Source organism: Rutilus rutilus (genome assembly GCF_951802725.1).
Source record: "Rutilus rutilus genome assembly, chromosome: 5".
In the NCBI taxonomy this organism is placed as follows: Eukaryota; Metazoa; Chordata; class Actinopteri; order Cypriniformes; family Leuciscidae; genus Rutilus; species Rutilus rutilus.
In genome coordinates this window covers 32,010,509-32,154,687 of record NC_140213.1, presented here as the reverse complement: position 1 = coordinate 32,154,687, position 144,179 = coordinate 32,010,509, and the positions used below count along the sequence as shown (strand labels likewise).

The window sequence follows — 144,179 nt, the reverse complement described above, 5'->3', positions numbered from 1 at the left end:
AACCCGTGCAGTATAATTAATTATTAAACAAACCAAATTCAACAAATGCTCTCCTTAGAGATATTTCAAAGTTTAATACACACGTACTGTTTTGTCTATAGACCAGATTACAGACTATACAACACTTATAAAACACATCAATTTCAAAGTTACAACCATACTAAAACGTTTGCCTGCAGTGACCATATAATTATTAGGACACTTAAGCCACACTTAAAATGCGTGTGAATTCCATTACAAAAGATAACAAAATATTAAACCAACTAACGTGCATGCAAATATAAATGAATGAGTGAATTAATTAATGAATGAATATGAAAACACGGGCACACTTTAGGCCCGTTCACACAAGGACGATATAGATATAGTTCTAAAAATCGTTCTCAGTATTAAAGTATACCAGAGTTCAACTTCACAACACAGCTATAACGTTGGAATCACTTTCAGAACGATTTTTCTTCTCATTGGCAGCCAATCAGAATCCATCCTGCTAACAAGCTCGAGCATTTAAAGTGACACACGCTTAGAATAAACAAAACGATATCATCCGATGATGTGGATGCTAGTATTATCTTTATAGTTATCGTTCTTGGTGTGAACGGGCCCTAAGGCTAAACAGTTCACAAAAATATATATATTTCAATATATATATATACTCTTTAAAAAAATTCAAAAGAAATTCTAATTCTGCAGATGCAACTAGGCTTGATACTGTACACAATGAAACAATATTTCTTTATGGATATCTTTTTTTAGTTTAACACTGATGGATGGTGGTTGTGCAGGCACAGCTCTCTCATTGAAGCTCTGAGGACGCGCAACAAGATGCTGTTCCTCTCTATTTCCTCAGGAGGGCGCTGTTATGACACAAAAACATGCAAAAGTTTGTATAATCCGTCTCCAATTACTTCTCTTATTTGTTTGCTATCTTTATTTGTGAAAATTAGCACATGTACACACAAACTTACTCTTGTTAAAGCTCGAATGAGTCTCTGTAGTATAGCATGTTCAAATTGAGGACATTGAACCACCACATGACCCACACAGTCCAGCAAACAGCAGATGGTGTGCCGCTGAGACTAAAACAGCACAGAATTATAAACACACAAAGCTGTATAAGATGAGATACATGTCTTATATGTATGATGCATACTTGTAACTATACAACTGATTACTTTCTATGCTTTTTATGCTTACAAAATGTATATTTACTACATGTATTAAGTCCCACACAATACAGTTCAACATCAAACTGTGTGTTTGTTGTAGTGTGTTCTTTCAATCGAGGGAGGCCAGACTTAGTTCAGATGTTCACCTTGTGAAGGGTGATAAGGGAGTTTTGTGCAGGCCAGGTTGAGGTCAGCCTCTCTATGTCATCTTTATTGAGAACGGGCTCCTGTTAAAAGAAAGCACACCAGCTAAACTATTGCATTTGAAACAATGAGAAAAACCTTTCTAAAAATATATATATAGTTTTTAACAGACATGAATATGTTATCCGTCATTTTTATCACTGACATAATTTTGTGCCAGAACTACCATACTGTGACCTCTGACCTTTAGTCTGTCCAGCCAAGTCCATAACAGTGTGCTCAGAACGTCTGGATCTGTTTCCATGACTAATGTAACCCAGCCACATTCACTCAAATTGAGCTCATCCTGCAGAGAATTTAAACAGGTTCAAATCTCTTACATTACCACAATATTTACTCACTGTAATTTCTTTTATTATTTACAACTGTAGCCACACTGTTGCTGCCTTACATTTTTTAATACAATCAACTTGGATGTTTATGTCATTTCAACTTAAATTACGTTATACATTGAAACATTGAACTTATAAAAAAAGTTGAAAATTGCTTTACTTATTTTTAGAGTTAATGTAAACATGTCATAACTTATTTGTCAATTGTCATATAATTGTTTACAGTGCAATATGCATTTTAAAATCTTTTGTTATACAGACACCCATACAGATTAAGGATACAGCAAGATACATATTTAAAAAAAAATGAAAGTCAGTATGGTTATCTGAGTGATTTTAAAGCAAGAAAGTTTATAGATTATATACAATTATTTAAAAAAATATATAGTTTTAATCATCGCTCTGTATATTTATCTGTACGTGAAATGGATCCAGTCGTATGGGCAATAAAGGGAACCTTGGAAACATGATCATGCTTTGCAGTGTTCCTGCATGGATCAAAATGTTTTGTCAGTCCTGTAACTAACAAGGCTATGAATTCAGGAACATATTTTGCTTGTCAAAATCAAGCCATACATAGGCTACTATACCTGCAAGCCCGCTGCTCTTTTCAATACAGTGTCTACTGGAGGACGCTGTTGTGCCATTGCCTTAGCGACAGCTCTCGATAATGACGACTGATCTAATGTATAATCCTCTCGTCGTAACTTTAAAAAAAAACATCCACAAAATTTGCACAAAGGTAATACAAAATAAAAGTTATCAAAACCATTCAGCCAGTGATCTTATATGCAGTGGGGAAAAAAAACTGCAGACATTTTAATTGGTTTCACACTGACCTCGAGGTTTGAGCTGAACTTTAGGAAAGCTTGAGATTTCTTGGTTGTACATTTTGTCTTCTTGTTAACAGTCTCATTATATGAGTGAGGAGCTGATGTTCCATTGCTTTGGTCTGTCATCAGGATATGAGGAATCTTTTGGGATTCTGTTAGGATTCTCTGATCTTTTGATGGACCGATTTCTCCATTGCTCATTTTATGGAGTCCACCAGATTGAGGAGAGTAATGTGAGAACATGAAATCCTTGCAGAGACAAGATTTCAAATGTCATGTATCGTATTTTAATATATTTTAAAATGTAATTTATTCCTGTGATGCAAAGCTGAATTTTCAGCATCTTTACTCCAGTCTTCAGTCACATGATCCTTCTGAAATGGCAGCTAATAAACATTATCATCAATTTTGAAAACAATTGTGCTGCTTAATATTTTTGTGAAACTGATACACTTACAAATAAATGCTGTTTTTTTTTATTTTGTTTTTTTACTTTCTATTAATCAAAGAATTTTATGATTTTATGATTTATGTTTCCATAAATACAGAAAAAAATATTCAAAATTGATAAGAACTATTATTGGTAAGTGAGCACCAATAATTGATAATTCAGCATAAAATCAGCATATTAGAATGATTTAACAATGATCATGTGGCACTGAAGACTGGAATAATCACACAATAAAATATATTTTAAACAATATTAAAACTGTTATTCGAAATAGAAACATTTAAATAATAATTCAAAGACAAATTTTCAACATTGGTGATAATGTGGGTGCATTCAATCCTGAATTGACTCATCAGATTAAATCCACTTTATGAAAAATGTATTTTTATTATTTTCTGAAATTCCAAAATACAGCAAATCTTGCAAAAAAAAAAAAATGATTAGCTCTCACCTCAATGATGGTAATCTTGCTGAGATCTGATTCGCTGTAGCTTCGCTTGTTTAGTAGGACGTCTCTCTTCCTCTCCAAGAACCCGAATGGCTCGTCCCAGGACTCGCAGGAGAACATTCTGCTCGAGCCTCGCCTTTCCTTCAAAGCAGGAAGGTTCCTCTTCAAAAGTGTCTCCTTCACTGCCTTCTTTAGAGCCAAAATGTTCACCCTCTTCTCCAGTTCTCTCTGGACCTCGGAAGGACTGGAAGCTCCCTGGGTTATAGTGATCAGCATGCTGCAGAGGACGTGCAGGATCTTGGGTGTGTGTTTGAGTGTTCGGGCCTCTTCCCCGTGCAGCACAAGGGCCTGACGCAGGAGGTACTGCCGAAGACTGAAGGGGGAACCGTGGCGCACGTTCAGACACGGGAATTGGGCCAGCTGAGAGCTCACCAGCCGGGCGAAATCAAACACCAGATTGATCTGTGATCGAGTCTGGATTGAACGAGGCCTTTTGATCCGGACGTAGTGGACAGCTTCACTAGCGCTGATTCGACAGGTGTAGACTAGATAACATGCGATAAGAACACCTGTAAAGCAGGATGGATATTAAAGAGAATAGAATGTCACTAAATTTTAGGGGTGTAACAATATATCGTGTCACAATATATCGCAATACAAAAATGCAACAATATGTATCGTGGATAGTGACAATATGTATTGTGCATAGTTCACCCAAAATAAAAACAATTCAAGTTTTCAGAGTTTTAGTGTCAGTACTACATTAAACTACTATATATAATGTATAATAATGTAATGAGGGAGTATTTGTGGGTCCTGGTAATGCCAAATGTCTTATGTTACCAGTAAAAAGTGGCCTACATTATTTTAAATATATCTAGTCAGTGACAGAGTGCAAGCATATTCGTCTAAAATAATTCTGTATTTTCAGCTTCAGAATCATGAGTATTTTTATTCTGGTGTGTCTATTTTCCTGTGCATTGGGTTACCAGCACCAAGTCCAAGCCTATTCATTTACATCCACAATGTAATCCCAAATTTATCATTTTAATCAATAGTACATTGTTTGTTTACCTTTTATCATATGTCTTGGAGTATCGCAATAATATCGTATCGTGAGTTCAGTATCGTGATATGTATTGAATCGTGTCATGAGGGTATCGTTACACCCCAACTAAATTTACATTGAAAGTAATGATATAATTGCAACTCGCCTGTCCTGCCTAATCCAGCATGGCAGTGAACAGCCACCTTCCCTTCCTGCACAGAGAAAGCCAAAACCTTCACGGCATCCACCATCCCCTCCAGAGAAGACACTCCAAAATCAGACATCCCAAAATTATAGAAAAAAACTGTCAGACAAAAAAAGGAATATAATTCAGTAATTCATCAGCTAATTTATTGGGTGAATCTCAAAAGGAACACGTAGGTCATCTTTCATTGAATGGCATGAACCATTCATATATTATTAGGACCAATACATATTGTATATGTTTGCATTGTGACATAATTTTCATGATAACATATTCTATATTATAATATATAAAGCACCATTCAAAAGTTTGGGTAAGATGCAGTAAGTTTTTTAAAAATAGAAATTAACACTTTTATTCAGCAAGGATGCATTAAATTGCATGAAAGTGGCAGTAAAGACATTTATAATGTAATGTAATATATATATATTTAAAATAAATCCTATAACTTTCTATTAATCAAAGAATCTTGTGAATCTTTTTCACAAAAACATTAATCAGCACAACTGTTTTCAACATTGTTAATAATAAAAAATGTTTCTTGAGCATAGCAAAATTTTATTTTTTTAATTTAAAGAAGGGGAGAGGTATATATATATATATATTTATATATTATGAGAATTATAAGTGGCACAATGCAAAACATATATATTTTGTATCCTATTTTAAAATATTTCTTTCTTTCTTTGTTCTTGACAGATTTTTGCATGTGTTTTGCTCACTTTGGCTGTCCATAAAGACCTGAGGTGAATATGTGAACCCACTGTCAGGCTCCAGAGGAGGGCCGCAGTGAGCATGTTCCCCTGGGAGCTGCATATTAATGATGGATTTAATGTTCAACCTGTAAGCACACACATACACTGCCAATTATTAACCAGAAACATCCCCCTGCAGAGTGTAAGTAAATATTAAACATCCTGATTAGGACTGTACTAAACAACACTCACTGTTTGAACTGTTCTATGATGCTGTATCTCTTGATGAGATATGTAGAAGGTCGTGCCATTGCAATAATGTCATCCGTCACCCTAAATACAAAGTGATAAATAAACACATGCAGTGAATATGTGCATGGCTAAGTAAGGATATTTTATAAAGTAAAGAAAGCAGGACATTTTTAATTAGGACGCAGTGTGACCATCTAAAGTGACATTATATATTTATGCATACATGCATACAAATTCTTTCACATATACAGTTGCAATCAAAATTTGTCAAGACAATCAAGATATTTTGCAGCCGAGAACAAAATTTTATGAAAACATTTCAACCTTTCAGTAAACTATTATAGAAAGTTAAGTTGTAGAAAATAGAATAGAAAGTAAAGAAAAAAAGAAAAAAAAATTAAACTCCCAAAAGTCACATTTTGTGCAGAATCATTATTCTTTATAATCTCCAATAAACACTGCCTGTAAGTGCTTAGAAGCTTCTGTCACCTCTCTACTGCAATCTTGGCCCATTCCACGCTTAAAACGCTTCCAGATCACTGATAATCTTTGGTTTTTACGTTACCACTTTCTTCAAATTCCACCAAAATATTTTCAATGAGATTTAAATCTCCAGACTGCACAAGCCACTCAAGAACATTCTATGACTGATCCCTGAACCAAGCTTCAGTAGATTTGGATGTATACTTTGAGATGACTGTCCTGCAGGAAATTACATTTATCATCAAGCTTCAGTTTCTGCACCGAAGGCATCCCCATCTTTGCAAAAATGGCTTGATGCTTCAAAGAATTCATGATGTCCTTCATACAGTCAAGATTTCCACTTCCTGCAACAGCAAACCACCCCCATAACATGACTGGACCACCTCCATGTTTGACCATGGAGATGGAGTTCTTCTGCTCATAAGCTTTGCCTTTTTTGCACCAGATATATCAAAGATCCATGGGTACAAAAAGTTCCAGTTTGGTCACATCACTCCATAAAACATTCTTCCAGAACTCCACAGGTCTATCCAAATGAATGTAAGCATATTCAAGTGGGCCTTTTATGTTCACATGCATGGGCTAAATGCATGCATGTGTAACAGCACAAGCTAATTCTATTTTGAGTTTCCAAAAGCTTAATTGTGTTTTAATACAGTTGTGTTCAATACAAATAAGTGACTTAAAAACAGCAGCGTTGAATAATTATGACATAGCTATATTACCAAAAAAAATCCTATAACTCAAAAGCATTACATTATATACTGACATTATTACTTATTTTGCCACTAAACTGTTATAGATGCATTTTTTTTTTTAAACACTATCTTTAGAAAAGCTTACATTTGTAAATTGTTACATTCTCCAGGGGGTTGAATAACTTTGATTGCAACTGCGCATTCATGCTCTCAGATATAACCATTCCTGTATGTTTGGTGTGTCACTTCTAACACTAAATCACTGTTGGCCTCACCAGCTGCTAAAGACTCCTTCAACGGCCTGCTGGCTCGTGCTCCAGCACGCCGGACCCTCATAGCGGCAGTCTCTCCCCCCACAGGCCAGAAGACAGATGATCTTAGGAGGAACAGCCTTCACCAGACTCTCTCTGGCCTGAGAATATGATGGTCTGGGCACTGGAACTTGTGAAATCATGGAGGACAGGAGAGGAAAGGAGGGAAACTAACAGCAAATGACTGCTTCTGTATGCACTAATGGCTTAAAATGTAGCAGGCCATTATGTGGATATGCTGTGCTTTGGAAATTCAGCTGAGGAATACTATAGACGGGAATACAGACAGAAAACATGCACACTTGCAGTCAATGACAGAACTGTCAGTTTCCTCCTACTACATACTAACAAGACAAGAAATTAATTAAAATAAGAGAAGAGCAGAGCAGTCAAGCTAATACACTATAATCACTGCACCGCCGCCATGTTAGCTGACCCACATTTTAAGCCCGATGAATTATCTCCAGCTCTGAGCTTTTCTTTATTAATCATTTTGACAGTCAAAAAAAAAAAAACTGACTTACCCATGTGGCTCCATCCAAAGAAAGAGTTAAATGTGAGAGGTGTACATCTGCATGACAAACATGTAGAGAGAATTTTACATGTCTATACTGCATACGGGTACATGTTCATACCTCAAAGCTGACCCAGCGATTGGCTTCTAATCCTTATTAAGTGTCATAAACACATTAGTGGATAGACATTCACGATTCGTATTAAGTCTAATTATATAAGGGTCCAACAGTCTGTATCTACAATATACCTACCAAACCACAAGAAATATTTTTCTCATGTGCATTTTGCTTAATCAAAGGAACTTTTAAAAACAATTGCAAAGTTTACTTTGGTCTGAATTAAGTTACCCTTACAAAAAAGAAGTTTATTCAAGTGTGCTATTAATAGACTTCTTATATACTAAAAATAAGAAAGAATACTTATATATATATATATATATATATATATATATATATATTATTAGGAACACCATACTAATACTGTGTTTGACCCCCTTACGCCTTCAGAACTGCCTTAATTCTACGTGGCATTGATTCAACAAGGTGCTGAAAGCATTCTTTAGAAATTTTGGCCCATATTGATAGGATAGCATCTTGCAGTTGATGGAGATTTGTGGGATGCACATCCAGGGCACGAAGCTCCCGTTCCACCACATCCCAAAGATGCTCTATTGGGTTGAGATCTGGTGACTATGGGTGCCATTTTAGTACAGTGAACTCATTGTCATGTTCAAGATACCAATTTGAAATGATTCGAGCTTTGTGACATGGTGCATTATCCTGCTGGAAGTAACCATCAGAGGATGGGTACATGGTGGTCATAAAGGGGTGGAAATGGTCAGAAACAATGCTCAGGTAGGCCGTGGCATTTAAACGATGCCCAATTGGCACTAAGGGGCCTAAAGTGTGCCAAGAAAACATCCCCCACACCATTACACCACCACCACCAGCCTGCACAGTGGTAACAAGGTATGATGGATCCATGTTCTCATTCTGTTTACGCCAAATTCTGACTCTACCATCTGAATGTCTCAACAGAAATCGAGACTCATCAGACCAGGCAACATTGTAGCCTCTTTTTCCTATTTGTAGTGGAGATGAGTGGTACCCGGTGGGGTCTTCTGCTGTTGTAGCCCATCCGCCTCAAGGTTGTGCGTGTTGTGTCTTCACAAATGCTTTGCTGCATACCTCGGTTGTAACGAGTGGTTATTTCAGTCAAAGTTGCTCTTCTATCAGCTTGAATCAGTCGGACCATTCTCCTCTGACCTCTAGCATCAACAAGGCATTTTCGCCCACAGGACTGCCGCATACTGGATGTTTTTCCCTTTTCACACCATTCTTTGTAAACCCTAGAAATGGTTGTGCGTGAAAATCCCAGTAACTGAGCAGATTGTGAAATACTCAGACCGGCCCGTCTGGCACCAACAACCATGCCACGCTCAAAATTGCTTAAATCACCTTTCTTTCCCATTCTGACATTCAGTTTGGAGTTCAGGAGACTGTCTTGACCAGGACCACACCCCTAAATGCATTGAAGCAACTGCCATGTGATTGGTTGATTAGATAATTGCATTAATGAGAAATTGAACAGGTGTTCCTAATAATCATTTAGGTGAGTGTATATATATATATATATATATATATATATATATATATATATATATATATATATATACATATACTTCTCACAAATATACTTGTACTTAAAGTATTCTTAATGAAATTAACTTTTTTGTAAGGATACCCTTGCGAAAAATAAGTATATTTCAAATTCATTTTATAAAGTATACTTAGGCCTAAGTAAAGTTCAGGTACATTTTTAAGTATAATTTATGTAGTAAGTATGCTAATAATATCAATTTACTAGTAGTAAACTTGTAAGTACTATTCCAATACTGCTTAGTATAAAAGTATACATTTAAGTGTACTATAAGTGTAAGTGCACTAGTTCACAACTATGGGAGCTTCACATTTCTTATTTGTGCATCCTCATTTCCTTTCCTCACGTCTCAGCTCCACCCCCTGTAGGATACGAGGGAAGGCTGCAAGGAAAGAAAAGGAGGACGGAGGAATCGAATGACAGCTTTTTTATACATTGGAATACTTGATCACTCGAGCGTCACTTCGACGCTCAAAGGGTCTGCCCTTATGTTGTTGAAGTTTGTTTATTTAAGAAATCCATAATAAATATGAATAAAGCAAGATACCCTGTTGAAATATGTGAGATGTCGGGTTTATATAAACTGCAAAGGTAAAGTATAAATTAAAATTATTGTGACTGATGTAGGAGGAGAATTTATACGTGCGTCACGTTTATCGATAAAACTCTTCTGCAAAGGATACACCAGTGTATCCTCGCTCATAACTCCTCGGGAAGCCTCCTCACTCCTCGATCCTCGCCTCCTCGTAGTGCAATTAGAGAATTGAGATGTCCTTCAAGATGGCTGAGCTCGATTAGTTTCCGGGTTTTCTTATAAGGGATACTGCACCTGTAGCCTACTACAAGTGAACTTAAAATTATACAGTTTACTATTTTACACTTTGAAGTATACTCTCAGTAAACTACAAGTTTAGTGCTTTCATACAAGTATACTTGTAAGTTTTCTTTAGGTGAATATTACATCATACTTATAGTTTACTATTGTTTTAATATATTATTTTTGCACTTTAATATACTAATGTTCCTATTTAGGTATTATTATTTTATAAATATATCCATAATATTTTGTAATATATTTCCATTTAAAAACATTTTATTCTAGCTTCATGCTTCCTTTTTTATCAACACTTGAAAGTGGGTAAGTTTCATTTAAAAAGTAACATTTTAAACAAAAAGCTGACACGTTTCAGCTTTTCAATCTTTTCAGCAGAATCACGTTTTTGTCAAAGACTGCATCCGGATCAAATGTCGATGATCAAAAACATCGATGGAGTAACGTTAGATCGAGTCCATCAACACCCCCAAAGCTTCACAGTCGTTGACCCTTCCTGTTAACATTTAATCCGGTAACGTTGGACAGTTTTGAGTTTACAGGCTGTTTAATGTTGGTTTGATGATCCCATTATTTTATTTTTTATATAATCTATCACCTGTCTCTGCATTTTCTTCACCTGTGTTTTTTTGATCCGGAGATTCTGTACTAGAAGATGTGTAATAGTGCCCCCTACCTTATAACACCGAAAACATGGATAGGCGGAAAATTCAGCGGGGAAAGAGTTAAGTAACAGTTGGCTAGCCTACATAAAAATTCAGATACTCATAATTAGGAGCATATCAGTTTTCTTTATACATGTAAAGACATTTTTTTTTATTAGTTTCACACAATGTAAGTTTATAAGACTGTATGTAAAACTATGTGGAAAATTTTTTTTGAATAGGCTACTCAAACAAAAGAGTAAACACCTCTACAAGGTAAGCATACTAATTATACTTTACATTGGTAATATAAAAAATATATTTAAGTATATCTCGATCAAAAGATTGACTACATGTATAGAGAGAAGTACATAAAAATCATTCTTATTTTCAGTTTAAAAGTATACTATTAATAAACTGAAATAAGCATAAATGAATGCTCAATGTAGCCAAACAAATGAGACCATAGCAATGAGACAAGCAACAACAAAACACACAAACTAGACCTTTTTTTTTTACAACATATTTATTTAGGGGAAGTTACCGTGTAGCTCATTAGAACGTTATGCATTCAGGCAGACAAATGCACAGAAATCCATCTGCAATCATGACATTCTGAAGAACATCACTGTAAAAACTAAATACATCACTTTCTAATGATTCCCTGCCACATAACCAAGAATCTAATTGGTGCTCAATAGGATATGAAGGCCTCTGATGTTGTGTCACATCTAGTAGGCTTCATTTCAGGGCTAGACCTGTTCTGTATGAGATCATATCTCATTACAGGTATGTTACATATGTTGTAACTTTTGTTCAACAGCACTGCAAAAACACCTGTGTGTGAGATTTAGCAGTGTGTCATATTGTGTAGTGTAAGTAAGGTATCTGAACCAGTGGATTCAACGAAGTCAGCACAACTTGCAGAACCGTTGTGCCTGTGAACCCTATCCTGGTGAACATGTAATCTCGCTATTAGCATGCTCTCTATAGCCGAGTGAAGTGAGATAATAAAATACTAATAAAACAGTGGGCTTTTACCACTGACCCTGATTCGCTGCTCCAGAAACCTTCTGTTAGTTATACTGGAGAGCTTTGAATCAAGCAGCCATAGTCTGAATATATCCTTACAACAAATACACCTGGGCTTCAAAGGGGCATTGACCTCCCAAATGTGAGCAACATAGTACATCCATTGGTACATTTTCAAAATGCCCATCCAGCCCATCTCTGTTTGTATTTTAATGGATTTTTGACTACTGTAGACCTGTTGCAGAAACAGTCAGTCCTGCTGAAATAACTTGGAGTCATGTGCGTTGCTCAATGGCACAATGGTGATTGAGGACGATTGTGATGACAGAAATAACTGGCTCACATCTTCCAACCTCTGGAACAGCAGCTCTTGCATGAGGTCATCACCTCTCCATGTACATTTCATTCTTCTCTCCATGGTTTCTTCAGGGTTGCACAAACAGACGCAAAAGCAGAGCCAGTCTGAAGAAAAGCGATGGTGCTGCCACTGCACAGCGGGTAAGTTGCGAGGTCCATCGTTCCTATGGAGGATCATGGTCTACGTGTCAGGTTTGCCATGGACACACATGGCGCGGGAGGTGCTTGGGTTGTGACATTTGTCACAAAAGAATCTGTGTGTTTCTTTGGCTGCTGCTTGCTTGTATCAGCAAGTACACACAGTTCATGGATCCAGCGTACTATTGGGTCTTTCTCAACACTGGCTTAAGGTCTGAAGCGGTTGCCTACCCTTGGCAGCAGACAATTACTCCAGCACCTCCATCATCTTCATCATCATCATCTTCATCATCATCTCCTTCGTCACTCCCCTCGGAAACGATCTGTTGACGCAGGATAAACACGGTGGCTTAGATAAATACCATGTAAAAAAAATTAATTGTTCACTCAACTTAACGGTACACTATATAACTTTTGCCGCATTAGTGGTTAATAAACTGCATGTGTCTTGCGGAAGAACATTGTAGCCGGAGCTATTTGTCTCTAGTCTGCAGGTGGTGGGCTACTCCGCAGCAGTTGTCGTCCCGCCCGGTTTAAAATAGTCAGAATATAAACACTTATTATAGGCGTACTAAAAAAAAAAAAAGTGACATTGTGTACCTTTAACTTATAGTTATTATTTTGCTTTGCCTTAGTTAAGTTATATGTACTTCAAATATTAAGTATTTTCAACTTGATAAGTTATTGCCATATCTGGCAGCCCCCATTCCATATATGCATAAAGCACTTGATATAGGCCTATATAGAGAAAGCAAGTACAGTCAGTTTCATATATCACATGAATGATAGATAGATAGGAAGACATTTAAGGAAGATTCTATAGTCACCCCATCTAAAACATGAGAAAACCTCTGGCACACCCTCTTCAACAACTACAGGGGTGGGGTGAACACAAAACAAACATGAACTATGAGTTTAAGATGCCACACACAAACAAAGGATTAATATATATAATGTAGTATCTGTTATAATAGGCTATTACAGCAGAAACTATTGTGTCAATTATTCCAACAAGACAGATTAATGCATATGTCCTTAAAAGTATGTTATCTGCAGTAAAGTTTGTAAAGACAATGTGTAAAAGACAACCTAATGTCAAACCTAAAACCACACGTTGTGAAAAGTTAGGCGACTTTATAATATAATTGAGAAAAATGCAAAATCCTACTAGGCTACACCTCTAACATAAACAGTATTGCACATCACTTCAAAAATCATGTATTCGATTGTTGTCACGACCATTGAAAACTTGCATACTTAACTATGAAATCACAGGTTAGAAAAAATATTAACAACAAACCATAAAGCTTACCATTCTGTTGATTTGTTTAAGCTTCAGAGCAGCAGCAGAGTTTATGCAGAAATAGATATTCCTCCGTTATGTATACTCTTTCTCCAGAAAACGGATCAAACCTCATCAGAGAACGCCCATGTCAGCAGCCAATCCGGTGCAGACACAGTACATTCGATGTTTTCACAGAAACGAAACTTTGCTTGTGAGGGAGTTTCCGAACCATGTGATTTATCACATAACAATTCATTATGTAAGAGAAGCAAAGTATTGTTGACATGATAGGAAGAAACTATGAGAGCAATGAAGATTACATTCTGTCACCCCACCTTAAACCTATAACACACCCTTTTAGATAAACACGTTCCCTACAGAGCTGAGTGAACAACACAAAACAACATTTCCATTTTACATTTATTAATTTAGCAAACAGTTTTATCCAGAGCGACTTACAAATGAGGAACACAACTAATTTATCATAAAGAGGCAATACAGTTTCAGAAATTGTTTAGAAGCTAACAGGGAGAGATCAAGAAAAAGTGAAAGCATATGGGAAGATTTTATTTATTTATTTATTCATTTAGCAGGATGCAGTTAAGTGCTGACGGAAGAGATTAATTATCTGTTCTGCTGTTTCTTGAATATGATTAAATGATTTTGTGTCTCTTAGTCAAGATACTACAAGACTATGGAAGCAATATTCAATTTGAAATGTAATATGCAAAATGACAATGCAATATGTAAAATGGCAATCCATTTCTGTATTTACATTTACATTTTCCATTACATTTGTGCAACGTTTGGTGCAAAATGAGAATGAATTCAATTATAAATTACATTTGCCATTTCATACACTAGTTTTAATATGTAGCCTAAATTGAATACATATTTTAATGCTTTATGTTGCAAAATGAAAATGAAAAATGTATTACGGAAATTATTAGATATGTTTAATATGTTCAAGCAAAAACTGTAGCAAAATGATCATTTATATGTTTTTTTTTCTTAATAGTAAAATTTCAAATTGAAAAATGAAAATGCATTCCGTGCCGATCACGTCCCTGTCCCCTCCCTCCCTGACAATCACTGCGTGTAGTTGGCCCCGCCCCCATCCAATGCAAAACGTCGGCAAAATAGGATCAATCGTTTTTACTTCGTTTGTGATGGTTTGTGCTGTACAATTTTTTTTTTTTTTTTTTTTTTTTTTGTTGTTGTTGTTGTTGTGCTGCTTCGTTTTTTTAGATATTAAAAGAATAGTTATAGGTAATTCTGAGGTCACCCAGCCCCCAACATGCTCCAAATAAAATAGTCTCGTTCGTTTTGTTGGCGCTGAACTGTATGCCTTTTACAAATAAAAATGTTATTCCAAATACAACAAATTCCATTAATTTTAAATTGTTAAAATTGTAATTGTTGATTTACGTATGAAGACTTTTTTAATTAAATAGCAAAAAAAAAAAATATATATATATATATATATATAGGCTATTTACAAGGTAGATGTAAACAAAATCTTAATAGCTCAATATATCCCTTCTTATTAAATTATTTATTGTGTTTTGGTGGTGACGAATTTGGGGAGAGGAAAATATTCTAAAACTTGCTGAAAATACAATATGAGAATTAACTGAACAATTACTAGAAATTTGTACTTTGAATATTATACAAATTGAATGCATACTATATATATATATATATATATATATATATATATATATATATATATATGTGTGTGTGTGTGTGTGTGTGTGTGTGTATATATATATATATATGTATGTGTGTATATATATATATATATATACATAATATTATATATTATTATATATATTAGTGCTAAATCGATTAATCGTGATTTATCACATTTAACATCAGTGGTTGTGTTTACATATGTGTAAACATATGTGTGTATATTATTATATTTATATAATCCCTACAAATATTCCCATATTGGCCTATACTGTAAGATGTGCTATCATTTGTTAACCCATCATAAAAAAAATTGCAAATGAACAAAAAATAAACACAGCACAATATGGACTTTTGTTGTGGATTTTGCTATTTTTATTAATTTTTTTTTAACATTTTTTTACATTTTGTTACAGGGCTTTTGTTTTACCAGCTGGGCCCCGGACCAACCGAACCAAGCAAAGAATCTAATTGGTGCTCAATAGGATATGAAGGCCTCTGATGTTGTGTCACATCTAGTAGGCTTCATTTCTGGGCTAGACCTGTTCTGTATGAGATCATATCTCATTACAGGTATGTTACATATGTTGTAACTTTTGTTCAACAGCACTGCAAAAACACCTGTGTGTGAGATTTAGCAGTGTGTCATATTGTGTAGTGTAAGTAAGGTATCTGAACCAGTGGATTCAACGAAGTCAGCACAACTTGCAGAACCGTTGTGCCTGTGAACACTATCCTGGTGAACATGTAATCTCGCTATTAGCATGCTCTCTATAGCCGAGTGAAGTGAGATAATAAAATACTAATAAAACAGTGGGCTTTTACCACTGACCCTGATTCGCTGCTCCAGAAACCTTCTGTTAGTTATACTGGAGAGCTTTGAATCAAGCAGCCATAGTCTGAATATATCCTTACAACAAATACACCTGGGCTTCAAAGGGGCATTGACCTCCCAAATGTGAGCAACATAGTACATCCATTGGTACATTTTCAAAATGCCCATCCAGCCCATCTCTGTTTGTATTTTAATGGATTTTTGACTACTGTAGACCTGTTGCAGAAACAGTCAGTCCTGCTGAAATAACTTGGAGTCATGTGCGTTGCTCAATGGCACAATGGTGATTGAGGACGATTGTGATGACAGAAATAACTGGCTCACATCTTCCAACCTCTGGAACAGCAGCTCTTGCATGAGGTCATCACCTCTCCATGTACATTTCATTCTTCTCTCCATGGTTTCTTCAGGGTTGCACAAACAGACGCAAAAGCAGAGCCAGTCTGAAGAAAAGCGATGGTGCTGCCACTGCACAGCGGGTAAGTTGCGAGGTCCATCGTTCCTATGGAGGATCATGGTCTACGTGTCAGGTTTGCCATGGACACACATGGCGCGGGAGGTGCTTGAGTCGTGACATTTGTCACAAAAGAAGCTGTGTGTTTCTTTGGCTGCTGCTTGCTTGTATCAGCAAGTACACACAGTTCATGGATCCAGCGTACTATTGGGTCTTTCTCAACACTGGCTTAAGGTCTGAAGCGGTTGCCCACCCCTGGCAGCAGACAATTACTCCAGCACCTCCATCATCTTCATCATCATCTTCATCATCATCCCCTTCATCACTCCCCTCGGAAACGATCTGTTGACGCAGGACAAACACGGTTGCTTAGATAATGTAAAAAAATCGTTCACTCAACTATACGGTACACTATATAACTTTTGCCACATTAGTGGTTAATAAACTGCATGTGTCTTGCGGAAGAACATTGTAGCCGGAGCTATTTGTCTCTAGTCTGCAGGTGCTGGGCTACTCCGCAGCAGTTGTCATCCCGCCCGGTTTAAAATAGTCAGAATATAAACACTTATTATAGGCGTACTAAAAAAAAGTTACATTGTGTACCTTTAACTTACAGTTATTTTTTTGCTTTGCCTTAGTTAAGTTATATGTACTTCAAATATTAAGTATTTTCAACTTGACAAGTTATTGCCTAAACTGGCAGCCCCCACTCCATATACATACAGCACTTGATATAGGCCTATATAGAGAAAGCAAGTACAGTCAGTTTCATATATCACATGATTGATAGATAGGAAGACATTTAAGGAAGATTCTAGAGTCACCCCATCTAAAACATAAGAAAACCTCTGGCACACCCTCTTCAACAACTACAGGGGTGGGGTGAACACAAAACAAACATGAACTATGAGTTAAAGATGCCACACACAAACAAAGGATTAATAATGTAATTAAAATGTATATGTATCTGTTATAATACAGCAGAAACTATTGTGTCAATTATTCCAACAAGACAGATTAATGCATATGTTCTAAAAGTATGTTATCTGCAGTAAAGTTTGTAAAGACAATGTGTAAAAGACAACCTATGTCAAACCTAAAACCACACGTTGTGTGATTCAAAATGGTTGCTGAAGTGGAAAAGTTAGGCTACTTTATAATATAATTAAGAAAAATGCAAAATCCTACTAGGCTACAGCTACACCTCTAACATAAACAGTATTGCACATCACTTCAAAAATCATGTATTCGATTGTTGTCACGACCATATCATTGAAAACTTGCATACTTAATGAATTCACAGGTTAGGAAAAAATATTAACATCAAACCATAAAGCTTACCATTCTGGTGATTTGTTTAAGCTTCAGAGCAGCAGCAGAGTTTATGCAGAAATAGATATTCCTCCGTTATTTATACTCTTCCTTCCAGAAAGAAAACGGATCACACCTCATCAGAGAATTTTGGTGAGAATTTTCAGCCAATCCGGTGCAGACACAGTGCATTCGATGTTTTCACAGAAACGAAACTTTGCTTGTGAGGGAGTTTCCGAATCATGTGATTTATCATAACAATTCAGAACACGGCTGTATGCTATTATTATGTAAGATAAGCAAAGACAGTCTTGTTGACATGATAGGAAGAAACTATGAGAGCTATTAAGATTCTATTCTGTCACCCCACCTTAAACCTGTAACACACCCTTTTAGATAAACACGTTCCCTACAGAGCTGAGTGAACAACACAAAACAACATTTACATTTTACATTTATTAATTTAGCAAGTAATTTTATCCTGAGCGACTTATTTATCATAAAGAGGCAATACAGTTTCAGAAATCGTAACAGGGAGAGATTAAGCAAAAGTTTATTAAGTGCTGACGGAAGAGATGAATTATCTGTTCTGCTGTTTCTTGAATATGATTAAAATTTGATGTTGTGTCTCTTAGTCAAGATACTACAAGACTATGGAAGCAATATTCAATTTGAAATGTAATGTGCAAATGACAATGCAATATGTAAAATGGCAATCCATTTCTGTATTTACATTTACCTTTTCCATTACATTTGTGCAACGTTTGGTGCACAATGAGAATGATAATTCAATTATAATTTACATTTGCCATTTCAAACACTAGTTTTAATATGTAAATTGAATACATATTTTAATGCTTTATAAGCTGCAAAATGAAAATGTATTAAAGAAATTATTAGATATGTTTAATATGTTCAAGCAAAAACTGTAGCAAAATGATAATTTATATGTTATTTTTCTTAATTGCATTTACACTCACAGTTAAGACACTTGCGATTGAATATTCTAAAACTTGCTGAAAATACAATATGAGAATTAACTGCACAATTACTAGAAATTTGTACTTTGAATATTATACAAATTGCATGCATACAATATATATATATATATATATATATATATATATATATATATATAATTATTATAATATTATATATTATTATATATATTTGTGCTGTCAAATCGATTAATCGTGATTTAGCACATCTAACATAAAAGTGTTTGTGTTTACATAAAATGTGTGTGCATATATTATTATATTTATATAATCCCTAAAAATATTCCCATATTGGCCTATACTGTAAGATGTGCTCTCGTTAGTAAACACATCATAAAAAAATGGACAAATGAACAAAAAATAAACACAGCACAATATGGACTTTTGTTGCGGATTTTGCTATTTTTATTTAGTTTTTTTTTTTTTTTTTTACAATTTGTTCCGGGGCTTTTGTTTTATCAGCTGGGCCCCGGACCAACCGAACCAAGCAATGCAGAAGGGTTCACCAAAAAAGACACTTCTTCATTTTAGTTCACTTTTCATTTGTAGCATTATTCATGAGACGGTAATGTCAAAGAGGTTTCTCGGTTCACTTTTAGCATTATGCATTGGTAGGATTTTTTTCTGGTTGGTTTTTCACTTTGTAAAGACTTTGTTGTAGACTTGAGGCTTCGCGTAAGATGTCAGGCTTCGCAGCAGTACGGCGCTGGCCTCTGCGCATCTAGACACCAACGCAAAACAGAGAGTTTCCCCTCTGAATGTTGCTGGGCCAGATGACCCCGCCCGTGGCAGCGAGGATTTACATGAGATCCGCCTCCTTCATGATGCTACAACAAACAATAAGACCATTCAGATACAGGAACTGCAGATGGTGTCAAATACCAACATTTGGTACAATTATATAACAATATTGCATTTGAAAGAAGTCATTTAGATGTAACATTGCGAGGTTTGTTTGTTTAGTTCACTAATGTCTTTTACAGTATAGCTAAAAAAAAAAGGAGTTTGAAATATCTGGTATAGGCCTACTCACACATTAGTGTGACGAGATCACTCAAGGTTTCATGGCGTCTCCCACAGAGGAACCACCATAGACCTGTTAAGAGGATTCAGATTCCAGGTTACACAGCGACAAACCACCAAAATAAAATTTGCATTATAAAATCCTTTCATTGTGAAACACTTTAAGAAAACTTTTTATTCATTAAAGTTATTCATTATTCATAACATTATTCTATTAAATAATAATCTTAAGTAATAGTAATTGTGAGAAATTATCTCTTACCCTGTTGATCCATCAGCAAGAGGCTCTCATAAAAGGACAGATCAATGTGTGTCGCTGTAATTTATACTATTACACTGATCCCGCCCTCAACTGATCTGAGAACTGCTGTTGCCCTGGTTTTCATAGGTTTCGATTTCTTGGTAAGTTTCTGTTCTTCTGTCCGCCCATCCCTCTACAGGACGGGTTTGTTATTCTTGGTGAATGACACAGCATTTTTGTTAATACTTCATTAGTTAATATAACATCCACTAAAATGAACTCCTCTTTGCTAAGATAACACATTTTTCTGACTGTTATGTCCCAGGTCATATATTTATTTTGGTTTTATTTTTATTGGGAACGTGTGTGTTGATATTTCTCCTGCTGGCTAACAGCCTGCTGGGAAATGTTGTTTTCCTGCCTGTTTTCCTGTGCTTCTCCCTATCCTCTAGAGGAGCCTGTATTTAAGCAGAAGGAAATGGTTGTGCAAAGAAAGACACTGAGCTATATTGTTTTAAGAAAACCTGTTGCTCCTGCTGTGGTGGCAGCCAAAGTTGACGTGTTGTAGTTTTATTGTTATTGATTGAGAAGCAGTAGGGAGGTGGGTGCTATTTTTCTCGGGTTTATAAGGAAGTCAGGAATTAGTTTTGTTGTTTACTTGATAGATTATTTCGACTTTCTTACTCCCAGTTTACTTTATCTTTGTTATTTTGGCCTTAGCCCCTCCTTAAGCTTCTTTACTTGTTTCTTTTTAAATTATTGTTACTATTATTATCAACATTTTTATCATCTGCAAAGACCCTTGAGAAGTATTTAATTTGTGTGATGAGTGGTGGTGAAGTCATCTCTCTTATTTTCTTGCTCTTTTGTTCACATTGGTACGTTTTTTGATATATACTGCCCAATCATGCCAATGGGATGTATCACTGACCAATTGCTTTGCATCCCTTTCTAGGATCAGAACACTTTTGTTTTATTATAAATATTGTTTGAGAATATAAAAAATTGGGGCTGGTAGAAATCTGGCTTGGGAAATTATTTCAACAGCTCTCAAAAATGTAAACGGTACTTGCCAGTATTAGTCATTTCAGTAATAGCCTTTTACAATAAGGTTCCATTTTCATTAGCATGAATAAAGAACGAAGAATACTTACACCATTCATTAGTCTTAACTGGTCATGACACTTTAAAAAGGGCCGTGCACAGAAGATGCGGAATGTTTTTGCAAAGATGAATGGAAAAATACTCCCAAGTTAAGATGTTCCAAGCTGATAGACTCATATCCAAAAAGGACTGGGTGCTGTAATAAAATCAAAGTTCACACTTATGCAGTAGTTCTTATTTTAAATTTTTCCCTGAAATGTGTCACTTTGTTTTTCAGTGGCATTGCATAGGTTGTCATTTTTACAATAAAAGCACAAAAGTTCTGATATGATTTTTACATCACAAAAACATTTATTAACCATTGTTGTTACAGTAAACTAAAACTGAAAAATTAAAGGTATTATAAAAATAAAAGCTAATTCAAAATATGAATAAATACTATAATGGTATAAAAAAATAAAATAAAAAATAAATAACTTAGTACTAAGTAACTTACATTTTATGGACCTTAAAGGTATAGTGGAGGATTTTCTTTTTCCGGGTGGATCATCAAGACTATTGGTCCTCCTAGTTGTCAATCATTCTGGTGATATGTTTACGTAAGGCCGTCGTACGTGCTCGTCCCTAGATAGTTTTCGCTTTCTGCGCATGCGCACTTTCGGGTGTATGTGTGTGGTGAGCTAAGGTTTCAGCCATTCATTGAAGCTCGCCGTTCTCACCGGGTTTTTTTAAAATGTCTGAGGGTCATAAGAGAAAGAGTGTCTACGAATTGTATGACAAGAAGAGAAAGGCCTCTGAAGAAAGAAACAAGACCAGAGTGTTTTTGGGAGAATTTTTCACACGCTGGCGTGCGCTAAAAGCACAGGTTGGGCTTCCCACTGATGCCTCAGTCGCGAACTTTTCTAAAATTCGGCAAAATCCTCCACTATACCTTTAATTAGAATGCTTTCATTTACCCCAAAGTCTTCAAAATGGAGCCAAACAACATGACAAAGACTAAAATATTAAACTATTGGCTAGATCAGGGGGGAAAAAACACACACAGACAAAATATGTTTTACATTTTATTAAGAGGGAGTTGCCTGTAGCACATTAGCACATTCACAAAGACAAAACAAATTGTATTTGAACGAAGAACTAATGTCCCTATTGCTACAAACCAAGCGGGCTATACTCAATGAAAGCCGCTGATGCCAAAACGGCATTAGCGGATTCACTTCTGGCTAGATCTAAAGGTCCTTTGATTCGGACAGTTTTGTATGAGATAATTTCTCAATACAGCCACTATAAGTTACCCAATGTTGTGTAACTTTTGTTTAACAGCACTGCAACAGTGCCACAGTTAGTAAGATATTTGATCCACCGGATTACTGCAGGCCAGTCTGTATATCAGAGGGCATGTGAACCCTACACTCATAAAAATAAAGGTTATAAAAGGGGGTTTCGCAGTCATGCCACAGAGGAACCATTTTTGGCACCCTAAAGAACCTTGAACAGTTGTTAAAAGAACCATTTATTCTAGACAATTTTAATAATCTAAAGAACCCTTTTCCACTAGGAGTGTATCCTAGTGGACATGTAACAATAAAAAATACATCTGGCCTTCAAATGGGCATTGACCTTCCATTTATAGCAATGTAAAAAAGCAATGTAAAACATTTTCATAAATACTGTACATATGCCCGTCCAGTTTGTATTTCAAACAAATGCTTGACTGCTGTAACTACAGATAATATACATGCAGAAACAATCAGTCCAGCTTAAAAGTTTTTGGAGTCATGTGTGTTGCTAGATGGCACAATGGCGATGGAAGAAGTTTGTAATCACAGAAATAACTGGCTCACATTTTTCTGCCTCTGTACCAGCAGCTCTTTAACCATCAGGTCATCACCTCTCCATGAACAATTCATTCTTTTCTCCATCGTTTCTTCAGTGTTGCACAAACAGACACAAACGCTAAGGTTTTCTGAAGAAAAGCGATGGCCTTGCACATAACAGCAGGATTGTTGTGAGGAAATCATACGTGTCAGGTTTGCCACGAAGATGTCACAACAGAATATGTGTGTTTGCTTCAGCAATACATATCAGCAAATACAGCAAATATATGCAGGCTTATATCAGCAAATACACTTTTTTGTGGATCCAGCCTACTATGAGTCAAAGACTGAGCAATCTATCCTTGGCAACAGACGCTTACTCCAGAATGTACATCAACTTCTCCATCATCATCACCGTCCTCCTCTTCATCACTCCCCTCGGATAAGATCTGTTACAGTAATGGAGGACAGGCATTGTCACTAAATATATACAGTATATATATATATATATCCTATATATATATTTTTTTTTATTTTATTTTAATGAGTAATTAAAATATAATGAGAAAGCATCTGCTATAATATTATTGTAGATACATACATTCTATGTATATATTCTTAGTTAAATATAAATTTTCTGTTTGTGCGTGCCACCTTTAACTCACAGTTCAGGCTATTGTTTTGTGTGCACCTGTGTTTGTTTAAGAGGAAGTGCCTTATCTCAGGTTTCAGGTGGAGTGCTCTAGAACATTAATTTATGTACAGTTTCTTCCACATAGTCTGTGCGTTTGTTATAGTCATCAGTTTGCATTATTTCAACTTATTTTTTAAAGAATACTTATATTTTTATTATACTTACATTTATTCTACTAAAATTGTACTTATAGCAATATTTATTTCACTGTGCATACAGTAGTCAACATTTGATGTGGATTAAAACCTTTCATCAAAGTTATACATGGATTTTGAACAAAACCCATTCTTGTCTATGATTAACTTCTTTGATCCACTTCAAATGTTGACTGCTGTGTGTGTGTGTGTGTGTGTGTGTGTGTGTGTGCGTGTGCGTGTGCACGTGCGTGCATGTGTGTGTGTGTGTGTGTGTGTGTGTTTTCTGCTCCACCTTAAACCTAAGATAGGGGGCAATTCTTCTGATGAACACATTCTCTACAGATGTGCACACAAAACAATAGCCTGAACTGTGAATGCACAAACATATACTTATATATGTATATCTACCATAATATTTTAGCATAATGCTATCTCATTATATTTTAATTACTCTAAGTTTAATTAAATTCTAAGTCCCGATATATAGTGCCATTTGCCAGTCATACCTACAAGACCTGTTTTTAAAGCCTACTTTATCTGCAGTGACACTTCGCTGCATTCCATTGCTGAAAATTACGGAAGTTGAGTTCACAAATAAATGATTTAGATATCGTGATGTTATTTACTGCAAAAACTAAAAAACAAAACTAAAACTAAAAAACACAAAAACCTTGTAAAAGTAAACTAAGTCTGATTAGATTTTGGAAAAGTTACTGTAACAATGTTAACATTGATTAAAAATTCTAATTTCTACCACTTACAATGTTAAACAGCACATCATTTCATAAAGCATGTATTTGGTTGTTTTCACATAATTAAAAATGGACCCGACCCACACATACTTAATGATGAATGTTGATTTGCAATAATAACAACATTGTTTACCATATGCTTCTAAATTTATTGAAATAAATCATTAAAAAATGGTTTTTTTGAAGTTTTGGAGATTTGCAGCCTTATTTAAGGAGAAGTGGATCTTCATCCATTATTTATACTCTTCCTACAGAAACTGTTCACACCTCATCAAATAATGCAAATATGGTGACCAGCAGCAGCCAATTAGATGTTAGATTAGATGTTTTCACAGAAAAGAAAGTAAATATTTGGTTTAGAGGGAGTTTCTGAATCCAGTGAACAATTCAGATACAACAGTGTGTGTTTGTGTGTGTGTGTGTGTGTGTGTGTGTGTGTGTGTGTGTGTGTGTGCGTGTGTTTGTGTTTTTTGTATCGATTGCTACCTGTTGGATTATTATAAGTAAAGTTGCCCGTTTGAATCTTCATCTTCTGTGTCTACGTCTTCATCTTCCTATCTGCATGCACCTGCTACAGTTGTATTTGAAAACACTTTGGCAGCTATTGAGTTGGGATATGGGTAAGGTTAGGGACAGGTTTGGTTGTATAGTTATGTTTAAGGGGTAAGGGAAGGGTCAACAGTGTAATTTTTAGATGTAATTACAGAAATTAATTAAATCTGTAATTACATGCAGGTATTTTTCAAATAGACGTACAATGTAAAATCATGTATGTACACAATAATTGCATTGTATCAAGTGATTCATTTAAATGTTAGTACAGTTAAAGACACTTAATATAAAATGGGACCAGCTGAATTATAATAAGCAAAGATAGTTTGATAAAACAGTGATTGACAGTGGCATATGATCGTGTTTAAATCCTGTTTTGCTCGTCCCTTTTCCTGTAACACTATCAAAGCGTCTAAGCTTCACTCACTAACTTGCTGCGCATTATTAACAGACTCCAGACAATGCCTTCGAATATGCTTTAATCACGGCCGGAGGATCTCAGACCAATTTCAGAGAGAATCCCACCAGCAAAAAGAATACAACAGTTTTTATAGAATAGGAGCATGGCAAAGGTGACATGATTCATTACATAATTTTTCTACAATGTGATTCGTTCTTATTCAGCAAACCCTTCTGTTACTAGATAGAAGCTTTGTCTAAGTCATGAGTTTATACAGTATATTTAAACATCTGTCTAGTCACTTCCCCTTTTGTTATATTCGGACATGATTCACTAACACACCCTGACTGAGTTTTTTTCCCCCAAAGGGTTTGGAAACATATAGGATTCAAAAGCATATGTATGTTATTAAAAAAAAAAAAAAAAAAAAAAAATCCATCACAACATCAATACTTTATATAATATACACTGTTTATATTGATGTACTGTTTTACCATTGATTTCATTTTTGAATGTTCTTCAATTGCTATAATTAAAAAATAAAAATGCTATGGTTAGTTACTACAAATTCATCAAACATTGGCAAAAAAAACAACAGTACAATATGAAGTTGTTGCAAATTTTACTATTTTTATTTATTGTTAAATTTTGTTCCGGGGCTATTTGTTTTATGAGCTGGGCCCCGGACCAGCTGAACCAAGCAATGCAGAAAGGTTCACTTAAGGTTCATTTTTAGCATTACATGCAATGGTACGTGGTTTCTTTTCCATATGTAGACTTGAGGCTTCATCCAAGATGTCAGGCTTCGTAAAATTACGGCGCTGGCCTCTGCGCATCTGTACACCAACGCAAAACAGAGGTAGAGAGTTTCCCCTCTGATTGGTGGTGGGCCAGATGATCCTGCCCCTGGCAGCAGGAGATGAGATCCTCCTTCATGATGCTACAACAAACAATAAAACCATTCAGATACAGGAACTGCAGATGTTGTCAAATACAAATTGTATGACAATTATATAACAATAATGCATTTAAATAAATCATTAGATGTAACATTGCAAGGTGTTGTTTATGTTTAGTTCACTGATGTCTTTTAAAGAAGCTCAAAAAAAGTTTGAAATATCCGGTATACCGGTACTCACATATTAGTGCGACGAGATCACTCAAGGTTTCATGGCGTCTCCCACAGAGGAACCACCATAGACCTGTTAAGAGGATTCAGATTCCAGGTTACACAGCGACAAACCACCAAAATAAAATTTGCATTACAAAATCCTTTCATTGTGATGATAGAAAACACTTTATTCTAAATAATAATCATAATAAGTAATAATAATAATTGTTAGAATGATCTCTTACCCTGCTAATCCGTCAGCAGGAGGCTCTCATGAAGTGTCATCAATGTGTCTCTGTAATTTATACTAGTACACTGTTCCCACCCTCAACTGATCTGAGAACTGCTGTTGCCCTGGTTTTCATAGGTTTTGATTTCTCAGTAAGTTTCTGTTCTTCTGTCTGCCCATCCTCAGGAAATGATTTCAACAGGTTTCTCCCTAACACGATTTCTAAAAAAATGAAAACAGTACTTACCAGAAATTTCGATACTAAGGTTCAATTTGTTAACATTACTAGCATTAGCATGAACTAATAAGGAATGAATTTATTAATGTTAACTGATGGCCATTGCAAATCAAACATTGTCTCTGAATGTACTGTGAAATAACATGAATGCACAACAGAGATTACTAAATGCTGTAAATATATTAGGCTACTCTGTTAGTTCTTGTTAGGTAATGCATTAAATAATGCCAGCTAGCAAATGAGACTATATTGTAAAGTGTTTCTGTAGTTGCTTTATGCTATTTTAGGATTTCTTTCTCTGTTTGAGATCAGCAGGGTTTTTGTGGTGTCAGGTTTTGTTTACACCTTTGGCCACAGAATAAGGTAAAGGGTTATAAAGATAATGTTCATAAATGTGGATGATAAAATATCATTGACATCTGCATGTTTAAAACTCAGATTAAATGAAGGTAGAACAAAAAAATGGAACAATGGAAGTTAATGGGGTCCAAATGTTGTATGAATCCCCCCGAATTTTAATTTTTTTATGTTCGAAACACTAAGATTAATGGTTTCTCGTGCACACACGAAAGTCTGTATATACAGACCCTTTCCGAAAAATTTGAATATCATGGAAAAGTTTATTTATTTATTTATTTGGTCCACTGTGCTTTATTAAATCCAGAGTCAACGCAGCCGTCTACCAGGACATTTTCAGAGCACTTCATGCTTCCTTCATTTTCCAGCAGGATTTGCACCTGCCCACACTGCCAAAATAACCAAAACCTGGTTCAATGACCATGGTATCACTGTGTAATTACTGTGTGATTTCATGTAATATTCTAATTTTTTGAAATCCTGTTTTCGTGGGTTTTATGAGCTGGAAGCCCAAATTATGTACAAGTAAACAACTAAATACTTGAAATCGTTTAAAGTTGTGGGCCCTGAATCTATAATCTATGGAAGTTTAACGTTTTGAATGGAATTATGGAAATAAATATACTTTTCCATGATATTCTAATTTTTTGGAATGGGTCTGTATATATATTTTTTTCAAAGGTCCTTTTAGAGGCTCTGTAATGCCATGCTAAGAATATTGCGAGAAGAAACCAAAAACGCTTATAACCTGCATTTTTGTATAACGAAAAAGTGCACCTTGAATTCATTTAGTCATGTTTGACAATCACTAAGCTGATATGAAAACACACTTCTTGTATGATACATGTATTTTCATTCAATTCTTAATTTTCTTTTATAGAAAACTAAATAGGCTTCAAATGCAAATATTTTTCCATACTCAGCTTTCTTTTTTCCATACTTTTCCAGACTGCGTATAAGCTACTCAAATAAAATAAAACACAGATATTCATTTTAGTTCAACAGGTTTTTCCATTTTTATTTTTTTTATTTTTTTTGGGAAAAAGTTGCAGTCAGCCTTTATACAAAACATGGTTGGTTTTACAGCAGGTCATCCCCATAACCTGTAACCAAGCAACAGACAACCAGAAGCCGACCAAAGAAAAAATAGTTTAGGGGATAGTTTTTGGCTTCGTCTTCGGTTGCTTCTAGTTGTACTGGTGCTTCGCCAGCAGGTCATGGGTCTGGTGCTGCCCACTCCAGGTCCACTGGACCCCAGCCAGGCATCCAATGTTGCCAGAGAATGCACTAGAACAGGGCAGTGGACCCGAGTGCCGAATCCCTTGGCAGATTGGTTCTCCTCCTCTCCTCCTTAAAATCAAAACATGAAATGACAACATTATTATATCTAAAACTTCCATCTGATCTCAGTAAAAAAAAAGAGAAGAATTTACAGTGAAATCTACTTACAAAAATGAAACGCAAGCAAAAGAGATCCTTCGGCAGCGTGACGTCTCGACTTGTATGCAGTCATCTGGTGGCAGCTAAAATTGAAAGGAGACGGAGAAATAACATTAATACCATTGATTATTAACTAAATCCAAAAATATATATATATATATAATCAGCTTGATAAGTCTGTGCATGTAATCACAAATAATCAAGAATTTGTCAATCAACCAGGAAGTGTTTTCCTTTTATTTCTCCCCCATTCAGTTTCGGTTTTCTTCAGACTACAATAAAAATGTAGGTCTCTAGATCTCTTAGACAGAACTTTTTCAACGGATTATGATTTAATTTGACAAACGGGTGGAGATTTTATTCATTATATTCTTCAAGGACAACGCCCTTACTTTTTAGTCAGTAAAGATGTCACAGAAAAAAGATAAATGATTAAAACATTATGCAATTATTACTGCTGCAAGTTTTAAAAAGCAAAAAATAGACATGATCACTCACCAGACTGCAACTAGATCACAGCATACAAGTAAAGTCATTCCGCTCCATCTCAGACAACAGTCTGCAGGATAGAAAAGACTGATCTCTGCTTCCTCTTGCTTAAATAACCTACAGCATTTCCTGTATAAACTCCTCCTTCTCCTTACCAGGCTCAGTTTCTTAGTAAATAGAAAGCAACACCAGTGACTTGTCTTAAGACATTTTTTTTTTTCTTGTTATATTGTTTATAACTTAATGAGGAGGAGGGTGGTGAATGACGACCCGGGTCACTAAAGACCTGAGGTATGCGGTTAAGGGTTAAAAAAAGGTTACACTTTATTTTAAGGTGTCTGTGTTACAATGAAATTATACATTTAAGTACTGAGTAATAATTATTATTAACTACTTAATGTTAGGAATATTGTGTGGTTTATGGTTAGTTGAATGTAATTATGCACAATTTATAGTAATTACTATGGAACTACATGTAATAGTAACAAGGACACAGTAAAATAAAGTGTTACCAAAAGATTTATAGGAAGCTTTGTCTGTTGGTTCCCTAACCAACCGAAACCAAGCCCACAGAAACCAAACAGGGGATCCTTTATCACAACTTGATTCATTTAAAAAAAAAAAAAAAAAAAACTGTTTTTTGCACACAAAAAGTATTCTCGTCGCTTCATAACATTAAGGTTGAACCACTAGTCACATGGACTAGGCTATTTTAACGATGCATTTACTACCTTTCGGGGCCTTGCAAGTGGTTATTACATTGTCTATAAAACAATCAAACAACGAAACAAGGTCAGCAAAATGGGACTGGAGATGGAGTTTTTTTATATATGGAGTTTGAAATGTATACATTATGTAATCGACAATGTAACTGAAGCTTTTATTACATTTATCTATGTACAGTTCACTGATGTATCTTAAAGGGTTAGCCTAGTTCACCCAAAAATGAAAATTAGTAAAGACGGAAAGTTAGTAAAGACAATGTTTAAAATAGTGACTATAGTGGCTCAACCATAAGTTTATCAAGCGACGAGAACCATTTTTGTGCGCAAAAACAAACAAAAATAACGACTTTATTCAACTATTTATTTTCTTCTGTGTGGGCTTCTGAGTGAGTTCACGTTGTTTAACAGCGCAGCGCTTCTGGGTTGCATGTCAGAACGTAGGCTCACCATTGGCCATGTGTGTGATGCTGGCCAATAGTGAGCCTACGTTTTGGCGTACAACCCAGAAGCGCTGCGCTGTTACACTACGTGAACTCACTCAGAGGTGAACTCACTTCACCCATTAGTGCTAGCAGCAGGTTCTAAGCATAGTTTCTAAGGCGTCCTCCAGAGGAATCACCACAGACCTGTAAAACTGATTCACGGACATCTGAGTTTATTCCCAAACCTAACAAAATTGACCAAGCTCAAAAAATAAACAATTCAACAGCCGTATACCTGTGACGTGGGCAGATGTTGCCCTGGAAAGTCCTAGAATAATCTCCACACCCAAATCTAATCATGACTGATAAGAGACAAACGCACGCTAGGGGGCAGTTACTGTGGCTGTGGTAGTTTACAACGATGGCAGTAAGTTTCTATTCCGTTCTTAGTTTTGGTTTTAGTATGTTTCTCATTGCATGCACTAAAGATACTCGAGTTATTTTTATGACTTTTATTTACCCTTTATGGAGAAGCTTGTGGAGAGTACATCATATTTATGTCCTATACCAAATTCGTTAAGATTAAACATTAAGATACATCATTTAAAATGCGTTGCATTTTACTGTACTGCTTCTCAAAAATAAACAAGAACATGAAAATCCTTTCAAAAGAGTTCCAGTTCAAGGAAAAAATATTTCAATACACAGACGACATGACTCATGTAACTGTACTGTATAGTAATTAGAAAGATTTATTTCTCTCTCTCTCTCTCTACTGCAAATACATACTGATAGATGTGATCTATAACATAAACCAAAATATCAAATATTGTAAATGCACACAAAGTGCTATTTATATTAACTTTTTAGTGTTCTTTATCAATATCATTTTCAAATATTTTAGTTACAGTTTAGTAAGTTGGTTGAAGATGTTAATTCCAGGTGCCATCTGCTGGATTGATGCATTAATGCAACTTAGATGAAATACAACTGAGAAATTTACAGATTTGTGTTGTTGAGAAAATTACTATAAACATAAAAAGACTTTTGGATGTTTATACATAAATGATTTTGCTCCCAAAAAGTGGGACACCTGAATTTAAAGAGCAAAATAGATTTATAACATTCAACACAGTATGTTCACGATTATGTTTTATTCTAAAACAATATCATACATATAATACACAAACAAATTTGTCATGATAATAGGGTAAAATAGATTTAATCTGTTACACCTCAGTTCAGGAAAGCATACCATTTCAACCAGACATGGAATTCATCAATACATTAAATTTGCATTTCGGAGTCAGATTCAGACACAAATAATGATAAGCTCAAGAAACACGCCTGAGCAAAACATTTCACATGGCATGACAAACATAAAACACATCAATCAATTTCAACTTTAAATTATAATGGAAAGAACTTCAGAGATGTTATCATTGCATCATTGTGGCTGAAGAACATAATGTTCCCTTTGACTCTGAGAGTAAAACCAGTCGCTCAAACATTTACCACAAACAACAATGGATTGTGGGGAGTAAACTAACCTAATAAAAGAAAGTTAACCTTTTCATGCCATGCATGCCATGTGCTGTTGATATGGGGAATTTCAACCAAGATTCAGAATGAAGTAAACTCATGCAGACAAGGAAAATGTTCAGAAGGACCACAGGACTCCACGCCACTACAGCGGATAATGTGATTTAACAAATTTTACAACGTTGCATACCTATAAGGATTAATGGAACAGGCATGGCTTTGATTTGCCCAACGACTCCACATGTAAAGACCAGTTCTGAAATATTACTGACCCCACAGATTCTTCAGTGAGCTCCTTAACAGAAATTCTCAGCTAGATGCTAAAACATGATGGTCAGATGTTAAGGACACTAAAGCAAAACCAATAACCCTGCTCACTGATCAGGGACTCCAGCGTTTTTGGTTTTGCATGAGGCCTTTCTGAAAAACTGAAAAGTCAGAGTGAAGGAAGGTCCTTCAAAACATTTTTTCCTCTTGCAAAATAATAAACTAAAAGTTGTTTTTGTTGGAATTAAAACAAAAAAAGAAGAAGAAAAGAAATAGATAAACTTGCGCTACAAAATATTGTAAAAAAGAAAGGCTAAGACAGGCGCAGAGTGTTTGATGGTTTCTCCCCAGCTTCCAGTTCTGTCACACACTTAAAAATTCTAAGAGGAGTCTCTAGCCTTTCCATTGGTTCATACACCTCATCTCGCCTCTAGCAGACCCACTAGCGCTTGGAGAGCTCATTGGATAACCAGTCCAGTCCTTCGTAGAGTCCAGTGCCCTGTGTAGCGCAGGTCGCTTGAACGTACCACTGCAAGAAGCCCAGACAGAGGAAATCAGCCAAAATGTAAAAAATAAAACTGCCTATAAGTAGGTTGATGCAGCTTACTCTACTTAATCTTTTTAAATGTCATGTAAACACCTTATTCCGCGCCAGCCAAGTCAAACTAACAGACCTAGATAATGTGATAGTAGCACCAGTTTTGTCCAGCATGTTCACTACTATTCACAAGTTAGTGGTCTGAAAAAATGCTTGGCAAGGATGAATTAAATTAATGGTTAAGATAGTTATGCTACAAAAGATTACCATTTCAAATATATTTTGTTCTTTTGAACTTTCTATTCATCATAGAATCCTGAAAAAATCCAGTGGTTTGCACAAAAACATTAAGCATCACCACTGTTAAATGTTTCTTGAGCAGCAAACCAGTATATTAGAATGATTTCTGAAGGATCATGTGACACTGAAGACTGGAGTAATGATGCTGAAAATTTGCCATCACAGGCATAAATGATATGTTAAGTAAAATAAATAAATAAATAAATAAATAAATATAAGGGCTGGGTAAAAAAAAATATCGATTTCTCGATTTTAATCGATTCTCATTTTTACGAAACGATATCGATTCTTAAATCCCAAGAATCGATTAGTCATCCTGTTTTCAGTTGATGAATAAATGGAACATTGTTGCGTGCATCCCATCCAACAAATCGCAATAATCTTTGTGCTTTGTTATTACTGATATGAAACAAAGTCTCAGATTTCAAATTACGTCCATTTTCTTACGAAATTCAAAAACATAAACCGGTTTGGTGCTGTGGCGTGAGATCGCTCTGGCGCAGCTCAAAAGAAGCACATGATCTTCTCTTCCGCCTTAATAATCCCAGTTACAGCGCGAAATAAACATGAATGAGCATCTGAAAGTGTGTTAAAAGATAGAGTACAACTTATCGAAGTCCGTATCATGACACATGGAATCGCTCAATCAGTGTTTCAACCGTGGAAAGACGTTAGTAAACAATGTCATTTAACGTCACATTTACCTCAGAAAAAAAACATATCCAGTGACCATAAACTCGTTAGTCAGCTAGAAAAATTAACTCTAGAGAGAAGCATTTTGTTAAATATATGCACCATATTACATATACATTATAATTTTTAATGTTCTTCAATATTTAATGCATGTTTGAATAAATCTGGAAAGTTCTTTTATGTCAGCCAGCCACCATTTCAATTTTTATATAATTTCATATAACTTTATTATTATAAAAATAAATAAGTGTATTTTAAGTGTTTGTATACAAATCAGTTAATTTTTACCTTCAATATTATAGTAGGCTAATGAAGCCTATAGGCTACAACTGACTCCCATAGTTTACAATAATAGTTAAGAGATTTGTTTTCCTTGAGAAAAATTGCAATGTATTGTACCTGATATCCAAAATAATCAATATTGAATCGAATCGTAATTGAATCGAATTGCAAGCTTGTGAATCGAAATCGAATCGAATTGTAAAATTTGTGTCAATACCCAGCCCTAATATATATATATATATATATGAACAGTTATTTAATTTCTTTTTTTACAATAGTATTTATTTTAGTATTTTACAATATTACCTTTTTACTGTATTTTCAAAATAAATGCAGCCTTGGTGAGCATAAGAGACTTAAAAAAACATTTATTTTAAAAATCTTCCTGACCCCAAACTTTTGAACGTTAGTGTATACATGTTATTTAGATGTTATTCAGATTTTGTGCAGTTTAATAAAAGGTATGACTATGTCGAAACTAAAGAGTAAAGGAGCACATTGGTCTCATTAGTGTGCATGTGCGTACCGTTCTGCTGCGTAGACTCTGCAGCCCAAGTTTGTCTGTGAGTTCACTGACAGCCATGGCGTTGGGCAGATCCTGTTTGTTTGCAAAAACCAGCAGCACAGCGTCCCTCAGTTCATCTTCCTGCAACTGCAAATATGCACAGAAAAAAGACACTGATGAGGCAACTTAACCACATTAAGCCAACATAACACTTCCACAAATGTCCTGATTCGTTGCTGCCATTAGAGACACTCACATTGATATATGCTTACCATTTTAGAAAGCTCCTCTGCAGATTCTGCCACTCTCTCTCTGTCATTGCTGTCCACCACAAAGATCAGACCCTGAGGACAAAAGAACGAATGGAAAAAGAGAAATGAGTCTATAAGAAACTATGTAAGTGTTTCTTATAGTATGTAAGCTAAGCAAGTGTGCAGTGAATTAATATTTCATACAAATGCACATCAAGATCATACCTGTGTGTTCTGAAAATAGTGTCTCCAGAGAGGACGAATCTTATCCTGGCCACCGACATCCCACACAGTGAAGCAGATGTTCTTGTATTCAACGGTCTCCACATTAAAACCTGCCCAATAGAAACACAGTGCTCAGAAATACACATCATACAATAATTGAACAGTTCTGCTTTTTAGTGAAACACTGGCAGAACACTTTAGTGGTGCAAGACAGGACAATCAGGCAATCACAGAAACCACAAGTATGACGGACAGCCAGTGGATGTTGACATATCATAAAGGGAGATAAAAGTAACACAAATTCATAAATTGTCTGAGATCATAAAGATGAGCTAATGGTGTCACATGTTTACCAGTCCTGTCCTCTTACCTATGGTTGGAATGGTGGTCACTATTTCTCCAAGTTTCAGTTTGTACAATATTGTGGTTTTGCCGGCAGCATCCAGCCCCACTGTAAAACACCAAGAGTGCATGATGGGAATGAGGTTTTCAACAGCAGTCACATCACTTTAAAACTCTCAAAAGAGCTCATGTCATGTCCTTAAATTGCCAAGAATATAAAGTACATTGTACTATTCTATTAAATATACTGGAATATAACATTTAATATGAACTAAACGATACTTCTCTTTATTGTGGTTTTACAGTGTATCAGTTTTACACTATAATTAACAAGAGCATAACTGTAACTCTACTATGCTAGTATGGAAAGTTGGAAACCTATACTAAAAATTGTGTAAAAAAGTCCACAAAATGTGCCAGGGGGTAATAATATATATAGATATATTTAAAGCTTTCTTATTGTAATAAGGTCTATATTTAGAGCCTTTCTTTACTCAACAAAACCATAAAGTTGAGTTTTTATTAGTAAACCTGCATTTATGAATGTGAAAGAATTACATTAAAGCACTTTTCATTATTTTTAGAATATTCAGTGAAGCAAAAAGTACTTTTTCCCCCAAAAAGTGAGAGGTCTTACTCTTGAGCACTGAATATTTTCATTAACAAATTACTGAATAGCACAACACAATACAACTGTATAAGTATAATGCCATAATAAAACGTGAGGTGGCTTCACGATAGTTAAAAAGTAAAAGTAGTAGCCTATACTCGAGTATAATTATACTAAGTCATACATTTCACAGTATAAGGCACGAAAAAAGACACACTGTACTACATTACACAATTAAATAATGTACACTTCACTCGAAGATAAATGATACTAAACGTAAACAGGCAGTGGCTCATCCGTTCCTGCTCATGAATTGACAGTAACTTACATTGAAATTATTTATCACATACAATTATTCAAATGTAAAGCTTGTGAGAGTATATCGCAGACTATTTAGCCTATATATAAATGCCCACTTGACTTAGCTATGTAGATACATTGTAAAGAAAATCAGGAGTCAGTTTTAGTTTTCTATTTCATCTGTTATTTTCTGGGGAATGACAGAATTGCGAAAGTTGGCTAACGCCGCTAGCTTAGCTAGCATGAGACTCAATAACGTTACTCACCCATGAGAATTCTCATCTGTTTCTTTCCAAACAGCCTGCTAAAGATCGACGAGATGGTCAGACCCATGATGAAGGACACAAATCACCCAAAACTACGGGATTACTCCTAATGTCTAAAGTTTTTCGTTGTGATGCTCGTCTGGTGTCAAGAAACCTTGTCGACTCTGCGCTTGCGTAATGCCACGTCACGGCCGCCGTGGAAGATATGATGCCACGCCACTTCCGACAAGGAGTTTTTCATAATGACAGCTTTTAGAACAAAATAAACAGCTTATAATAATACAAAGAGAAAGAAGTACACATACTGTTAATAAAAAAAAAATGAATAATAATAATAGTGCTATTATTATTATTATTATTTATTGATATCATTATTACTGAGCAGTGATAATGATATCAATAAATAATAATAATAATAATGATAATAATAAAATATAATTTATATAGATTTATAATTAAATTAATACAAAATAATTATTATCATTATTTAACAGCATGTGTTCCTGTTTGTATTATTATACACTGTTTTTGGTTGTAATAAAAAATGTCAAATTGTACCTTAAAAACCTTATCAAATAGTAGGCTATATGCATTTTCATGTAGCCTATAAGTTCTTAATTTTAACTGATCAATTAAAATAAAGAGTAGGCCTATGTATGGTAAAACTATACATACAGTTAGGGTGATATTAAAGGACATAAACCGTGATATACGATTTTGGCCATATTGCCCATCTCCAAGTCATTTATTTCCTGCGTGACCTGGTAAAGTCACGTCCACAAACCTCTTGCATATTGTTTGGTCACACCACAAAGTGTCACTGTGGCCTCAAAAGCTTCAGCACTGCCACTCTGAGCTCGATTGCTATGTCTGAGGTAAAACACGCCCCCCTCATTAGCATACAGCGCTAATGAGCAATTAATAAATAAATGTATAAATAAATAAATGTAGACATAAATACATATATACATAAATAAATGTGGAAATAAATAAATCCATAAATAAATAAATGAAAAAATAAATGTGGAAAAATATAGAATTATACATAAATAGGGAAATAAAAGTATAAATAGTCATTTATTTTTGTTTTTTTTACATTTCTTTGCATATTTATTTATGAATTTATTAATTTTTAATTTCTGCAGGTTTGGTCCTCCGCGTGTGTGTGTGTGTGTGTGTGTGTGTGTGCGCGCGCGTTTAATGGCTGTCATTGGAGTGTACTTAAATTTATCCACGAAAATGTCTTACGATTTCAGGATAATTTCTTAATATATTGCAACAAATCAATCAGTCCAATGAAAACAATCCAGTGAACGAACGAAGTTTTAAAAAAGAGTAATTTGCCATCACTGCTCGACTGTCACCGGCGGTTCGCAATCGCATCATTCTAAAATTCAAACAGAAACAAATAACAAATAGCAAATACTTCTGCGGTCTGTTTTTTACCAGGCAGTTTCTCAGTCGCGATGATGAAGGAAAATAGCTCAAGTGGTCAGGGGAAAACAAGCTGGACGGAACTTAAAGATCTCGAAAAAGGAAGACGACGATTAGCGTGGGTTGAAGGGAACGAAAATGAAGAGAAAAAGGAAGCTGAAGGTGAAACCCACGGCTGGGTCTTGAAACCACAGAGTAACTTCAGGTAACGTTAAGTTAAGTTAACGTTAACACAGACTCACTACACTAGCCTGGAAACTTACGCTCACCATATTTCATATTAACCAAGCTAACGTAATTCAGTTTCTAATTATTCAGCATCAGCATAAGGTGACTTAATTAGAAGTGTGATCGTTGTAACGTAAAAATATATAACGTTATTTATATAAGCTATATTATGACGTCTTTTTATCTCTAGGACGGTTAAGAGTAACGTTAAAATGAATGACAGACGATAACTGATTAACGTTACACTGTACAAATATTGTTTTGTAATATCTTAATAAAATCAAACACAATTTAAATACATATTTCACAGTCACATTTTGAATACACGCAATTACATTTAAATAAATATAAGTAATATAAAATGTAATGATAAAATAAAAAAAATGTACACTTGCAACATGGTACATATCACATAGTATCATTAGTAGCACACATTTTGTATTATTAATTTCATGTTTTTGCATGGTAATTCAAGGTATAAAGTCTTCTTTGGCATTATCACTATTTATTTAAATAAATACATATGTTGGCATGAGGATGTAATGTCTTCTTGTGTCTGTCAATGTGCCATTAATGCCATCACAGTGATCAAAAAAGAAATGTTAATATTTGCCTTTTTCTGTCTTTTAGGCACTACTATCTTGTGTATATGGTGGTCTTAACATTTGTGAACCTTGTAACGATTCCTCTGGACATTGCATTTTCTGATGATATGCATGGAAGTGCCCACAAATACTGGGTGGCTTTCAATGTATTCTCAGACCTCCTGTTTTGTGTTGATGTTGGCCTAAATTTTCGAATGGGCATTTTCAGTGAAGACGGTCAGGTATGAACATGCCTTCATTGTCTTGTATGTCTATACTGTAATATTAATATTATTATATTATGGCTTTACCTTTCTAAAATACGATTAAAAATGGATACAATGCATTCCTGTTTCTGTCTAGGTCATCCTTGATCCTAAATTAATAAGAAAGGATTATTTCAGGTCTTGGTTTGTTCCTGATGTGATGGCTGCATTTCCGGTCGACGTTATCATTATTACTGTGGTAATTGTATTCATCAGTTAATATCACTCACACTGATCAAATTGTAGATATACTTCTTACAGTACAACCAATTCACCACAGGAGCATTTTGATCACGCTGACACTACTTCACTGGTGGCTTCGAAGCTGGTGCGGATACTCAAGTTTGTGAGGATTTTCAGTATGATCCGTTTACTCCGTGTGCCAAAGCTTCTGAGATTCTGGTTTGAATTGGAAAGTGTAAGTTTCAGCACAACTCACCGTCATGTTTTTAAGATATTTAAGGAATTTAAGATATTATTTATGTACAGTAGCACTTAACATTGTTTCAAAGCTTGACTTGACAAATGCGTAAAAATAAAGGCTCCAATAAAAAGGCTATCATATTAAATGTTATATCAAGAAGGACTTGTTATTCTCTAGGTTTTCAGAAAACCATCTATGACCTGACCATTTAAAGGGATAGTTCACCCAAAAAGGAAAACTTTGTCATAATTGACTCACCCTCATGTTGTTCCAAACCTGTATGAGTTTCTTTTTTCTGTTGAACAGAAAATAAGATATTTTAAAGAATGTTGGTAACCAGACAGTTGGCAGCACCTATTGACTTCCATAGTATTATTTTTCCTACTATGGAAGTCAATGGGTGCCATCAACTGTCTGGTTACCAACATTCTACAAAATATCATCTTTTGTGTTCTAAAATCTAAAAAATAATATAGCAACTTAAGAACCCCAAACAGCCTAAAATAGTTTTTAATAATAAGATTTAAAAATAAGATGAAAGGATTTTTTATTAAATGTTTTGTAGTATTTTCTCACATTTTTCCTCCTCTGTCATAACATGATAAACCAGCAAGCAACAGGACATTTTTGATTGTATATTGTACACCCTTACTGTTCTATGGATACTTTATGTTTTATTATCTATCATTTTAGTTGTCTGATGTACAGCTTGAAGAAGTCAAGAAGTTATGCAGGGTTGTCTCAGGTTTCCTGATGATGGTCCTCATTTGGCACTGGAACACTTGCATTCAGTACTTCATATCTGGAATGGAAGAGTTTCCCCAAGACTGCTGGGTTGTAAGAGAGAAAATTGAGGTATGTCTTATTTTTTATTGCTTATGCAGGCATTTGTTTGACATGATGTGTTCAACATGTCTTCCTTTTTTTCTGTTACATTTTGCAGAATACCTCGGTCGGGGAAAAATACTCCTATGCTTCCTCCAGAGCTTTCTCTCAAATGGTCTGGAGATCAACTGACTCACCAACACGTACGCCGCACAACATTCTTTCCGCATTCATTATTTTTTGAGAAATGATAATCAATCTGATAATCGGTCTTTGGTGCAGAATCACTTTTACGATCAGGATTTGGGATTTTTTTTTCAAACCTGTGATACAAAGTTAGTTAATCTATGATGTGCTGTTACTTTTAAGTCAGTGGTTCTCAACTCCAGTCCTCGTGACCCACTGCTCTGCACATTTTGTATGTCTCTCTTATCTGACACACTCAGTTCAGTTCATGGAGTCTCTCCTAATGAGCTGATGATCTGGTTCAGGTGTGTTAAATAAGGGAGACATACAAAATGTGCAGAGCAGTGGGTCACGAGGACGAGAAACACTGTTTTAAGTGATCAGACATATGATTTCCATCTGCCAGATGAAAAAAAAAAAGGCAATACATGTTTTGCATGAGCAAACACCACTGAAGAACTGGAAAAAAATAGTTTACATTGAATTAAAGTGATTCCCTTTTGTTTGTTTTTTTAGGTGTGGATGAACGGTGGATAGCTATTGTAAGTATGGTGATTGGATATATAATGTGTATTGCATTTATTTCTTGGGTGATCAACGCATTTGGGAGCATGTCTGCGACTGGCAATGCATACAAGGTAAAGGTGAATTAAAGCTGAGTTAAAATTAAAGCTGTTTGTTTATTGTTTGTATTTGTTAAGTTTGTTTATTCAACAAATAAATACAAGGCGGCTCTGATGATATTATGCCATGATATATAAATATTTCAGATAAACCGGCTACAATCCTCCACAATGTTCCAAAAGCTGCCCAGAGTGTTGCGCCAACGTACCACTGCCCAGTACAAGTGGCATTTGGATAAGGAGAACATCCTTGACATCGTGTCAAAACAGCTCAGAAAGGTTTCTAATCGATTCATAAATATAAACTTCAGATAACAAACAATACGTTTTTCTGCTGTTCAAACAATCATTTGGCTCAAACAGTATCTTTTATAGAAATAATATTTAATAGTGCTATGTTTTCTGTTTCAAAGGATATCATGGCAGAAATATGCTCCAACCTGTTGAACAAAAGCATGTTTTTGTCGCACAACAAAGAATTCACCGAAGCCATCTTGATGAAGTTGGACTATGAGTTCTTCAATGCTGGTGACATCATCGTTCATCAGAATGCTCAACCCGACAAAATGTTCTTCATTGACTGTGGACGGGTGCTTGTGAAGAACGAGGCTTTCAAAATGGAGCTGTGTGATGGAGATCACTTTGGAGGTGATGTATGAGAAACTTACTGTTGTGTGATTTGGTTGAGAAGTAGTCTCGTGTAGAGGTTCGGCATAAAGTGTGGTCCACATTGCAGTGCTAGTCAAGTCAAATTTAGCGCTTTTCAGATACACATTGTTTCAAAGCAGCTTTACAGGAAATCATGTTAATGTTTAAAATATCTGAATTTCTGCATGCCTCTGATAGTCACATTTATCAGATAATATAAGCGATAATATAGTTTACATTTTGCAACAATACAAGCAATCAAGCAGTTGAGATCTGCTGTATACATTATGCTGATACTGTATGAATGCGAATAAAGTTGGACATGCTTAAATATCCAACCTTATATAAAGAGCTGGGCAAAAATGTTTTGCGAAAAAAAAAAAAAAAAAAAAAAAAAATTCAGGCACCCGAGACTATTTAATTAGTTTCAGGTGCCTGATTTTTATTTTATTCTATATATAATATATATACAGTGAGGAAAATAAGTATTTGAACACCCTGCTATTTTGCAAGTTCTCCCACTTGGAAATCATGGAGGGGTCTGAAATTGTCATCGTAGGTGCATGTCCACTGTGAGAGACATAATCTAAAAAAAAAATCCAGAAATCACAATATATGATTTTTGAACTATTTATTTGTATGATACAGCTGCAAATAAGTATTTGAACACCTGTCTATCAGCTAGAATTCTGACCCTCAAAGACCTGTTAGTCTGCCTTTAAAATGTCCACCTCCACTCCATTTATTATCCTAAATTAGATGCACCTGTTTGAGGTCGTTAGCTGCATAAAGACACCTGTCCACCCCATACAATCAGTAAGAATCCAACTACTAACATGGCCAAGACCAAAGAGCTGTCCAAAGACACTAGAGACAAAATTGTACACCTCCACAAGGCTGGAAAGGGCTACGGGGAAATTGCCAAGCAGCTTGGTGAAAAAAGGTCTACTGTTGGAGCAATCATTAGAAAATGGAAGAAGCTAAACATGACTGTCAATCTCCCTCGGACTGGGGCTCCATGCAAGATCTCACCTCGTGGGGTCTCAATGATCCTAAGAAAGGTGAGAAATCAGCCCAGAAATACACTTTTTTTAGATTATGTCTCTACGATGACAATTTCAGACCCCTCCATGATTTCTAAGTGGGAGAACTTGCAAAATAGCAGGGTGTTCAAATACTTATTTTCCTCACTGTATGTATATATATATATGTGTAAAAAAAAAAATGCTATTTTTAAGAAATATTTAAAAACAACATTTAGACATCAAAACAGGCTCACTTAGTGTGCGTTTAGTGTTTAAACTTTTGCTTTAAATGCAATTTGTTTCATATCAAACAGAACCTCTTGTCTGTCGCCATGTTGTCAGTGTCCTCTTTACTCCGCAATGTTTTTCACTGCATGAGAAAACAGACGTGTGGTGTGAGAGCGTGAGAACAGCGTCAATTACACAAGTTTCACACTCAAAAAGGCTCAAAATTAGATTACAGAGCTTGCCACATCAAGAAAATGTTTTCCCAGTTTTGTGTGCCGGATTGATCAGATGGTCAGTCAGATAATCTTTGCTGTGAAACTCCAATGCGTTTTAAACAACCAGCCTCATACTCACCATTTTAAGTTTTGTGTTTCTGCAGAGATCAGCTTCCTGTTTGGTGGAAGGCAGTTGGCCACAGTTTCTGCGCTGACCACCTGCAGCCTTTTCACCCTGTCATTACAAGAGTTTCAGGAGATTGAGGAAGAGTTCCCACATGTTGTGAACGAACTGAGGGGAGCAGCTCAACAGCATGAAAATGATCTAGAAAGTAAGTCTTGCATTATGAGTCGCTTTGTACGATCATTGGGAGGGGACATGTTCTGTTCACTTAGTTTTGTTGTGGCCATGACACATTAACTTGTGGGAACGTGATAAGTTGTGGCCACGAGATCATTTTGTCGAGCTAACGCATCCTTATTTAATTTAGTAGTGGGAAGTTCGGATCATTTTACAAACTCGGATCTTTGAATCTCGTTCATCAAAATGAACAAATCTTTTTTTCCGAGTTATTTCGTTCATTTCAGCAGAATGTATTTAAAATGTTACATGTTAGCCAAATTCCCCAAACACATCAAATGTTGATCGCATTCAGAATAAGAAAAAAATTGCAATGCAAGGAAAAGGCCAAACTATTAGAAACAGAAACGAGTAATTAATTGATATTGGTCTTCAGGCTATGCAGTCTGTTATGCCTAGTTCACACTACACAACTTTAAACGTTGGCAGATCGCTGTGCTGTTTAGACTATATGACTTGCTCTGGAGTCTTGAAGTCATTGTGGTGTTCACACTATGTGACACTACGTAAATGATCTGCAACAGGGGGTTACACACTACACGAGCTGACAACAACTCTGTCACCCAACGACTCTATCCGGTCCCAAAACCACATTTTGTCACGAAAACATGCGCAAGAAGTGGAGTGGGAAAAGGCGCATTGTCTATTTGAAAATGGACGGCGGAAACAAAATTGGCGGTAAAAAAAATAAAAAAAATGTGTGTGTATATATATATATATATATATACACTCACCTAAAGGATTATTAGGAACACCTGTTCAATTTCTCATTAATGCAATTATCTAATCAACCAATCACATGGCAGTTGCTTCAATGCATTTAGGGGTGTGGTCCTGGTCAAGACAATCTCCTGAACTCCAAACTGAATGTCAGAATTGGAAAGAAAGGTGATTTAAGCAATTTTGAGCGTGGCATGGTTGTTGGTGCCAGACGGGCCGGTCTGAGTATTTCACAATCTGCTCAGTTACTGGGATTTTCACGCACAACCATTTCTAGGGTTTACAAAGAATGGTGTGAAAAGGGAAAAACATCCAGTATGCGGCAGTCCTGTGGGCGAAAATGCCTTGTTGATGCTAGAGGTCAGAGGAGAATGGGCCGACTGATTCAAGCTGATAGAAGAGCAACTTTGACTGAAATAACCACTTGTTACAACCGAGGTATGCAGCAAAGCATTTGTGAAGCCACAACACGCACAACCTTGAGGCGGATGGGCTACAACAGCAGAAGACCCCACCGGGTACCACTCATCTCCACTACAAATAGGAAAAAGAGGCTATAATTTGCACAAGCTCACCAAAATTGGACAGTTGAAGACTGGAAAAATGTTGCCTGGTCTGATGAGTCTCGATTTCTGTTGAGACATTCAGATGGTAGAGTCAGAATTTGGCGTAAACAGAATGAGAACATGGATCCATCATGGCTTGTTACCACTGTACAGGCTGGTGGTGGTGGTGTAATGGTGTGGGGGATGTTTTCTTGGCACACTTTAGGCCCCTTAGTGCCAATTGGGCATTGTTTAAATGCCACGGCCTACCTGAGCATGGTTTCTGACCATGTCCATCCCTTTATGACCACCATGTACCCATCCTCTGATGGCTACTTCCAGCAGTATAATGCACCATGTCACAAAGCTCGAATCATTTCAAATTGGTTTCTTGAACATGACAATGAGTTCACTGTACTAAAATGGCCCCCACAGTCACCAGATCTCAACCCAATAGAGCATCTTTGGGATGTGGTGGAATGGGAGCTTCGTGCCCTGGATGTGCATCCCACAAATCTATATCAACTGCAAGATGCTATCCTATCAATATGGGCCAACATTTCTAAAGAATGCTTTCAGCACCTTGTTGAATCAATGCCACGTAAAATTAAGGCAGTTCTGAAGGCGAAAGGGGGCGAGCTCATTAACTTGCAAATCGGGCTTAAAATCCTGTAGTGTGAACTAGCCATTAGTTTACCTCACCTCCCGAAGCTGTTCGTTCATCCCGTGACATCCTCATAAACTGAGCTTTGCAGTCTGTAGTACCGGATACAGAATTGATTAGTTCATGTTTCGAGTCTATCGACTTCGGGTTCGAGTCATTCATTCATCACGTGACAGAAGAACGAAAGACTCAGAATAATCAGACCCGAAGACTCGAGAGATGAACTAATCATTTCTCTTTCCGGTACCGACAGCAAAGCCTCTATGGGACTGACAGGAAGAACAAAAGACTCAGACCCGAACCCGAAGACTCGAGAGATGAACTAATCATTTCTGTTTCCAGTACAGAACCTAGTGGATGTTGCGCATGCGCGGTCAACACAAAATGAACAAATCACTCTCTGAGACAACTCGATAGTCCCGAGTCATATTACACCGTGTCCTAACTACACTCAACGCGCGATAAAAGGTTCTTTTCCATGTTAATCAGAGTTTTTGTCCTAACCAACGGCGACGGCGGCACGCCACAATTCTATTTTAGAAACGGTTTCTACTTTTCTGCGACGTCGCGCTGGAACAACAAACACAAAGTGTGGCAATGATTTATGTGCTTTATTTAATGTTAAAAGCATGCCATGTGACTTTGAATATCATTTAGTGCTCCAGCTTTGTAGCTGTAAAAGCAACAATGGATGATTCACCTCAGATCTTGAAATTAAACAAATGGAAACAAAAATTTTCAAACTGTGAACAAACAAGTATATTCTTTGTTACGGCCTAAGCCTGATGAGTGTTGTATTTGTATTTTGTATCTGTTTCTGTGCTCTGATTAGTTTCTTTCTCTTCTTTCTCTTGTTAGGCTCCGCCCCTGCACACCTGTGCCCCATTGCTCTAATGGCTCCTGTTGAGTAGCCTATAGAAGAAGAGTGTGAAACAGAATGAGGCACGCAGCGGTGAAACCCGGCTTACATTAGCCGGGTAGTTATAATAAATGTTATAGTATAGTTGTAAATAGTTATAAATAATGCTATAGTTATAATAAATGTTTAAAATGCACTTTGCCTCGCATGTCCTTTTATGTTGCTTACCCCTTTTCCAACGAGCATTTTAAAAACAGGGGTTTGTAACATCTTTGACAAAGATTATTGTAGTAACTCAATAGCCTATGTATTTTTAATAATGTTTAAATGGTGTAATATTTGTGAATTTGATTATGTAGCCATCTTATCCATTTTCTTGCGAGTGCCGTCAAGATTACTCTCTGGTGCTGTGAACTTAATTCTATTCTTAGTATATTTTTATACCCTACAATTTATAATCGTTTAAATATTGACTGCAAAGGATGGAAATTGACCCAAACAATCTGTAAAATAGTTTAAGTGTACCTTATCCATCACAATCCGTGGCTGTTATTGGTTCATCATAACCATCATCAGTAACAAGATTAATATTCTTTATTTACACGTATCAGTTCAGAAGGTGCCATATACATCATCATTATTATTATTATTCATCAAGTAAACAGAATAGATGTTGTAATAAGCAAAAAGAGGAAAAAACACATTCTGTTCATTTATTCTACTTCTTTCCATCCAAGTACTTCCAGTTTTCTTTGTGGTTCTATTGGTGTTGTTCATAATCTGTTTGCCTCTACAAAGTATGCTTTATTAATAAGTTAGGCCTATATTGTGTACTAAATTTGGTACTTCAATATCACTTTAAGCCACATTAAGCGTATTATATGAGAAAAGAAGAACGCTTGATTACGGTGCCGTTGTCTGTTTTAGCACATACTGCCATCTAGTGGTAGCAGGTTTTCTCAGACAGCTGTGTGTGGATTGTGCAAGGCTAAACTGGCGAAATGAAAGTCTCAAAATCCAAATGAATCAAATAGGATTGACTCAGAAAGAGTCAATGAATACTCGCGTGTCACCTGATCCACAAATGTACATCTTGTTGCATGCACATATTCTGACCTACATACAAAAGAGGTTTTGTATTAACCATGTCTCTATTTATACAAAATGCTGCACATTAACGCATTTCTGGATTTTATTGTATTAGTTTAAATGTAGTGACGCACATTTGTGAATTTGTCAAATAAATGGGTAGTTGTGCACACATTAATAATTAGCACCAGGTCTATTCATTTGTAGTTGTTTGTGTGTGGGTTGTGAAATGCTTAAAAACCGCGAAAAGAAAGTCTCAAAATCCAAATGAATCAAACGAGATTGACTCTTTTCTGAGTCAATGATTGCACGCGTGTCACCCGTCTATGGTGTCACCTGATCCACAAACGCATATCTTCTGTGTTGCATGCTCAAATTATGATACACTAATACAAAAGATAACATTTGTATTCACAAAAATGTGTCGATTTAAAAAAATTGCTACAAATTCATTCAATTTTGAATTTTGCACACGCAAGTTGAATGGCATTTGGTCGTAGATAGTAAAACATATCTGCAACCTTTATGAAGTTCATGGATTATAGTGCTTCCACGTGTTAATCATTTTGATACTACACTGCTCCAAAAAATAAAGGGAACACTTAAACAACACAATGTAACTCCAAGTCAATCGCACTTCTGTGAAATCAAACTGTCCACTTAGGAAGCAACACTGATTGACAATCAATTTCTCATGCTGTTGTGCAAATGGAATAGACAATAGGTGGAAATTATAGGCAATTAGCAAGACACCCCCAATAAAGGAGTGGTTCTGCAGGTGGTGACCACAGACCACTTCTCAGTTCCTATGCTTTCTGGCTGATGTTTTGGTCACTTTTGAATGCTGGCGGTGCTTTCACTCTAGTGGTAGCATGAGACGGAGTCTACAACCCACACAAGTGGCTCAGGTAGTGCAGCTCATCCAGGATGGCACATCAATGCGAGCTGTGGCAAGAAGGTTTGCTGTGTCTGTCAGCGTAGTGTCCAGAGCATGGAGGCGCTACCAGGAGACAGGCCAGTACATCAGGAGACGTGGAGGAGGCCGTAGGAGGGCAACCATCCAGCAGCAGGACCGCTACTTCCGCAGCAGGAGGAACACTGCCAGAGCCCTGCAATATGACCTCCAGCAGGCCACAAATGTGCGCAACAGACTCCATGAGGGTGGTATGAGGGCCCGACGTCCACAGGTGGGGGTTGTGCTTACAGCCCAACACCGTGCAAAACGCAAATTGGCAAATTCGCCACTGGCGCCCTGTGCTCTTCACAGATGTTGCAGGTCTCTTCTTCCTCCTGCTTTCATCTGTGAAGAGCACAGGGCGCCAGTGGCGAATTTGCCAATCTTGGTGTTCTATGGCAAATGCCAAGCGTCCTGCACGGTGTTGGGCTGTAAGCACAACCCCCACCTGTGGACGTCGGGCCCTTATACCACCCTCATGGAGTCTGTTTCTGACCGTTTGAGCAGACACATGCACATTTGTGGCCTGCTGGAGGTCATTTTGCAGGGCTCTGGCAGTGTTCCTCCTGCTCCTCCTTGCACAAAGGCGGAAGTAGCGGTCCTGCTGCTGGATGGTTGCCCTCCTACGGCCTCCTCCACGTCTCCTGATGTACTGGCCTGTCTCCTGGTAGCGCCTCCATGCTCTGGACACTACGCTGACAGACACAGCAAACCTTCTTGCCACAGCTCGCATTGATGTGCCATCCTGGATGAGCTGCACTACCTGAGCCACTTGTGTGGGTTGTAGACTCCGTCTCATGCTACCACTAGAGTGAAAGCACCGCCAGCATTCAAAAGTGACCAAAACATCAGCCAGAAAGCATAGGAACTGAGAAGTGGTCTGTGGTCACCACCTGCAGAACCACTCCTTTATTGGGGGTGTCTTGCTAATTGCCTATAATTTCCACCTATTGTCTATTCCATTTGCACAACAGCATGTGAAATTGATTGTCAATCAGTGTTGCTTCCTAAGTGGACCGTTTGATTTCACAGAAGTGCGATTGACTTGGAGTTACATTGTGTTAAGTGTTCCCTTTATTTTTTTTGAGCGGTGTATATTCATCCCATAGGTTTGCTGTTAAGTAAACTGTCACATTGTTTAAAAAAAAAAGGACTTTTAGTTTAACCTGTGGTCGTACAGCAAAGAGTTAATATTTTGTAATATATTTTGTATCAGTACTCAATCTGTAAAGTAACTAATTAGAGGTGTTAGACAAACGTAGGAAAAGTAAAAAGCACAATATATTTACGTCTGAAATTATGCACAGACACATTCACCTAGAGGTCAAGGCAGACTGCAACTCAAATGGGCAATTATTCTACCCAGGGCTGGTGGTGCTATGTATGAGCATATACCTGGACATTTTTCAAATAAAGTCTAGGCTCTTGCACTACTCACTGTAACTATAACTCCCTTTTATATTACAGATTTCTAGCCACTGGCGATTCGTACAGAACAATTGCGTTCAGATACAGGGTTGGATTCTCTACCGTGGTGGGCATTGTGAAATGTGTGTGTGAGGCAATCTGGTCATGTCTGGTCAAAGAATACATGCCATTTCCTGGAACGGAGGCATTTCCTTAACGTGGCATACTGTACTAAGACAGTGCTATTAAAAGACCAAACTCAGTAAACATCATATTAATAAACCATACCATGTATACAGTATATAAAAAATAAATAAATCAGATGAGCCCAGAATATGAACGCAACGCGCTTAATTACACGTTAAGCATTTTCTTACCATATCCATTATAGAAAACGCTCAATGTGGCTAGACACCTCATTGATAAATGTGTATAAATAACAGAGTTAAAGCAATGAGCTACATTTCTCATTAAACGTTTTCACAAGTAATGTTTCCTCATTTTAGCCTATTATAGGCCTACTGGGTGACAAAGTTCACAATAGACTATCAATAATGCATAAAATAGATTCAGAATTTTGCCAGGCTTCCCTCGTTTAACCCACAGCGATACCAACTACAGACTTTGAAGCGGACTAATCAATGATTGGTCGGCTCCTTAGCTGCAGATCACTCAATTAAGAGTGAATACTGATATGGCAAGCCGTTTTAGCTTAAATTGTACCCAGCGTTACTCGTCATAATTGCATTTTTACTAGTAAGAATTCAATTTGACAGCTCTACAATTCAATTATTACTAGTAAAAATTACAGTTAGAGAGCTTTCTAATTCAGTTCTTACTAGTAACCATTCCAATTAGAGAGCTCTACAAATGAATTTTTACTAGTCATGTCTTCATTGACTTCCATTCATTTTTTAATTACGGAGCTTTACAATTGAATTGTTACTAGTAAGAATTCCAATTAGAGAGCTCTACAATTCAATTATTACTAGTAAACAAACGAATTAAAGATATGTATAATTGCAGAGCTCTGTAATTGAATTAAAGAGCTCTGCAATTGCATTCTTACTAGTAACAATTCAGTTGTAGAGCTCCGTAATTAAAAATGAATGGAAGTCAATGGAGACATATGACTAGTAAAAATTCATTTGTAGAGCTCTCTAATTGGAAATGTTACTAGTAAGAATTGAATTAGAGAGCTTTGTAATAGAGAGCCTAAGTCCCTCCGCTTCCGGCTCATGGGACCTTACTTCGGAAAAAATATGTATGGTAGTCAATGGCGAGAGACAACTTATCTTTTTATTCCATCTGAACTCTGCCCTGAATTACACATAATGATGTTTGTCAATTTAAAAGATAACTATGAAAGTCAAGAAAGTCGCAGTTTGTCATAAAACAGAAGAGTAACATTTTTATGTGAAAATCGCTCAATGAACTACATCTCTCGTCTCGCACTATGTACGTCACAAGATCCGTTGCTCGTATGTGTGCAGTCTGGTACAAAACACTCAGGCATGACGGCGTAACGTTACGATTATAACGTAAGACTATAGAAAAAATGACAGACGTTAGCTTCAGTAAAGTTAGCTTCATTCATTGAGAGAAAAGGTATGACGTCACATGTGCGCCTTTTGGGTTTGTAGTCTCTGTAATTACGTATTTTCACAGTCTTATACCTCAACAGTTTTACATCAAACTGCGACTTTCTTGACTTTAAAATGCATCTTTTAAATTGACAAAAATCATATGTGTAATTCAGGGCACAATTCAAACGAGATCAAAATATTTGTTGTCTTGCGCCATTGACTACCATACAATATTTTTCCGAAGTAAGGTCCCATGGTGGTCAACCGGAAGGGGAGGGACTTAGGCTCTCTATTGTAATTCTTACTAGTAATAATTGAATTAGAGAGCTCTCTAAATGTAATTGCTACTAGTAAGAATTGAATTGTAGAACTCTCTAATTGAATTCTTACTAGTTAAAGTGCAATTACGACGAGTAAAGCTGGATACAATTTAAGCTAAAACGGCTTGCCATATACTGACAGTCTATTGTGTTGTAGAAGATGGAGGAGATTGTGGATGACAGACGGAGCACATACCCACGGTGAGGGAACTGGTGAGTAGCGGAGTCACAGGACAGGAGACACGGAGGACCAGGAAGACAATGGAGGTAACATATACTTTGGATTTAGCAGGAACAACAGGTAAGTGAGTCCTAGCTCAAAACAAGACCAGACAAAGTGCGGAGGTGAGGTGAGACAAAGGCCGTTTCTCAATATGCGTTCTTGTCTGTACTTGTGTTCTTGTGGACTTGTGAAACGTCATCAGTCGCTGCCCAAGTACTGTTCCAATTCAAAGTTCACATCTAGCCAAGTCCAGTTCAAATCCCCGGATGTGTTCTTGATCCGCCCCTTTTACCGAGGATGCATCGAGAGGTGACTTGTGCGGACTTGAGACAGCCAGGTATCCCAGAATGCATCTCACACCAACCAGCAAGCGTCAATAGCAGAGGAGAAACCCCGCGTAATTTAAAAATACTGCTGTTATTGTGTCACGAAATGTAGTTTTAAGAGTGTTTCAGGCGAGAATGTAGTTGTTTAAAGCTCAAATCTTTGGTTTATTTATAAAGATAGCGTCTATTTGAAAATTGTGAGATCCAGGCAATCGGACGCTCGGCGCTCATGTACCCCGCCGAGAACAGCCTTTCCTCGGCTAGTGCTGCTGACGTTTGCCGCTGGCTCGGATGTCTCTAGTGGTTTAACATGAGATATAAATCGTCTTGTGTATATCTAACGGGCGATTTATTTATTTATTTATTTAGTCTCATTAATCTATAATTTGTTCCCTGGCAAAACGTTTTGGCAGAGGGCAAAGTAAAGTTTCATAGCTTTATATATTTAATGTTAGTCTATTTAACTTTAACATTGTAGCCTAGAGAGCTGACTTATGTTTGACTGAATCGTTTGCTAGCTTCTTATACCTTTTAGGCTACTTATACTTTTATAATGGCTATTATTGATCATTAAAACTGACATTTAACAAAAAAGGTTATGTCATTTTATTTAATATATATAAAACATATAAAATATTGCATTATACATGTTGCCTTCTGTCAGGCTTTGACACAGGAAGCAGACGGGTTGGTGAGTTTAAATGTTTATTTGCAGAATGGATCGGTACCAGAGATGAATAGAGAATAAACAGAATGCAGTTGAATAATAGCAGCTTAACTGAAGATCAATGAAGTCTCTCTTGCAGGTAGCGGATGGAGCTCTCTGAAGACGGGTGGATGAAGGATGAGAGAGGAGTCTGTTAGTCTTGATATCGACGAGACCAGACATGGAATGCAGGGAGAGTGCTGGCTATAAAGGGTGAGACTGATGAGGGAGTGCAGGTGATGCTGATGATTATAACAGGAACACAGGTGAAGGAGGTTAAGATAATGATGATGACAAACAGCAGGTGCAGGTGATGAAGGAGGATTCTGGGAACTGTAGTGCAGACACAGACGAGGAAGGCAGTGAATGTGACACCTACATTATCTTCACTGTATGTATATATAATAAAATAAAATGACACAACCCTGTCTCTTTTTGCTAAATGTCAGTTTTAATGATCAATATTATAATGTTTTTTATATATTTTGTATATGTATCATATCAAATATGTATCATATTTTTAAAATGAAAACAAAAAGAGTCAGGGTTGTGTTTTATATTTCGTGTTGTTATACATATATGCAGTGAAGATAATCAATTGCGTTGCCTGAACCACATTTGTGTGGCCATTAATATGTTTAAGATTTTTTTAAATGAAAATGAAAAGAGGCAGAGTGGTGGTTTATAACATATTTTGTTTTATTGTAGCCTAAATATATATAAAGAGATAACCGGAGTAGCCAGAGCGAGTTGAGTGACGTTATCAAGTACGCCGCTGTTCTCTTACGAGAGGTTCTCTCATATTGCATAAGTTGCTTACGCTACGGGAAAGTTGTCTTTTCCCGCTCAGCAACGGAGACCCACCTGATCTGCGCTCTCTGCCTGGGCCGCGAGCACGCCGCCACCGCGCTCTCTTCGGGCGGCTGCCCTGAGTGCGAGGAGCTTTCAATGTCGACCCTGCGGGCTCGACTTGAAGCTTTCAACGAGGAAGCTGTCACTCCGCCTGTCTCTGCTGGGCCGCGCAGAAAGAAGTGCCGCTCCCAGAGACCACCGGAGACCTAAAAGCTCGCCGGAACCCTTCCCTCGAGCTTCTCTCTCTCCCTCTCCGCCCCCCCTCTCAGCCGCGCAGCCGCCGGCACCCGCCCGCGCCGCCGGCGCTTCAGGGGATGAAGCGGATGAGGTGGATGAGGACGCTGCCGCTGACAGCTGCTCCATCCTGGCATCTGACAGCGAGGAGTGGTCCACCGCCTCCTCGTCAGTCCAGGAATCCGGCCGTACTCGAGCTGGCGAGGATGCCCGCCCTCTGGATGGCGTTCAAAGGCTGCCCTCCCGTCCAAAGCCTGCAGGACTACATCAGCCCTCGTCGGCCGCGCTTTCTCCGCTGCCGGACAGGCTGCATCAGCCCTGCACTCCATGGCAGTATTGCAGATCCTCCAGGCCGATCTCCTCCATGATCTGGACGAGAGAGGCTCGGATCCTGCTTCCACTCGGATTTGCGCAGCGCGACGGATCCGCTGCCCAGGCTCTTGGAAGGTGCATGTACTCGCTGACCGTCACAGAGAGGCACCTCTGGTTGACGCTCGCCGACATGAGGGAGTCCGAGCGTGCTGTGTTCCTCAACTCCCCCACCGGCCTCTTTGGCCCAGCGGTTAACGTGATCGTGGACCGCTTCTCGGAGGTACAAAAAACCACGCAGGCTATGAACCTTTTCCTGCCTCGACGCTCGAGCTCAGCCGCACGCCGTCCTCGGGACCAACCTGCGTGAAGCTCCACCCAGCGTCCAGCTCAGCCTCCGTCTTCGCAGCGACGACAGGACGGCCGCCCTAGATCGCGCTCGACCAGCCTCAACAGGCCGCCTCCCCCGCGGGGACACCGACCTAAGATCGCGCTGAAACCTGAGCCTGCAAAGTCCTCCTAGCAGCTCAAAGGAGGAAAAGACGGTTAATTCCCGCCGCGGCCGGACCACCGTCAAAGCTTCAAGCTCTGTCAGTCCCCGTAGTCATGGCAACTGCAGATATTTACTTCGCAGCCAACGAGCCGGTGATTCAACCCGCTCACCTGCACACAACCGCCGTTATCACGGCGACCCAGAGAAATCTCAAAAAGAGCATAATGTCTGGCTGTCCGGCTCACGCCGCATGTGTTTTAAGTGTAGAAAATGTGCCCACGTTTCTGTGTTCACCCCTACACACAAGCACTATAAACCCTGTGTCTCTCACAAAGCCCACTCTCATAAAGCGGACAAAAGCCGCTCGAGTGTTAGATGTAGGAAACGCGTCCACAATCCCGTGCCCGCTCCTACTTACTGCCCGCTCTGTTACACGGCCACTTCCTACCGGTCATATCACAAATGTAAGTCCTGTTCCCGCCCTCGAGCGCTCACACATACTGACAAACACTTTACCCCCGGCGCCGCTCTCGCGCTCCGTTCCTCGCACAACATGTTCCCCGTCCAGTGTGTAAAACGGCCAGCCATCGCTGTCTGCGAGCCGCCGCATTTAAGCACAGAGAGCGCGCGCACTGCGCCCGCGCCTCCGAATCAGGTTCCCGAGCCCGCGGAATGCGGCAATCGGAGCCCGGAGGCCATTCGGCTCTTAGCCGTACATGCGAAAGCGTGGGAAGCTATTCCAAGTGCGTCAGAATGGGTGCTGAGCACAGTAAGAGAGGGCTATTCATTGCAGTTCGCTCGCCGTCCCCCGCGCTTTCAAGCGCGAACCGAGAGTGAATGGGGAAGTAGCACACCTACTTCGTGCAGAAATAGTGAAACTTCTGTGCAAAGGGGCCATAGAACCGGTACCCCCTTCTCTGAGCGAGTCAGGCTTTTACAGCCGTTACTTCCTCGTGCCCAAGAAGGACGGAGCTCTCAGACCGATTTTAGATCTGAGATATTTGAACAAAGCTCTTATGAAAAGACCGTTCAAAATGCTCACAACCAGACAGATCCTCCCGCAGATTCACCCGAGGGACTGGTTTATTTCCCTCGATCTGAAAGACGCTTACTTTCAGATCCTGATAATACCCCGTCACAGGCCTTTCTTGAGATTCGCCTTTGACGGTCGGGTATATCAGTACACCGTCCTGCCGTTCGGCCTGTCTTTAGCACCCCGTACATTCACGAAGTGCATGGACACGGCTCTCGCTTCCCTGAGAAGTCAGGGCATGCGGATTTTGAATTATTTGGACGATTGGCTGATTCTAGCACAGTCAGAGGAAGAACTTATCTCTCACAGAACAGTGCTTCTCAGCCACCTGGAAAGCCTGGGTCTCACGGTCAACTGGACCAAGAGCTCATTACTGCCCAGTCAGTCAGCCTCTTTTCTGGGTTTGGAACTGGACTCTGTGGCAATGACGGCCCGGCTGTCGACACAGCGCGCGCGCTGTATTCAACGCCTGGCCGCGTCTTTCCAGATGGGCAGCGCCAAACCTCTAAAAACATTTCAGAGGATGCTGGGTTGTATGGCATTAGCTGCAGCAGTGCTTCAGCTGGGTCTACTGCGTATGCGCCCGCTACAACGCTGGTTGAACGCTCGTGTGCCTCACCGAGCCTGGGCGTCCGGCGGCATTCGTATCAGATTGACTCAGAGCTGCGTTTCAGCACTGAGACCCTGGTTAGCGGCCGACTGGTAACAGCAGGGAGTGACGATGGGAGCCGCCTCGCACCGAAAAGTTATCTCGACGGACGTGTCCAACTTGGGTTGGGGCGCTCTTTTCGAGGGCAAACCAGTCTTTGGCCTGTGGTCAGACCAGGAGAAATGCCTCCATATAAACTGTTTGGAGATGATAGCGGTCGAGAACGCGCTCAAGCGCTTCCTCCCATATATACAGGACCACCGCCTTCTCAAACCGAGACACGGTTACGTCCCCAAAGCGATTGGCACTCCCTTTAGGGCGCAGATCATCTCCCTGTCGGCTCTGCCAGCATCCGATAGCGATGACAGTGATAACCTCTTATGCCCCGTCAGGGCGCTGAGCAGCTCTTTGTTTCGTTTGGTGGGCGCACCAAGGGTCTCGCCGCCTCGAAACATAGCCTGTCCAGATGGAGAGTGGACGCTATCGCAGCAGCTTATGCGTCCAAACACCTGCAGTGCCCTATGGGCATCAGAGCCCATTCCACTAGAGGCATGGCCTCATCATGGGCTTGATCCAGCGGGATTTCCATTCACTTATTCGCTTCAGTCTATGAAAACCAGAGTTTCAGCCTGTGAGCCCTTCTTTTATACACGCTAGCCACACCCATTCTGGCGGGGTGGGGCGTGCTTAAACGTAGTGTTTAAGCGTAGCACGTCTGTGTTGCACGTCACCACGTAGGCTCACTATTGGGCGACGCTGGTCATGTGTGTGATACGTGGTGACGTGCAACACAGACGCGCTACGCTTAAACACTACGTGAAAAGACTCGAGGCCCAGAGAGAAGGAAATGAAAAGTGGAATAAAGTCGTTATTTTTGTTTGTTTTTGCGCACAAAAAGTATTCTCGTCGCTTTATAAACTTAAGATTGAGCCACTGGAGTCACTTGGACTATATTAACGATGTCTTTAATACATTTTCTGGGCCAGCAAGTTATAGTGTCTTAGAAGCCTATGGAGGAGTGAGCCAGCTCTCAGATTTAATCGAAAATATCTTAATTTGTGTTCCGAAGATGAGCGAAGGTCTTACGGGGTTGGAACAACATGAGGGTGAGTAATTACTGACAGAATTTTCCTTTTTGGGTGACCTAACCCTTTAATGACTACTATTAATTTTGTATTTAATCATTTATAAGTGATAATGAAGGTTATAATGAAGGTGATAATGTTATAATTGTTCATGAAGGCTGGAAGTGAAAAACGCCTTATATTCAAGTGTGCATAATTATTAAGCAGGTTTTCTTTTACAGATAAAATGAGCCAAAAAAGAGATTTAAAAGGTGCTTGGGAAAAAAATATTATCAGAAAATCAACTTGCATAATAATTAGGCACACAGTGTATATATATGTGGAATAATATTATAATATACACTCACCTAAAGGATTATTAGGAACACCTGTTCAATTTCTCATTAATGCAATTATCTAATCAACCAATCACATGACAGTTGCTTCAATGCATTTAGGGGTGTGGTCCTGGTCAAGACAATCTCCTGAACTCCAAACTGAATGTCAGAATGGGAAAGAAAGGTGATTTAAGCAATTTTGAGCGTGGCATGGTTGTTGGTGCCAGACGGGCCGGTCTGAGTATTTCACAATCTGCTCAGTTACTGGGATTTTCACGCACAACCATTTCTAGGGTTTACAAAGAATGGTGTGAAAAGGGAAAAACATCCAGTATGCGGCAGTCCTGTGGGCGAAAATGCCTTGTTGATGCTAGAGGTCAGAGGAGAATGGGCTGACTGATTCAAGCTGATAGAAGAGCAACTTTGACTGAAATAACCACTCGTTACAACCGAGGTATGCAGCAAAGCATTTGTGAAGCCACAACACGCACAACCTTGAGGCGGATGGGCTACAACAGCAGAAGACCCCACCGGGTACCACTCATACCACATCTGTACTTGAGGCTACAATTTGCACGAGCTCACCAAAATTGGACAGTTGAAGACTGGAAAAATGTTGCCTGGTCTGATGAGTCTCGATTTCTGTTGAGACATTCAGATGGTAGAGTCAGATTTTGGCGTAAACAATGAGAACATGGATCCATCATGCCTTGTTACCACTGTGCAGGCTGGTGGTGGTGGTGGTGGTGGTGGTGGTGTAATGGTGTGGGGGATGTTTTCTTGGCACACTTTAGGCCCCTTAGTGCCAAGTGGGCATCGTTTAAATGCCACGGCCTACCTGAGCATGGTTTCTGACCATGTCCATCCCTTTATGACCACCATGTACCCATCCTCTGATGGCTACTTCCAGCAGGATAATGCACCATGTCACAAAGCTCGAATCATTTCAAATTGGTTTCTTGAACATGACAATGAGTTCACTGTACTAAAATGGCCCCCACAGTCACCAGATCTCAACCCAATAGAGCATCTTTGGGATGTGGTGGAACGGGAGCTTCGTGCCCTGGATATGCATCCCACAAATCTCCATCAACTGCAAGATGCTATCCTATCAATATGGGCCAACATTTCTAAAGAATGCTTTCAGCACCTTGTTGAATCAATGCCACGTAGAATTAAGACAGTTCTGAAGGCGAAAGGGGGTCAAACACAGTATTAGTATGGTGTTCCTAATAATCCTTTAGGTGAGTGTATATTTTATAGTATATATATATTTTTTTCTCCTTTTTCTGGGTAACAGTTCACTCTCAATTTTATTTATCAGTGAAACCTGCACTATTCCATTCACTGTGTTAACACATTTCATTGTGTTGTTTCAAATTTGTTGCCTCAGGAACAGCACATAAGACATTTATGATAATCAGTGCAAGCAACAACTAAAAATCAGCTGATTTTGTGCGTTTAAGGTGGAACCACCGTCTGCAAATAATGCACAAAATATAGTCATCTCTGTGCTTTGGGTCACCCTTACTCGTTGAGGTTAAGCAGAGAGTCCAGTCTTTGCTGTTCGAGTGTAGCCTTTTCAAGGTACCGTTTGTGTGACTGCGTTTTATGTCTGTACTTCTTTTTTAAAGCATTGCAGTTTTTCGTGTGAGAGTCCCGCCCTCCTGACCTTTGGAGGCTCATACTTTTCAATAAGGGAATGAATCCACATTCTTGCCTTGATGCTGTTGACTGGACCTAATGGTGTGTTGTCAATGATAGCACAAGCATTCACTACAGCAAAGACCCGCAGTCATACCCATTTCCTTGTTGTGGAGTATTCACCACATCTGAAGTTTTCCAGTCAGAAGCCTGAAAGTTTTCTGTTGCTGAAGTGTACATGCAAGCTACTACTTTCTTTCATTTTGGAGCAGCATGCTTCAAAGTTTAAAGACTGTGGATTGAATTGAACACTGAAATCTCTCGCTCTCTGAAATCTACAGTGGCAAGAACCCAGTGAAAACCACGGCCAGTAATGTCGGTGTTGAAGGGAATTATAATTAGATCACAATTTAGAACCTTTTTTGCAGCACAAAACTGCAAAATTGGAGTAAAGTCTCCTAGTGCAGCTAGCTGGTAAAGGTATGTGGGTGCTGTCGTAGATTTTTCCCTAAACCTAACTAAGTCCTATCTCATCTGACCTAAGTCTACCGGGGCCGTCTCCAATCCACGATCCCTAACGTCTCCAATCGACGCTTAATAAATACCTGGTCCGTCTCCAATCGACGATCCCCCTGGGCCGTCTCCAATCGACGATCCCTAACGTCTCCAATCGATGCTTAATATATAGTCTACCTAACTAACTTGCTTCCCTAACTAGCTTTCTTCCTGCGCAGGAATAATTGACAAACAGACCTTAGCAAATGTCCTTTAAATGCTTTAATCACGGCCGGAGGATCTCTCGAGTAGTTCTCAGAGATTCACCCCCAAGAAGAAGCAAGGCTGGAGGATCTCTGACAAATTCCATTGAGAATCCCACCAACTGAAAGAATACAACAGTTTTTGTAGAATAAGGAGGTATGGCAAAAATGTCATACTGCATTACATAATTTTCCCACAATTTGATTGGTTTTCATAGACAAACCCTTCTGTTACCAGGTAAAGCAAACTTTGTTTTAATTATTACTTCATTGTTAATCACAAGGTTCAAATTTAGTCATCTGTCTAGTTTCAATTCCCAAATTTGTTATGTATACACTCACACAACCAAAGTCAAAGGGGTATGGCAACACAACATACAACATTAAAAAACAGGACAGAATGTTTTAGTACATTGTGTTTCAAAGTGTTATCATGTTAGGCCTGAAAAGAGAAGTCAGGTTAGATGTTAGAAACATGGTTAGTTTAATATACAGTTTACTATTTTAGCTATTAAAAATCTACCACAGTGCACAAAGAATTGAGTCTGACTTTTTTTGTTGGTGAATGAAGACATTAATTGCCTGCTCAATTGTTTCTCCTTCAAGCCAGGTCATTGGAGAAAGACAGCGGCTTTTGGGAGAGACCTTTGTCCAGTCATGAATGATGCTCACCCAAGGAGCAAATGAAGCTGCTGTACTGTTTGGTGTGGATACTCTGGAAAGGTGTGCTAGAGGCAGACTGTCACCATTTGAAAGCCAAAACTGGTAAGTGTTGTCCTCTTTTTCAGCACCTGGTCGTGCTGGCACGTTTGACAGTGTAGCTTTATCAGAACACTCCTGCTCTGTATTTTTTCATTTTCAGCATTCAAAGAAATTGATGGCATGCTGTCCACCAAAGAGGCTGATTCATATGAGCACCCAAACTGGCAAGTATCTTTTCCAGCATCAGTCTATGGTGGCTCCATAGACAGAGCAGCTGTATCGGAACACTTATTTTGATCTGTTTTGTCCTCCTTTTCAGCATCCATAGGAATTTGTGGAATCTTGTCTACCAGAGTGTCAGGCATTGAAGACAGTAAGGAGTCTGGTGCCGGGTTTACCAAATAATCATAGTCTTTTGTTCTGGGTTTTTTCTGGCCCGATTTTGTTTCATTGCCTCTCCCTCTCTTCCGCATCACTGATGTATGTTCGATTTGTAGCAAAGTGAAGCCCTGTAGCCATTTCTACTGCAAAAATGTGGTAGCATTTTCCAGTGCTGGGACAAGAGCATAATGCACCATTGGCAGTATTTCGAACTACATGTACTGATTCGTTTGAGGGACTTTTCACGACAAACACTCTCAATGATGGATTTAGACTCACCAGACCCATTTCAATGACTGTCTTGGCCAAAGATGTCTGAGAAGACAGAAGTTTAACAGAAGTTTGAAGAAAAGAGGGCATTTTCACATCCATCTACACTAAGGTTCTGCTTCATTGCATAATTTCCCAAGCCACATTTTGCCCTCTGAAATTCAAATAAAAGTATGACTGCATGTAGTACAGTGAGAGCACCATTGCGTCCACTGGAAGTTCTCGCCATTCATTTTGGGATTTTATCATTTTGTTGATGCTCTCACTTATATTGTTTGTTGTTTTGTCTTTTAACACACAGAATTGTTTGGTGTAGTATGCAGCCATGTTTTCACAAATGTCTGCTTTCAGGTGATGGTCAAAGTAGCAGAAGAATCCTTCTGACCATCCTTTTGCGAAGGCATTATAGCGGGCATCAAACTCATTTGGACAGGAGGAATCAATGAGCTGCTCAACATGGTCTTTTAGGACCTTCACATCATCCTTTTCCCCCCATGTGTCTTAACCCAGTATTCCACATCTCGTAAGAAGTGGTTGCGGCAGAACACTACACTTATATTGGTATATTGGTTTTTTCAAAGCACCTACAATTCCTTTCTCCCTGTCAACTGTCACTGGTATCTTTTGGTATTTTTTTGAGTCCATTCCCAGCTTTCCAAAAATCTCAGTCAGAAATTTCTCATGCTGTTGCATGAATTTTCGTTCATGTAACATGAAGCCAACTGGATACACTGGGTCATTGACCAGTGCAGTGTTTCTCATAGCCAGCACAGACACATAAAATCCCCCATTTGAAATGTTGTGTCATAACTTATCATTTGCGTACTCAAACCTCACTGATTCATCTAAGTTTGCACATGCCAAATCAACAATGTCTGTCATGTCGGCATAAACAAGAAGGTCCGGGAATGTCGTAATGTGCCATATGAAACCGGGTAGTTGGTATGCCAATTCATGCAAACTAAACAGTTCATCTCGTGAGATTCGTTGGTTGCATCATTGTGCATATACTGTGTTCTGGACTTGTTTAAGATTTCGTGGGGTGTTTACTGGCATGTGCTCCAGATTACCACTGCATGTTTTAGCAAGGACAGTTTTGTAGATGTTTGAAGGGGCTTGACCGTGGTCATTTAGAAGTATGTCAGAGAAAACGTATTTTTGGGAGGGAATAAACACTCTGTCCGTTTTGGCATTTCCATGCTTTCGTGGTACATATACGGTCTCATTACCCAGGTAATGAATAAAATAGTAATTTGTTGCCAAATTTTTGTCATCATTAACCAGAGAGTAAAGGGTCCTGGGACAAATTGTTCTAGGTAATTTATGTGGAAACGCGGCCAAATTCGACTAATAGTTGTGTTTGACTTGAAGCAGCGCTGCACCGAACAATCTGTGTATGACATCAAAGTACCGCGAGAGCGATTCGAAAGCATTCGAGCTGGCAACCGTTTCACAATTTGTATCACTCAGTGTGTTTCTGGCAGCATTTCTCACAAGTCCCACAGGACTACAAACCACCACGCCCCTGCAAGTTCGCATTCTACTACAGGTTACGCCTCCTGCGAAGAAACAAGCGTGGATGTCATTGACTAAAACCATCTTTTGCAGTAAATTATTTTACGTATGTATGAATGGTTTGTAAGGCTTATATTGCTTTCGTATGAAATTACAGCTATTAGTTAAACAAAATAAATTATTCAATCACATTAATGGTTAAAAACCTATCCCCCAAGCCTAAACCTGTACCTTAATCTACCCCTAAATAAATAGAAATGTACTGTAGTGTTTCATAATTAAATACTTTAAAAACTGAGGAAAACAAACAGGATGACTACGGCGTCTGGTGATCAACGATCTGTATGCCTTATCACTATGTGGCGATAGCTTAAAAAGCAACCGACAAATGCATTGATTAGCTTCTGTCCTAAATCTCCAGGAACTTTTCCATGGAGCTTTTCCAGGAGTTTTACAAAAGCTTTGCTGAAGAATTAGCACCGTTCCTGGTAGAGATGTTTTTGGAGAGTATTCAGTCAGAAACTTTGCCTTCTAGTTTAACACAAGGACTCCTAACTCTTATAGACTACCAAAACCTAAAAAAGTTACTTCTATGATAGATAATTGGTGGCATATCTGTCTACTAAATAATGATTATAAAATATTAGCTTGGGCTTTGGCCAAAAGATTTAAGTGAGTCCTGGGTTCTGTTATTGATGAGACTCAATCAAGATTTATGCCAAAGAGACATATAGCAAACAATATCCGTCTTGTACTAGATTTATTAGACTAAAGCGAATTAGTTAATGATGACAGTTTTATTCTTTTTGTAGATTTTTACAAAGCTTTTGACTCTCTCAAACACCAGTTTGAAAAGCAGGGGTTTGGTGATCCATTCTGCAAATTTATAAGAAGAATAATGCCAACTGTTCCATCAACCTTAAATCGGGTACCTTGCCTATATTTAAGTGTCAAGAAGAGTTTGTCAGGGTTGCCCTGTATCCCCTTATTTATTTATTGTGGCTGCCCAACTTCTTTCCTCCTTTCTTTCGAGGAGTCATCTGCAAGGTATTACTACTGCCAATAAACATATATTACTCAGCTAGCTGATGACACTAGCCTGTTTTTAAAAGATGAATCACAGATTCTGATTGCCATCCAACACATACAATTTTTCTCTAAAGCTTCCGGTTTAAATTTAAATCTTAATAAACGTGAGTTGTTTGCTGTTAAAACCTGTCCTTCTCTCTCCGTTTACAGTACTGCAGTTAAGTCACAGGTGACCTATCTTGGTGTATCCATATTGGATGATGAAGTCAGATGCAAACTGAACTTTGCCCCAGTTGTTGAAAAAACTAAAAGGAAATTCAATTCATGGTTACAGAGAGATTTATCTCTGAGAGGACGAACCCTTATTGTTAAAGCTCTCAAGATCTCAAGAATGACCTGCCCTGCTCTGTCCTTATACGTGGATAAATCTGTATGGGCAGATATCGAATGCTATTTGACTTTCTGTGGAAGCATAAGAGGCATTACGTTAAAAAGTATGTGGTTAGTTATTAACAAATAATTGTGGTGGGCTAAACTTTCTTGATGTTACATACCTTAATAATAATTTCAAGATAAATTGGTTAAAACAGTACTTAACAAACCCTGTTTCATTTTGGAATAGTCTTCCCAATCTTGGGAAGGTGGGATGTCTCCCTTTCTTATTGTTATGTAACTACAACATCACTAAATTGCCCTTTAAATGATCAAATCTTAACAAACAAGTGATTTTGGCCTGGCACCTAATATATAAACATAATTTTAGTCCTCAACGTTTTTTTATTTGGAATAATTTATATTCTTTATAAAAATAAATCTTTGTTATAATAATATTATTTTGACCTCTCAATTAAAAAAGAAAAAAGTGCTGATGGACAGTTATATTCCTATTGAGAGTTTTTGAACAGGTATAACATCACTCCACGAGAGTTTGCTATTGTGATGGATGCCATTCCTTGTGGGGCCATAACTCTTCTCAAAGACTCAGCTTGACCCCCGTCTCCTTTGTCAGTAGTTCATTCCTTTGATACAATGATTGGGAATGTAATTTTTTTTTAAATCTAACTCTTCTGGTTGGAACAGGAGAATTAGACAGCTATTTCAGATTGAGATTTGAGATTTGAGATTGTTTTTCTCCCATGCATTGTGTCCTACTGGAATGGCCAGTTTGTCGACATTCCATGGAAGAATGGGGATTTTATTTTTAATAACCAATAAGGTAAAGGACGTCTTACAAAGTACTTAATCTTTTTAGCCTGTGAAGCTAAAAGATGCTTCCTGACATTAACTCTTTTTTCTTTTTTTTTGTCTGTGTGTGTGTGGTGCTGAAGACGAGTCTGAAATTCCTCATCTCTTCTTGGAATGTTCAAGTCTGTTCTGGAAGGAGTTTTTCTTTGTTTTTCAAAGATGTTTTATTTGGTCATCACAACTTTGATAAAAACCAATATTTTTTAATACATTTATTTATTTTCCTAGCAAAGTTTTCTTACACTAATGTAAATTTCAGAGTGCTAAGCCCTACATTTTCGTTTTTTTGTTAGGAACTTAAATCCTACCTGGACACTCTCCTTACATCCAGCAACTCCAAAGACTTTAAAACTGTCTCACTGTGTCATTGTTATGGTATTTTCCTGACTTTGTAACCTTTAATTTAATTCCCAATTGTATTACCCCTGGCATTGGTTTAGCATTTTCTTAGCAACAATATATATATGCAGTGAGGTGAGTCCTATCGAACTCGACAAGTTTTTCTGAGGCGGACTCGATTTACTAATCCCACTATGACGAAGGTCATACGGTTGCTTGGTAACCTTCCCGGAGTGTCTTTTACTTAACTTAATTCACATTCATGGTCCATGCCTTTCTCGTAGTAAGAATCTTTTATTGGACAGCTGTTTGAGGCTTATTTACGAGCGTGAGATATATAGCCAATCAGTAAAGCTTACTGGGCCTACGTCACTTTACGTAATTAATATTCAGAAGCAAAGCCTTCGCCGTAGTAAGGTTGTCTGGTCAGCGCTGTATCTTCAGCAGCAAGAGTCAGTCAGTGGGGAGCTTGATTCAGCTGTTGTGGCCGAAGATGGCGGCGTGTGGACGTGTTCTGCTGCTGCTGCTCCTCATGTCTCTCTGCCTTCTTATCGTGCAGGCTCTTAAACCTCTTCCAGGTTTCGGGAATGTCCATCCTCCGGCTGTCGCCATGAACCAGCAGTTCAGAGCCGCGCCACCGAATCCCGGGAATAACGCCGTTGCTGCTGCCGCTGCCGCCGCGTCCTCCGGTTTTCAGTCTCGAAGATCCACCGGCTGGAAGCTGGCAGAAGAGCAGGCCTGCCGGGACGACGTGACCCGGCTATGTCCAAAACACACCTGGACAAATAACCTGTCTGTACTGGAATGCCTGCAGGACAAAAAGGAGGTGAGCAGGAATCCTAATGATGATGCTCATTTTTCTATAATTATATGCCATTTAAAAATGAACAGATACACAATAATTTTACATAATACATTTTATATATATAATTGTGTTAATATTTTTTTAATAATACTTGTTTGTAGTATTTTATATATATATATATATATATATATATATATATATATATATATATATATATATAAATGTATTTGTATTATTATTATTATTGTAAACTTGAACTCAGGGTGATATTTTTGTTTTATCTTCTGTCATTTAGCTTTGTTAATTTCACACTGATAAGTGAAGTAGACAAGCTTTCCAGATCTAAACTCCTATTTAAACAATTTTGTTCAAATATTATCTATTTATTTTGTTAAAGGCTCCATGAAATGCCCTGTTGAATACACTTGTCTGTCTTCCTTGTTTTGACCAAGGAGGTCCATAATATCTGATATAAACTCAGAAATGTGTTAGCATTTCTGTTTATCTCAAGTGCAGTTTCTCAGTTCTGAGGCCAGGTTGTTTTCACCCAATCATTTGAGCTGTAAATATAGGCTACCACTACCATGTGACTAACTATTGTGGATCTACAGGGAAATTACATCCCGACCACGTTTTCACAGAGTCTTTAATCGCAGGTGCATAAGCTTTGACTCTGACCATAACATCTAAATGAATAAGTAAATGTTTAGGCTATATATAAGTAAGGAAACATTCTTATTTTTCTCTGCATTTATAGCTGTACAAACACAGACCTTTAATGTGGATTGAACTAATTAAAGAACAACCTTAAAAACTTGATTTGTCTTTTGTAGTTTGCCGTGCCGTGCTTGTTGGCACAGTGGCCTAGTTGTGTGGATGAGGAAATGATTACAGGATAACTTTTGTCCCGCCACAGCTGACGTCCAAGTCTTATTTTCATAATAAAATTAATTTGGAATGATAAAGTCTTGATGCTTACATCTTTTGTACAATAATAATAATCCAACAATAGTGTATATAAAATATGTTTTCTGAAGCCATACAATAGTTTTGTGTGCTGAACAAGACTAAACAAATAGTTTTTCAGTGTCTTAGACACCAAACGTTCCGTGGCGTGTCTTGATGCACCATATTTGAATTTATGCAAATTAATTTGAATTCAAGATCTACTTTCACAGTGAAAAATATCTAAAATTGTAGTCTTTTACCCAAACTATCATACGGCTTCTCACTTGTAATATAGTGCACAAGTTCAACTTTTAATGTATACTTTACTGTTTCTTTTTGGAGTTTAAAAGTCCCTGGTCACTAAACAAAAAAAAGAAAAGAAGACTTTTATCTGTGCATATCTTGATGTGATCAAACATGAGCGATGATACTTAAACATTTGTTTTAAGCTACTCCTCCGTCACTGCTTAGCCTCTGATGGTGCACCACTTTTCATTTGGCAATCACAACCAGGGCCAGGGTTCATTTGCAACTAGACACAAATTAATTTAAGCCGAGAAACATCTTACAGCAGCAGTTTTCTCCACTAGACTTTCACAACCTCTTGAACTTCTGTTGAAATGTCTCTTATATCGGAGTCTCGCCCACAGTATGCTAAAATCCAGCTCTCATTACATTCACAGCTTTAAACCCATATTGATGGCACTATGCCTCTCTCTCTCTCTCTCTCTCTCTCTCTCTCTCTCTCTCTCGCTCTTCAGTAATTCACTGACTCAGGCTCTCATTAGTGTTGAAGCGAGGTCTTGCTCTCTGGTCCGTGATAACTAATTTCTACACCTGAGGGACATTTCAGATAGTGGTCTGTCTGAAACACGGCTATTATGTGTGTCCCATTTAGGGTGTCGAATCTTTGTTTCGTTAGCCTTGAAATGCAATTTGATGTACGCTTCGAGTTCATTTCTTTTTAATCATCCATTCATGCCTCTGAAAATTGAAATGTGGGTGGCTTCATTTCTTGCTCTGATGTATTTGGTGGTAATATGCTTGTAGTAATTGGTCTAAATGCTGTCTATGAGCAATATGTGCACTTGGTGTGCTGTAGCTTGCAGAGAACATCTAACATATATATATATATATATATATATATAATATTAGTGCTGTCAAATCGATTAATTGAGATTAATCACATCTAACATTAAAGTTTTTGTTTACATAAATGTGTGTATATATTTATTTATTTATTATCACACATAGGCACACACACACACACACACACACACACACACACACACACATATATACAGTGCAATGCATAAGTTAATACACCCATGCTAAAGTTGACTAAAAAGAGGAATAAAAAATCATATTTTGGAAATTGAACTTAATGCCTTAATTTAAAAAATTAGGAAAAATCCAACCTTTAAGGACACCAATTTTCTTTCTGAATGAATAATGTATCGTAAATAAATAAATGTTCTTCCTTAAAATACATGGTGCATAAGTGAGTACACCCCTATGTTAAATTCCCATAGAGGCTGGCAGATTTTTATTTTATATTTTTTTAGGATACTATGCATCCTGATAAAGTTCCCTTGGCCTTTGGAATTAAAATAGCCCCACATCATCACATAGCATTCACCATACCTAGAGATTGGCATGGTTTTATTTCAGTTAGCCTAAAAGCTAGTTTGATTTGCATTGAGAGATGATCTTATGGAAAGTACCCCATGATACCCCATTATATATATATATATAATATTCACACACACACACGTATAATATATATAAATATAATAATGTGTGTATATATGTGTGTGTGTGTGTGTGTGTGTGTGTGCCTATGTGTATATATTTATGTTAGATGTGATTAATCGATTTGACAGCACTGGTAATTTATGTATTAGTAATTATTCACTTTTTTGTGGATAACTAATTTTTTTTTGGACAATCGGGGTAGTATATATGTATAGTATTTATTTATTTGGAGTTGCAATCACTTTTTAAATTTTTTTTGGACAAGTACCTTAGTAATATATGTATATGTAAATATGTAATTATAATCTATGTATACAAAAGAACCACTACAAGCATCCATGCCAACAGCAGTCCGTTGGTTTTGGCATTGGCAGCAGATAGAAAATTATATTTATGCTAGCACGAATGAAACATCAAGACAAGCTGTAAACTCATCCTTCAGTCTCTCCTCCTGCACCACACGCCAAGTTCATTTGCCCGCGAACGGTTGCTTCAGCAGTCCGGACCGCGGCTCTAATTATTGGGATAATTGCTTTGCAGAGGCTCGGTAACAGCTGTGGCCTTCTGAAGAGGTAAATGATGTCCATAAATCTTTCTCCCGTCTCCCTGAGGTCAGACCCCACCGGGTCGGCCTTTTTGTGAACAAACCCTTGCAAACGCTTGAAGGAGGGAGGTAAGGTGGTCGTGGCACAGCTGCAGCACGTCTGTCTCAATGTAATTTGCATTTTTAGCAGGTTCCTCTACTGGTGGGACGGCGTGGTTGGTTTGTTGTAAACAAAGCAGCTAGCGTGACTGATATGAGAACCTCCCGCGGGGATCCGGGGTTGAGGGGAGACATCCTGATAAAGTAAATGAAGGAGCTTAGCTCTTAATCAAACATTTGTTTGATATAGCAGAGTGGAATGAATAAGGCAGCTAATCGATTGTGTTTTTGCATTTTCTTTTTTTCAAATGAGCTACCTCGTTTTTTTTTGTGTAGGCCTATGTTTTTGTTGACTGTAAAGCTATTAGTTTGGAAATGTCTGTGTGAAACACTAATTAATCTAAAATGAAGGGAAATTAACTCTTTCAGTGTTCCGCTGAAGGGGATATCATGTCTTGTGGCTTTGACAGCTCATAGCATGATGGTTTTGGTGTGACCAGGCCTGATGTTTCTTCTTGGTAGATGGCTAGCCTACTTCTTTAAATGCAAAGCAACATATTAACTGAAAAGAAAGGATTATCCAACGTTATAACTCCAAAAAACACAAAGCCATTTTTGTGACCATTATGATTTTGTTGCATTATGTGACATTGTCTTCGTCAATTAAAATGTTTCCTCTCACGTTTATTGTATTTCTCATTATTTTCAGTGATGATTCTTACAAGATTCTCATTACTCTAATGTTTTAATATTTAAATCGGGCAATATAACTAATGTAATTTAAAAATATGTTACTTTATATTTCATTGAGATTTTTGCATTATTGTAATAAGATTTGGGTGGATGTGAAAAATAATGCAAAATAATGTCAATAATGGTTTTAAAAATAGCCTTAAAGGGGTGGTGTAATGCCCTTATCACAAGATGTAAAATAAGTCTTTGATGTCCCCAGAATGTGTATGTGAAGTTTTAGCTCAAAATACCCCACAGATATTTTTATATAGCATGTTAAAGTCCACGTGAACCGGAAGTTGCAAATGACTTTTCTCCAGTGCTGTGACGTATTTCCCAGTGAAAAGGAATATTGAACAGAGGGCAGGGTTTTACTCTAGCGCTCCTCCTCTCCATCTCTCGCTCATTACAGACTAACGATTTGAGGGGAGTGGTTAAGTGTTTCCCAAACCAAGCCGTCAAACCTACGTCATCAGGGAAGGTCCTCCAATGCAGAGGGGAGGGGCATTTTCAGATTTTGATTAAAGATTACGAAGCCAAACATTTTTTTTCTGTGTTTCAACTTGCACGGATTAATTGTTCACCACAAGACTAGTAATATGCGCTAACAAAGTAAATAGGGTCCATTTTGATTTCAGTTGGACTTTAAAATTGTCAATTTTTGAGGGTGAGCAAAAACGCACTGTTTTGTGTCTGTTCCTTTAAATGCAAATGAGCTGCTGCTCCCGGCACAGAGGGCGGAGCTTCAACAGCTTGTGTCCTTTTACCTCACACAGACATGCACTGAAAATTTCAAAAACTTTTAGCCTTTTATGTTCAAACCGGATTCAGACAATGATGGAGAGACTCAAGAAGAAGTGACAACATGTAGAATGAAACAGGACGTTTCTGAATGGTTAGTTGATGAATTTATGTAGCTTATGTGTAGTTATCTTCTAGTCATTGATTAGCATATTCTGTCATGATAATCTATAAATTGTGTTCCGGGGGCGGGGTTTATGTAAATTTTAGGGTTGGTGATGTCACTAACCCGGGAGGAATGTCGTGTAGTTCCTATTTCAAGAGGAAATATGATTTAGAAATGTTCTTGATTTCACTTTTTAATTGGTGAGGGTCAGTGTTGAATAATTGCTTTCATTTTGACTAATCCTGTAATGGCTTGAACAAAGGCAAGTCTCTGACTGCTATTGTCAGAGGAAAAGCTATCAGATATCATAGTTCTGACTGTCAGTAAATGTGTTGCAGTCACAAAAATGGGCTTGCAGGACTGCAATCATGTGGTTGTTCTTCAGCCATTCTTTTTTCGTTTGTCTGCTTCGGTCAAAGGCGTGACATGTTTTTGACCTCTCAACTGATGTTTGGCCAATTTTTTTTTTGATGACAGACAGTGGAACACTTTTTAAAATTGCCAGCCAATATTTTTCTTGCCTGGTGAGGACAGAGGTTACTGCTATTCTCTACTGTAGCTTTGATCCATTAAAGGTAGGGTAGGTAATCCTGTTCAGAAACACTTTTTTTTATACTGGGTGAAATGGTCCTTCCATCCTGATAGTAGTCAATACATTATGTGTTTAGAAAAAGGAATGAAAAAAATCAGACCTCTGTAGCAGCTGCAGGACAGTAAAAACTCTGACCAATCACTGCCATTCGGTGCGAATGTAAAGAACCAATCAGATGCCTTCATGTCTCGTGCCCGCCCCGAGCCCCACTGCGCGCGCTGCCCTGCGTGCACTCATCACATGTCACCGTTCCCGGAAATATTCAGCTCAAAGCACCTGCATATGCAGTCAGTAGGGATGTCCCGATCCGATCCACGGCATCGGTATCGTGCCGATACTGGCCCAAAATGCTAGATCGGATATCGGAGGGGAGAAAATTTTTTATCCGATACCCATTAGGGGTGGAACGGTACGTATTCGTACTGAACGTACGTTCGGTGCATGGATTTTAAAATAAATAAATCTCGCGTGCACATTAATTAATGTAATACGAAACTAACGTTACTGTTAGATACGCGCATATGCGGGTTCTTTAGGGACACCTAATCTGTAGCCCGCCTTAGCTCTGAACGCGCGTCTATATCGCTTCAAACGCTCACTTTATCATTATATGCGCGCGCCGCGTCCTACTCGCTTTGGACGCGCGAATGGATTCAAACTGTTCAAGCATCGAACTAGACGCGATAGACGCAAATTTGACGCTCTATTCGTGTTTGGTGTGAACGCAGCAAAATGAACAGGCTGCGATGTCAAGATTGCAATGCTGGAGTGTGTGTGTGTGTGTCAGAGAGAGAGAGGCACGGGCGCGATCGAACAGTGGAAACGAAACATAAAAACATACTCCGTCATTTTCATACAGGACATCATTAAAACTGCAAAAAGTGTTTAGCCTACTTATATTTGTGTAAAACACAACATTGTGCTTTTGTCAAACTGTAAACTCTTGTCAAACTGTAACTGTCACCCAACCAAAATCACACACACACACACACACACACACACACACACACACACACACATGCTGTTTAAAAGCAAAAATGATCTAATCTTTTGGACATTCATCATTGCATTGGTTTTCATTTCTTGTCCTAAAACAGAGCACTAATCTGTTTATTTTTAACTTACATATTCTGCATTGAATAAAAAAAAATCAAATGTGTTTTTTAAAAAGTAGTATTATTTTATACAGAAATAAATTATTTATAATTCAGATGAGAATAAAGTTAAAGTTACTTAAAATTTTAAGGAAACAAATATATTGATCTGAAATATAGCAAATTAATTTTAAATTCATTCAGGTTACCAAACATATCTCAAGGTCTTGAATAAAGGCTGGCAGTCTTTCATTATCAGCTGTTGTTGTGGACTATATACTGGAGAAGTATTTGTTCTCCATTTGAGTGAGATGTTTTTATGTGGCTAATTGAGCAAAGTGCTTCCATTATATTTTATTATTATTAGTATTAGTTCAAGAATAAAATAAAAATATCGGATTGATATCGGTATCGGCAAATAGCCAAAGCTGCGGCATCGGTATCGGTATCGGAAGTGAAAAAGTGGTATCGGGACATCCCTAGCAGTCAGCGAAGGCAAACAAGGCAAAAACTACTTCCTCGGACCCTGCCCGCACTCTTGAACGACCTCCTCTGCTTCGCCCTCAACCCCGGACCTGTCCTCGAACCGACGATGCGGTAGCAGTACTTGTCTCCGGACTCGGAGTGTACGTTAGTCTTCATTAGAGTCAACAATGTTTTCATCATGGAAACTCTTACATGCAAAACACCGTATATGTTATGAATCTTACACGAAATTCATCTTCATCACAGTGTAACTGATGGTAATGGAAAAACGTGTATCAATGCAACCTGTTTTTAGTTTTGCCTTATAAATATAGCTCGTTACCGAATGAAACTTTACCATTATCGATATGCTAGCTTGATAGTGAGTACTAAAAGAAATCTTGTTTGTTTATATTCATAGTGATAAAGTTAGGTATTTTATTACATGTGATTCTGACATGATGTTACTGTATGTACTGCGCTCCTTCCTCTCCACTCATCTCAGGTAATAAATGCGTCTTGTTCCAGCCTGAGCGTTTGGCGTCGCGCGTTCATGTGTTTTGGGGGCGTGGCTTTGGAAGGAGCTCAGAAGGGAGGGGGTGGAGTGAATGGAAATAATGAGCTGTGTTTATTGCAGATTAAAAGGTCTACAGTCACTCGATTTTTATATTTTCTTTTTCAGAGTACTTACATTTTAATTATGTATTGGTATATAAAGACAGTTTAAACAAATTTGGAATGTTTTTTTTTTAGAAAAATGATTACCTACCCTACCTTTAATTCAACAGTCTCGAAACATTATTAAAATAGAAGCCATGGGCCTTTTTTTAGGGGTTTGAACTTTTTCTTAGTCTGATGTGAATCTGATTATTCATTGTGACTTCTAATTCTTTGAACAATGTTGTCGTCCAAAAATAAACATCCTGTAGGCTGTTTCCATCTTGTTAGCTTTGCCACATAAAAGATTTAGCACGAATGGCAATGAGGAACGTCTGATGTTGTTTACCTCTGTAGTGTAAGAACAGGTGTTCTTGTAGCACTCGGATTATTATAATTCATGTCTTCTAGCGAAATGACAAAGTGTACGTCCGTGCAGTATGAGTATGACAGACAATCAATTTATATATGTAAGTATGTATGTACTGTATGTATGTATGTCACTGACAAATAAAGCTTCAAAAAAGGTGTTTTTCAAAACTAATGTGTTTAAACAAGTTTCAGTTGTTATAAAAAGTCAAAAAATTAATTTAAATATTTTGAAATGTTATTTGTCAGGTGGTTAAACCATTTTTTAACCAAACCAAACCTGGTTTAACCATTTTTACCATTTGTATATGAAAGGTTTCAAACCAAAAATTATGCCATAGTATTAAGGTTTTAATTTTGTATTATTAAGACTCCATTTTAACTAGTTTTCTTAGTCTGTTCATTTGTTTGGACCGTTGCACCACCTGACATTTTGGGGATTTAAGATAACAAAACATAAAATAATGTGTATTATTTAAATTGACTAAAAATGAATTCAAACTAAATAGGTTTTATAGAATAAAGTGATATATGTCATGAATTTATCAAATTATTTTAAAAGGAAATTATGCACTTGGTACTCATGTCAGTAACACATATAGCCTACGTATATACAGTAATGGTCAATTAATTAATTTGAATGTTTTTGAAAAAAGGTCTCATGCTCATCAAGCCTGCATTTATTTGATCGAAAATACAGGAAAAACAGTAATATTGTGAAATATTATTACAATTTAAAGTAAAGGTTTTCTATTTTACTATAAAATATCATTTATTTCTGTGATGCAAAGCTGAATTTTCATCAGCAATTACTCCAGTCTTTAGTGTCACATGATCCTCCATCTAATATGCTGATTTATTATCATCATAAATGTATTAAATAAATACAAATATTAAATATTAAAAATATAGTAATGTTTCCAAACTTTTGACCGGTACTGTATACACACACACACACACACACACACACACACAATTTATTTATATAATATTATTATTTTACTATGTATATAAAGTCAATAAAACAGACAGTTTACCGATACGTGGGTTTGACAAAAATTGTTTTCTAGAATATAATTTTTGTTGTACTTTTATTAAGGAAACAGTCTGGCTGATTTACTAGCATGCACATAATGTTATTTTTGTGTTTTATATTTAATTTGCAGTGTCTTTATATGCGGTTTCAAACTATCCCATTGTTATCTGTTGCTATTTGCAGTGGCAGGTTGAAGGGTTTATTTTTGGTCATATTTTTTTTTGTTATTACCCATTCAGCGGTGACATTTTTCTTTGCCGCCTGAGAATTGTTCTATACATTCAGCTGGCCTTGTTTAATGCACTACAGACAGAAACCTGAGCCTTCACAAAGTAAATAAAGTTAGTAAGGGATCTGCTTTTTCTCACTCAAAATAAAGATAAGCACCCTGTTGAATCACTCACTCGATTTCCCTGCATTACTGCCACATTCACTCTTGCACCTGAGTGAGGATGGATGTTTTATTCACTGAAAGTGCATCTCACTGAACAGAAACCAGAGCCCGTTTCAGAGGGCGAACAGACGCTGGGTTGTATTCTCTCCACTTTTCACATCTTTCAGAGTCGTGCTGTGATCATTGCACTTGGCAGGCCCTTAAGTGGTTATGCTACAACATATAATATTAAACATGACCACTGTTCCCTCCGTGCTTCTCCTTTGACACTCCTCCCAGTCTGTATAGATTCACAAAAACAGTTTCAAATAGTGACGCTTCATTAATTAGGCTCAAAGGAAAGGATTATAAAAATTAAAAAATTTTAAGGGTTACTTCAATTTAAAAAAAATATGGACACAGTGGAAAATTACCGTTAAAATACTCGATCATAAATCGACAATTAATTTGCAAGTGCAGGAGGTGGCTTTCTAGGAGGTGAGAATGTGCCGGTGATACTAATGCTAATACAGTAGCAGAGCGTTTGGGTTTCTCTGCAGGGAGAAGGGAGAGATTCAAGGCTGGTGTCATAATCACTCATCTGTGCATGAAAGAGGTGAGCGAGTGCTTAATGCGCTCTGCCGCAAGCAAATCCCTGACTGAGTGAAACTTCACCTTTTTATCAGGTCTCAACCTGACTGAAGCTGCACTTGTTGACGTTGGTTCATCCATGACTTGTTCCGTCTACGCAGAGTTGGTGTCACAGCAAAGAGATTTCTGTCCCTCACAACTCATTTTACCAGCAAAAGCAGAAATTATAATTTTATAAACCTTGTCAGAAAATAATGACGTGAATATTTTAGGTGAGCATGCTCAAAAGAGATCAGTTTACCATCCATCCTGTCAGATTCAGTCAGAGCAAGATAAGGTTTGTTTATAAAGTGAACAGTAGTACAATTTAGTAATTCAATTATTGGCTATTGAGATTTATCACGAAATTTTTCATTATATATCCAAAAGGTCATTAATCTAACAGAACCCAAACCATTACCGTAAATTGCTTAATTGTCACTGCATGTCTAATTTGCATTACGCCCTGCAGATGTATTTTTTCAAACCATTGGTCAGTAGTTTTCTCCATTTATGTTGCTTCATAAAAGCCTATTTTATGAAAGATTGTGTTTTTCAACATATTTTCAGCTTAGTTATGTGAAACAAACATAGACTCAGGTCGGAAATGCTACTTCTTGTGATTGTTTTTAACTCAAAATAAAAATAAAAATGCACTGGCATGTTGTAAGAAACTTTTTTTTATGAAATAAGCATAATTTATTAAGCAAGGACATTTTTTTTAATATAAATTAAATTCAACTGTTGATGTATGTTCATGTTAAATACACACAGTTAAATAAATAAAAAACCCAATTGTTTACTTTTGAACGTCATCAACAAAACCCAAAATAATGTATCACGGTTTTCACAAAAATGATATGCAGCACGACTGTTTTCAACATTGATTAATAATCAGAAATGTTTCTTGAGCAGCAAATCAGCATATAAGAATGATTTCTGAAGGATCATGTGACACTGAAGACTGGAGTAATGATGCTGAAAATTCTGATCTGCGTCACAAGAAAAAATTATACTTTAAATAAAAAAATGTGCAATAATATTTTACAGTGTTACTGTTTTTTTTACTGTTTTTTTTATCGAATAAATGCAGCCTTTGTGAGCAAAAGAGATATATAAAAGACAAATCTTACCATCTCAACTTTTGTTTGGTAGGGTACCTTATTTTTTGGGTGTATCTAGTTTTATTTTTAATTATTTTCCTTCTAAGCAAAGTATCAGCCAAGTTGAACATTATCTCACTACTTTAGAAGGAAGTTTGGGAAAAGACTTTGTCCCTCCCTGTTGTAAAACATTTATCTTCCCTTTTAATTATTCTTCAGATGGTCTTATAGTCCTGCAACAAAACTACTATACTTTCATACTAAGGAATTGTTTGGCTTTTTCAGAGCAGGGCTGGGTTTCTGATTAAACTCGAATTGCACAAAACAATTAGTCAGACATAGGGTTGTCACTTGTATCAGTCAAATTTCACGGTTTCAGTTCCAAAGCAAAACTGTTGTGACCTATTTTGTTTTAATAATTTTTTTATTTGACTATTTGCAAATGAAATGTATGAAATAAATTTAGTTCATTTTAATGCTATAAATGATTAGAAGTAAAGATGTTAAAACATAAACACGTAGCCTTTAAATATTGTTCAGTTAAATAAACATTGAATAAAAAAAAATCAAATGAAGAGAATGAAAAACAGAAACATTTTACAGGTAACAGAACAAGTGCGGGGGCCTGTACCATGAAGGTAGCTGAACAAACTCGGGGTTACAGGATTGGTTTTGAGTTGACAAATCCAAACCGATGCGATTAGGCTTTATTGGTACCATGATGCAGCTCATCAGCTTTCTCTGTCAACTCAGGCTTTGATCTTTAAGCTATGATTACTCCACGCGCGCGTGCACATAAAAGAGTGACGTCGACACTGAACAGCCAATCGCGGGTAGTAGAGCGAGAGCGTTATATTTTTCCGCGGAGGAGCAAGAGATAATTATTCAGAATTACGATGAATTTAAATATGTATTTCAAGCTCGAAACAATACGGTCTCTGGTGCCAAAGCAAGAGAAGACTGTTGGAGAAAGATTGCTGATTGTTAATGTGTAAGTTAAACAACGTTCTATATTTATGTAAAATTATGTATATGTATGTGTAGCCTATATGTTTACTATACCCTATAGCCTATTTGTATAATATATAAAAAATGTACATGTATGTACTAAGAAAGATTAATATTCCTTGATTTTTAGATGCAACCCCAACTCCAAATGTTCTTGGCAGCAGATAAAGACAAAATATAAAAATAATAATTCAAAGTGGTGAGTATTTACCACAACCTTTTATTACTTTTGTGAACATTTGATCACAAACACTTGTTTGCAGCAAACAGAAATAAAGAGTTAAATTCAGAAAACCAGAATACACTGTGGCGGAGGAGTTGGCTCTTAGTAGGCAATAAGGGGCGGCCGATTATGGATGGGATTACAGGTGCTGTACAATCTGACCCTGGTGCTGGCTCCTCTAAGCAAGTAACACTGGGTACGTGTGCAATACATTACTACTTTTAAGTTGTAAATATGGCTGACTGTATGTTCTGCAGTAGAGAGAAATGTGTCCCTGTTGAAGCCAGCACACATACACACAGTCTCCCACACAGAGGTCAGTATGCAGCAGACAGAACACCAGAAACATAACCTGCTTTACAACAGTTATGCTTTACATTGGCCTATTTTTATTTATTAGGGTGGAGGAAATGATGAAGACACTCTGTCTGTGTGTTCTCAGACAGTTGCTGATGTGAATGCACTGGGCTTTTTACTATGGCAAACATTTGAATGTGTGGCATAAAAAAGGGACTGGCCCTTACACATCTCTTTTATTGTAGGATTTTTCACAACCTGCCCCAGAAACTGAGGCCTCTACCTCAATGGCCTTCAGAAGAAATGTGTAAGGATTTAAAACCCTTGACATAAATTACAGTCAGTCCTGTGTTTGTAGGAAGTCAAGGAACTTTTTGTGATTTGATGAGCCTCCAGAAAACTTGTAATGATCATGTGGTGGAATTATGTTTTAGGTGGAAACAGACTCAGTCAGGGCCCTGTACAAAATGAGACTTGAACTAGACTGCACACTAAAGGAGACTTGAACTAGACTGCTCACTAAAGGAGTCTTGAACTAGACTGCACACTAAAGGAGACTTGAACTAGACTGTCCACTAAAGGAGTCTTGAACTAGACTGCACACTAAAGGGGTCTTGAACTAGACTGCACACTAAAGGAGTCTTGAACTAGACTGTCCACTAAAGGAGTCTTGAACTAGACTGTCCACTAAAGGAGTCTTGAACTAGACTGTCCACTAAAGGAGTCTTGAACTAGACTGCACACTAAAGGAAGACTTGAACTAGACTGTTCACTAAAGGAAGACTTGAACTAGACTGTTCACTAAAGTAGTTTTGAACTAGACTGTTCACTAAAGGAAGACTTGAACTAGACTGTTCACTAAAGGAAGACTTGAACTAGACTGTTCACTAAAGGAAGACTTGAACTAGACTGTTCACTAAAGTAGTTTTGAACTAGACTGTTCACTAAAGTAGTTTTGAACTAGACTGTTCACTAAAGTAGTTTTGAACTAGACTGTTCACTAAAGGAGCTGGACTGAGCTCAGGAGGCTCCAAAAAAACAAAAAACAAATTGGAGATCAAACAGCTGGATAAAACTGATCTCAGTATGTGAACTTATTTAACCAAGTAACACTTTAGTATGAATATTTATTAATGCAACTTTCTCTTGCTCTCTTTCTCCCTCCCATCCCACAAAACCAATAAAACAGTTTGAGACCTATCTGCAGTTTCAATGTGCTTTTATTAAGTGTAATATTGTATGGTGATCGCATCTACATCTGCACCAGCTGGGTGGTCCGCTCTGGTGACTCTGAAGCGGTGAACACAGTTGAAACGTGCCTTTAGGAGGCCAAAGGTCATCTCTGTCTTCACTCTGGTTTTACTGAGGGCCACACTGAAGCGGTGCTGTGGCCCTGTCTGAGGGTCATGATAGGGGGTTATTGTGTAGGTTTTTCTATCTCAGTTCAAATTAACAGTGTTTTGTACTGTACCAAATTTAACTTGCTTTCCTCAAAGCGCTGACACAACAAAGACTCACGGAAAATTCATGAGTCAAGCACTGGAGCCAGGCCATTTGGCATCCAAACTTGATCATATATGTTCATGACCACAAGTCATCTGCAGATGAAATATTTAGTAAATCATTGTTATATCTGTTAATGTTACTATTAATTTAAAGAATCATCTCACAGAAAATAATCATCTCACATTATTCACATCATCTCTACTTGAACATTATGGCTGTGATAGGACTTCCTATTAACATAATCTGCCTCATGTTCCCCTAGAGCAGTGGAGATTGGAGCAATAGACTGCATACATGTTGCAATGACTTGGGAATCCTATCATAAGATTAACAGAAGAATAATAAAAAAAAGATTCAAAATAATTCTTAACATGTATTATATTGTATAGTACATTTGTGAAATTTGCTTTAAAAAAAAAGTGTTCATGTGATGTCACCCTATCAATATATCTTTCTGGCAATTTGATAAAAGCCCTCTTTTATGGACATGTTCGATAAATGTCCGGGGAACTATGAAACTTTTCATGTAGCCTACTCCTGCAGAGCGAGGACCACCTTACAAATGGTTTGACAAACCGTGTTTTCCCCTATAGCTTCTGTGTGTCACCCACCGTGCAAGAATGTAGCCTACCACTTGCAAAAAAAAAAAAAAAAAAAAAAACGCAACGCAATATTTGCGGTACAGTAAGTGCATGAATTCGACGTGTCAAATTCTTTATGTGCGGCTCAAGAAGTTCGCAAAGATAAGACATTCCTTCCGCGGAAAATCTGTATCTTTCATACAAGTAACTATTAGTTAAGGCAAGGGGATTTTGTCTGGCTAAAAACTCTTTCTCTACGAAGTGCTCGTCAAACAATTTGCGCTGAGATGTCCACCGGATTTGCAACAGACACTTGGAATAAGTTACGTCACCTATATGTTTCTTTGCTCTCAGCTGATTGGTCAAACTTCAGTCTGAGATCTTGAATCCAGAACATAACCTGCCCCGGAGCAGGTTAGCCGTGCAGCGTAAGATACCATGGCAACGAACACAGATTAAAGCCGAGCTACTTTCATAGTACCTAAACCCAGGGTTGGCGGAAACTAAGCTGAAACATAGCTGGCTAGCAACCTAAACCGGCTTAATGGTACAGGCCCCGGGTCTTACACTTCAATGCACGGATCTATTTTGACACTTCTGATTCTGATTTTTTTTTTTTCTTGTTTATCAAACATCTCAGTTTCAGGATCAATCCCTCATTTTAATACAGCCGTGTCTCCCGAAACTTTGCAGTGTGTAAAAAATAAAGTTGCTGTCATAAATTTTAAAGTGCAATCAACTTGAATGTTTAAGTAATTTCAACTTAAATTACATTAAACTGACTGAAGTTGAATCTTGTTGTCATAACTTATTGATCATATAATTTTTTTACAGTGTACTTGACAGCATGAAAAAAAAAATATGAATGGGTTATAAAAGCAATCAAAGAGCGCTATCTTTATAGTCAATGAAGCTGATATCACTCTCGTAAAAACTACCGTTATAATAAACAAATCTGTCTTTATACCTCGTATATATACTCTGGTGTATAGAGCAGATTTTGATTAATTTAACACCTCTGATTGGCCATTGTGTTTACGCACTCGACAAGCATGTCTGTGATTGGCTACAATGCTCAACACTGCAAAAACAAGTTGTAAATCTAAACCTTTGATGCTCTTCACAGAGCGCTCACACAAATATGCACGGGAGAGTTTGAAAGTAGTGCCTATCACCGGGTACCGGATTGAACCCGGTATTCGATACTACCGTTACTGCAGAAAGACTGGTACCGTTACGTTTTTAAAGTATTGACTTGGTACCGGAGTACCGATAAAAATGACAACCCAATCAGACAAGTTATTAAAGAACTGGAGAGTTGGTTGTTATTATTAACCAGACTTTTGTTGTTATTTTTATTTTTATTTCTATTGAAAGTTGTAGGAATGCTCTTATTGGGTCATAACCAACACTTATCATTGAAAAAAATAAAATGGATGGCTAACTATTAGTAGAAATCATTGGGGAGCTTTAAAACGGTACATTTGCATTCACAGATGTCTACAGTCTACTAGAAATTGTAATAGGAAGTGTTTGTCAGCCTAGACTGCAGTTATTATTCAACCCACATTGCCTGATGGAGAAAATGGTCCAGTGGTCTATAATATTTCCTTCTGCTTCTTAATGAATCAGACTGACTTACAGTTTAGAAGATAACTGATATTCATTGCATAGAGACCATTGACATTTCAACTGTTCCACCCACCCAACCACCTTTCATTGCTATGTGATCCAAAACACATGCCTTGTTAGTTTTTTTTTTTTTTTTTTTTTTTAATTGATCACAGGATACATGAACCAAATTAATTGAAAAAGAAAAAGTCACTGAAGATTGATGTCACTAATAAAAACTGTAGTGATTTTACTGTAGTTCGAACAAGTGAATCCCAGCAGACTTCTGTGAACCCTTTGAACCAAATCGTCCAAATTCAAGCTTTATCAAATTATTACAGGAAAGCAAGCAATGTGTAATCTCTCAGAATTAGCGGATGATCCATGTATGCCCTGACCGCCCTGTAATCACAGAGCCCTGACGTACAAATAGAAATATCCTGTTCTGGCTCCCAACGAGAAACTGGATGATTGATCCGGGTGTGGTTACTGAGCTCAGATATCAGTATGTTCCTATTTAGAGCCTGTTATGTGGTTCTGCAGCAATATCGTCTTCTGATCCCCTTCATGAACGTTAACGATGAATCTGTTTAGTTGTTTTATGTGGGTATAGAACACTAATGGTACTAGTTTTATCAGCTGTTGGTTAAGTTCTATGAGGATTCAGTACACATGCTGCTTAATTTTTAATGTAAGAATGTCACAAAAACAGGACCAGGTCTTCCTAAAACCTGTCTGTCTTTAGCTCTCTATGTCTGTCCTATAAAGGCCAATCAGCAGAGCCGATCAGATGACGCTAAACTCACAAGACATTTTTTTCCTATGTGCTGCTAAAATTGGTTCTCTACATTCACTGGTCTGGCAGTTCTACCAGCTGTCTGAAAAGGACAATAAATTTGCAGTGTCTTTGCGGAGAGTGGAGACATTGCAATGACAGCAACCCTACAGCAATGACAGCAAGAAAGCTTTTTGTGTGTGCGTGTCCAAACCAGAGTGGAACATGGACAGGCAAAGTGAACTTTTAGTTTCAGGTTTGCGACTAAATGGTTAAATACACAGAAATATATCAAATTGTCCGGTTTGGTGAGTATTCGCTTAAACACTGTCGGTTACTTATCAAACAAGAAAAGACAAAGAGAAAATCACTATTAGATTAGGATTAATCTATATTTAATTTATACAGTGAAGACTATGCAGTGTTGTTTCACATTTGATTACTTTCTGTTGATAAAGGATGCTATATTTGTTAAGCTCTAAGCTGTTCCCATTCACCTCTAAGGCCCTGTATCCACCAATGCGTTTTTTCACGCGGCTGGCATATTTTTCGAATTGTTTTCAGTGGGAGAGCCGCATTTTTAAAACGCAATGAGCGTAACAAGACGCCGGGCATCTTTTCCACGCCGAAGTGCTCATTTTTACTGGTCGCCGAGAGTTGAAGAACAGCTGTCCAATCACAGTGGAGGAGGGGCGGGACAAATACCACTCTGACCAACCACCACGTTTCGCTTGTTCACCTTCAACAGATGACAACAAGAAGCATAATAATGGAAAAATTATTTCAAACTAGAGCTAGAGCAAATACGTTACATTGTATTGACATTTTTATATAGAAACAACACAGAAACAAACTATCTGTGAAATGAGTTACAAGTAACACTTCCACGGATATTCCGTATCGTAGCAAACAAAGGGTCTCAACTTAAAAAAAAAAAAATCCGCTACGCTACCAAAACGCTCTCAAGTGCCCACAGCTAGGCGTTTTCAGCAGAGCGCCTAACATTTTCAGCTGGCTAAAAACACTTTGGTGGACAAGCAGCCTTAAAGAGGGAATGGTATATACTGCACATGTTGCTTGCCAATAAATAAAGAGTTGTCAATTCATCTCTTCATTTTTTTAATACTTAAAATACATTGTTGTTAAGAATAGTATTTATTTCGGTGATTGGGATTGGTGATTGTGTCTGTCTGTCTTTCTGTAGTATTCATAATAATTTATTATATTTTTAAAAATAAATAATTTAGTTTTATATGTATATATTTATAATGTATATTATTTATATAATAATTGGTACATATATTGGTACATATCATTGGTAATAATAATAATAATATTATATATATATATATATATATATATATATATATATATATAATATATATATATATATATATATATTATTATTATTATTATTATTATTATACCTATTCTACTCTCGATCAACTTTTTGATGTACACTATATCTTCTTTTGTGTCCATGTTGGCAGGTTTGTTTTGATGTCTGAGGGCAACTGAAGGATGACACATTATTGTCAAGCCATTGTTAGAGCATTGTATGTTAATGCACATTGATTTTTGCCTGTTTGACTCTGTTGTTGTCGTCCCCTGACAATTGCTAATTGCATTTTCATGCTCTATGAGTCACTCAGCAGTTGTTTACTGTGCTAGGTTAGAGACTGTGGTTATTGACAGTTTGCAGACTGTGGTCTTACCCTGCTAGAATGAGAAAAAACAGACATACTGCTGAAATAATGAATTTTGTTGAGGAAGGAAAAGTAGAAGTCACAAGGCATTCTCTTTATGTGCTTGAATTATTAAAAGGCTGTAATGTTTTGTTACATAGCAGATATTCTACTGCATTTCAATTACGATGCTATCAGAATTTCATATCAAGGACCAGAACTATATGCTCAACAGCGTCTTTAACTGTTTTAACTCTTATTTATAATGCTAATGTTGGCGTTTGTGTTTTTGTTTGTTTTATTTGTAAAGCAAATGTGTCTGCATTGGAAGATACTGTATGTACTAAAAGACATAACTAAAACAAGAAAAATCTATTCTGTTTCACAAATTTGGGATTTTAAAAATGTATCAGCATCGGTTGATTTTGGACCATGAATTAGATTGTGTAATTTTTATATTTTATTTTATTATGGTAACACTTTACAAGAAGGTTTCCTTAGTTTGCATTAGTTAACTACTTTAGTTAACATGAACTAAGAATGAACAATACTTACAGCATTTATTAATCTTAGTTAATGTTAGTTTCAACATTTACTAATACATTATTAAAATCAAATGTTGTATTTGTTAACATTATAGGGTAATGCACTGTGAACTAACATGAACAATCAATGAACAGCTGGATTTTTATTAACTAACATTCATTAAAAAGATTAATAAATACTGTACCAAATGTATTGCTCATTGATAGTTCATGTTAGTTAATAAATGAACTAATGTTAACAAATGAGACCTTATTGTAAAGTGTTTTTTATTTTATTTACTTTATTGATTTATTTTATTTTTATATTATTATTTTATTTTTTGTCTTTATTTACTGCCAGCAATATAGCTTTACTGCCGTGATTTTCAGACCATAAAACTTCAGTATTGGAAATCATTCTGAATAAATAAATAAGGAGAAGGAAATGAAGTGAAAAGTAAAAGACACATTGTAAAAAATTCTCTCCCTCTTTCTTTTACAGGACACAGAGATTTCTACAGACTGCAACCATGTAAGTACTCAAAAAGCCCTGCCTTTAATAATAATTATCATCTGCGTTCTGTCCTTCAATATCACTCATCTCCTTCACAGCTTCACACTTCTCTTATGGTGATGTTCCTCCCTGTTTACTAGACCCCCTGTGCGCACTTTATTCTTTCAGACAATTCTTTGTAGCTTTATGAGAGAATGCCTCAGTAGGATTTAGAGACTAGTAAGATCAGCAAGTAATTTCAGAAGAATAATGGCCTAATCACTTTCTAATGATGACTGCAGCCCGCAATTAATTTGGTGGGGCCCCGAGAGAGGTATCTGTTTCTGATCTCCTTCCCTAACGTTCGTGGCTTTGATGTTCTCATTAAGACCGCGGTGCTGAGGCCTGGTCCACAAATCAGAAACGAGGAAAATTTAAGCATATGATTCAGGCCTGAGTCACCCGTCTCATTAAGCAAGGCTTATAGTTGAGCAATAATGGTGATAAAGACATGAGCTCTCTGCCGTTTTGAAACATTCATCAGCACTTTTAGTTAGTGTCACTATTAATGTGCAATTATATTACTGAGAGGTTTTGAGCTTTGATGTGTGATACAGTAACTACAAGGCCGTTTACTTCAACTGAGATGAGAATGTTTCATTTTTTTCTTTTTAAACTGAAATCTGTTACTTTCTGTTTGGCAGTTATTTCCTGCACAAACCATAAAATGAACAAGCATTACATCTTTTTAACTGCACTGCCAGTACAGCATTCAACTTCATGACTCCAGAAAACTAGAGATTCTTTTGTAAGCACTGACTGACGTAAAGGAATAGTTCACCTGAAAATTCAAATTGTCATTATTTATTCACCTTAATGTCATTCCAAAGCGTTATGACTGTGAAACGTCAAAGGGAGAAATTGGGAACCGAAGCCTTCAAGCTTCAAAACGGATGCAAACGTATCGTAGAAGTCACACTTTATTTCAAGTCTTCTGAAGTCACGATAGCTTTGTGTGAAAAACAAATTTGAAATGTGCATCTTTATTTGCTGATAAATGTTCCAGCCAGTGGATTCACAAACATCACTACAACACATAAATGACATTAATATGCATATTTGTAATGTTTCATATTTCTAATAATGTTACCTCTCCTTTTTCTAGCTGTTGTGGAACTACAAGCTGAACCTGACCACAGATCCGAAGTTTGAGTCCGTGGCGCTGGAAGTGTGTACGAGCACCATGTTAGAGGTCAGGTTCTGCCATTGTTTTGCTGAATCATATTACTTTTGGTCCTTATCTGTTCGATTCTCTCACCTTGAGTGTATGTGAGTGTTAGGGGTTAACAGTTTAGGACCCGAGGACCAGATGTTTGAAAGAAGACCCGGAGTCAGAATTATAATAAATTGAAGAAAAGTTTTACTGAAGATAGTTTGCAGTTTCATCAGCAGAAGTCAGCTTCAAGACTCACACAGGAGTTCTACATAGATTATGCAGCTGACACTCGGACCCTGAAGTTAGGCATGTCGTGACCTTCCAAGTCGCAGATTTGGGTTGCTGGGCGCCAGCATGTCCAGAACAACAACTCAGTCAATCTCCAATAATGCCAGTGGTTCCTTAAAGGGCACCTATTATGCCCCTTTTCACAAGATGTAAAATAACTCTCTGATGTCCCCAGAGTGTGTATGTTAGGTTTTAGCTCAAAATACCCAACAGATAATTTTTTACAGCATGTTTCAATTGTCATTTTTTAGGGCTCAGAAAAACGCACCGTTTTAGTGTGTATCCCTTTAAATGCAAATTAACTGCTGCTGCCGGCCCAGGGGGCGGAGCCTCACGAGCTCGCGCTAAGAGCCAGGACAATCTCATCTGATAATATCAAAACAGAAACTCTCAGTAGTGGTGTTCATTTCAACTCGGAGTCGGACAATAATGCCCACATAGCCAGAGAATATATGCTGTTTGGAGATAGAACAGGTATAGTTTAGTTTAATTACGGTTATTTGTCATCTGCTTTTATCCACTATTAATACAAGCCTGCTGTAGCAGACCCCGTCCGAATGATGACCAAAATATACTGATGAGTTCAATTAAGTTTATTGTACCTCACACAAAAGATGAAGCCTTAGTTTTACTCCAGAAAATCACTGTAAGAGCTGAATAAACACAGTATATAAGTGCGCATTAAAGTCTTATCCATAAACTCTCTCTCTCTCTCCCTTTCATTATCACCAACATACACAGCGAAGTACACAAAACACTCGTTAGAACTAACAGTAAACAAATATATACACACCTTTTCAGTGGGTGCTTAATCAACTGGTAAACTGTATATCCACGACTGGATGAGCTGTCATAAAGTGCGAGCTCTCACTTTCATTTCTGCCGTGGTCAGTAACGTTAGGCCTGTCGCTTGTAAGTGTAAGCTTAATCACGAACAGTACAGATCCATCCTCGAGTAACAACGAGAGTAAATGAAGACTGCTAAGTTCATTCTTACATCCAACAACAAAACACCTCAATCGCTTAGGAGACATTCTTGTCTACAGTTGCTCCAGCGTGGAAACAATGGCGGACTGTGTCCAGCTCACTCAGGGCGGGTCTATGCTCAAACTGCAGTGTCAATCAACAGTCGTGGGAGGGGCCTGTGCAAAGTGACGTCACATTGCAGAACAGCTCGTTCTGAGACAGTGCTTATGATTTATGGGGATTTAAAAAAAAGCACTGGGTGGATTTCTATCATTATAGGGTGGTTTTGCTCACACACTGCCAACACACATTTATGTTCAAACACCATGTAAAAGTGAATTTTGCATAATAGGTGCCCTTTAACCTGTAACCAAGAAGACTAACACATACACCGACACGGTTCCAAGGTTGGATTTGGCCAGGCTCTAACTATAAACAGGAGTCTCGTCTCAAAACATCAAGATAACAAGTTCTTTCTCTCAAGGATAGGACACTTTAGTCTAAATGGAAAATATAGGCTTTAACTGAGAAATGATCCCTTAAACTATAGACTTCAATGACCCCTATTTGTTTTAACACGTTGAAGACCTTTCTCAAACACAAAACATGTCCATATTTCATTTCTGGAAGCCGGGATAAATAAGCAAGCACTGTTACTGCATTCAGATATCAAATACTGACATTAAAGAATACATGAAAAGAACGTTTCAGTGATCACACTGGTAACTTCTATAACAAATTAAAATCTCCAGAGAAGTCATTCAACTCATTTGATATTTAGAAGGAAAAATATTGATTAATACCTTGATAAAAGTCACTCATTACATATACATTGAAGCAGCAGTGGATTCCAATCCACCCCCTTCAGTGAGTGTGTCATTTTATTTAATAAATCTATGCACTGCAGGTTTCAGAGTGAAACACGGCACTGTGTTCTTTTATAAGTAGTCACCAAATGTTATGTCCAGCCTAGGAAATTATAAAAAATTGTTTGCATTTTGCTTTTTTTGTTGCTTGGATTCAATTATTTTATCTGTTATAATGCAATAAAACGTCAAATCATTTTCGGCCAGGCTGTCATACAAAGAAAACAAGAGAGAATGCAAAAACAAGAGAGAGCCATAACTGATTAGCCTATGTTGTAGTCAGTGTGTGATTTATTTATTTTATTTTTTCCTATGAGATTTTAGTTTTTCTATGCATTTTAGTTTTTTGCATAATAAAATAAAACCTGTAGCTTTGTTGCCTTTTTTGCCAAATAATTTTGTCAGATAAATACATTAACCTTAGTGTTTTGTTCATCTCTCATATTTAAAATATTAGAAAATATATATATAAAATATAAATATAAAATATTCTGATGGTTTAATCGAACTTATCAAATATTCCCCTCTGGATTTAATATTTAATAATAAGAATCACAATAAAAATCTTATTTATTATTTTATAGTAATTTTGAATGGATCAAAAGCAGTGGGAATATGGCCTATGAAAAATAATTTCCTTTAATACTCTGTTCATGTTATGATTACTGAAAGAGGTTTGAGTTGGGTCTTGTAAAGAGTTTTTCCTAAATCGTTGAGCTCTAAAAGGAGGGCTCACGCTAAAAGTCTTTAGTCATTTTTTTTTTCTTCTTCTTTTTTTTTTTATGCAGATGCACTCTCCAACAAAACCACCCCAGTAATTCTAGAATGAGTAATCCAAATATAGCTATTCATGACTCTGGTAGAAATTCCTGAATTTTTTCATATTGCAATATATATTATATATGGTGCAGAGGAACTGCCGTCTACATTTATAATGCAGTGTGGTTTTATGTTTGACTGCACTCTAAGCTGCCATAATGTAATTAAAATGAATCTCAGTGGACAAAAGTTTCTCACTAACCTCTTCGTGTGTGTACGCGTGTGCGCGTGTGTGTGTTTTGATGCACATTTGTGGTTGAATTCACAATTTAATTACCATTATACATTGACTTGATATTAAATAGGGAATGAAAATTCTTCATATCTGTAGCATTGATGCCTGACTGCTCCATCTCATGGATAATTAAAAAAAGAGCATTAATCTGTTTCTTAGCTGAAAGAGTGTGCAGATGAGGAGCGAGGGAAAGGCTATCTGATGTCCTGCCTGGTGGACCACCGTGCTAACATCACAGAACGCCAGTGTCATCAGTACATTACCAAGATGACCAGCATCGTCTTCAGCGACTATCGGCTCATATGTGGCTTTATGGATAGCTGCAGAGAAGACATCAACACCCTGCAGTGTGGAAGCATCACTGTCGGAGAAAAAGTAAGCTTGCGTTCCAATAATAGTGGAGAATGCTTTGACTCCTAGCCTACTTAAAACCGCAAAGCTCTAGAATGTCCCTTTGGGAAACCATAGGATGTTGGCTTGGTACCAGATGGCTCTGTTATGTAGTGACTCTGCCATTCCCAAAGTATCCACATTCCTCCAGGCATGATTGAAACTGGGCACCCGATCACTGCACTTGCCTTGTTCCCCCGGGTGCTCTCTGCTGAAATTAAAAAAGTTAACTTTAGACTTGTCTGCTCATTGACTTAAAATATCCTAAATAAGCTCAGACTGCCACACAGACAAGATGGCAAGTGAGGAATGAAAATTATATTATGCATCTTAGTGGGTGTACACATATTTCAATGGCTTTTTAGATCATGGGCTATGTAGCAATTAGGTACTATTATAAGAGTAACTGACAGCTCCTGTTCTGTAAAGCCTTTAAATTTTGTCATGAAGTTGCGTGCCTTAAATTCTGGCACTTAATTACTGAGTGGATGTTTGAATTTCATCATCAACACTGTTTTACTTGTTTGTAGTTTCCTTAGGTGGTGTTTTTTCCCGAGCCTTAACAAGTGTTCAGCGGCTTAAAGGGATAGTTCACTTTGAAATAAATTTTTGATATGTTTTAGCTTACCTCAAGGGCATCCAAGATGTAGGTGTCTTTGTTTCCGCAGTAGTTTCAATTTTGATATTTTTAGGTCAAACCGTTCTTGTCTGTCAGTCATATAATGCATGTCGATGGTCACTGTCTCAAAACACAAGCACAGAGTCCAAATTAAAACAATTCCCCACGTCCAAATGAAACAATTCCCCATCATAAGTACACATTGATGGCCTAAGACACGAAACGAGCGGTTTGTGTGAGAAAACGAACAGTATTTATATCGTTGTTATCTCTTGAAAACAGCACACGTCCAAATGATCTGACGGCGCGGGCGGGTATAGATATATACATAGATGTCGCCTTGGCTACGGTTTCATTCCAATGAACTGCAGTAGCGAAGGCGACATCTAGTGTATACATCTATACCCACCAGCGGGCGGGTATAGATATATACACTAGATGTCGCTTGGCTACGGTTTCGTTCCAATGAACTGCAGTAGCCAAGGCGGAATCTATGTATATATCTATACCCGCCCACGCCGTCAGATCATTTGGACGTGTGCTGTTTTCAAGAGATAACAACGATATAAATACTGTTCATTTTCTCACACAAACCGCTCGTTTCATGTCTTAGGCCATCAATGTGTACTTATGATGGGGAATTGTTTCATTTGGACGATGGGGAATTGTTTTAATTTGGACTCTGTGCTTGTGTTTTGAGACAGTGACCATCGACATGCATTATATGACTGACAGACAAGAACGGTTTGACCTAAAAATATCAAAATTGAAACTACTGCGGAAACAAAGACACCTACATCTTGGATGCCCTTGAGGTAAGCTAAAACATATCAAAAATTAATTTTAAAGTGAACTATCCCTTTAAGACTGGGCCATCAATTAAATTCACTGGCCAATGATCTAAAATTGGCAACATTCTTTAGCAGATTTTGTTTTAAGTTTATTTTTATATATATATATATATATATATATATATATATATATATATATATATATATATATATATATATATATATATATATATAATTTATATTGTATTTTTAATTTGTATTCATTTTATTTTATTTTATCTTAATTTATTTAATATCTCTCACTGTCCCAGTGTTGTTATTGTTAACTAAAACTGCTAATAGTTTGAACTAAAGCTGAAATAAATATTAGAATTTAAACTTAAATTTAAAAGAAAATTAGAAATCTTGCCTTGGCAAATGAAATGAAATATAGTACTTAAAGCTGCAATCCGTAGTTTTTCCTCTTTGTCGCCATCTCTGTTCGAAATCTGCAATTGCAGTTATTCGCGGAATTATCAACTTTACGTGGGTTGTGCCTCGGCACGTCACAGTGCGGATGAATCCAATGTTTTGAGGAGAATGTGCGGCTGTCAGTCGCCGCGCCGATGTGGATACTTTCATTCGGAATTACAGATTCTACTTTTTGTGGAAGTATGACCAACATAAGAATTTTCACCAGAAAATGTCATCTGTAAGTAACAACCACTTTTGTTCTGACCAACTAAGGGGAAAAAAGCATTGCAGTAAATCGCGCTGGTTAAATCTAACGATCGCTTATCATATCTCGTCAAACTGTGCAAATTATACTTTGTTCTCAAATGTCAGGTTTGTGGGTGAGGGATGAAGCGGGGACTCAATTGCAGGAAGATGGGTTTTTATTCATCAAAAAATAAAACAAAAACAAACAAAAACTATCCCGAGGCGGGGGATGGCTTGGCGCGGTGCTGCGCACACAGCAGGGAAACACAGTATACATACGATGACAAACCAGCACAGGACTGCAAACACAGGGATAATAAATAGGGAGCAAACAAGGCAGGTAACAAGGGAAGACAGGTGGGGCAAATAAACCAATAATCAGGTAACAAGGTGGGTGGGGGTTAGACAATAGACAGGAGAGCACATGGCATGTGCTCACACCAAACATGACAAAAACACAAGCACATGGCAAGTAAAACAAATCACAAGCCATGTGCTTACACAAAACTAGACATGAACACGCAGCCAATGAGAACACTCAGAAGCCACGTGTTCACACAAAACATGACAACATGAAAGCGCACAGCTAGTGTAAAACACCAGCTGCGTGCTACACAGCACAAGACAAAACATGACGTGAAAGCATGCGGCCGACGTAAATACGAACCGCTTGCTACACAGGGCACAACAACAAACGCAGACGTTTGGAAGAGCGTACGGCTCGAGCGAACTCGAAACCGCACGCTCACGTGACAAGACAGAGCACACGAGAACGAGCGAAAGCTCATTCCGTGCGCTCACAACAGAAAACAAACACGCGGAGCATGGATGTCTGAATCCTGACACAGAACAGAAACCAAACTAGACCGACGTGCCGAAACTGCGCTCTCAGACAAAGACGAGACAAGACCAGGAGTGTCAGAGGTCTGTCACAAAACCAAGAAATGAACTAGACCGAAGTGACAGAACCCTGACATCAAATTGTTAATGTTAACAACATCAGCATTGCGTGACTACATTTAATGCCCTTCCGGTATTTATCCTTGTTTTCGCATGGGCCCGGTTGCAGTCTCTTTTTTTCTGTAGCCACTCCGAAGTCTGAAGTCTTTTGCATTTTGCAACGGGTGAATCTCCAGTTGTCACTGGTGATTGTCGTTTGAACCTTTCTGGATCCGCCATCAAATTGATAAGTTTAATTATATCAAGTGCTGTGAGTAAAGGCTATAAATCTCCACCTCCAACATCCTCACACTCAATATAGCTTACTAGCCGAGACACCTTCTTTATGTGTACAGATGTGACGTAATGACGTAAAGACATGCTCGAATTTCCGCGGAAATCCACCAGTAACACTGGAATTAAAAACATTATTACAAGCTTACCGTTTTGAATCGAGCTAAGGCAAGCAGATAGTTTTGAACACTGGCTGGTTATGTACTTGCTCAAATTTATTTTGGATAATTTTTTAACCCAAAAAAGTTACGGACTGCAGCTAAAAAAAAAAAAAAAAAAAAAAAAAAAAACCTAAGTAGAAAAATGAATCAAAATAACAAAACCACATAAAAATTACTAAAATTAAAACTGAAAAAATAAAAACTACCATAATATGTACATATTATATATATATATATATATATATATATATATTAACAAAAAATGTATTAAAAAAATTAAATGCAAAATATTAACCAATACTATACATTTATAATAGTATGTAAATAATACTAAAATAACACTACTCTCTCCCTGCACTTTTCTGTCTTTCTCTCCTATATAATAAAGCCAATAAGCTTATAATAGAAATTTTTTAAATAAAATAATGGTACAAAAAAAAAAAAATTTGTACAATGTACTAATTGAGTTCACATTGTATTACAAAACACGTTTGGTGCTATCGAGGTGGGATACGGGTAAGTTTAGGGACAGGTTTGGTGGTATGGGTATGTTTAAGGGTTGGTTAAGGTGTAAGGGAAGCCTCAACAGTGTAATTATACAGCTGTAATTACATGCAGGTATTTAAAAAAATATAAGTACAATGTAAAAACATGTATGTACACAATTGTATCGTATCAAATTATTAATTTTGATATTAGTACATAGTAGTAATTTCATTTATGATCTTTGCAGTCAAGACACCTAATATAAAGTGGAAGCAAAATAATTACAGTATATTAAATAAAATAATTTTTTGCACTTTTCTCAAAGAATTTCTTCTTGTCTTTTCATCTCATAATTAAAAGCATCATTGTTAGTCTCTTTGGTTTTCTCTGTAAAACATCTAACTAGTTGACATTTTTCTTCCCTCCTGTTTATCTCTTCAGTCTAACATATCTGTTGTCCCCAAATAAACCCTAAGCCAAGCTGTGAGCTCCGAAGCCAACTAATTTGTCCTTCTTTTCTTCTTCCTGTTAGGACCTGCATTCCCAGGGTGATGTGATTGCGTGTCTGGAGAGGGCTCTGGTCAGGGAGGCAGAGCAGCAGGATAAGGCTCATAAAATCAAGGGCGACTGCAAAAAGTCCATCATGAGAGTGGCCGAACTGTCTGCGGATGATTTCCACCTCGACCGCTACCTCTACTTCTCCTGCCGAGACGACCGGGAGCGCTTCTGTGAAAATGTATGTCAGCTTCTCTAATATACCCAATTTGCATACTTGTACTATTCACTACAAGTATGTAATTTTCTGGTCCAGTATCATGAAGGGGGTAGGCTGACATGATTGACAGCTGCCCATCATGTGCTATGAGTCAGAATGACAGGATTAGACCACATAGCTGCTTTGTGTAGGAGATGTGGGCCGATGTGTGCACATATCACATGTGTGAACATGAAGTGTTGAATATCTCCCGGTTGACCTGTCAATGCTTAACATTTTATTGCTTTTATTGCTTTTTTTCAGACCCAAGTGGGAGAAGGCAGAGTGTACAAATGCCTGTTCAACCATAAATTTGAGGAAGCGATGTCAGAAAAGGTGCGGCACATGTATAGTTATTGATATTATGGGAATTAAACACATGATTATTCAATGTAAATGCAAATGTAATAGAAACAAGTTCTCTTACGAGAGGTTCTCTCGTATTGCGTAAGCTAGCTTACGCTGCGGGAAAGTCTCCTTTCTCGAGATACTGAAGCCAAAAATTATCCTAATTTTTTTAAAACTTGTCAACGCAGTGCGGCAGCCTGCAGACCTAGGGCAAGCGAGTCGCGTGCCCATTGGCTGCTCTGCGGCAACTGCAGCAGCCTATGGCTGAGCCTTGCGCGTGACGTCACGTCCAATGAGCGCGCTTGGCGCGCTTAGTGCGTCACAGCCCGTCATTAGGGGTGTGGCTTAGCGTATATAAGCAAGGAACAGAGGCTGCTTCGCTGATTTCTGTCTCTTCAGCGAAGCTCTTCGCATCGCTGATCTCCGAGGAAGCCGCCGTCGAATCCAGCGACCAGCACGCCGAGGATCTCAGCCTGAGGACGCCGGCCGCTCGCCGCCTTCAGCCTTCCCTGCCTGCTGCGCCATCCGGCATATTATATCCTTTTCTGCTCTGTGTTGTGTGTTTGTGTGTCCGCCGCGACACACTTGCATCTAAAAGAGCGCGAGGCGTTGTTTCAAATGCCTCGCACATCCTGTGGCTCGTGCAGAGCCGCGCTCAGCGACGGAGACCGCCACGTGCTGTGCGCTCTCTGCCTGGGCTTTGACCACGCTGTTCGCGCTCTCTCCGAGGGCGGCTGCGAACAGTGTGAGGAGTTACCGATGTCGACCCTACGGGCTCGACTCGCTAAGTTTGAAGAAACTCCATCTTCTCCGGCCGCTTCTTCCGGGCCACGAAAGAAGAAACGTCGCTCTCAAAGGCCGCCGGAACTGGACGCTACAGCTGAGTGCTCGTCGGAACCTCTCCCGCGAGCCTCGCTCTCTCCTTCCCCCCCACCCTTCACCGACGCGCAGCGGCCGGCCACTGCCCGCACTGCCGTCGCCCTGGGGGATGATGCAGATGATGCCGCTGACAGCTGCTCTCTGCTCGCGTCTGACAGCGAGGAGTGGTCGGGCTCTCACCGCTCCGCCCCCTCGACTCTGGAGTCTTCTCGAACCCGCGCTAGTGTTGACGCAGAGCTTCTCCGCCTCCTCACTTTAGCGGTCGAGAGAATGGGACTGGATTGGTCCCCACCTAAGGAGCCGGAGCCCAATCGCCTTGACGGGTTTTTTCTGCCTAGCCGCCGCCCTGCGCCTGCCTCTAGGTCAGCACCCTTCCTGCCTGAGCTCCACGCCGAGCTCTCTAAGTCCTGGAACGCTCCGTTCTCCACCAGACTCCGCCCGCCAGTCTCCTCGGCTCTCTCCCAGGTGGACGGAGCCGCCGAGAACGGCTATAACGGCATCCCCGCCGTTGAGGATGCTGTGGCAACGCACCTTTGCCCGCCGTCTGCTAGATGGCGCTCAAAGTCTGCCCTGCCGTCTAAAGCCTGCAGGACCACCTCAGCTCTCGCCGGCCGCGCTTTCGCCGCCTCCGGCCAGGCTGCTTCCGCCCTGCACTCAATGGCTATTCTTCAGATCCTTCAAGCCGACCTCCTCCGTGAACTGGACGAGAAGGGCTCGGATCAGTCTGCCTTGACCGATCTGCGCAGCGCTACGGATCTCGCGCTGCGCGCTACCAAGACCGCTGCTCAAGCCATCGGCAGATCCATGGCCGCGCTCACCGTCATCGACAGACACCTCTGGTTGACGCTCGCGGACATGAGTGAGTCAGAGCGCGCTGTGTTTCTCAACGCACCACTCTCGCCCACCGGCCTCTTTGGCCCTGCGGTCAGCGGAATTGTGGATCGGTTCTCTGAGGTACAGAAGGCGTCGCAGGCAATGGACCTCTTCCTGCCCCGCCGTTCGAGCTCAGCCACAGGCCGCCCTCAAACTCAGCCTCCTGTGCGCAGCTCTAACCAGCGCTCTTCCAGGCCCCCCAGCGCTTCGCAGCGACGCCAGGGCAATCGCCCCAGGTCGCGCTCGACCAGCCGTCACAGACCGCCGCCCCCACGGGGCCCGCGGCCCAAGATCGCGTTGAAGCCCGAGCCCGCGAAGTCCTCCTAGCATCCGCAAGGAGGAAAAGATGGTTGAGTCCCGCTACGGCCGGACCGCCATCAAAACGCACAGCTCTGTCAGTCCCCTATGTTCAGGCTACTGCAGCAGCACACACCGCAGCCAACGAGCCAGTATTAACACTCGCTCGCCTGCACACAAACGCCGTTTTCACGGCGACCCAGATAAATCTCAAAAAGAGTATAAGTGCTTTAAGTGTAGAAAATGTGCCCACACCCATGTGCTCACTGCTTCACACAAGTACAATCCCCATGGTAACGCGCCCAGAGCGCTCTCTCATAAAGCGGCCTCACACCGCTCGAGTACTAAATGTAGTAAATGTGCCCACACTTCCGTGCTCACAACTACTCGCTGCTCGCTCTGTCACTCAGTTACCTCAAATTGCTACGGCTCAAGCCGCAGGGGTATTAAGTGTAGAAAAAGTGCCCACTCCCGTGTGCTCACTGCCTCACACAGACCAGGTTCCCATGGCAACGCGTCCAGAGCGCTATCTCTTAAAGCGGAAACTTTCCGCTCGAGCATCAAGTGTAGGAAATGTGCCCACAGCCCTGTGCTCACACCTGCCCACTGACCGCTCTGCCAGACAGGTTGCAAACCTCATAAAGCCCCCAAACACTGGCCGTGTCATAAGTGCAAATCCCGCGCCAGCTCACGAGCACGCGCGCCCACTTTCAGACACCATAATCCCCACGCCGCTCTCGCGCCTGGGTTATTTGACAGCAGTTCACGCTCCATCGCCCGAGATCGAGCTACTAAATTCTGCACAGTCGGCCAGCCCTGCTCTTCTGCCCTCGTGTCCGAGCATCGGCGGCGCGCGCGCCGCCCCGTCTTCTCTGATACAGGTTCCCCATCCCGCGCAACGCGGCGATCTGAACCCAGAGACCATTCGACCCCTAGCTATGCATGCAAAAGCATGGGAGGCTATTCAGGGCGCGTCAGAATGGGTGCTCAACACCATAAGACACGGTTATTCGCTCCAATTTGCTCGTCGCCCTCCGCGCTTTCTAGCGCAGACGGAAACGAAAGTGAGTTTGGAAACAGCACATCTGCTTCATGCAGAAATAACAAAGCTGCTGCGAAAAGGGGCCATAGAACAGGTGCATCCTTCCCTGAGCGAGTCAGGCTTTTACAGCCGTTACTTCCTCGTTCCCAAGAAGGACGGAGCATTAAGACCTATTTTAGATCTGAGACATTTGAACAAGGCTCTCATGAGACGGCCGTTCAGGATGATTACAACCAGACAGATCCTCGCGCAAATTCGCCCAGGAGACTGGTTTATCTCTCTCGATCTGAAAGACGCGTATTTCCAGATCCAGATAACTCCCCGTCACAGGCCATTTTTGAGATTCGCCTTCGACGGTCGAGCTTATCAATACACAGTCCTGCCGTTCGGCCTGTCTTTAGCACCCCGTACATTTACGAAATGCATGGACACGGCTCTCGCTCCCCTGAGGAGTCAGGGAATGCGAATTCTGAACTACTTGGACGATTGGCTCGTTCTAGCGCAGTCAGAGACAGAACTTGTGTCTCACAGAACAGCGCTACTCGACCACCTGGAGGGTCTGGGTCTAGCGGTCAACTGGACCAAGAGCTCGCTCTCGCCCCGGCAGTCGATTTCCTTTCTCGGAATAGAACTGGACTCGGTGGCGATGACGGCCAGATTGTCGGAGCAGCGCGCGCGCCGCATCCAGCGCCTCGCTGCATCCTTCAAAGAAGGCGACCGGGTTCCCCTGAAGGCATTTCAGCGCATTCTGGGGCATATGGCCTCAGCTGCAGCAGTGCTTCAGCTGGGTTTACTGCGCATGCGCCCGCTTCAACGCTGGCTGAGAACGCGCGTATCCCATCGAGCCTGGGCGACCGGCGGCTCGCTAATCAGAGTGACTCAGGTCTGTGTCTCAGCCCTGCAGCCCTGGCTAGCAGCCGAATGGTATCACACGGGAGTGAATATGGGAGTGGTTTCACACCGGAAAGTTGTCTCAACAGACGCGTCCAACCTAGGTTGGGGAGCGCTCTTCGAAGGCAGACCGGTCTTTGGCCACTGGTCAGACCAGGAGAATCTCCTACACATAAACTGTCTAGAGATGCTCGCGGTCGAGAAAGCGCTCATGCACTTCCTCCCTTTCCTCCATGGTCACCATGTTCTAGTCCGCACGGACAACACTTCAGTAGTGGCCTATGTGAACCGCCAGGGCGGTGTCAGATCAAAGCAACTCTGCGCCCTGACGGAACGCCTCCTCGTATGGGCTCAGCACTCTCTGCGCTCTCTGAGAGCATCGCATGTGCCTGGCCATCTGAACGAGGGCCCCGACAGACTGTCCAGGGACAACGTTCCCCCTGGGGAGTGGTCTCTACACCCCCAAACAGTCCAGTCGCTGTGGCGCCGCTTTGGCAGAGCGAAAGTCGACCTCTTTGCGTCAAAAGACAACGCACACTGCCCAGCGTTCTTTTCGAAGAGCGAGGACGCGCTGGCCCAGCCTTGGCCCAGCGGCCCGCTATATGCGTTTCCACCTGTCTCTCTGCTGCCCCAGGTCATCGAGAGAGTCAGGGAAGCGCGCCACACAGTGCTCCTCATAGCCCCGTTCTGGGAGAACCAAGCTTGGTTCCCGGAACTCTTACAATTGGCAGACTCAGCCCCTTGGCCGATTCCGGTGCGGAGAGACCTTCTCTCTCAAGCCCGCGGCTCGATTTGGCATCCCCACCCAGAGCACTGGTCTCTGCATGCGTGGAGCCTCAACAATTACATGCTGATCTACCAGAAGGGGTGATGAACACGATCATACAATCTAGAGCCCCCTCCACGAGGCGGCTCTACACGTCTAAGTGGTCTGTGTTTAACAAATGGTGCACTGCCAGAGGGCTCAATCCACAGACATGTGGGGTCTCGCAAGTATTGTGCTTCCTTCAAGAGCTACTGGACGCGGGCAGGTCCCCCTCCACGCTCAAAGTCTATGTCGCGGCCATTTCAGCGCTCTCTGTTTCAGAGCCGGGCCGCGCATTAGGAAGGAACGAGTTTGTCATCCGCTTCCTTAGAGGAGCGAGGAGGATGAACCCCCCGCGACCCCCTTCGGTTCCTATGTGGGATCTTTCACTGGTCTTAGACGCACTGAAAGCACATCCCTTTGAACCCTTAGAAACTGTGGACATGAAATACCTCACGCTCAAAACCGTTTTTCTGTTAGCACTGTCTTCAGTAAAACGTGTGGGAGACCTTCCCGCGTTATCCACTAACGCTGCGTGCCTCGAGTTCGGACCTAATGACTCTAAAGTTATTCTCAGACCGAGGCATGGGTACGTCCCAAAAATTTTGGGCACTCCCTTCAGAGCGCAGGTCATTTCCCTTTCAGCCCTGCCGAATGCTGGCTGCGAGGCAGATAGTCACCTCCTCTGCCCAGTTAGGGCGCTGAGAAGCTATATTTCGCGCTCCGCCGCCTTCAGGCGTTCAGAGCAGCTTTTTGTTTCGTTTGGTGGGCGCACCAAGGGTCTCGCCGCCTCGAAACACACCCTGTCCAGATGGATAGTCGATGCTATCGCAGCTGCTTACGCATCCAAAAACCTGCAGTGCCCTTTGGGCATTCGGGCACACTCCACCAGAGGCATGGCCTCATCGTGGGCGTGGTCCAGTGGGATTCCCATTCATGACATTTGTGCAGCGGCAGGCTGGGCCTCCCCCTCAACATTTGTTAGGTTTTACAACCTGGAAGTTCCCGCTTTGCAGGCCAAAGTGCTATCAGTCTAAGTCTCGCGTAAGCCAGCCCACTGTCTGTGCGCGGGCTACGCTGCTGATTTAGCTCTACTGGTTGAGCTACACTATATGGAAGTGTTAGTTGGACCGGCTGTGCCGCTCCCTGCCCCATATTATGTGCTTGTGTACTGTGGTATCTTGGCCGCCCAGCTCCGCTTCGCGTTCCCTGGGCTTCCCATGGGATTCATTCAGGATGCTGGGCGCGCGCACGGCGTTGACAAAGGTGTTCCCGCAGCGTAAGCTAGCTTACGCAATACGAGAGAACCTCTCGTAAGAGAACGTACTCGGTTACTAACGTAACCTCTGTTCTCTCTAGAGAGGGAACGAGTATTGCGTAACCCGCCGTGCTCTCGCCACGAGCTCATTTCGCTTCATGCGACAGAAACCAGCGAAGCAGCCTCTGTTCCTTGCTTATATACGCTAAGCCACACCCCTAATGACGGGCTGTGACGCACTAAGCGCGCCAAGCGCGCTCATTGGACGTGACGTCACGCGCAAGGCTCAGCCATAGGCTGCTGCAGTTGCCGCAGAGCAGCCAATGGGCACGCGACTCGCTTGCCCTAGGTCTGCAGGCTGCCGCACTGCGTTGACAAGTTTTAAAAAAATTAGGATAATTTTTGGCTTCAGTATCTCGAGAAAGGAGACTTTCCCGCAGCGTAAGCTAGCTTACGCAATACTCGTTCCCTCTCTAGAGAGAACAGAGGTTACGTTAGTAACCGAGTACGTTTTTTTTGTTTTGTTTTTCCTTAACCAGTTTAGTCCAATAGTATGTGCATTAAATGTTAGTGTGGGAGGGTAGTTTCTGAACTGAAGTCATAGTCTAGAAGAACCCACAGGAATGTTGGTGGTCAGTTTAGTGTATGTGTTTGTCCTGTCCGTGTACTTAATAAGCATCTCTGTCCACAGTGCAGAAACGCCCTGACAACTCGGCAAAAGCTCATTGCTCAAGATTATAAAGTCAGTTACTCCCTTGCAAAGGCCTGTAAGGCCGACCTACGCAAATATCATTGTAACCCGGACACCAGCATGCCCCGCGCACGAGAGGCCAGACTTTCCTACCTCCTTCTCTGCCTGGAATCTGCTGTTCACAGAGGTCTGTTAATATACATCTATTTACCCCAAATCTGGGTATGTTTGTAGTAGAATAGAACAATTGTACTCATGCTAAATTTTTTTTTTTTTTTTTTTTTTTTACCATTTCGTTTTAGTTTTTATTGTATTTTCTTTTATTTGGACAAAATATTATGGAAATGTAATATTAATCATAAAAAATTATAAATAATTATCAGCATCCACCAGAATATTAAATCTAAATGAATTATTATACATTATAATATAAATATAAAGTAATTAAAGGGGGATGGTTGATTATGATTTCACCTTTCTAGTTTTAGTTAGTGTGTAATGTTGCTGTTTGAGCATAAACAACATCTACAAAGTTACAACGCTCAAAGTTCAACGCAAAGGAAGATATTTGCTTTTAAAGAAATAATTTTTTAAGGACTACAACAAACGGCTGTTATGGATTACACAATATTCCTCCCGGGTTAGTGACATCACTAACCCTAAAATTTACATAAACCCCGCCCTCGGGAACACAGTCCATGTTGAGAAGAGGAAGAGTTGTTGTAGTAGAGCACATTTGTGAGTCTGCTCAAGCTGTCACATCCATCTTTTCGCATGCAATACAGAACATAACACAATTGCAATAGCATGTCACTCTGTAGGCATCTTACAACAGTTCCCACAAGAGCGATTTTATAGAATGTCAAGACAGAATATGCTAATCAAAGCCTTGAAGATAGTTAACTCCACATCAGCAACATAAATTCATCAATTAACCATTCAGAAACGTCCTGTTGCACACTATATGTTGTCACTTCTTCTTGAGTCTCTCCATCATTGTCCAACTCCAGTTTAAACACAAAAGGCAGAACAGTTTCTGACATTTCAGTGCTTGTCTGTGTGAGGTAATCGGAGCTGCTAACACACACACACACACACACAAGCTCTTGAAGCTCCGCCCTCTGTGCCGGGAGCAGCAGCTCATTTCCATTTAAAGGGACACACACAAAACGACCGTTTTTGCTCACCCTCAAATAGGGGCAATTTTAGCATGCTGTAAAAAATATCTGTGGGGTATTTTGAGCTAAAACTTCACATACACACTCTTGGGACATCAAAGACTTATTTTACATCTTATAAAATGGGGCATTATACCATCCCTTTAAATATTCAGTGAATATTAGCACCCCTATTATTTTGTAGTGTGCAAATTGAATGCAGGATGTAAATGTTCTGTTTTCATAGAAGAAAACAGATGACAGTATGTCATGTACAAGTGTGAAAATGTACAGTATACAACTCAAGAGTATAAGTCTGCACAAAATACATTCATAGAGCACACTGCATTTTTTTTTTTTTTTTAACATTACATGCAGTTTACTGTATATACTGTGCAGTATGACGTAAACAATGCGCTAGAATTCTATTCCAGGTATATAGTTTCTTTTCATTCATGCATGTTTCTCTGTTTAAGGCTATTTATTGATTTTCTGCAACCTAATAAGCTTGTCCATTGTTTTGTTCCTTCCCGTGGTTTTCACCGCTGTCATCTCAGGCCGTACGGTGACCGGAGACTGTCAGGGTGAGATGCTGGACTACAGACGCATGCTAATGGAGGATTTCTCTCTGAGTCCTGAGATCGTGTTGCATTGTCGAGGAGAGATCGAGGCGCACTGCTCAGGACTGCACCGCAAGGGCCGAACCCTCCACTGCCTCATGAGAGTCGCCCGCGGGGACAAGGGCATGGTGGACAACCTCTGTCAGACAGCAGTAAGAAACGTTGGGATTGTGGGAAAGGGTATTGGATATTTAATAGTACTTTGTACTTTTTAAACAAGTAATCAATTAAATAGATTTAATTCTACTTTTCAGTATGCTCAGGCTGCATTTATTTGATCAAACATAGAGCAAAAACAGTTATATTGTGAAATACTATTACAATTTAAAGTGACTGTTTTCTATTTGAATATATTTTAAAATGCAATTTATTCCTGTGACGTCAAAGCTGATATCAAACATTTTCAGCATCATTACTCCAGTCTTCAGTGTCACATGATCCTTCAGAAATCATTCTAATATGATGATTTGCTGCTCAAAAATTATACATTATAAAATTATATTGTCATTATAAATGTCTTTACTGTCACTTTTGATCCATTTAATGTGTCCTTGCTTAATAAAAGTATTTCTTTCTTTCAAACTTCACCCCAAACTTTTTGAACGCTATTGTAGTCTTATAAGCATGAATTGCTTTCTCAGAGATATTTTTATTTATTTACTTAGACTACTTTTTTTATTGTCTTCTTTGTATATTTTTTCATCTGTGACTTTCATTATTTGTCTTCTGTAGCTGCAGACTCTTATCCAGTCAGCAGATCCCGGCACTGATTACCGGATTGATCGCGCTTTGAATGAAGCCTGTGAGTCTGTGATCCAGACAGCCTGCAAACACATCCGTAGCGGAGACCCTATGTGAGTCATAGTACATTAATATAGTGCAAATACTTTCAAGAAATGGTGTATTTTACTTTAGCATCAATGTTAAATTCTCCAGGGGAAACAACTTATCAGTACTAGGTAACTGTAGTCTGGCACAGGATTTATTTGTTGATTTAATTGCTGTAGAGATTATTCCACTTGGCTTCATGCTTTGTTCAATTCAATACTATCCGGTTATCGAGTTTCTCATAGTCTACCTTTCGCAGGCACCATATTAAACTGAAGTGGATTTAGAGGACAGGGTCAAATCCAATTAAGTGCGTGTAGAGTGTAAATGTGTCACTCTCTTTTTCTAAGAGGAAAAAAAGATGGTACAGGCATTCAAGTTGTAGAATACAACACAGTCCAGTTACAAGGCCCCAATATACTCATGGCAAAGTTCTTTTCGTTCTTCACTTAGGGGTAAAAAGAAGTTCAAAATACCTTTTTTAAAGCAGAACTTGGTAACTTTTTTAACTTAATAAAACTGTCTAGAAATCATTTGGATGGTTAAACTAACTGTTCTGGTGATATTGGTGACTTTCCCCGCTCCCCCCAGCTTTTCCAGGCGGAAAACCAACCATGCAACTTGGGGACTACCGTCCCGGCAAGATAGAAATTGGAAGTCTCATGAGAAGCGAGAACTAGAACGAGAACGAGCGCGAAACACAAATTGCTTTACGGCAATTCGACATAAACAAACACGCATGTATGATGTATTACCAGATTACCCACCTCGGTAGACATAGCTCTACACGATACAGTTGGCTTGCTCCGATCAAAACAAACGCACATGAGCAGCGGTAGAGAGGGGGAGGAGGCCGCGCAATTGAGTTTTTTACGACTGTGTTGTGAAATATACACCCTCCCACAGCTGTAGGGGGAGCTCGTGGGGAAAACATGCGACAACAAAAGGGAAAATCAGCAAAGAAGTGACTAGAGTTCGCTAGAGTTGCAGAGTTCTCCTTTAAAGTGGTATACTCTTAGTAAATATCCCAACATCCCAATTTTACAGAAAATTCCTTTGGCATGCTGTTTTGAACTACTGAAACTAACTCCAAAACGAACTTAGTTTTGGCCTGATTTGGACCGAAATGACGTCACACCAGTTCATTCTTCAAGTTCACTTTAAGAATATCTGGGCCTTTAGAAGAGACTTATAACCCAAACTATTTATTTGTTTAATATATATCGGTATTTTTTTTTGGACATTTGGAAAAAATGTCTATTGAGTCAAGTTACACAGTGAATGGAAGAGACTGATAAACTAAACTGTTTATTTTTTTAATGTATTTATTTGTTTACTTTTTGTGAAATTTTGTCAAAAATTTCACAAAATAAATTTTGCGTTGGAAGAGTATGTAATACTCAAATAAAAAAGTTTTTGGGTTTGTTATATTCCTTTTTTTTAAGTTACATACAGTCTCTTCCAATGCATTTTTTTTTTTTACAAATATCAAAAAAAAAAATATATATATATATATATATATATATAATTTTTTTTTATTATTAAATAAAGAATGTTTTGGTTATATTCGTTTTAATGTATCATTTTATTTAGATATTACATTTTTTATCTTTGTTTTGATAAATTATTAATTACTTTTTTGTAGAAAATGTGCTTTGAAAGAGACTGTAATACTCAAAGGCGATTTTTCATTCATTCGTTATTTTATTCATTCTGTTTTTAAATGTATTTTATGATATTTGTAAAAAAAAGTAAATTTCATACATTTGGGATGTTAAATGTATCAGTATCAGGCACTATTGTATTGTGCATTGTAATTTAATTCTCACTTAAATTGACCAAAACCAACCAAAATTTCAATAACACTGTTAACATTTTTTCATACTGTACATTATAATGTTGTGATGCCTTAAATTCACTTGAAATATTCAAAGTGTTTTCAGTGTTTTTATTTTATTTATTTTGACAAATAGTGTGTTTGTGTGTGTGTGTGTAGGATTCTGTCTTGTTTAATGGAGCACCTTTACACAGAGAAGATGGTTCAGGACTGTGAACATCGGCTGCTGGAGCTGCAGTACTTCATTTCAAGAGACTGGAAGTAATCATCCTAAATTCCTTTTTCTTTACCTGACCTTACTGTACGTGATGACTCATACAAAATAAGACTCTTGAAACCCCCTTATGCTTTTAAGTAATGTTTCGAGTGTGTTTGTATAATAGCTTGTCGTTCAAATCCATTCAGTCAGTCAGAGGTCTTTGTATGTTTAATAGCTCAGCACTCGTCTGCAGTTTGGTTTGCCTGCATGATGCGACCTTCATTGTGTGTTTCTCTCATCCGTTCAATTTGAGAAGGATGCCCACACAGTGCCATTATAATAAAACCATTAGATGGTCATAACTTCATTCACAGCCCATTAGATTCAAGTGGTTTTTAATTAGAGCCGTTTGAAACAGCAATTTGGTTTGATGGTCCATTGTGACAGTCTGGCCGTGTGACAGCTTTGTTTGTTACAGCCATAGAGAGACTGCTGTTTTGTTCTCTTCTGAGGCTGAATCATGACAAAAGATGTTTACCTTTTTTAAATCTCGATACATGCACTGAATGCACCCGTGAGATTTTTGTACATCCACTCATGTCACATGATCCTTCAGAAATCATTCAAATATGTTGATTTGCTGCTTGATTATCAATGTTGAAAACAATTGTACTGAATAATATTTTTGTTGAAACCATGATACATTGGGAATCTTTTGTAAAATAAAAATATTAATTTCTTTAAAAAAAAGTCTTACTGACCCAAAACTTTTGAACGGTAGTGTACTTTATGCTATATGTGTACATAGACTTCAATGAAGGATTGATTTCAGGTATATACACAATTGTGCTGTCATTTTGATAGCAGTGGTTGAGGTTAAGGTGACTGTGATTGTGACTGATTTTTGTCTGCTGTGTGTTTTTTTTCCCACCAGGCTTGATCCAATCTTATACCGTAAATGTCAGAATGACGCTTCCAGACTTTGCTACACACCAGGCTGGAATGAGAGCACTGATCTCATGCCTCCTGGCGCTGTGTTCTCCTGCTTGCACCGACACGCTTACCGGACAGAAGAGCAGGGAAGAAGGGTGAGAAGCACAAATAATGGCCTTTTTTTAATTTCTCAACTCAGTTCTCATTAAAGGGATAGTTTACCCAAAAATGAAAATTCTGTAATTTACTCACCCTTATGCCATTCCAAATCCATTAGACTTTTGTTCATCTTCGAAACTCAGATTGGAGAGATTTCTGACCCTCCATTTATTCTACCAAAACTCTGAGACTTCAAAACATTCATAAAGAGATCATAAAAAAAATCCATATCCATAGACACAATCGCTTTATATAACAGGTTTATTTTATGTTTTTATATACATATAAACATTGATCAGTGAACATTGTTTGCATTCAAATTTGCTCATGCATGCTTGCCTGACACCCGAGAACCAATGAAGTTCATTTTCGTGTGCTATGCAGCGCGTTTGAGCTTCCCCAATGACCAATGAGATTTGTTCTTGCGTGTCAAGCAAGTACGGCTGAGCTTCTGTTTATGTTCGTAGTGTCTATATGTGAATAAAAGCGAATCATATGAATTTATTTTTTGATCTCTTTATGAATCGGAGTTGTGGGTGAAAAGACTTTCAATGGAGGGACAGAAATCTCTCAGATTTCATTAAAAATATCTTAATTTGTGTTCAGAAGATTAACGAAAGTCTTTGGGTTTGGAACGACATGAGGGTGCGTAATTAATGACAGAATTACAATTTTTGGGTGAACTAACCCTTTAAATCACTGAAGAGACAATTGGAATGAAGTTTGTTCCACTTTCTGGCTAGGAACTACCCACTTAGGGTATTTGACCAACATACAAAAGTCAACTGTGTTTGATCACTTTATATGAGACAAAAAGCATGTAGAATGGAGAGCATGCAGTTATGGATTCAGCCATTGAATTTGCATGTCAAAACAGATGATTGAACTGGTATTCTGTCATAATATTCAACTGATGTGGAAAATTCACTGACTCCTGTGTGCAGCTCACCAGGGACTGTAAGGTGGAAGTCCAGAGAATTCTTCACCAGAGAGCTCTGGATGTGAAGTTGGACCCTGAGCTCCAGAAACGCTGCATGACTGACCTGGGCAAATGGTGCAGCGAGAAGACAGACACTGGACAGGTAAAAAATGTGCTGAAATTTGTGATTTTGAGATCTGACTTTATGTCAGTGATTCACTGGTGGGTTTTTTTTCTGCATCAGGAGCTGGAGTGTCTTCAGGACCATCTAGAGGACCTGGTGTCAAACTGCAGAGAAGTGGTGGGAAACCTGACGGAACTAGAATCTGAGGTATGTTTCATATCTTACTCCACTGCAGGTACACAAACTTCAGAGTGAACAGGTACATAATGCACGTAAACGAAATTGCTTGCGAGGTAGGTACCGGTTTTCAATTCATTCAGCTTCAACTGCTTAACATCAAACGCCATTTGAAGTTTTGTGGATCATTTTAGCATTAAGTGTGCTATATTTTGTATACATTTTATGCTTAATATTGAAAAAAAATTATTTTGCATATTTGCATGAATTGTGATTGGATTTGAACATTGCCATGCAATTCATATTTCAGCATCTTGTTAAATGGGTTACTTATATTATAATTTTTTCTAAAATTAATACTTTTAATTGCAACTGTGCATTAAGTTGATCAAAAGTGACAGTAAAGACATTTATAATATAACAAAAGTGAATGCTGTTTTTTTAACTTTCTATTCCTCAAAGAATCCTGAATTTCTATCACATTTTCTATCATAAATTTATCACAATTTCCACAAAAATATTAAACAGCAAAGACTGTTTTCTATGTGGATAATAATATAAAGGTTTCTTGAGTGTCAAATCTGCATATTAGAATGATTTCTGAAGGATCATGTGACTGGAGACTGGAGTAATGATGCTGAAAGTTCAGCTTTGCATTAAAATATATTCAAATAGAATATAATTATTTTAACAATATTACTGTTCTTACTGTATTTTTGATACATGCAGCCTTGGTGATTGTAAGAGACTTCTTTCAAAAACATTAAATTATACTATATAATCTTATATCTTAAAAGATCTATAAATATATACATATAATTGTAGGACTTCTTTTTTTAAATTTGTATATATATGGCCATACTGTTGTGTTAACAGGACATTCAGATTGAAGCCCTGCTGATCCGAGCCTGTGAACAAGTCATCCAGAACCACTGCCACGTTAGTACTGACTGCACACATCTAATTATTGTCTTTATTTATTAAATCTGAATTTCTCATTTCGGTCTCCTTCCTTCCAGGACGTAGCTAATAATCAGATAGACACAGGGAATCTTCTGGAATGCCTGGTGCAGAACAAACATCAGAGGGAAATGAATGATAAATGTGCTGTGGGCGTCACTCATTTCCAGCTGGTAAGCCAGTCACACATCCAATTTCCCTACAGTATATTTAAATGATGACAAGTAAATGTTTTCCTAAATGTCATCCTGTCCCAGCCAAGATTGTACTGAATGGTTTTGGGTTGGTTGCATATGTTGACCGACCGTGCTAATTAATCAGCTGACATTTGTCTAGGCATGTGATGGTATAAAATGTTCATGTTGCGATAATTGCTGAAGCTTTTATCACGGTAAATGGTTTTATCACGATAAGTTGCACAAAAAAAAGTGTTGTCATACTATAGCACATGTAATAACTTCTTTCTTATAACAAGAAGAACTGAACATTTAAATACAATAATACAATACACTGAAACATTTGTTTACTTTAGATATTGTTTTTAACAGATTAAAGTGCAAGTACAATAAGTAACTCTTTAAAATAAGATCTCATTAGTTATCGTTAGATAATCCATTAACAGAACTTTTGAACGGTTGTGTATTGCGCACTGAAATAAGGTGTATTACCCAACAGTCCTTGTGAGTTATGGGATGTATTTTTATTTCAAGTGTATACTTGTCTACCCTATAGGTTCAGATGAAGGACTTCCGCTTCTCCTACAAGTTCAAAATGGCCTGTAAGGAGGATGTACTCAAACTCTGTCCAAACATTAAGAAGAAGTGAGTTCACAAATCCCAAATCTACTTTGCTGATATGATTCGTGGCTGTTTTGCAGGTTTTGAAACATTCTGCATAAACAATTTTTTTTTTATTCAATTTTGATGGTGATTTATTTATTATATAACATCTTTCCATAGAGCAGTGGTTTTCAACCTCTCCTGCAGGGACCCCCTGACAGGCCATGTTTCTGTTTTAACCCTGAAATGGCACACCTGATTCAATTAATGAGTAGTTTTTAGAGTTGGAAGAGTAGGAATTAGTCAATTAATCAATTAGTCAACTACTCATTAAGCCTTAAATTAACTGAATCAGGTGTGCCATTTCAGGGTTAAAACAGAAACATGGCCTGTCAGGGGGTCCCTGCAGGAGAGGTTGAAAACCACTGCCATAGAGGCTTAAATCATCACAGCCTCACTGTGTGTCTCCTCTTATTTTGTCTCTCTAGCACTTGCTTGCTTTCTCGCTCGCTGACACAAATCTATCCTCTTGAACCAAATACTTTTTTTATCCTCTGCCCTCCTAGTGTCTCTTTCACCCTCTTCATGTGTCATTTCGTGTTTCTTCCACCTCAGGGCGGATGTAGTCATCTGTTTGAGCACCACAGTGAGGAACGACACGCTACAGGATGTGAAAGATCAGCGCGTGTCTCTGAAATGTCGGAAACAGCTGAAGGTGGAAGAGCTGGAGATGGTAAATTAATTTTACTCAAGTTAAATTAGACACTCACCCTAATGTCGTTCAGACCCTCTTTCCTGTACAACAAAAGTGAACTGTGATTTTATACAATCAAGGACCTAAAAGCACCATTGAAAATAAATGACACTGAATTAAATGTCACATTCTCTGTCCTCTTCGTTTACAGTCAGAGGACATTCGACTAGAACCTGAGCTGCATGACGCTTGTAAGAAGGATATCAACAAGCTGTGTTCCTCTGTTGCCTATGGAAATGCTCAGGTAAAGGTTTACTTTGATCTTTTACATTTCTAGATAGCTTTATGCCCCCACCTATGGCTGCTGCATGCAGACACATGATGAAACTTGTCCAGTTAGTGAAAGAAGCTTTATATAACAAGATTCCCACGGTCATGGAAGACCTGGAAATAGTAGAGAATTTTAAAATTGAGATTTCCAGATCTTGTCTTAAGCAAATAAATGTGCTCTGCATCGAAAAGATAAATGCTTCATTGAACCACATTTACAGTAGATTCTATATGTACATAAACTAGGATGTGTGTTAAAATAATAAAACGATAAATAAGTAAAACAATTATAAATTATGCAAATAATTACATTCTATAATTACAGAAGTTACATTAAATTAATGTTCTTCAGGTTTTACCATTTTTATTACCAATACATTTACATGACATTTCTAGTCATTTGTAATTACGGGGATTAAAAAAAAGAATATTTATTTTTTACTCAAAAATATAAATTTGAACCCAATAACATGTCTTAGAAAAAGACAAACCTGCAAAAAAATATATATATTTTATTAATTTCCATGACTTTTCCAGGTCTAAAAATCACACTTTTAAAATTCTCTCATATATGCTTGTTTTGCGAACCCTGGTTCTTAAATAAAAATAACAATTGTGGAGGGAACAAATAAAAAATTAAATGTCAGCTTGCATCTTGACTTATTTTTTTATAATCTGTTTTAGTTTTGTCAATAATTTTAAGCCATCTTGAGTCGCCTCTAAAATGTTTTTGAGGCCCCCAATTGACAACCACTGATTTAAATCCATTGATTGTAAGTATTGGTATCTAACATACAGTACAAATGGAAATCTATACCTTCAATCTCTATAAAATGATACTTAAATGACTTACTGAGTGATCAGGAAAGAATGTGAAAAGTCATGAAAATCCACTGGTCAAATGTAGGAACCCTGTGGAAAACCATACATTACAGCCAGATGGTTTTAAAGGGATAGTTCAAAACGAAAATTCTGTCATTAATTACTCACCCTGATGTCCTTCAAAACATGTAAAACTTCGTTCATCTTTGGAATATAAATGAAGATCTGTTTGATGAAATCTGAGAGATTTCTGTCCCTCCATTGAAAGCTATGCAACTGAAAATTTGACGCCTCAAAAAGTTCATAGAGAGATTGTAAAACTAATCCAAATGAACTTAATTGAACAGATTGAATTTTGGCTTTTATTTATATATAAACATTGATCAGCGAACATAAAAAGAATCTCAACTGAACCTGCTTAGGCGTGAGAACCTGCTTCTTACGGAAGCTCAATCGTGCTGCATAACACAATGTATTTTTTGTGAATAAAAGCCTAAATTGAATCTGTTCATCATATAAAGTGATCGAGTCTCTTCAGATAATTTGGACTAAACCGCTCAATTCATATGGATTCGTTTTACGATCTCTTTGTGAACTTTTTGAAACGTCAAAGTGGTAGTTGCTTAGCTGTCAACTGAGGAGCAGAGAGTTCTTAGATTTCATCTTCAAGATCTTTATTTGTGTTCCGAAGATGAACGAAAGTCTTACAGGTTTGGAACGACATGAGGGTGAGTAAATGATGACAGAATTTTCAGAATGTTTGGGTGAACTATTCCTTATAATTTGTACTTTGCATGTTTACATGCTGTACATGCTTAATGTAATGCTAAATGGGATTTTCCTTGCCCTTTGTAAATGCATTTTCAATTTGCCACACTCTTAACTTTCTTAACTATAAAAATGATTCCACCATAAATCATGTTGACACAACCATGAGCACATTAAGATATGACCACACACATTAACATAATTACACTTATTCAGTAGTCGGCAACCTGGCAGGGTCCCTTGTAGTCATGTAACAGCAATGGCTAGCCAATCATAATGAGTCTTTGTAAAAAATAATAATAATGTGTGGAAATGCATTTAATCATGCCCTCTGACCTTCATGTAAATTTCACAAGAATGTTTCATACCTTTGGCACAATTCCTGCTTTAACTACCACCTAGTGTGATTATTATTTGAACAAGTTAATGCATTTAGTCACGTCCCCGATGACCATAAACGAGAAACCTTGACTAACCTTAAAGGTGCAGTAAGCGATTTCTGAGAAACACTGTTGATATTTGAAGTCAACCCACACAAACACACCCCTCCCTTCATTACCCCGCCCCCCAAAATGCAAAAACACACAGTGCAAAAGTGGATGTCTCTTTATCATAGCTCTGCTGAAGTGAAGCAAAATAATGCTTTGTGAAAAATAGAGAAATAGTGAAAAACAGAAATCGCACACTTCACAACATAAGTGGAAAAAATAAAATGCTGGAGAAGTGTAGAATTGAGCCCTATTAAAGGGTAACTCTCGCCAAAATACAACCTAGGGTCTTTTTGTTAATCTACTCGAGGCAAACTTTTGTTTAAAAGCATAATTACAATGGAAATGCCACTTTTAAGTTTTTGACCATATTTTCGTTTTAGGTTAAATGCCTTGTGAATGGGAGTGAATGGGGCACTTTTATGATAGCATCAAAAATCGCTATTTTTAAAACACTAAGAAGGTTCGACACAACATGAAACTTTGCTCGAAGTATCACCAGGGGCTCTACACATGAACTCGAGCATTGAGAACATTGTGTACAAAGAGTTTGCTAAAAAGAAAGATTTTGAACAACCGTGTTTCCGTCCGCCGGCATTTTGTCAGTCAAAAATAGTTGATCTCCGTAACCGGGAGAAGAGTAAAGATGGAAAGCTCCTAAAGCTTAGTTCAAAATAAATTCACGGATAATTTGTTGTTTTCTCGTTAGTGAAAATCAATATTGACCTTGTATTTGAAAAAGGATCCTCATATAAGAAACAATACTAAAATTCTGAATCTTTCTTTTTAGTAAACTCTGTGTACACAAACAATGTTCTCAATGCTCGAGTTCATGTGTAGAGCCCCTGATGATACTTTGAGCAAAGTTTCGTGTTGTATCGGGCCTCCTTAGTTTTTTAAAAATAGTGATTTTTGATGCTATCATAAAAGTGCCCCATTCACTCCCATTCACAAGGCATTTTAACCTAAAACGAAAATACGGTCAAACTTAAAAGTGGCGTTTCCATTCTAATTATGCTTTTAAACGAAAGTTTGCCTCGGGTAGATTAACAAAAAGAGCCTAGGTTGCATTTTGGCGAGAGTTACCCTTTAACAAACTCACTTTGGAGAAGCCCTTCATCATTTGTTCTTTTCTCATTGGTATCTCTCCTCTTCCTCTTAGATCATTGAGTGTCTCAAAGAGAACAAGAAGCAGCTGTCCCAGGTGTGTCATCAGAAGGTCTTTAAGCTTCAGGAAACTGAAATGATGGATCCAGAGCTGGACTATCAGCTCATGAGAGTGTGCAAGCAGATGATCAAGGTGAGGTGTTTTAGCAGGTAACTAACTTAGGGCAAGTTCTGCGGTTCCCTTCAGTCATGTCCTGACATTTTAGCCTCATTATTCATCCTTCATTAAAGCTTTCCTGTCAAACAGAGCGACCTGATGGTTATAAACGTACTCTGTATTGGCAAAGATCAATAGTAGTAGCTTAACCCCCACGTTTTAATTACTTAAGCTCAATAATATCATCATGGGGCGGGTGTGAAGCGGTCGATGGATTGGACCTGATTTGGAAAAGAGTGTTAAACACTCAAAACTCATCACCTTGTCTTTAGGAAAACAGTATGGAATGAACAAACACACGACCACAAACTTTTGAAAAGTAGTGTAGTTTAAAAATTTAAGGACTCCTCGTTTTTATATGTATCACTTGTTTTATGCCACATTACATCACAGAAGAGCAATGGGGTGATGTAGCGGGGCTTATAATCTCAAAATATGAGGGTTTATAATCTTGAAATTTCTGGTTCATTTGTCAAAATGACTAGGCCATTAGCTATCACTATTTTCCCCTGAGTACAGACCTCTGAATCTGCATTGAATCTTTATTATGGTTATTATATTATTTATTTAGCTTCCATATGTTTCCCATAGATCTGTCCAGTCTGTACTGTACTCTTTCTCAACCTATTTCTCCTTGGTTTAGCGTTTTTGCACAGAGTCGGATGCTAAGAATTTTCTGCAGTGTCTAAAACTGAACAAGAACAGCGAGCAAATGGATCCAAAGTGTAAGCAGATGATCACCAAGAGACAAATCACTCAGAACACAGGTGAAGACCTTACACATCTCCACCAATAGAACCTTTCATTTCCACATATCTAGTTGAGTTGGTTAATTTGAAGCTTTGTCATCTAAAACTCTCTCTGTTTGGCTCTTAATTTTTCTCACAATTGTGAGTTATAAACTCGCAATTCTGACTTTTTCTCGCAATTGCGAGGTTTGATCTCTCATTTCTGACTTCCTTATTCAGAATTGTGAGATATAAACTTGCAAATGCGAGTTATAAAGTCCAATTCTGAGGAAAAACATGTTTTTTTAAGAGAATTGCAAGTTTATATCTCACTGTTATGACTTTATAACACGCAACTGCAAGATATAAAGTCAGAATTGTGAGATATAAACTAATATAAGCTTTCTTAAAATTGTGAGTTTATATCACAATTCTGAATTTATAACTTGGAATTGCAAGTTTATATCATGCAACTGTATGATGAAAAAAGTACATTTTTTCCCTTTTTATTTTTTATTCAGTGGCAGACACAAGCTTCCATAGAATTATTTCAACTTGCGTAATACTAGATTTCTAATTTTGTTGTTGTCTTGATGTATTCAGACTACAGATTGAACCCAGTGTTGAGGAAGGCTTGTAAGGCAGACATTCCCAAGTTCTGTCAGAACATTCTCAACAAAGCCACTGATGCCAACGAACTGGAGGGTCAAGTCATATCCTGCCTCAAACTCAAGTATGCAGACCAGGTATGCGTGTCACTGAAAATTAGCAGCAAATAAATAAGGAATAATGTACAGTCAGCCTTTTATTATAGCAAAAGTATAGTCTTGTATCATTACTGAAGGATTTATTTTCTGATAATGACCAAATTGACTGTACATTATCCTACTTATTTAATTAATTATTGTCAATTAAAACTATTAAAAAGCACTTTTAGTGATTTAAATAAATCTGAAATAAATATAAATATTAGATGAAAAACTTACTAGTAAATTAATTAAAAAGAAATGCTGCCTAAATGGGCTAAAATGACTTAATATGAAAAAAAAGTTACACTTATATAGAAATATATATATTTTTTTAAATAACAATAGTTATGAGGGCAAATGAACAAAAGAAAATGATGTGCACTCATAAATCATTCTTAATAAACACTGCAATATTCCATATAAGAATTTCCCATTTTGATTTCATGGTGACTTTAACCGTTTAAAATTGGTTAATAAATTGACATTTTTTGTCAGCGGTTGTCTGGAGAGTGTGAGGATCAGATCAGAGTGATTCTTCAGGAGTCAGCGCTCGACTACCGGCTCGATCCCCAGCTCCAGGCTCACTGCAATAATGAGGTGAGTGGAAACATTGGCTCTGCATTTTGGGATTGCATTGTCTGCTAAAGACACATACAATCTGAACTTCGAACTTGAAATTTGACCAAACTGTGGATATAAATCAGCATCATTTACTGCCTACTGTTGCATAAAATGCTGTCTTTTGCGAGGATTTTGCTAATGTTTGGAACAAAGCCCATGGCCTTCAACACACAGCATCTTAATGAGATCTAACAGTCTGTTTAAACATGTCTGGACACTCATTTTGAGCTATACAGAGAGAGTGAGTGGGTCGTCTGAGAGTCGCTCTAAATGATCTTCATAGCGATGATGGAAAGAACCAATAGAAGTGAAGAGAGAACTGCTTCATGAATAACTAATCTACAGTACTATTTCAGTTCTGGTTTTGAGGGAATGGGAGCAATTCATCTGTAATGTCACAGGAAAGGAACTAGATTTCCAACTCAAAATTGTCATATCAGCTGTCATATTTAGCACTAGCTCTTTTCATCAATATACACTACCATTCAAAATTTTAGGGTCAGAAAAAAAAAAGAAAAAAAAAATCTCATGTTCGCCGAGGCTACATTTATTTGATCAAAAATACAGTAAATGCAGTAACATTGTAAAATATTATTACAATTTAAATTAACTAAAATATATTTTAAACTGTAATTTATTCCTGTGATGCAAAGCTGAATTTTCAGCATTGTTAGTCTTTCTTATTATTATAACAAATGTGTTGTTTAATAATTTTTTGGAAATCATCATACAATATTTTTTCATATTTGAAATAGAATTTTTTGTTACAATGTACTTTACTGTCACTTTTGATCAATTCAATGAAATGTGTTCTTGCTGAATAAAAACAGTATTAAAATAAAACTGACTGTCCCCAAACTTTTTTAAAGGTCAAGGAAATCTATCTCTATTTCCTCCCTCTGTTTTCATGGTCTTGCACAAACTCTAGTCTAAATTCAGTTATTTACAGGCGATAGATGTAATATTGCAGAAAAAGTTTAATAGTTTTAATGTATTCATCAGTTGCTCATTTAATTTAAATTTCATTTTTATTAAGCTTTAAAGGTTAGTTCACCCAAAAATAAAAAATGATGTCATCATTTACTCACCCTCATGTGAGTAAATTGAATCTGTTTATCATATAAATTTAATCTGTTCATCATATAAAGCAATCAAGTCTCTTCAGAAAATTTGGACTAAACCACTCAATTCACATGGATTCGTTTTATGATCTCTTTATGAGCTTAATGTCCTAACTGAACTAAGGCCTAATCCTGGCTTAATCTAAGCCCTGTCTATGAAACCAGACCTTTAAGTTTTATTTTAATTCTGTATGGACAGTGTAGAATGACAGGAACCTATTAGTATTGTATCTGGTAATGACAGTCCGAATCCAAACTGCTGTCCTATGTTATGTCACGAGATTTTGTGCTAACCCAGGCTTAATTGGTTTTATTAAAGGTTTTGAAAACTGTTATTGTATTAGGACTATTTGATCTGCCATGCTGCAGAGAGTGTTTGTAATGCAATGGGACAGGAACACCCTCCTCCTGCAGGCTGGTCTCATGGAGCAAACAAGCAGAAATGGGTCTCTTGATTAGTCAGTAAAGAAAATTAACTTTTCTTCTGAGGAAGAAAATTGAGATTTTATACCTTTAGTCACTTCATAACGTGTGTGTGTGTGTGTGTGTGTGTGTGTAAGATCATGCGGCTGTGTGCAGAGGAAGCTGCCGCGCAGGAACAGACGGGTCAAGTGGAGGAGTGTCTGAAGAACAACCTACTGAAAATTAAACAAGAGGAGTGCAAGACGGTACAGAACACATCCTCAAACATGCTTCATCTGCTACACACTGGTTTCCTCTGCATCAGTTGCTATGGAAACACCATCAGTGTCTTTAAACCCACATCTGTGGGGTTTATTTATGAGCAGAGATTCCCACACTAGACAAATAGGTGGTTGTTTTATATAGATGTTTAGATTTTTGCTTGCATTCATATTCAATATGCTGAAATATGTACACTTCGGTTCACATATATATACATACAGTACATACATATGTATGTACAGTATGTATGTATATTTTTAAAGACATTGATACTTTTATTGAGTAAAGACACATTAAATTAATCAAAAGTGACAGTAAAGACATTTATAATGTTAGAAAAGATTTCTATTTCAAATAATTGCAGTTAATTAACTATAATTGCAATTTTTTTAACTTTCTATTAGTCAAAGAATCCCACAAAAATATGAAGCAGCACAACTGTTTTCATTGTTAATAATCATAAATGTTTCTTGAGCAGCAAATCAGCATTTTAGAATGCTTTCTGAAGGATCATGTGACACTGAAGACTGGAGAAATGAAGCTGAAAATTCAACTTTGCATCACAAGAATGAATTATATTTTAATACCTATTTAAATACAAAACAGTTCTTTTAAATTTTAATAATTTTTGACAATATTACTGTTTTACTGTATTTTTGATCAAATAAATGCAGCCTTTCACATTTAAAGATTTTACTGACCCCAAACTTTTGTACAGTAGTGTAATCCCCCCCCCCCCCCACCCCCCTACACACACACACACACTCACTCACTCACTCAGATCTAACTATTATGGAAATTAATAATCATGACTGTTTTAGTGTCCTCTCCAGTTTTTTTTTTAAATGAGCAACAGTCCGCTCACACACAAGCTGTAATAGTTACATACAGGTTTAGTGTCTGCATTTCAGTCATTTCATCCTCTTTTTCATGTGTAGGAGGTGTTGAACATGCTCAAAGAAAGCAAAGCAGACATATTTGTGGATCCTGTCTTGCACACAGCCTGTGCTCTGGATTTGAAACACCACTGTGCAGCCATCAACCCTGGAAGGGGCAGGCGTGAGTATTCACTGTATTGTGTGTGTGTGTGTGTATACCATAGACTGTAAAAAAAATATGGACGTAGTGTCCGTGACGTCACCCGTAGGTGAAGACGGTTCTGAAGACCGTTTTTGAAGCCTAAAGTGGGCGTGGCCGACCGTCGCCATCTTGGTAGCGCGTCACTCCTGAATTTATTTATTTTTACAGTCAGACAATTAGCTGAGGTAACGTGACCGCTAACAGACAGCAGACAAACGGCTAATGATGACTAATGACCACAGCAGCGGGAATCCACCTGTCACTCAAAAGTGGACACCGTTAATTATGCAGAAATTTACGGCTTAATATAATTTAAACGGATGAGTTATAAAAAAATTCACCCCCCTCACAGTTGTCATGAAGGGCAAAATTAGCTGTATAGACCAAAGCCACTTTTTGCACCAGGCTGTAAAATGTTTTTTTCTGCTGTAAAGTTGGGCATTTTAACATGGGGGAGATACAGATTTGACTCACTTCTGCATCCAGCCTCAAGCGGCCAGTCGATGAATTGACGTTTAATTCACTTCCGTGTTGGTTTCAAGAGAGAGACGGGGAGTTTGCCGCTTGGTGTATACACAATATACACACTGTTATGAGACATATTTCTTTCTATGGAAGCTTGTTTCCGCCACAAAATAAAAAAAATGAAATGATAATTGCGACTTTTTATCTCACAATTGCGAGTTTACATCTCGCAATTCTGACTTTATTTCTCAGAATTGCGAGATACAAAGTCAGAATTGCGTGAAATAAAGTCGCAATTGCGTGTTATAAAGTCAGAATTGCGAGATATAAAGTCAGAATTGCGTGAAATAAAGTCACAATTGCGTGTTATAAAGTCACAATTGCGAGATATAAAGTCAGAATTGCGTGAAATAAAGTCAGAATTGCGTGTTATAAAGTCAGAATTGCGAGATATAAAGTCAGAATTGCGTGAAATAAAGTCACAATTGCGTGTTATAAAGTCAGAATTGCGAGATATAAAGTCGCAATTGCGTGTTATAAAGTCAGAATTGCGAGATATAAAGTCGCAATTGCGTGTTATAAAGTCAGAATTCTGACTTTTTTTCTCGCAAATTGCGACTTTATATCACGCAATTCTGACTTTATAACACATAATTGCGAGTTTATATCTCGCAATTCTGACATATTTTCTCAGAATTGTGAGATATAAACTCACAATTGTGAGATATAAAGTCCAATTCTAAGGGGGAAAAAAAGACGGACTTTTTTTTTTTTTTTTTACCTCAGAATAGTTTATCTCGCAATTCTGACTTTATATCTCCCAATTGCGTATTATAAAGTCAGAATTGCGTGATATAAAGTCGCAATTGCGAGAAAACAAAGTCAGAATTCTGACTTTATAACACGCAATAGCGTACCGCACGATATACGTCACCTTTTCTCATTAATATTCATTAAGCTAGCGACGGTTGCTAGGGGGGTCAAACTCGCGCGTGTCACTCATGCTAGACGCATGTAAACAGTTTACGGACGAGATGTCTACTGAGCTAAACCTGCTAACTCTGTCCGAGAATGATGTCCCCGGTGCCAAATTCACTGGTATAGAAGTAGAAGAACATACAAATATTCAATTGAAGAGATGGCTTGAGTGTAGAGGGCTGAAAAAGACGGGAAAAAGAGCCGACCTGATCCAGAGGTAGATTGTTATCGACAGAATTTTTATCGGCAGCAGTGTTTACTCGGCATGTTCTTATTTGAGGGATAACCGGCAGAAAACAAGCAGTACTAGTATGAATCATAAGCGAGCGCGCTTCTATGTTGACCCCCTTTCCGGTTTACGTTGCTGACGTCACGCGGCCTTGCGGTCTAAAAATAGCACTCGTGCGGCACGCTATTCTGACTTTATATCTCGCAATTCTGAGAAATAAACTCAGTCGCAAAAAAGTCGCAATTATCTCTTAAAATGTTTTATTCTGTGGCGGAAACAAGCTTCCATATCTTTATTATTAAAGGTAGGGTAGGCAATTTGTTTCATAAACACTTTTTGTTATACTGGTTGAAACACTATTCTCACCCTGAATAGCAATCAATAATAGAAGTGTTCTAAATATTAAAACATGTACATATATCTTCTGTGGAAGTCACAGGACCAAAAAATGTCTTGTGACGCTTTACAGACGCTGCTGTGTGAGTTGTGATCATGTGTTTTGAAGGAGGCTTGCCTGGGAGACGCTCTGAAGGGAGGGTGGGATCTTATGCTTTCAAAGCTAGCTTGCTATTGCTAGCCTGTCCGAAATTGCCTACCCTACCTTTAAATATCTTGCTCCACATAGTTGCATATTAAACCCCAAATACATAATTTCACACTGAATATTCTGTTTCACAGTTGAATGCATTATAAAAACAATTTCATGTTGTTTAATTCATGATGCCTAGTAAGATAACTGTGTTGAGGGTCTATTTTAGAGACCTTATTTCTGTGTTGGTAGATAGAGAGGAAAAAATATATGGAACTTGACAGATGGTGTTATTATGGTGTGTTGTTTTTTCTTCTTCTTCTTAACTCTGCAATTTGGAGCTCCTGACTCCCTGTGTTTGTAATCCTTTCCCAGAAATGTCCTGTTTGATGGAAGCTCTGCAGGACAAGCAGGTGCGTCTACAGCCTGAATGCAAGAGAAGATTACAGGACCGCATAGACATGTGGGGCTATGCAGCGAAGGTCAGTACACAAACACATTTAACCCTTTTGCACGCAAGTTTGAAATATTGTGTCTGAGCCCCCAGCGGGAGTTTTTTAAGACGAACATCATTTTAGAAAGCGTCGTATTATTTCTACGCCGACGCGTCATGCTTGTCACGTGACACACCGCAGCCACAGCAGGGATGTATGACAGATGTATCGCTTTTATTTAATTTTTCCTTTTTTATTTAAAATATTCACAATCTTGTTAACTATATAATTTACTATCTGATATTCCGATTCTCAAATGTGTGTAAGTAAATGTGTTTTGTCTTTTAAAAACCTTGATAATGATCATGTTAGTTGATCTATTACGCACAATGGGGGTTAGGACCCCACACTATTCCATTGGCTTAAAATACTTTTAATAGGCACTCTCTTTAGTGCCTGTTTACAATTCCTACAAAATCATGTTATGAAAAATGCTGTTTGAACTACGTTATAAATGTCTGTATTAGTTAGCTTATGTACTAGCATAACATACAGATAACCGATTAGCCTGATAGCTTAGTTTATACACGCATTTGCACTTACCCTACATGTATTCACAATCATCTTTAATGTAATTACGTGTTAAATTAATTTTTAAATGTCTAAAAAATTTTGTTATAAAAGGAATGTAATGATGTTCATTTATTCACTTAATAAGCTATTATTATTTATTAATTAACTAACAGTTTATCAACTGAAAGAAACGTTCACTTTGTTTTATTATGCACTATATAGAAAGCTATACATATTTTAAATTAATATAATTTGTATGTACTTAGTATTAACTGATAGTTGATGAAGACCCGGTTTCGAGGGAGGACCTGATCCGTCATGACACCGTCATGCTAGTTTGCGCCGCAGTTTTACATCATGTAAATTCACCTACTTCTCCCGAAATACATGAAAGTAAGTGACAGGTGAAGTGGGAGAAGAATCTATATAGTTATAGTAAACTATATAGTTACCTATACAATCTGATATGAATTAAGCACATAGTCAAATTACAATTGAAGGGATTATTATTGCTGCTTCCATAGACATCAGTGTGTATTTAACAATTTTTAAATTTTTATATATTTTTTGCTATTACTTATGTGTATTTAAGTGTCTGAAACATAAAATAAAGATTATGTGGTTGAAAACACTAAATGGTTTTAATATATGACAGGTGTTGAACACGTCTGGATCTGTTCCAGCCAAAGCGCGAAAGCACATTTGAATTTAGCAGTTGATCACATGATTCACTGAACGTTCTAATCACAGCGGTGTGATCGTACTGTTACGACCGTCTAGGGCCAGCTGCAACATAAATGAATGTGCGCTCACTCACAAAGATAATGTTCAAACAAATACCAATTTATTAACAAAAATATAATGAAAACAGAAACAAAGGGGTTAAAAAATAACTCGTTTAGTACCCTCTAAATTCCCTAAAAAATAAATAAATCACATTAAAAGAAAAATACAACGCAACTTCCCTAACTCCTTAACCCAAAACATAGAATAAACATATGCAAAATAAATGGCGTCACATTCCCTACTTCCCCTAAATTGAGTATTTACAAATAATATTTACACAATATAACTGAAGGCCAAAGTAATTCAAAACAACCTAAGAGTTATAAATCAAATGAACAAAAGCAAGTTTCACAAAAGGCACATAACCACAGAGGAAATCAAGTCAGCGCAAAACAAATGGCACGCATTCGGCCTCCATAGAGTGTTTGGGGTGGTCCTTTTCAATGGAACCAGAATTAGACCAATCAGGATCAGACCAATCAGGATCTCTGCTGGCTTGAGTTCAGGGGCACGTTCAAGTTCAAAACGGTGCGCAACGTTTTGCTACGGTTTCCGGGTTGAACGTCATGTTTCCTGGAAACGGCGTGCACCGGTGTGCAACCATAGATATCATATATAAACGCTAGATGTCTTATGGCGCAGTCACTTCCGGCATCATCGTTCGGCCATCTTGTCACAGTGCTCTGTGCATTAAGGTGAATGATCAGCACGCACACAAATCCTCTTATCTCGCTGAAATCTTGACGGATTTACAAACGGTTTGGTTTCTTACAAACGTTATTAACGTGGCTATAATTCCGAATGCTTGAACATGTATGTTATAATTTTTCATATGTATGCAGTGTATGTATGCAGTGTCATAACTACATCTCTGACGTTTATAACAAACCAAACCGTTTGAAAATCGGTAGAAAAATGAGCAAGTTATGGTTATTTAAAAGTACATGCACCATTGAAGTAGTGAGCGAGTACACTGTGGCAAGATGGCCGCCACGTGCGGACGTCGACCTCCATTGGCCAGCAGTGCGCACGAGACATCTAGCGTTTATATATGATATCTATGTGTGCAACGGGGTTTGAGATACATTTTCTCTTGTTTGGTGGGTGTGTCAGAACTGCAGTCCAATCAGCAGCAACATGTATATAAAGCTCGCAGAATTAAAGTGAACTCGCACAATGGGTTCAAGGAAAGTAATTTACAAATGTGTTCGATGCAGCTCGGTATACGCAACAACTGAGGATATTAGAAGACATGTTTATCGTAAGTTTTATTGTAAAAATATAGGATATCAACATAATGATGTAGTTGTTTATATTTTTAGCTTAATTGCAAGTGTATGACATTTGGTATAGAAATAAACAATGGTAATTAAGTGCTTTTCCTAAAAATGAGAAAGAAAATACAGGGTATTAAAACAGTATGACCTACAAATAAAGTCCGTATGTGAGGCTAAATAGATGTGTTTTAGTCTGAATTAGGTAAGATGTGTGCTTCCATTTCAGTTTCCACAAATCCCTTCACTCGATTGGGATGTTCTCTTTTGTTCTGGGCGGCAAGTGCAGTAACTGTAACATCGGGCATATTTTGTAGTATTAAACACATATTTATACCGACTTCATCAGGCTCTGAAAATTCTTCACAAAGAACACAAAGAATGGCCTTCTCAGCTGCCATAGTTGCAACTCTTGCGTCATCAGAACAGTGTGTTCAACGCATCACCGTTTCTGTTTAAAAAACGTTGTGCAACGTTTTGTCGGGGCTGCGCGCAGCCCAGGTCACACCTTCTCCTGCAACAGAAACACTCAGAAACACAAACACATACTTTCTAAAAGACATAAGCTGTAACAGTACGCGTCAAAGGGTTAACTAGCTGTCTAGATAGACGACTAAATATTTTTTTATAATAAAAAAAATCTTAAATTATTATAAATGATAAATCTTATAAATAAATCTTATTATATTATTATTATTAAAAATATATACATTATAATTATTATTAATACTAATTTTAAACCATTATATTAAGATCAATTATTATGTAATGTTATAATTTAAAAAAAAATATGTATATGGACATTTATATTATATATCAACAATATTATTATTATTATTAATGTTTAATTCTTAACAACTCTTCACTTTGATAATGTCGCCTAAAGGATGTTATGTCGGGTTTAGCTGAATTCTGGGGACAAAGTCACTTCCTCATCATGAGTTCTAGTTTGTGATTTCCCAGGTGGCACCAGCTGAAGGTTTCTCGGACCTCGCTGTGCAAGTCATGACGTCACCTTCGAAGAACTACATCTTGTTCGTGATTGCACTGGCTGTGTCCATCCTCTTCCTCGTGGGGCTGCTGTGTGGCCGCATCACCAAACGTGTGACCAGAGAGCTGAAAAACAGGTAGAGCGAGGATGCCGCCCATCTTGTTGCCCACCTCATTTCCTGCCCTCGCTGTTCTTTGTACTTATACCTGCGAAGACTTTAGGAGCTGTCAGAGGACCTTCTGTGGGCTGGTGTGATGTTAGGAACCCTCTCTAGCCCGTGAATCCAAACGATAAACTTTTGAAATGCTTCTCGGACAGGATCAAGATCGTTTTGGGACATTATGCCTTGATTATTTATGGTTTTTGTTTTTGTTTTGAGAGTTGGCAGCCTTACTTCTCGACTGTAAAATGTTCATGTGTCAATGCAGTATTTTTGTCGTTGTATCTTTTCCAGTTTTTGAGAATGTGCGGTCACGGATGGGCTTTAATCAGCAGCTTACATTAAAAAGTACAGAAGCCATCTTTATATTGTTTTTTTTTTTTTTTTTTTTATCATCCCTACAGTTTTTTTGTTTGGTTGTTTTTTTAATCTTAGTCCACTTGATTTTTGGATGTCTCCGGAATGTTTTGACACTGGGGAGGTACGATGGTTTTTCTAGTCCAATGTGATGAACTGCAATGATGTGAAACAGTGGTCTTTATCAGGTAAAGACGTTTTATTATACATTAAATATAAACTTGCAAAGATTTGAATACACCTAGTGAACACCAGCCCCACCAATTTAAAATTTTGTACATTGTGACATTATTTTCTTAACATTTTCACTATTTTGCTCATGTAATGGGTAATGGTGTATTTGCTCGATGTAATGGGAATTTTACTTTTGAGGTTTTTGTCATTCCCACTATCCTCAATGGCGTTTCTCATTGCTCATTTTTACCGTTTTATGGTTTAAAAAAAAATTGGTTTATTTCTATATGTAAAGGTAGTACAACAGCAAAAGAAAAGCGTCACAGTGTCATAAAATGTTGTGTTTTTAGTGTCCGTTTTGCGCAATTGCAGACATTAAGTGATAAATGTACGAAGAGAATGAAATTGGAGTAGACCTTTAGAGGTGGTTTTTTGTATTGTCCAGGGCCAAGTTTCCTTCGGACCAACGTTGTAAGGTTGATCGCGACTATATACCCTGTTTCAGAGGTATACTTTGAATGTTCACAGGACAATTGCACTTTTTTTTTAGTGTTTCGTTATGTTTGGCTTAAGCCTTATTTATTGTTTACAACAAATGTGCTGATCTTGGTTTCATATATGTGAGTGTGCGTGTGTGTGCATAGAGATAAATATGTTCTGATGTTGCCTTTTCTCTTTCTCTGTCATACCAGTGAAAGGAAACGTCCATTAGTCCCCATTGATGGTGGCTCTGTATTTTTTTTCAAAGCTGTACCCACAAACATCTCTAAGATGAAAAGGAATTGCATACTTGTCTTTGTCTATTTGTTAGTTACTCTGATTATAACTGTGATGATTATATGCATAACATTTGCTGAAGACATAAGGGTTTTCTAAAAGATCCGTGCGTGCTTTTCCCCCAGAACTCATTCTGCATCCGCTCACATATGAGCAAAATAGTCCCAGTCAAAAGTTTGGAAACATTACTATTTTTGATGTTTTTGAAAGAAGTCTCTTATGCTCATTAAGGCTGCATTTATTTGATCAAAAATACAGGAAGAAAATAGTAATATTATTACAATTTAAAATAATGGTATTCTATTTTAATATACTTTAAAATGTAATTTATTCCTGTGATGTAAAGCTGAATTTTCAGCATCATTACTCCAGTCTTCAGTGTCACATGATCCTTCAGAAATCATTCTTATATGCGGATTTATTATTAATGTTGGAAACAGTTGTGCTGCTTAATATTTTTTTGGAACCTGTGATACTTTTTTCAGGATTCATTGATGAATAAAAAGTTTAAAAGAACAGCATTTATTCAAAATGAAAATCTTTTCTAACAATATAAATCTTTACTGTCACTTTTTATCAATTTAACACATTCTTGCCTAATAAAAGTTTATTTTTTATTTTTATTTTTTAAGAAAAATAAATTACTGCCCCCAAACTTTTGATAATTTCTTTTTTAAATAAATACTGTTCTTTTTTTTTCTTTCTTTTTTTTTCTTCTTTTTTCTTCTTATTATTATTCATCAATAAATCCTGAAAAAAGTATCACAGGTTATAAAAAAAATAGTAAGCAGCACTTCTGTTTCCAACACTTATGGTAAATCGGTATATTAGAATGATTTCTGAAATTTATAATAACAATATTAAAATTGAAAACCATTATTTTAAATTGTAATATTTCACAATATTACTGCTTTTTTCTTCTGTATTTTTTATTAAATAAATGCCGCATTGATGAGCATAAGAGACTTCTTTCAAAAACATAAAAAATAGTAATGTTTCCAAACTTTTGATCGGTACTGTATATATATATTTTTTATATATATATTTTATATTGTCTAAGTCACCTTTCACCACAAATTCCTATATATATATATATATATATATATATATATATATTAGGAATTTGTGGTGAAAGGTGACTTAGACAAATAAAAATTTCACCCCAAATTAAAAGATAAAATAAAACATGTTTTTGCACTATTATTTTGAGAGGTTTCGTGAGATTCACCTTTTTATTTTATTTTATTTTATTTTATTTTATTTTATTTTATTTTATTTTATTTTATTTTATTTTATTTTATTTTATTTTATTTTATTTTATTTTATTTTATTTTATTTTATTTTATTTTATTTTATTTTATTTTATTTTATTTTATTTTATTTTATTTTATTTTATTTTATTTTATTTTATTTTATTTTATTTTATTGACAGGAGCTGTACCACCATAGAAAATATATTGTGCATTTGTATATTGTGTCTCTCAAAAAGTGTGCAAAGCTCTATAAAATTAATTTGTCCACTATCCTTGTATTAAAGGGATAGTTCAGCCAAAATTGAAAATGTATCATTTACTCACCCTGATGTGGTTCTAAACCTGTATGTTTTTCTTCTGCGGAACACAAATATATATGTATTGAAGAATGTTGGTAACTCTACAGTTGTGGTTCCCAATTTGTGATGATGATGATGACAGAATTAAAATGTTTGGGTGGACAAACCCTTTAACAGGTTTAAAAATCCCAGAGTCAAAAATCTGGTAACAGATTTGTACATTTCATTGGTTGTTTTTTTGTTTTTTTTTGGAGCTCGGGAGGCCACAGGCGTACTGCTTACCTCTAGCATTGATGATCTCAATGTTCTTCTGTAAATAATAGATCTAATGTGCAAATGACATTGTCTGCGATTTCTGGTGATTGAAATTTGGACTGTAACATTCTACTGATCATATGGTCACCACATTTGACTATATATTGTAGATAAGAAAATGTTAAAAGTTATGTTATTCCAAATATATTTCTCCTAATTCTTTTTTTATGAAAATGGGTGTCTGGGTAACTGGATGTCGAGATAACTTAACACATTGGATGTTATTGGAGTGTTAAAAAAAGCAGACTGTGATGGGTCATTAATCACTCTTTTCTTTTAAAACTCAAAGTGCCCATGTTGTTTTAGATTTGAACTCGGTTCGATTTGTACTAGTTTGGAAATCAAGTGATCCTTAAACGGTTTTGGATTATGTGCATGGAATATCAAGTCTTTCCAACTATTCCAACTTTTTTGTAGCAACTTTTTTTTGCTAGAACTTTGTTTGTTTTTTGCATTGTGCTCAAATCACGTTGCCATAGATTTGTACATTTTTATGACAAAATTTTGTCCATATGTTGAAAGACCATATGAAGCGAGGAGGGGGAGGGCGGGGGTTTTGACGAGTCCCTTTTTGAAAGCATCTTTTGAAGCCACAAGCAAGAGCAAAACCTGATTCCATTACTCTGAAAAGTGACATTGCCCGTCATAATTTCCCAAAAGTCACGGTGCAGAGCCAAAGATGATCCTGCTTTGAAATGCTCCTCTGCAAGACTCTAAGTGGCTCCAACATCTGCTGGACGGTAGTTTTTCTTGTTTCATATTAACTGCAAATTGACTAAACATTTTAAAAGGTTATGGCTGTGATAGTTTCTCAGTTTCTTCATCTTGCCTTGTAACATTAATGCAACAAATCATATTTTTTATTGTTGGTTTCCCTAATTCTGTACAGATGATGAATTATCAGTTTAATAAAATGCTGTAGATTTTCTTACCATTCTGTTTTGTCTCCAGTTTTGTTTCATTCAGTATATTGAATATTGATTCAGTTATTCAGCTAAAGTTACACACATTTCTAAATTATAATCACTTTCTGACTGGCATTTTATTTCTTTTTTTTAACAAAAAGGTCCCAAATACAATTGGTCAGTGTTAGTTCAGGTCCATAATATTAACATGCAAGTTTTGATTTTTGTTGAATGTTGAAACTACGATTAATAAATTATTTACAAGTATTTTGTTAGTTTATGTTAACTAATGTTAAAGTCTTCTAACACTTTATTCTCTTTTCCCATCTGTCTCTGGAATTGCCAGTCCGCCCTAAACAAAGCTGATTTCATTACATCTATTTCTAGTCATTCTAGTCAGTCTCAGCCTATTGGCCCTGACTGAGACCTGGATCAAACCAGAGGACACTGCCACACCTGCTGCCCTCTCCACTAACTTCACTTTCTCACACACCCCTCGCCTGACCGGAAGGGGTGGAGGTACTGGTCTTCTCATCTCAAACGATTGGAAATGTGATCCTTTACCTCCTCTGTGTGACACTAGCTCATTTGAATCGCATTCAATTACCATCACTAGGCTATTTAAATCCATTTTGTAGTTGTCTATCGTCCACCAGGTCAACTTGGCAGCTTCTTGGAGGAGCTTGATGTGCTACTCTCATCCTTCCCTGAGGACGGTACTCCTCTCGTAGTTCTTGGAGACTTCAACATCCACCTAGAAAAACCTCAGGCTGCTGATTTCCACACTCTGCTTGCTTCATTCGACCTCAAACGAGTATCTACTGCGGTTACTCACAAATTAGAACAGCCTCCTGGACATGGTTTCAAAAGCGGACACTCAACTGAGACTGCCCTGCTGTCTGTAATTAAAGCTCTGAGACTGGCAAGAGCAGCTTCCAAATCCTCAGTTCTCATCCTGCTGGATCTGTCTGCTGCCTCCTGTTAATTTTAAAGACGAAGGGCATCTCGGGAACCAAGTCTCACCTCTCAGGTCGGTCCTTCAGGGTGTGGTGTCCAAGACCCTACATCTAGCTACTGGGGTGCCTCAGGGCTCAGTGCTTGGACCACTTCTCTTCTCCATCTACATGACATCACTAGGATCTGTGATTCAGAAACATGGCTTTTCCTATCACTGCTACGCTGATGACACACAACTCTACCTCTCATTCCAGCCTGATGAGCCGACCAACCCAGCACTACACCACAACTTCTCCATTCAGCTAGGTTCGTCATCCATGACTCCATCAAGGTCGGCCGGGAGCCTCGGAGTTGTGATTGATGATCAATTGAACTTTACAGACCACATTGTTAGAACTGCCCGGTCCTGCAGATTTGCCTTATACAACATCAGGAGGATCAGGCCCTTCCTATCCGAGCAGGCCACACAACTCCTTGTACAAGCACTTGTTCTATCCAGAATGGACTATTGTAATGCTCTCCTAGCAGGTCTTCCAGCTTGCACTTTCAAACCTCTGCAACTGATCCAGAATGCTACAGCTAGAGTGGTCTTTAACGAGCCGAAGAGAGCACACGTCACTCCTCTCCTCACAAAATTGCATGGTTGCTAGTTTCCGCTCGCATCAAATTCAAGTCACTGACTTTTGCCTACAGAACAACCACTGGCTCTGCTCCCTCCTACCTAAACTCATTACTTCAGACTTACGTGCCATCCAGAAACTTGCGCTCTGCAAGTGAATGCCGTCTTGAGTCACAAAATCTCTTTCTCTGTCCTTTTTCTGGTATGTTCCCTGCTGGTGGAATGACCTGCCTAACTCAACCAGAGCTGCTGAGTCCGTGGCCATTTTCAAGAAACGGCTGAAGATGCATCTTTTTCGGCAACACTTGATCCATTAATACTAACACTTTATCTTCTATTCTATATCTATTATCTTCATAAAGATAAATAAAAAAAAGGACACGTACTGCGTTAGATTAAACTGGGAAGGGTCATAGCACTTGCATATTGTTGTCCTATTGTTAGTTTAACAGCTTCTATTGTTCTCGTTTGTAAGTCGCTTTGGATAAAAGCGTCTGCTAAATGAATACATTTAAATGTAATGTAAATGTAAGTCCCCCTGTGGTGAAAATCCCTTTTTTTTTAATGTTGTTTATATGTCTATGTGTTGTTTTTAATGTGCTTTAAGACAAACCATGTGCAAATTCATAAGTCAACGCCTTTGCTTGAGTATTTTGTCTTTAAAACTGCAGTGATCTAAAGACAGTCTCAAAAACGTGGTTTGAAATCGCTGGCGTTTCTGGCGTCACAAACTACCTTGTAACCAATCACGTCAATGTTGATTTCAGAGTCCAGGAATGTCCAGAAACATATGATGACAAACTTGTTTTCTAAAGCAAATTAAAACAACATATTCATTAGTTACAAGCTCCTATCATGTAAGTTTAAATAAGACAAACTTTTCTCCTCAACATGTCATACATTTTAAATAAGACACTATAAAATAACATTTGCATTGAGTGGTTTGTAAGGGTCTTTGGTCCAGCTAAAAGAGCAAATGAAGCAGAGATGAGTTGAGGATGTCTCATTAGAGTCAATAGAGAGGAAGACACTGCAGAGATGTTCTAGTTAGTCCTATCAGCAGTCTTAAAAACATAGCCTGCAGAATGCCCCAAAAAACATGAGATTTTAGTTGGTTAAAGATGGTTAAAGATTTCAAATTCTTATCATTCCTATTGCTAATACAACTGTAGAAGGCCTGAGGATTGCTGTCACTTGGGCTGCTGCCATCAATGATTATGATAATGAAATACTCTATGCATAAAATAATGAGGCACTTGTCTTAGTCAGAGCCAGTCTTCCTCTGCATTAAGAGGCTTATGTAACCCAGGAGGACTTGGATAATGAGAGTCAGTACTCAAAATGGCATAACATGAATACCAGGATGTCTTAGTATGTGGTCTGTCTCCTTTTGCTTTAATGGCAGCAGCACTGGAGCACAAAACCTGATGATCGTGTTTGAAAATGACCCGAAGAGCATCCCAAGCTTCAACTGAACATGATTATCTGTACAAAGAGACACAAGATCAATTCTTATTTGATGGACCCTTTTACATTTCCAGGTTTCTCTGAAGCAGAAGTAGACCTAATCATGGTTGGGTAAACTTATATAGCGATGAATGACTACATTAAATATTTTTTTTTGTGTTCCCATTTGCTCAAATAGCAAAAGAAAAACTCCACAATGGTGTTTTCACAATTTTATAAAAGTGGTAAAAATAGAGAGATATTGATAACAGCAGTCGTCAATTTGACTGCTACTCACAGCCACTGTATTAACCTCCCTCACAGCAGCGTTTACAAGTTTCTTGTAATTTGATGCAAAGGTAATATAATATTAAAGTATAGTGTGATAAATGTACATACATCTTTATATATATATTTTTTAATTAAAATATAAAAAACTTTGCTAAATTTATGATGTTGATGACCGTTAAAACGCGTCATTAGCCTACAGTCTGTGAAAAGGGTCCATTAGTGACCTGGAAATAGAATTGCCTACTATACGTCACAGTGTTATTTTGTTTTAAATGTTTCAGAGTTCTAAAACGTCGATCATCAAACAAGTGATGCTTTTACTGCCACCTAGTGGTGTCTGGACTGAAATGCTTTTATAGTGTTCCCAAGGTTTGTGATGGACCAACGGGCAAAGATTAATGACGTCAATCCTGAAGGGCTTAGATATAAATAACTAGTGGACAGCAATAATCGTCACATAATTTATTACCTACCAGTCATCCGTCATCCATCCATCCAGAATTACCAGGAGGTCAGTACTCTCTCTCTCTCTCTCTCTCTCTCCTGCAGCCACATTCTGTATGCTGTTCAGCCTTCTTTTTTTCTTCTTCAGGAAACCAGCCTTACCAGCATTTAGTCCATATAATGAATCATGCCATTTTGCTAACTTTTACTTAACTTTATTAACTAAGCTAGTTAGAAGAATATGTATTTTTTTTTTTTTGTCTATATCCTAATGTCTTAACGCAATGATGTTATGTAAGATCAAAAATAAAACAATGCTTTAATAGAAATCATGGGTAGATATAGTGATCATTTAACACAGCATTTTCTAATATAATAGACTTGAATGTGAATGTGAATTTTATAAATGTAATTTATTTTATAAAATGGAAGAAGCCCACTTATTTTTATGTAGGCTATATGGTATTTTCTGGTATTTTAATTTTCCTAATAAAATAAGTAAATGCATAGCCTAATGTAGGCCTATTGTTCTTTATTTTGAAAAAATGTCATTCTGAAACGGAAAAAGCACATCAAATAGCTAAGATTATATCATAAATCTAGTTTTCTGTTATTATGGGTTTCTAAAATAGTCTCGAGTAAAGCATCTACACATAGCCTACATGTAAAGGTGTTTATTCAGTCTTTTTTGCTAGCTTCACTAACCTCCATGACCCGCCCTCTCTCTCAAAAGCCCCGCCTTCCAAACACATGTCAGCCAACCCGATGTCAGCACACCTGACTGTGCGCAATGATTGACAGGCTGAGAGTGCTTCCAATTGGCTATAGTCAGTTTGACCATTTGTGTGTTGAGTACAAGGCCTTGGCTTGTTGCAGAGATAAGTTTTATAGTTTGGTGTAAAAAAAAAAAGCACCTTTAAGACATAAACTTTGGAGTTCTTAAGTCACATTTACTTAAAAAATCTGAACACAAAAGAAGATATTTTGAAGAATATTGGTAACCAGAGAGTTGATGTTAGCCATTGACTTCCATAGTATTGTTTTGGAAGTCAATTGATACCGTCAACTGTTTTATTAAAGGGGTCATATAATGCCATTTTTGTACAAGCTAATGTGATTCTTTAGGGTCTAAATTAAAAGTTTGTAATATACTTTAATTAAAAATTCTCATTAGTATTGTAAGAAAACACTCATTTTACCTGGTCAAAAAGAGCTCTGTTTTCAGCACGCCTTTTAAGTGCATGTGTCTTTAAATGATAATGAGCTTTGCTCACCCCCCCCCCCCCCCCCCCCCCCCCCCCCCCCCACTCCCCACTCAAAATGACTGCTGTGCTCCTTATTACACCCAAGAACAGAACACCACAATCGCTTAGACGCCATTCTGCTCATAGACAGTGCTCCAGTGTATCAACAATGACGCGCGGACTATGATTGACAGCTCGCTCACGAGCAAGGGCGGGTCTGTGTTGAAACGCTGCTGTCAATCAACAATCATGGGAGGGGCGTCGATTTTGTGACGTCACAAAATCGAACGGCTTGATTTGAGACCGGAAAACATAAGAAGATAAAAAAAAGTGCATGTACCATTATATGACCCCTTTAACAACATTCTTCAAAATGTATCTTCTTTTGTGTTTAACAGAAGAAAGAAACTTATACAGGTTTGAAACAGAAGGGGTTAGTAAATGATGACAATTTTTTTTTTTTTTTGGGTGAACTATCCTTTTAATCCATTTTGATATTTGCATTTCTTATAGATAATGCAGATCATATTGAAGCATTAAATTAATGAAATATCGAAAGCAATTAAAAGCCATTCAAAATCAAATTTTCATGTGATTTACTTGCAGTTACTCATTTTTAATAGTTCACTTTTATGGACCTTATTTGATGATGCACCTCCTGTTTCACCGTCACGTATTTCTTCTTTGGTCCAGCAGATGGCAGTCTGTGTACAGATTTTGCTCGCTTTCATTTCTTATCAGCATTTTCATATAAAACAGCAGCTCATGTAATTCCTCACTCTGTCAGTGAGCTTATACTGTAGCTCAACATATAGGCTAGTTTATCTTAGATACATAAAATAAAATGCTGCAATAACACAGACCGTTTTCAGAATGCATTCTTATCCGGCTTCAATTAATTCCATTATAAATCTTCCCAGTCTGTGACAGTCCTTGTCGATTTATTTGCTCTCTCTTTTGGATTTAGCTGTAATCTGATTTTGCCATATTTATTGGGGTTGACTAAATCTATTTTCTAAAACAAAACAAAAAACAATAATAACAATAATAAAAAACACTAGTTTATTTGCCTACACAGATTTTTTTTTTTGTATTTACTTAAAATATACATGCAACATTATATACATCCAACTTGGATCAATTTGATTTAAAATTAACAAGAAAGCTTTTGTTATATGTGCTTAAATATAACAACATTATTTACTTAAAAATATCAAACACAATAGAATGTAGGCTCCTAAGTAAATGCAAGTTGTGTTAACTTAAAATGTAAGCGCATCTACATAAAGAAAATACAATTAATTGAGTTGAACCAACATAAAATTTGGATTTCAGATCTTGAGCTATTGCTTCTACCTGATCAATTAATTTAGAATTGTCAGTCCAAAATAAAAAGATTGTATTCCTCTCCTAGGTGTGCTGCACTATTCTTTTAGCAATTTTGTTATTTTGGCCCAGTTAGCTCCTGAATCAGAAGTCTCAAATTAAGTCAATAAATGTATAATTTATCAAATTTACTGTCTTTCATGTTGCACTTTTCCCCCTAGATGGGGTTTAACAGTGTTAAATTGTTTTCTTTTAAATAATTTGAGCAGATATGATATTGCATTTTGTGATATTGCGTGTGTGCGTGCGTGCGTGTGTGTGTGTGTGTGTGTGTGTGTGTGTGTGAGGGGCAGATAAACCCATCGGGCTTCTCTGGGCTTTTGTCCTGGGGTCATGCACTTGACCTTTTGTCTGAACTGCGGAACAGCTGCTGCACCACGAGCTCTTCTGATACTGTCTGCTCCAGATATCAGGACTTGAAATCATCGACAAGAGGGTTTGACATGCTTATAGATCAGAGACTGTACACTTCATTATAAACGTATGCGATTAAATCGAATGGCACGTGAACGAGCTTAATGTGAAGCATTAGTGGATTTGATTTTATAAGGCTCCGTTTCAAAGATTTTCAAATGTTGTTAAATTCACAATTTTTTTTCTTTCTTTCATTGTAGCGAATTTATTTGTTTCTTCTTTCTAACGAATGAATGTTTCGAGGATGCAATAGACACAAATCTGAGACGATAGCCTACATTTGCGATTGTTAAAAGCGTCCAAAGTCGGTGAATCAAATAGCTAATCCTCAGCTTTTTGATTCGTCAACATAAAAAAACATTTAATAAATAACAATGACGAACATTTAGATTTTCACAGCATAAAATGTTTTTATTAATGAGGAGAATAGGGTGAAGACTATACCATGTTTCTGTTGACGCATGAAGTAATAGGCGACTGTTTAGCAGAGATATCATGCTAAATATTTTGTGTATAGTTAGCCTATAATAATATAAGGGTATTAGTTATAATAATAGGCTATAAGGATAATTGTAACTTTATATTAATATAGCTTATTTTGAATTACACAATTTTAAAACAGAATGGGGTTTAATGTGTTTTAAGAACGAATCTTTTGAAGTTTATAATTGACATTAAGGCTAAATTAATTCTCACTTCAAAAGTTAGCCTATTGTTAATGATTTCAACAGTCATCATTCGATATTATTATTATTATTATTATTATTATTATTAAAAGCAGAATAGCATCACGTCTTAAATACTTTTATAAATATTTAAAGATTGCATATACAATTTGAATGTTAAAATGTTAATTGCTGAATCAAAGGCCGGATATCAAATTATAATATGCCTTGAATCGTAATTATCCGCTGCATTTGAATTCAGAAGTGGCTGTGTTATATTTCAGCACGTGGTACAGAGGTTAAACGGTATGGACATTTAAAATAACATGACATTTTACAGGCAAGAAGACAATTTTCGAATCCAGTTAACAGCCTATAATTTTCCGCATCAGGACTGTTGTTTGGTCATTACAATTCCTCATTTTCTCAAGCTGTTCTTTTAGGATATAGGTTGCATAATTCGATCATTGGCTATATCAACCAACAACACACGTGAACGGACTATATCCAAATGTATGCGTAGTTTTCTTTCTGTCTTTCTCTCTTTCTTTTTTTAACACTGACCCGCAAAATCCGACTATTTAAATTGCTTAAAAATGTCGCGTGAAATGACATTTATAAAGATATCAAATATCAAATAAAATATAGAGCAATATATAGGCCTTAATATATATACTTCACATATGAATATGATATTAAAATGCCACAGTAATTCATTGACCTTTCTGATCATGTCCGATCAATGCAACGTGGTTTTAGGCCGGCAATTTCCAGTCAAGTTCATGTTCACAGCACGTGCATCTCATGTACATTTATAGAGGTAGAAAAATAAAAGAAAGAAAACTAAAGAACTTACTGTGATTCAAATGCAGAGACACTTTTAAAGGTTATTAAACATCTTTTTTTCAGGTTATAGCAGCTGTATCTATTAAAGCCAGCAGACATAAGGCCTATTCTAATAAATGCAAATAAATGATGACAGAAAACAGTATAATATGAAAGAAGCAATCAGAGTAGAAAATAGCCTCGCACATGAAGGAACAGAGAAATATATTCATAGAATAGAAATATATTTACAATATGGACTTACCCAAAAAAAAAAAAAAAAAAAAAAGCCAGAAGAGAAGAGGGCTTGCGGTTGTCCCGTCTGATGATTTTTGAGAGATTTGAGGAGCAGACGCTGTGAGACAGGGTGTCGGGCTGCTGTTTGAGGTTAAGGTCATGAGGTCAGCAGACAGACAGCAGTCAGGGCTTTAAACTGCACAGCACATTGCATGTCATATGGAGGGCAGAAATTGGGTGGGTTAAATAAGGATTTACAATTCCATGAATAGCATCAAGATTCTTCAATCTCCACAATTTGACATTTGTTGTGAAGAGTAAATGTGATTTTTTTTTTTTCATTACTGCAAGATTAAGATGAATTTTCTGCATAAATGTGCCCCTCGGCAGAATTTCTTTCTTCCCTTTTTCTAAAGTTAATTTAGAGAGTTTAAAGTGTTTATTTTGCCCGTACTTCACTGATACTGTAAAACATATTTTTATGATTTGTTATCACTGCATTTTTTCTTGTCAAATCAGCTTAGATCACTTTTGTGGTTCCGATAACATAATATTTTGAGTTTATGTTGATTTAAACCAATCTCCTTAATTTCAATGAACTCAAAATTTGAAGGCAACCAGGTTACTTGTTTTGGTTACACTTTATTTTAAGGTGTCATTGTTACAGAGTAATTATATATTTAAGTACTGAGTAATATTAAGCAACTACATGTACTTAGGGTAGGATTTGGTTGAGGGTTAGTTGCATGTAATTATGCATAATTTACTGTTATTACTATGGTAAGTACATGTAACATATGTAACAAGGACACTGTAAAATATAGTGTTAACCTTATATTCAAGTTACAATATTTTTTTTACAGTGTGATAAATGATCAAATGTTGTCATTGCCATAACCTAGAAGGTTCAGATGCTTTCTGGATCTTATAGAAAATAAATATTTCATGTATTTAATAATTGCACTTTTATATCAAAACCTGCCAAAAATCACCATCCGTTCAGCATTAAATAACAATTTAAATCCAAATGACAAAGAATATTAGTTAAATATAGATGAACGAGATGTTATTATTGGTATTTAAAGGCCTTACTCTGGATATAATAAAGTGTGAATAAACCAGAGAGTTCACATTAGTTTAGAGCATTTCAGGACAGTAGATTATCAATGAATCGTTTAAACAATCATATGTGCAATTTAAGATTTGAGTTTGTCCGTCCATCTTTTTCGATTTTGAAGCCTCTGTGTTGAACCCCAGTCGTTCTCTCCAAAAACTCAAATAGAGGAGCGTGGTTGCCATATCAACCGGCCACCTGACGTGTTACTGTGGCAACAGCAGTATTAGACAGAAACCGCTTATTAGATGTCCCATCTAAGGGTGAGAGGGAGGGGCGAAGGTGGAGGGGGTAGAGGGACATCTAGATTAAAAAAGAATGAAACGAGGAATAACACTGGCTGACGCTACTAGTGATAAAAGCTAGTGTAGAATTGTGGCGGATCTTAAATCCTTATAAACCCTTTGACTGCAGTATAAGCAGACAGTCAGAATGGAGAGGGGTGACGTTTGTGTCCAAAGAAAAAGGCGATAGTGAAGTGATGCTCAAGGGTCGGTGGTGTGACGTTATAACAGATGCAGCGTCCGTCTAATGGGACTTTTGTACTGTAACACAAACAAAGACATTCAATCAGGTCACAAATCAAGTGTATAAGTGTATGTATATAGACCTTGTTCAGAGCAGCACCATGAAAGCGAGGCTGTGAGGGATAGACTTGATGTGTTTTCAATGGCATCCGCTCAAGCTATACAAGATCACTAATCATTTTTTGAAAGATATTTGGTCAGCAGAACAATCCAAAAACACATTAAGTAACTGTACACAACCCTCTGAAGGGATGTACATCTATCCCTCACAGCCTCCCATTGAAAATCAAAGATGGCGCTGCTGTGAATAAGGTCTATTGTCTGTGTCACACCCACAAATAATTATTTTTGATAACTGATAGTTGTAATATTGCTGAACAGTCAAATACTTGATAACAGGGTTACTGGTTAGTGTTTCTGTTGAGAGCTCCAGTGTTGGCAGTCTCATCTTCTCTCATTGTATGCATAAACTTGAATTTTGAACCAAGAATATTTCTTTAATTATTGACAGTGTCAACTCATCCCACAGTCTGTAAAAATGTGAAGTTATGTACTTTTGACTACCAATAATGTGCACTGTCAATGCATTTGTTATACAAAATTCAAGATGACTCAATTGTTATTGATTGACAGCATGCCACAAGATATGAATTTATATTTAACCCAGATATTTTTTATACAAATGATACATTTGGAAGAGTTGTGCCATATCCTTTTTAATATCCTCATATTGCATAAAACCCAAATCTTTAGATAGTAGAAAAAAATTCCATTATTTAATAAATTAATATCTGTGATCAGTTACTACTTTTGTTAGAAGAATTAGGCTAAATTAGATCAAATGTAACAAGAATATGGCACATAAATATGCTTATTAAACATGTAAAGGCTTTGAAATAATCAAAGTTATGTCATTATTTAATAAACAAACATCTGTGATTTGTTACCACTTTATTAGAAGAATTTTCTAATAACAAAAAGGCTAAATATGAATTAGACAAGGACATCAAGTGGAAATGGAATAATGAACATAATGCTGTTAAAAAGGCAAGTAAGGAATTAACACATCCAGTGTGTGCGTGTGCGTGTGTGTGTGTGTGTGTGTGTGTGTGTGTGTGTGTTTAGCATGTTGGGGTAATTAACCCACATTAGATTAATCTACGAGGGTGGCATTTGTATCACAATGAAAACAGTGACCCCCAGCACTGCCGTGGGGCTCACAGACATATAGAGGTCTGGCACCGGGCCAGAGACACACGCGTGCATAAACAAACACATATGCATACGCACACATTCACACAAGCAGGCAAGATCCGAGGGCTTATGCATTCAGATCCATCCATCACAGCAAAAGAAGTATGATTTCACCTCAAAATGTACAGTTTTATTCTTCTTTTTTCCTCCTACAAATGGGAAAATGTAGTGTGAAATGTCCTTTCTTAAGGATAATGCATCGTTTTTGTGCTTGATTACTTACTGGTTCAATAATACAGAATCTAGCAAATCTGGGCTAAACATTCCCACTTGGATTATCCTAATAATTTCCTTCCAAAAAATTCAAATCCACAGAAGGATTTACCAGCTATTGAAACTTTACCCTGGATCAATAGCGACTGGATTTAGGGCTCTTGTGTTCTGTTATCCTCACAACCTCTGAAGATCCCGAACACAGGTATCACATTGGGAACATAAATGGGATTTCCCAGCAGACCATGTATTATTCCAATTCCTTTTTTTTTTTCTTGCAGCTGAGAAATAGTGTTTATGCAAAGTGGCTCACACCGTGGCCCAGATTCGTGAAAAATTACTCCCAGAAATGATTCTTCTGGGGTGTTGTATTGTTTTACACATAAATATATATCCAGCATGAGTCATGAAATGTACAAATTTTCTTCAACAAGAACGGGCCTTGCTGCAGCGTCCCACATTTATGTAAACCACCTTTGGCTTAACCA

At 37.8% G+C, this 144,179-nt stretch overlaps 4 protein-coding genes and 5 long non-coding RNA genes across 10 annotated transcripts in view; 1 reads left to right on the top strand and 8 right to left on the bottom strand.

Moving 5' to 3' along the window:
• The window catches only part of cimap1b (ciliary microtubule associated protein 1B), a 3,552-nt gene extending 3,125 nt beyond the window's left edge, over positions 1-427 (bottom strand). The window contains exon 1 of the mRNA XM_084409616.1: positions 1-427. This exon is cut by the window's left edge and continues 396 nt beyond it. The gene's annotated coding sequence lies outside the window, so the exon portion shown is untranslated.
• A 211-nt stretch (positions 428-638) lies between these two features.
• On the bottom strand, positions 639-7,767 carry LOC311290871 (protein tyrosine phosphatase domain-containing protein 1). 2 transcript variants are annotated; one of them, XM_084409613.1, is made up of 12 exons: positions 7,654-7,767; positions 7,094-7,396; positions 5,638-5,718; positions 5,413-5,531; positions 4,652-4,789; positions 3,441-4,006; positions 2,545-2,787; positions 2,296-2,412; positions 1,558-1,659; positions 1,316-1,396; positions 969-1,079; positions 639-857 (listed from the first exon to the last, which is right to left on the bottom strand). In XM_084409613.1, exons 2-12 carry the CDS (start codon positions 7,270-7,272, stop codon positions 753-755), a joined length of 1,842 nt encoding a protein of 613 aa, XP_084265739.1. In that variant the 5' UTR covers positions 7,273-7,396; positions 7,654-7,767; the 3' UTR covers positions 639-752. The 2 variants fall into 2 exon arrangements, with proteins under 2 accessions (XP_084265739.1, XP_084265740.1); XM_084409614.1 differs by having other exon boundaries at positions 7,094-7,674.
• A 3,520-nt stretch (positions 7,768-11,287) lies between these two features.
• LOC311290314 lies at positions 11,288-13,805 on the bottom strand. The gene is made up of 2 exons (XR_014627357.1): positions 13,620-13,805; positions 11,288-12,630 (listed from the first exon to the last, which is right to left on the bottom strand). It is a non-coding gene; the product is annotated as an uncharacterized lncRNA (long non-coding RNA).
• A 1,884-nt stretch (positions 13,806-15,689) lies between these two features.
• LOC311290315 lies at positions 15,690-18,257 on the bottom strand. Its single transcript, XR_014627358.1, has 2 exons — positions 17,915-18,257; positions 15,690-16,915 (listed from the first exon to the last, which is right to left on the bottom strand). It is a non-coding gene; the product is annotated as an uncharacterized lncRNA (long non-coding RNA).
• A 1,027-nt stretch (positions 18,258-19,284) lies between these two features.
• Positions 19,285-20,263, bottom strand: LOC311291208. The gene is made up of 3 exons (XR_014627515.1): positions 20,168-20,263; positions 19,916-19,978; positions 19,285-19,709 (listed from the first exon to the last, which is right to left on the bottom strand). It is a non-coding gene; the product is annotated as an uncharacterized lncRNA (long non-coding RNA).
• A 5,401-nt stretch (positions 20,264-25,664) lies between these two features.
• Positions 25,665-27,075, bottom strand: LOC311290839. Its single transcript, XR_014627458.1, has 3 exons — positions 26,959-27,075; positions 26,742-26,804; positions 25,665-26,542 (listed from the first exon to the last, which is right to left on the bottom strand). It is a non-coding gene; the product is annotated as an uncharacterized lncRNA (long non-coding RNA).
• Positions 27,076-28,528: 1,453 nt separating this feature from the next.
• Positions 28,529-29,612, bottom strand: LOC311290859. Its single transcript, XR_014627463.1, has 3 exons — positions 29,476-29,612; positions 28,987-29,060; positions 28,529-28,887 (listed from the first exon to the last, which is right to left on the bottom strand). It is a non-coding gene; the product is annotated as an uncharacterized lncRNA (long non-coding RNA).
• Positions 29,613-31,748: 2,136 nt separating this feature from the next.
• LOC311290857 (ADP-ribosylation factor 4) lies at positions 31,749-36,961 on the bottom strand. The gene is made up of 6 exons (XM_084409584.1): positions 36,735-36,961; positions 35,587-35,667; positions 35,217-35,326; positions 35,013-35,084; positions 34,762-34,887; positions 31,749-32,951 (listed from the first exon to the last, which is right to left on the bottom strand). The coding sequence occupies exons 1-6, from the start codon at positions 36,799-36,801 to the stop codon at positions 32,865-32,867; spliced, it is 543 nt and encodes a 180-aa protein (XP_084265710.1). The 5' UTR covers positions 36,802-36,961; the 3' UTR covers positions 31,749-32,864.
• A 29,564-nt stretch (positions 36,962-66,525) lies between these two features.
• glg1b (golgi glycoprotein 1b) lies at positions 66,526-128,334 on the top strand. Its single transcript, XM_084408787.1, has 26 exons — positions 66,526-66,862; positions 86,858-86,887; positions 88,014-88,100; positions 91,398-91,613; positions 96,150-96,353; positions 96,636-96,707; positions 103,456-103,642; positions 105,170-105,384; positions 105,965-106,086; positions 108,057-108,158; positions 109,031-109,184; positions 110,133-110,270; positions 110,352-110,438; positions 111,285-111,347; positions 111,428-111,541; positions 112,101-112,189; positions 112,763-112,880; positions 113,053-113,145; positions 116,412-116,549; positions 117,217-117,340; positions 117,905-118,047; positions 118,546-118,647; positions 120,353-120,460; positions 121,415-121,535; positions 124,133-124,239; positions 127,788-128,334. Exons 1-26 carry the CDS (start codon positions 66,530-66,532, stop codon positions 127,953-127,955), a joined length of 3,435 nt encoding a protein of 1,144 aa, XP_084264913.1. The 5' UTR covers positions 66,526-66,529; the 3' UTR covers positions 127,956-128,334.
• Positions 128,335-144,179: the final 15,845 nt, after the last annotated feature.

What these genes read in the sequence shown, in the direction of transcription:
- LOC311290871 (XM_084409613.1), bottom strand. Translation starts at nt 7,272, where the DNA reads ATGATTTCACAAGTTCCAGTGCCCAGACCATCATATTCTCAGGCCAGA. An exon ending in TGCTGGATTAGGCAGGACAG is followed by an intron (nt 4,007 to 4,651) that starts GCGAGTTGCAAT and finishes CCTGCTTTACAG; the next exon opens with GTGTTCTTATCGCATGTTAT. An exon ending in CCCTTATCACCCTTCACAAG is followed by an intron (nt 1,080 to 1,315) that starts GTGAACATCTGA and finishes GTGCTGTTTTAG; the next exon opens with TCTCAGCGGCACACCATCTG.
- LOC311290857 (XM_084409584.1), bottom strand. Translation starts at nt 36,801, where the DNA reads ATGGGTCTGACCATCTCGTCGATCTTTAGCAGGCTGTTTGGAAAGAAA. An exon ending in CAGAGGAGCTTTCTAAAATG is followed by an intron (nt 34,888 to 35,012) that starts GTAAGCATATAT and finishes GCATATTTGCAG; the next exon opens with TTGCAGGAAGATGAACTGAG. An exon ending in AGAGTCTACGCAGCAGAACG is followed by an intron (nt 32,952 to 34,761) that starts GTACGCACATGC and finishes GGCTTCTTGCAG; the next exon opens with TGGTACGTTCAAGCGACCTG.
- glg1b (XM_084408787.1), top strand. Translation starts at nt 66,530, where the DNA reads ATGGCGGCGTGTGGACGTGTTCTGCTGCTGCTGCTCCTCATGTCTCTC. An exon ending in TTTCTACAGACTGCAACCAT is followed by an intron (nt 86,888 to 88,013) that starts GTAAGTACTCAA and finishes TCCTTTTTCTAG; the next exon opens with CTGTTGTGGAACTACAAGCT. An exon ending in ACAAATCACTCAGAACACAG is followed by an intron (nt 117,341 to 117,904) that starts GTGAAGACCTTA and finishes TGATGTATTCAG; the next exon opens with ACTACAGATTGAACCCAGTG.